The following is a 137,506-nucleotide window of genomic DNA, read 5'->3' on the forward strand; positions in this document are numbered from 1 at the left end:
TGGTTAAAGATACGTCGTGTGGTCACTTCTTGTCTGAAGACTGACTCAGGACAGAGGTGTTGTCATTTCATGGTTAAAGCTACGTCGTGTGGTCACTTGCTGTCTAAAGACTAACTCAGGACAGAGGTGTTATCATTTCATGGTTAAAGCTACATCGTGTGGTCACTTGCTGTCTAAAGACTAACTCACGAAAGAGGTGTTGTCATTTCATGGTTGAAGTTATGTCGTGTGGTCACATCCTATCTAAAGACTGACTCACGATACAAGTGTTGTCATTTCATGATTAAATCTATGTCGTGTGGTCACTTTCTGTCTGAAGACTAACTCACAACAGAGGTGTTGTCATTTCATAGTTAAAGCTGTGTCATATGGTTATCACAAACATTAGATAAATTAAAGTTATGTGCCAAAATAATTTGACAAACATTAGATAAATTAAAAGTAATTACAGTAACAATAACAATGAACGAGATGTAATATGGTTGACTATTACATTATAGTGAATAGTGCATGTGTCATAAAGAATTACAAGTACACCGAACAATAGCGTTGCCTCCTCAATGACGACAATGACGACGCACGCAGTCCCTAGGAGTCTAAGTGTCTAGCGGGTGTGTGGCCCTCATCCCAGTGGCCTGCGTCGGCTCCTGTCTCGTGTCCCCTTAACCGTTGTCATCATCCTCATGCCCTGTGTGACCCCCACCGAACGTGTATCCAGACCCACTAGCTCGGCCCTGCTTGTATCATGATGATGGATCCTCATACGGAAGTGTCGGCGCCCCTAGAACGTGCTTCGATGAAGTTCGATGTCCCGAAGGCTGGGCCTGCTGGTACCACTGTAAACCCCCTGGTGCATCGGGATATTGGGGGTACTGTCCGTTGAGGAGATCGGTGAAGCTTGTGGCCTGCATTGCAGCAGCCCAGTCAAAATCATGTGTACCACTCCAGCTGGGCATATGCTGCGTATAGTCAACGACATCCTCATGATACATCGAGGCTGCAGGCGGAGGTGTCATCATAGTATGATGAGTTTGTGTCCACTGGGGGGCATGTGAACCCAGTGTACACTGCTCGGGCTCAGGCGCCTGTGTGCATTCCTCGACCTTAGCACCGGAACGTGACACATGATGTTCTGAAGCCAAAGGTGCCTCTCGCGACTATGCACGAACGGGTTTTTCACGAGCACTCGACGAGCGCCTGCTGTGGGAGGCATGGGATGGGTCCATAGCTGGTACGTCATACCCCCTCCAATGCGGGTCACAAACACCTAGACCACATATAGCGGACAGGAAGCGGGACCCTCTCATCTGCATGTACTCCCAGAGAGGGTTTCGATCCCTCTGCGTTGATGACCTGCTTGGTTCCCCACAAGCTTGCTCCACCTGCGTATGCATTGTGTACTCCTCTTCGGTCTATATGAGATGGGGGACATATTAGTAATATGGAGGTTTAACCAATTAAAATCGTTATAAGTACCGCATCATCTACCATAATATGAAGAAGGTGGGCACGATTCTCGAGGAACTATCCAGGGCCCACCTCCACAAGTCCACTAAGTAAGGTGGCATGTGTGCGTGGACGGTACCATGAAATGTACTCCCAATAGGTGTCATCGTCGTATTGTCCAACAGGAACAACGACATCCACCATAGCTGACTCCGTCCACCTCTGTATGTGCTTGGCATGCACGTATGCCTAGTCCCGCATGCCTCCAGCCCCCTGTGTGCTGCTCCTGTACGTGACATACACAATTAAAATATATTAATATTGATCACCTTGTGCACTTATGCTACCTACAATAACAAACTTATTCGTGCACCCGATCGACGTCTCATGAGGAAGGTACTGGCACCATCTGTCGGTAACCGAATTATCTCTGTATATGCTCAAAAGAATATACTTCCATGTTGTTTATGTACAACAAGAAGCATCTAGTCATCCATAAGCCTGAGTCACGTCAACAACACGATGCGATGAGCCCGCCAGTCGCAATTTCGGCCACTCGTGCCATACGTCATGAATCTCACTCCACGAGATCTGCGATAAGGACATCGAAATCACTGATCACACGGGAGTAGCTACCATGGTCTTGTTGGTGACTCCATCTCAGCCTAGCATGCATTCACCGATACCCTATCGTAGACCTCATATAATCTGCAATGCCATCAGAGATGGGGACTGAATAATAGCTCTTGAGCACCCAAGGCCAACAAACCGGTAGGTACTCCTATCTTCATAGCTGTAAGAGGTGTAGGCAGCCTGTTATAGATCCTTTCTTCGTTGATCGCTGGGTTGCATCACATAATCCTCTATAGGTGGCAGCCAGCACAGCAGATCCCCAATTGTGAGATGTCAGCTCGTAAGGATGTGAAGCGAGCTGACCCGCTAACCATATAATATGGGAAACGACATAATCGTCTGCCGCGTTGCAGAACGTGATGCCTCCCAGCAGGACGTACAAGTACACCTCGTGTTGTATTATTGTAGCCTCGTTGGCATCTAATGGGTATAGACCGAACTGTGGCAGCCTATGAATCTAGGACATAGAGAGACCAACATCCTTCTTGTCATATAGCACACCAACTACAAGATATAGATGGTCAATGAAGCTTGAATAGCTATACAATATGTGAATTACAGATGTAACCCTTCCATTGTTCCTTCACTTGTCGCAAAACTACTAACTAGAAAACGTCCCTGATTGGCAACCCAGTTAGCATGGCCACATCCCTCAATATTACGGTCATTTCGCCAAAAGTAAAGTGAAGCATGTGCATCTCAGAACACCACCGGTCGACGAGACCTGTGAGCAGTGATTCCTCAATAGGCGGGAGAGGTGCCCTACCACCACCCGCCATGGGAGCTCCGGCCATCATGAGAGCGAACGGTAGTAAGCCTGCCCGTGCGAATGGCTCATGGAATCGAGGGTCCAACTCCTTAATCGTGTGGACACTTCGGGCTCGCAACGGAATCAACTATAAAAGGTATCCAATACATGTACTGCGTTAGTAGCAAATTATGTTAGCAATTAAAAAGCACATATATTCGTGTTACCTGCTGCACTGTTAAAATCATTTGCCCTGTATGGTTCTTGTCGTACCGCTGCTGAAGAAGCTCGGAAAGACCAGCATGAGCCATGACAATGATTTCAAGCTACATGGTTCAATAAGTAGGTGAACAACAATATGAATATGTTATAAGTTTCATGGTTCAATAAATAGGTGAATAACAAAAAAGAATATACTACACAATAAATAGGTGAATAACAAAAAAGAATATACTACAAAATAAATAAGTGAATAACAAATATGAATATGTTACAAGCTCGGGAAGGCCAGCATGAGCCATGACAATGGTTTCAAGCTACATGGTTTAATAAGTAGGTGAATAACAAATTAGAATATGTTATAAGCTTTGTGGTTCAATACATAGGTGAAAAACAAGCTTCATGGTTCAATAAAATGCAACAACTCTAAAACACTACAGTTTGATAATACATGATAGTTTACTGTTGGGTCAGGCATGTCCTCCAGTCATGGCCAGGTTGTTTGCAAAGTTTACACTTGCGTAGGCCGTCAACAGTATCTACTTCATCCAGGTCACCTTGCAGCATCCTTGATCTAGGCCTTCCAAGATTCATGTGTCATGCTCGAGGATAAGGTACCCACATAGGCCTGTTGATCGCTTTATAGCTGCTTCCGATGTTGAAGGACCGCATCTTTGGAAGCCATGTGCTCCTCAATGCATCTATCGTGAAGTACGGTGCTACGTACTGTGATCTGTTATTGCCGCCCATGTCCGTGCAAGTGGCTAAGATATGCGAGCAGGGGATATGGTGCAATTTTGGCTTATTGCATGTGCATTTAGCCTCATGAGGCCCAAATTGACACTGATGCACGATGTCCCCTGTACTATACTCTGAAGCATACCTACAGTGGCACATGACCTCAAAGTCATTGTTCGTTATGTCGTAGATCCTCAGCCGATGAAAGTGTGCCTTGTTCCTCCTTCTGATTAAGGTTGCCTCCACTTTAGGTGCGAACCGCGTGCTGCAATTCATAATAGTATTACCACGGTCTCGAAAGTAGTCTGCCGTTCTATAGAATGTGAGCTCAATGATGGCACACAACGGGAGACCCCTTACTCCCTTTTGGACATTATTGAACGGTCTGCTATGTTTGTTATCATGATGGTGTATCTAACATGGGATACAAAAAATTTAGATGGCATATTTGCATAAGACAAGGTTCAATATGTAATTTAAATTCTAAGTGCTAACCTGGCACCGTGAGTGTTATGGATTAGAGCCCAATGCTCCGCCAACTTCCCCACTATCCACTGGCTAAACGTAGCATGTGCGGCTAACGATAGTTTGTTCCCCAACCATTTATGTTCATAGATGGTCCTTCCGTTCTTGTTGATCTGCTATCATCTTGCGAGTGGTCTCATTTAACTCTCTCCATATCTCGTTGAACTTCATCTGCTGGTTCTGCAGACACAAAACTTTGAATATCTTTACAAGAGACTTGCTGCGGTACCTTGTATACAGGTTCACTCCCAAGTGGCGCATGCACCACTTTCTCTCCACATTAGGCCATACAATGGTGTAGTTTGTGCTATCATGCAGCACATCCAACGCATGCAGAAGGCCCTTATTGCGGTCAGAGATAATGCAAACTCATTCCCTATTGCCCACGACACATGTCCTTAATAAAGTGAGGAACCACAACCATCTATCATTGTTCTCACTCTCAACCATTGCAAAGGTGAGAGAAATGATCTGATTATTTGCATCCGCCACCATCATTATCATAAGGGTACCATGGTACTTGGCGCTCAGAAATATGGCATCCACGTATAGAACCGACATGCAATGTCTGAAAGTTTTGATGCATTGTCCAAATGACCAAAAAACCTAATGAGGTATCGGTCAATGGTGTTGTATGACCCATCCTCTAACTTGATCGGCTCATCCGCCATTGCCCATTGAGTCCTTGGATTCTTCATGGCAATCTTCTGCGGTAGCCTTGGCGCATAGTTGTAAGACTCCTCGAAGCTTCCAAATAGCATCTTCAACGCCTTCTGCTTCGCTCGCCACACGGTGTGGTAATTGATCAGCATACCCGTCTTTGTCTGCACCTCCTCCATAATGGATTTTGGCGACAAACAAATATTCGTGTCAACAAGGGTAATGAGGAGTTAGGCTATGAACCTCGCATCAACGGCGTGGCTCACATTCCTAATAGCATCTTCGTTGCATGTATGTGGGGTATGTCTATTGATCACAAAATAGTTCTCATATTTAGGTTTATGTGCTCCTACGAAGTAAGGACAAGTCGGGTGTTTGAAACACCTGACCTCATACTCCGTAGGGTTCGACCGGGTGTACTTGTAGTCCTTTCTTGTCATTACAGCATAGTTGTTAATAAAGTGGACGACCCCCCCTATTACGAAATTGTTGCCCGACCTGGATGTCTCTATTCTGGTATCCCCAGTTAGATAATGTGTTATACTCAACGACGGTACAATTCAGCAAACCAGCACCACGAAAGTACTGGATCGTCGGCACTGGATCGTCATTGTCAGCATCTTTTTTTATCCCCGCTAACACCAACTTCATCATCCATGCATCCTGCATCTACATCAGAATGGTTCACTCTAGCTCCATCTCTACCGAAACTGCCCTCCCCGACATGCCCTCCATCCTCTTCATGCATCACCTGATGCCCTGATCCTTCCATGGTACTCACTACATCACCATGTAACAGTCGTGGTACTATGTTTACGTACACCCCCATATCAAAGTTCTCCTCCAATGCCTTGCGTGAGTACAAAGCCCATGCGTTGTTTCTTCTCATCTCAGACAACGTATGGACAACGATCGAGCTGTTTAGAATAACCTATGGTCACACACCCTTCAGGACAATAGTATGGGATTGCTGGTTTACACGAAAAAGACTCATAACATGTGATTTCGGGTCATCTAGGTCATTAGGTACTTCAACCAAACTCTCTATGTGCTCATAGTTCTGAATTGTTACGAGCCTTCTATGCAAAACTACAGAATATTCTCCATAATAAATATGAAAAGTCATATTGTCTCTGCTAAACAAAGGTACATCTAATAAAATTACTACTTATATGTTTGCACGATACACATGTTAAATATGTAAGTAATTAACAATACTAATTAAATCATCATTATTACATAAAAATGAAATAATTAATATTCAATATTAAATTAAAATATTATTTAAATTAACATGAAAGTTACATTGAGCAAATATTCAATCTACTTATAAATTGACACTGCACTATTAACCTATTCATAAATTTCTTTGCGATGAGTGAGCTGAGCTGAGGTGCCCTGAGGTTTTTTTTTTTTTTTGACTAATCAATTTTGCGTTACATACTATTATACAATCTACTAACCTAAGCAAATAAATGCTATTACACAACAACACGCTAATTACTATTATACAAATTCACACTAATTACTATTACACTATCTAAGCAAATAATCAGATTCATATAATCAAACTAAGCAAATAATTGAACAAATATAATTACCAGGTTAAACACTCTAATTACTATTATTGCTGCAAGTACTAATTAAAAATATAATTTAAGTACTTATTGTTTCTCACGCTGCTGCTCCTCCTACCTCTTGTTGATTCTCCTATCCACGCGCTGCGCTGCTGCTTCTCCTCTCATCTCCTCCTTTGCTGCTCTGATGCTACTCCTCTCCTCGCTCCTTGCCTCGCACTGATGTTGTTCCTCTCGATTCTAGCCTCGCGCTGCTGCTCTCCGCTCTTTACGTCGTGCTGTTGCTCTCCTCGTTTTATAGCCTGCACGGCCACCATTCGACGCATCGAAAGCTTGAAAAAAGTAGCAGCACGAGCGCGACATAACGTGACGCGACATGACACGGCCAGCTTTCGACAGCGACACGACGATGCGGGCCCATCGACTTTCGGCAGTTGAGGTGCCGAATACGGCACTGTTCGCCGTATTCAGCACCTCAATTGCCGAAATCTTCATGTATTCAGCAACTAAGGTCCCGAATACGGCGAACAGTGTCATATTCGGCACCTCAGTTGCCGAAAAAGGCGGGACCGACATGTTTTCAGTTTTTAAGATTCTGAATTCGGATTTTCGGTACTTAGCTGCCGAATACATGTGCTATATTTGCAAATACGCCGATCTGTTATTTATTTTGGCAAATATGCGGGCATATGTTGACTATTTTTGCATTTTTGCCTGAAACATATTATTGTGTTATGCACTTCAGTTGATTTATCTCCAGTAGTATGAACTGTGGAGTCACATGACAGCAGAATATTAGGAAAGTAGCACTGGCATACGAAAGGATAGTACAAGGAAAGTCCATTTGCTTGGGGAAAGCTGGTTGCCTCCATGATTTTCCAAGATAGAGGACTACAAGTGCATGATGCAGAGTAATAACACAAAATTCAATTGTTGTAAAGCCGATCTACATAGGGTTCGGCTCAAGTCAAGTTTGGTGGACTCATGCCAAAATAGGAAATCAAGAGAAAAGAAACATCTCCTACATCTCTGTCTACTTATGTTTGTATTTACTGTGTTGATCGTGAGAGACAAAAAGATTAAGGTCCTAACCGCTGGTACCGTGGTATCGCAACATCAGCATCCATGACAAGGGAACGACCAGAGTTGGAAGATGGGGCAGTTCAGAGACACCTTGCAAATGTTGACAGCGTAACATGTTGCTCCAAGCCTGGAACTTCCAAACGAAAAAACACAATTTCTTTGTTCCAACTCAATTGTGAATTGTCAATTTATACAATTTACTATACATGTCTGTAATCTGTATTGCGTATACCATATCCGTGTCAACTATACAGCATTTACATGAACATGGGCATCGTGTCAGGCAAGCAACAGGTTAGAGATGCCCAGGAAGGTGGAAGCTGACGTCTTCCTCTTGCGGAATCAATCCTCCTGTTCATCAATTCAAAAATGCAAGAACTCGCCTTGGTTAAGTTCAACAACATATTGCCCATGCATCATGGCAGCCACACCTTGCGAAGCTCTTGGATCTCTATCCGTGAATCACTGTTTGCAACCTCTTCACGGATAGATATAGAACGGGCCATTTGATTTCTCAGCTTTGAACTCCTTGTGTACGTACAAAGCCTTCAGCTCATTGCATATGTACACGCTCAGACGAAATGCTTGTCATAAAGGCAGTAATTTGTCATTAGTGTTAGCTGATAGAGGGGAGAGTAGGTTGATTGAAGCCAAGGCCAGAAACCCCATCCAAGGAACCAGGGGCAACGTGTTTCACTTGCCCATACCGCCTGATATGGCGGTGGAGCCTGGCCAGGAAGGTGCTGTGACAAATGGTAGAGGTATCACAAACCACAGTGACATGCTTGCGTGCCCTTGTGATAGCCACATTGATGCGTCTGCTGTCACCCAAGAACCCCACAGCTCCCAGTGGATTTGAGCGAACCTAGGATTGGATACAAAAATACACATCACTGGAAGTATGTTGCAGTCTCAAGGAGTTCGAAAATGAAGACGAAATAATTGTTATCTGATCGGCATTGCCACTGCGAATCTCATTCATACTTATATGATATAGGGATCAGAAAGAGAGCAGGTGTGCTACTGTGCTTACCATCGATATGACCACTGCATCCACCTCCCTCCCCTGAAAGCTATCTATGGTTGAAACCTCAACAGCAGAAAGCCCTGGATATTCTTCTAGCTTATCTCTTAACAGTTGCACTTGAGCAATGTAGGGAGACTGAACAACTATTGCAGTTGGAGACACTCCTGCAATCATGATTTTGAGGTGCTTGTCAGTTCAAGAATCTGAGCATAAAAGAAATCAGGGACAACTGGACAAGTGATATCAATTAATGAGAAATGCTGACTAGTGACTGATAATCCGGATGTATGTAGAACCAACAGAACTGAAATAAGGATAGAAAGAATATGCAAAGCCGAGAATAAAATTATTGTGTGATATTCATGTAAAGAAGTAAAAGATGCGTACATACCACAATGGACAAGATTAAGAACATGCTGTGTGACTATATCTGCTTCTCCTTCATTATAAAATGAACCTGTGCCAGCAGGGTCTAAATGCTCCTTGCAACCAATGTTTAGGGCTCCATATGGCATCCGAGTATCAAGTAAGAGCAGTGGGCAACGTGTTATCCAAGTAGCCTGAAATCAAAAGCTACAATTCAGATATAATATAATTTATAGGTTTACATTCTGTAATACCCCAAGTATTAAGGAAATAAATCGCGAATATTTTAGAAATAAAGCGTTTGACCGGGAAGAGTACAGAGAGGGCGAAATTTGACTTTTTTATCCATATCCCAGATGGACGATCAGAGAGCGCAGATGAGTAGAACTCATTAAAACGAATCCATTTGAGTATTCAAACACCTCGTTTGGACACCGATTGAATCCGTAGCGAACCCAATAAATTTAGATCCTTGGATTGAAAAGAAAAAAAAAGAACAAACTACTGACCGAGTCGCGGTCGGCTACCGTCGCTTAATTGGGCTTCGAGCCCACAATCGAAACCCGGGCTGCCCTAACCCTAACCACCTATCACAGTCGCTCGAGGTGCCGTCATCGCTGATCGACCACGTCGCTGCTTGGCTGCAACACCGCTTGTTTGCGCGTCCTGCCCGGCCGAGTGCCCTGCTAGCAGCCGCCGTCGCTGGAGTGCGCGTCTTGCCGGCCATCGCCATCTGTGCCTCGTCATCGCCCATCGTCGTCAACATGTGCTGCCGCGGCATTGCCCTGCACCGCCGTGCTGTACTGCATCATAGAGCAGTCGTCGTCATAGCCACGGTGAGCCTCTACTTCTACTTGTTCTGCTGTGAGTTCGCCGAGAGGTGCAAAGTTATCCGAGAGCAGCCCCATGTACAATCATTGTTTTCCCATGAAGAGTAGCCCGTGTACATCTAAGTGAATCTTGCCATCTCTCTCCTAATAGCAACAAAACAGCACACCATTAAGATCACAGATCCTAACACTCACAGATCCTAACACCATTAAGATGTATATTCTGCTAGTAGGATAGGTATGTACATAAATTAAATTGTGCTTCATCTCCTCCAGCTCCTTCTAAATGTTGCAGAGCCAGAGAATATGAAATCATAGAATGCTGTGTACTAACATTCATCAAAAGAAAATTTAAGGGAGCTTGCAGGAATGAACCAGGCCGGCTCCTACTTGATCTGACAAAATACTACGCCCTAGTTAGCACGTGGAGTAACAACCTTGGTCACAGTTCTACCAGTGAAATTTTTAAAGCTGCAGGGACTTGGACAATAGCTCACTTCAGTAACCGCTCGTTGATTTTTATCAAATTTAATGCTAGCTGTGTTGTGGTCAACCCTGTAAGTTTTTGAAATAGGCCTGTCTTTCCTAACCAACCTGCTGAGAATATGGTCTCCCAGTTTCACAGTGACAGTTACATGAAGCATTGCGTTAAGCATCTGGTCACTACACTAGCGTAATCTCAATCACAAACACCTAGATCAAATTAGAGCCTGTACTACTGTCTAGCCAAGCCTGTGACCCAAGCTCTGCTTTATTCTGTTTCTTTTCTTCCTACATGTCTCTACTGTGGATTTGTATAAGAAGCAAAGAGGATAATAGAGAACGAACCTTGAGCATAGTTTTAATCCACAAGTTTGGGGAATCCTGGTATAGAGGGCATGACACCGGTTGCTCGTCATGGTTAAGACAAGTACATGACGAACCTGTTGTTGGGAGCCTTATGGTTTGGCTTTCTACTTATTCCGTTATTAATTCTTTAATATTTTATGCGTTCTTGTGATTTCATAATTTGAGTTTTGAGATGATGTTGTTCACCAACTTGATTCCTATTTCATGTTGATCATTTCATATCGTTCAAGTTCCATGGATTATTTCAATCCATAGATGTTGTTGATTGTGTTCATATCAAGTGACCAAGTTTCAATTATTTCCTTTAAATTCCATTCATGTTTCGAGGAAATCGGATATGCAATTTGGTTCTTATATTCATGTTCCTGTGAGTAAGTGTTGGCCCCACTTGCTCGGCTTTACCGGTAAATGATAAGGATGCATTCAAGATTGTCCGTTTCAGACGAAAACTATTGTTCCATTTATGGTTCTTAATAAATTTAAGATTGTCCGTTTTAAACGGAAATTATTGTTTCATCATTGTTTTCAAGGAAAAGGAAAGCCTCACTATTTCTCGTTCTTCATTGATTTCGATGGGGGTATGCTCTTCTAGGTTCTATACCGTACTTGCTGAGTGTTTTTCTCACTCTTGTGTTTCATTTGGTTTTTAGGTACCCTGTGATCGTGGCATGCATGGAATGGGAGGAGCATCACCTTTGAACCTACACATTTCAATAATTAGTCTTTTCCTTAAAGCATTAGAACAATATTTGCTAGTTGGTCAGTTAAACACATTTGGTTGAGTTGGTCGTTTGTATCGGGTCCTGAGTTTGGGTTGTGATGTTTACTTTCTGCTTATGCTTATGAATACCATGCCTGTGAAAAGGTGTGTATTTGCTTGTGCAGGGAAGCGGCAGCTCAGGGGAAACTCTGCCGAAATTTCTAATAATTTTTGAACTTGTTGGGTTTTTAGTTGAGAGTTGGTGGCATCCTGGTTTGTAGAAATCCGCAGTGTTACACATTCATCCACTTAAGGATTGCTAGCAATAAAAAGTGCATTCATGAAAAAAAAAACTAAACAAGAACGTGTGAATTTCAAATAAAAAGGCACAACAACAAGAAGTAAGGCATATTGGATTTGGTCCCAGATGGAGCTTGGATTCAACTATCTGTTTCATACATAAAACTCCATGAAAACAATTACCTTCGACATCTAGATATGAGATATAACTAAATCTTCTAGTCAATTCAGAACGAAACTGAATCCAAATACATGCCCAAGCCTATCCAAATAATATAATATCCAAGTTGTATAAAACCATCAGGCTGTTTTTTTAGATAAAGGAAACTTTATTCCAATATGAAATAAGGTTCCGGCCTCTACGCTGAACAATATGTTATATCCTGAATATCTTAGTGAGTTATTCTCCATTGGAATTTTCAAACAGTTGCCAAACAGCTTGAACAGAGAAGTAAAATCAACTAAAAAAAATCTACATATGTGAATAGGTATAATCGTCTAAGCACTAAATACAATAGATTTTGGGCAACAACATGAATTCTATCCTAATATATTATAAAACATAGCAAAACTATAATATTATGAAATTTACTTCTCGAGCCTTATCTAATTGTATAATTTTCACATATTTAAACTCAAAACCCAAACATATATTGATGGCCAAAGGTCAAACAGTTTGACTACACAAAACCGAAAAGGACATTTTTTTGGAAGACAGGCTGTAAGTAGCTTAGTTCAAGAAAAGCATGACTGCAAGATACCATCATAGTGTAACATAAAAAAAACTAATAGGAAAGTACGCCATAAATGAAACAAGCACACTGAGGAAGGGCATCAAGAAACTGCTGTGAAACCAATGCGAGATAGTTGTTCAAGGTTGCTCATGCAGTGTTTGTTCAATGTTAAAAAAGGGTGCTTTTAACAGTTCTATTGCTAGAAAACATAGCATATCAATTTAAGAAATCTACTTTCTTAAAGCTCACCAATCCCCTGAATTTAGCCTAAGTGGTCTACAGATACCGTATAGGCAAAAGTTATAGAGAGTCATAGGATGGATGAATTAAGAAAGGTTATTAGAGATCAAATGCCCTAGGCTTAAGATCCGACTGAACAACGGAGTAAATTCAGTGAGGTTAATCTCAACATTCCATTTTCGACCCAGTGCTCAAGGGAGTTGGCAAACTTTTAATAAAAATGCGCCCACAAGGGAGTTTGAAGTGTTATAGGCAAGATCATCCACACTTGGCACCAGAAACTGAAAGCTAAAATGTGTATACCTTGACAACTGGAGAGTCAGCAAGAAGATGTGAAGCGACCGAACGAGAGGATTTAAGCAACCCATGGTACATCTCGTTAGATGCCCACATGGCTATTGAATCATGCATTCTGTACTGGACTGTCAGTCTTGTAGTCAGTAAGTCATCATGCAACGGTGAAGCCCTTTCCAATAAAGATATGCCAAGCCCACCATCCAAGGCCTTCCTCGACAATATAACAGGTGCAAGCTGGCAATGATCACCAGCAAGAATACAGCGTTTTCCCTGTAATATAGGTATCCAGCAGGATGGCTCAATTGCTTGCCCTGCTTCATCTATAATTACCAAGTCAAAGCAACCAGTTCTCCTGATAAGTGGATCAGCTGCCCCTGTGTTAGTGGATAGTACAACCTGTGCATCGGAGAGCACTTCCCTGATTGTTTCCTTTTCTTTCTTTTCCAGATCCCTACCGAGTTGCTTCAGCAATTGGCGAATGCCGGCGGCTAAAGAATCATCCTCTATGCAATGCCTCAGGTCCTTTCTTAAGTCTGTTCTCTTTCTCTCAAGCTCTTTCCTGAATTGTCTAAGCCTGCCATTCACAATTTCCCCCAAGGATTTTGAAGCAACAGAGGGTGATAGCCGAACAGGGTTTCCAACTCGTACAATGTTCAGGCCAGTACTTGACAACCTTTCAACCATGTTATCGACTGCCGCATTGCTTGGAGCTGTCACAAGTACACGCTCACCCTGCTGCACAGCATGTACAATGAGCTCAGTGAGCAAGACTGTCTTGCCCGTGCCAGGAGGCCCTTGGATGATTAGAACGGGCCTCTTTTTGTTCAAGCCTAATTTAAGGGCCCTTAACTGGGAGGCATCATATGCATACCTCTCTGATAGCCTCAGATCAGGTCCACTCGATTCATCCCAGTCAGTCAGGTTATTCCCCGCCATCTTCACAACATCTTTGCTGTCCCCAAACAGTGTTGCTACCACTCCAATGGAAGCATTATCTTTCTGTAAGCCATTCCCATGAAGAAGCATTAACGCTTCAAGATTGCGCTGCCAAATCAAATGATTAGGTAGATAAGATGAACTTCTCAATCATCTAATAACCCAAGAACAACATTGTAATAGAAATACAACAGGCAGCCTTTTTAGAACAAGCACTGCGAAATAATAAGATTTCTTTAATTCATATCTTTTTTTAATGTTGGCATTCCCTAGTTCTGGTTTGCACATTTCTTACCAACCTAATGTCGGGTATGTACCAGAAGTTGAAACAAGTTTTCAGCTCACGAAATAGAAATATGGCTAAATGATTATGTAATACAGATCGACCTGATAAAGTTGCTCATGGCAAAGTTGCAGTGGGTGATATACTACAAACATTTTTCCGCAAGATCATTACCATATCACTTTCAAAAATAGCTAAATACTGAACATGTTGAAATCAGCGTCCATTCAAACATTTCAGTCCTGTGACAAAATTCAGTTTAGTTCATGTGCAGAGTTTTAATACCTCATATGTAAGAGCATCAGCCAATCCCTGAATTCGGTCAATGCGCACGCTTTTCCCGAAAAGCATGGAGAAGGTAGCATCACCATGGCGTGACTCCAGAGCAACGGTAATGCTGCAACCATCTTCCCCAAGATTATAAACAAATCCTTGCTTGCAAGAAGTGGCTCCCTCACCACGGCTATTACAAGTTCTCACACAAACCATGTCCCCAGGAGATAATGTGGTTGGAGGCAGCTTATGACCACCTTCAACTCTGAATAGGACCAAATGTAGGCCTCCTAATCCTGCAAATGACGATTTGCCAATTAGGTACCAACAGCAAGGATTATTTTGTCATTCCATTTTACAGACTGAAGATGGAGTTTGAACATACAAAGAAAGGAAAGTAACCAAGTTTTGCTCTCTCACCAGTTGAGCTGCTGATCACAGTCAAGTTGCAAATGGTGTCGCACTGCTCCTGCTGAGCCTGACCATGGCTAACTAGGTACTCAACCGGCTTGGGCGGCTCAGAATCATCATCAAGCATGGGAGTGGCATTCAGCTCCTCCTGCGTAAACTCCAGCTCCACGTCTCGCTCGATGCGAAGAAGATCCGACATATGCCTAACAAATTCTTCAATTCTGTCCTGCATCAGCTTCACCTTCTTAAGGCTTACACCAATGCTGCTGTGCACGGCTTTGGCTTTAGGCCGTGGTGATGTCCCACGCACGACAGCCCGGTGCTGAGAAGAATTGGCCATTTCCTTCAAAATCCTCCATGACTGCGTTGATCGCCAGTCGAAGATGAGCCCCTGGTTCTGGCAACTGAGCAGAACATCACGGAGCTCGCGCTGGAAATGGTCGAACAGGGTGGGGTGGTGCGTGCAGGCCTTGAGGCAGAGCGCCTCCAGACCCTGCGGCATGGGGATGGCCGAGAGGTACGGCTGCGCCTGGATCACGAACCCGAGCCTGCCCTCCGCCGACCCCCACTCCAGAGCCAATGCCGCCGCGGCGAGGTCGCCCTCCAGCTCGGCTGAGGCGAACTTGGACGCCATGGACCGCATGCCCTGCCGCAGCCACTCCACCACGCACCGCCCGAGCTCCTTCCGCCCCAGAGGGTCGCCATTCTGGTACAGCGTCCCCACGCTTATGGATGCCTCCACCGTCGACGGCACGCACTCGCCGCTGCCTCCTCCTCCTCCTTTCTCTTCCTCCACCTTCCTCCTCCGCCTCCGCCGCTTCGCCGTGCCGCTGCTGCCGCTGACGGCAGGCCGGGACGCCTGTTTGCTGGGAACCGACGGCACGGCTCGCACGCGCCTTCGCCGGAAAGACGAGACTTCATGTGAGCGTGCCGGCGGCGGCGACGGCGAGGCGCCAGCAGCGGCAACAAAAGCAATCCTCTTCTTGCTCGGGGGCTTCGCCGCGGCGCAGTACGAGAACGAGAACCTGCCAGAGAGGAGATCAAGCGACATGCTGCGGCTCCTGCGCGGCGCGCCCAGTTGCCGGCGGACGCACTCGCGCGGGCAGCGCAGGGACTGAAGGCGCGCGCGCGCGCCGGAGTGATGCAGCAGAGAAACCGACTGGTCTACCAGCGGCTCAGCACGGCAGGTGAATGAATCCTGCGTGGCCGGGCTGATATTTTGCGGCGATCGCGTGGCACGCGGGGCGTTCACAGCAAGTGGTGGCGCAGGGCGCGGCAACGTCCCGCTCCATACGCACGCACGGTGAGTGCCTGAGCAAGTAAAGTGCCGTCTCCGGGTTTGGTTGCGCGCGCCGTGCGCCCACGTCGCCCCCGCTCGGTTTCCCTGGTCCCAAAAGCCCCCAAGGATCCGGCGTACTTGCGCTCCAATCGCAGCGCCCGACCGCGCGATTCCGCCTATCCACGCGACGCAGACGCCGGCGCGTCCAGACGATGCGGAGATGCAGATTCACCGGCTCGGTCGGTGGGATTTCGCCCGGGCGCGGCGCGGCGCGGGCATTAGGACGAGCACCTTGCCGGCGTCGTGGTCGGGGTGGGTGGAAACGACATCCGCAACTCGGGTCCCCGCGCAGTCACGAACTCGGGTCAGCGGGTGGGGCTCGGCGCTGGCTACGGTGCCGCCAACTCAAGGCAGTGCAGATGTGTGGCTGCTGCTGTGCCGTGGCACCGTGTGCCTGCGCCGGCGGTGGAGTTTGAGGCACATTCGTCCTTAGTGTCGGGGTACTCTAGATCCAGTCAGAACTGTCGTCGACATTAGTGCTGCTGGCTTGGTAGATTCGGGACCATAAACCCGAGGCACATGTCAGGACCTGCCGGTGCAGAGGTCTGACCGATTTATTTTGGTGGAGCTAAACTACACCGCGAGATCTTCAGATCGATGGAGGACCAGATACAAAGATGAGCAGTAACTAAGACCCCTAGGAATTACTGGAAGCTAGGAATGATTCTCGCCTGCCTTCTCCCTTTCCATTAACCGGTTATATACTCCGGTTAAACATGATTTAGCGCCAAAACACCACTACAGCAGGTTTAGAGTAAATAAACGACAATAAAATCTCAGTAAATAGTATTCCTTCCGGTCATAAATACATATTATTTTTAAAAAAAATCAATTAAATTTTATAAATATTGACTAACAATATATTTTGAATTATTTAATTTGAAAACCTTAAAATTGTATGTACAGATTTATCTTGAAAAATACTTTTACAATATCACAAATAAAATATATTTTATAAATATATTTTAATAAAAATAGTAGTCAAAGCTATGCATTAAAAACCGTGTCTTATTCAAAACGACATATATTTACGACAGGAAGGAGTACTAAGCACGGTGAATCAGTATAGTACCCCTTGACCACAGGATTGAGCGTCAATGATAAAGATTTCTTCTAGTTTCTCTTTTAATGTAGTCGTGTTGTTCTTTATTTCCACCGCATATTTCATTCAGGCACTGCTTTACTACTCTATTCTAAAACTCTGAAGCTTTAGGATCCTCACCACATCATCAATATACAAAATGGATCTATCACTAACATAGCTCCTCATGCCACCACCCACTAGATTTGAACAAAAACAAGCCATCATGTTAGAGATCTTACCGAGTCTACGTTGTCTCGTCGTGTGGAATTCAGATCATCTGACTTCACCGCGCATAGTGCTTTATAAGAGGAGCTGCAATACCGTGCTTTTTGGAGGTTCTCTTTTTTATTTGAACATAATAGTATCACTTTATTACCTGGACGAAGTCAAATCGCTTGCCACTAAAGACCGAACACAATCCGGGATAACTTCAACATAGTTGCATCTGTTTCTACCTTAACATGGCCCATGCCTCTCTCCACAGTGGCACATATCCAAAACATGCATGCAAGAGCTTCTGCATGAAACGAATCATGTATGTGTGGAAGACTGCCGCACCCGTGCTAATCACATCACACATATTGTCCCTAATGACATAGACCCATCCACCAAATTGATCCACCTCCCGGAATGCATCATCTGAGTTGAGTTTTAGAACACCCTCCCTTGGCAACGACCAACTCCTAGGTGATCTTGGTATAGCCACATTAGTTGCATTGTAAACCTTCGCAAATTCCACAGCTTGTCTCTTAATAATATACACTAGCTCATCATCTACTCTTCTTCGCTCACCTTCTCTAACCTTATTCCTCACAATCCACCATATCCACATGCAAAGAATAATAGTTGCTTAGCTTCCTCCAGTCGACCCATAATGTCTTTAAGTACCTCCTGTGCATATTGATACACCTGGAGTTGGCAGCGTATTTCTTCAAGTTGCAAGGCAAACCAAACAGCTTTCACATGTTGCACTTAAAAAACAAACGAGCTCCATCTTCCATACACTGATGACACATAGGGCATGCATTATCAATCTTCATCTTCCTCCTGGTCAACATAGCCCGAAGAGCTAGCGTATTATGAGCCATACGTCAAAGAAAATGCTTTATCTTACTTGGACATTTGACTCCCCATATCTTCCTCCATTGTTCTTCATCTAGAATTAGTCCATTTGTTGTCCAAGCATCACCAACTCGCCTATTTCTTCTTCATTGATCCTATTGTACCTTGTGTGTCGATCTAATTGAGAACAACCCCTCGTATCAAAGTGTCATGCTGGTGTATCTTGCAGTTCATCATGTGTTGGCAGTGTCAGAATCAACTCAACATCTCCAAGCCAGAAAGTCTGTCACACTAGTTGCTCAAGTTCAACAGCCCTTGCGATGAGATTAGCTCCCCTAGGTGCAATCGGCATTCTCGTCCTTGTCCAGTTCCTCAGCAACCACAAATCCTCCCATATATGCACACTTTGCCCATCTCCCACCCTCCATATTATTCTACCATTCAACAATTTAATCCCTTTTTGGATGCTTCTCCATGCATATGACATACCATGCATAGGTTCAGCTTGCAAAGTTTCACCCATGGGATTTAGCTCTCAGAATCTGAGCACATGAAGATTCCAATTCTTGTAAAATTCACTAACCTTGTTTCGTTAACATTGTGATATTGAAAGCATACATATTACGAAAGTTAATCCAACCATTATGTTTAGGTTGAGTAAGCTTCTCTCAACTCACCTAATAAATCTTATTATCCTTATCTTACTGACTCCGTAAATATTTACAGATCATAGAATTTATTTGGTTACAAAGATCTTTAGTGAGATCAAAACACACGATGGTGCATGTAGGAATAGCATGCGCCACTGCTTTAATCAGAATCTCCTTTCCCGCCCATGATAATATTTTTCCCTTGCAGATCAGTGAATCTTTTGCCATATACATCTTTGAGATATAAAATCGTTCTCTTTTACTTTCATTTAGTACATCGATATGGTCTCCAACAAACACGTTTGACTATTACTTTTGATAATTATCTCTTGGTAAAAGTTGATAAAAATTAAATGATGTTAAAATATTTTTCATGATAAATTCACTACTACTATTTTTATGTACTAAATTCTAATAGTTTTGTGAATATTAATGACAATTTTTTTTTAAATTTAACTATACGTATTCTAGAACGACATCTATTTGAGAACGAATATAATAATATGCAGTGCTTGCTTGACACTCACCCTCACTGCTTCCGATGTGTTTGTATTGAAAAGAACCGTTGATTTCTCCTTATTAATAACCTCTCCAGAACACAACTCATCCGTATGTAAAATCCCTTGTAGCTGCTGAGCATCCTCACCGTTTGCACGAATCAAAACTAAAGAATCATCGACAAACAATAAATAAGATAAGCTTGGTGCATTTGGACATATTTTAATGCCCTCTATTCTTCATTCTTCCTCCGCTTTATTAAGCATTGCAGAAAAACTCTCAGCACATAAAAAAAGATAGGAGAAAGAGGATCCCCTGTCAAAGCCCTCACTCCGGTTGAAAATATTCAATCAACTCCCCATTGATCTTTATACGATAAGACACTGTGCTCACACACTTCATGATCAATTGCACCCACCTATCATCAAAGCCAAGCTTGACCATCATATCATGCAAGAAAGACCAGTCCAATCTATCAAAAGCTTTACTCATATCAAGTTTACTGTAGCATATCCTGACGCCTCGATCTTTTATTTCTCAAATAATGAGCCATTTCATAAGAAATAAGAATATTATCCGATATAAGACGGCCATGACAAAAGCACTTTGTGAGATAATCTCTGTGAGGATGAGTTTAAGCCTATTTGTGAGGATCTTTAAGATCAATTTATATATCACATTGCACAAATTTATTGGGAGTGGAAAAGGCAAAAGAAGGTAACTCTTTGTATGTTCACCTTGCCAACTGACCTACTCACGTCACGTCTCCGCCAATCGACCCACGGCCATTTCCTATCCCGTCAACCACATCAGGGCAAGCTGCCAATCAGCACAATCCAGCCAAATCCACGCAACTACCAAATCCCCTCCCGGAACCAACGAGATGCTTTCAACCTCCATTAGAGCAGCTCCGGCCGCACTGTCCCACCGATCGCCGCTCCAAGAACCATGCCCTGCTTGCTGCTTCCAGCTCCACGCCCTTGCTCGTGCTTAATCGCCTCGGTGAGTCGGCCACCACACTGCAAAGATCGGTTCCTGCCGCCCCGGACCGGGAGGCGGCCAAGGTTGCGGCTTGGCGTGCGCATGGCCAAGATGGCCAGGGACGAGAGCGGGGCCTCACCGGAGGTCGGCGTTTCCGGGGAGGTCGACGCGATTCTGGGAGGGGAGGAGTCGCCTGGCGCGAGGCGGGAAGCGTCCCGGTGGGCACCCGTGGAGGCGGCGCTGAATCGGATGGTTAGTGTTTCTTGGCATGGAGCAATGGGCGTTCCTGTTGAAAGATTAGTTTGACTTCATTGGGTATGCTTAGTTGGATTCTGAGATTCTTGCTTTACAGCAGTTCTTTTTACATGAAGATGAGTTTATTTATAGATTTAATAGTTCTAATTGGTTCACTAGTGTTAATGCCATTCAAATGAGCTCTTATACTCTTAAACTTGTAAGCCAAGCTGAAAAAAAGTTGCATTGAACCCAACAGATTATCAAAAGGGATGAAAAGCTCCAGGATATTCTGATTCCCCAATCTACAGGAAGTGTGCATAGCATTACTCTAGTAATATCGTTTTATCATAGTATATGTCTAGTTGTAACTTGCAACATTGCTTTAACATGATCATGGTACAGGTCAAAGTTGCAACTTGTAATACACTCATTTTTGTTGGCTACTAGACTGTTCTAACTTCCTACTGAGTTGTAATATATTTGAAAATTACCTATTCACTAGAACTTTAGCTTAATGTTGCGATATTTACCTGGAATTCTGGAGCTTGTACTGAAATCACTATGCTGTGCGCCAGAGTAAATGGCTGGTGGCTGGTTCTTTTGCTTTTGCAGCCCTTTGGAAGCATGATGCTGAAATTATGTGGGCTTTGATCGGTGCTGTCGTCAACAGTCTGCTTTCACAAATTCTTAAAAAGATGCTCAACCATGAAAGACCTGCATCAGCTTTACGGTCTGATCCTGGGATGCCATCATCCCATGCACAATCCATATTCTATGCTGCCACCATCCTAGTTCTTTCATGTAAGAACTTCAGAAAGACTCCAGTGTTCAAATTTATTTGATCATGATACAGCATGCATGTCAATATACTCTCCTGCCAACACCAAAAAGCATAAAGGCTGGATAGAGCTCCTTAGCTTTTTTTCAGTGTGTTAATAACAGTATTATGTAGAGTAAGCAACCTAAAACTAAACATTTAAACTTAGTGGGAAGTCAGGTTTTTCTTTTATTAAATTTTGTTGTTTTGCTATGTGGGTATTACATGCCGATAAACAAAAATGAGTAAAACTAAACCAGATATAATATGCTTATTCTGTGCTTGAGAATTTTACGACAAAGAAAATTAAGAGAAACTGTTGGAATACCTGTGTATGCCAGCCAACATGGCCGGCCGATCCATGTAGCCGTGCGGCACAGAAGCCTGTTGGCCTGCCTCTCCCTCTCTCTTATCTACAGTTTGTTGTATAGAGATAGAGATAGACTTGACTTAGAGACTAAGCAACCTCTGTACATTGTACTGGCACATAATATGTTTGATGCAGATTGCAGATGACATACCAACAGCAGTTAGCTCTTGCTCTTCCTCAGCCAACAACACAATAGCGACCGGCCACGATGCGGCTACGGTGCCCACGGGCGCTGGTGCGCACGATGGCCCAACAATGTCGATCTATGGCGCAGTGGGCACCGATGGTGCGGACTGCTCCACTGCGGCCAACGGCAGCACAGCCCCAGCTACGTCTCTCCTCTGCGTGTACAGTCGGTGGATGCGCCTAGCTACGGTGGCCACCACGGCCGGTGCGCATGGCGATCATGCGGCATCGTTGGATTTGGGCGGCAACCCCACAACGACTAGTGGTGACGCAGCCTTGTCAACGGATCTAGGCGTCCCCACAATGACCTGGCACAGCCTCCTCTGTGCTGTCACTTCGCGTGTACAACTGAACGCACTCGGCAGCTTAGCGGCGAGCACGTCGGCCATGCGGTGGAGGCCACGGCGGCCGGCGCACACGGTGACTAGGGCGGCCCAACAGTCGTGGCCGACACGCACAGTAACCTAGCAATGGAGGCCACGGTGACTAGGGCGGCCCAACAGTCATGGCCGGCACGCACAGTAACCTAGCGATGGAGGCCACGGTGACCGGTGCGCATTGAGGCATAGGGGTCGCGTTGGGCTCGGGTCTTCCTGGCTAGTGCTCGACTATCCTCCCCATCTGTCACGACTCAGGCCTGTCCTGGCCAACCTGAGCGTTGCCCCAGCCAGCACCCCGGTGGCGTTCGACACCGGCCTGGGCATAGCTGGCTCGACAGCATTCGACGGCACTGCGGCGGGCACATGCGGCCATCCCATGGTCACGCGTGCCACGCCAGCTCTTTGACCTCAACACCATCGTCGTCTCGGTATCTCCCGCCCCGAAGACGTACCGCGGCGCCCTCAAACATCCCAATTGGCGGGACGAGATGATTGACGAGTTTACCACCCTCTCCGCCAACAATACATGGGATCTCATACCTCCTCCGCCGCGCGCTAACATTGTCTCCAGCAAGTGGATCTTCCACCACAAGTACAACTTCGACGGCTCCCTTGCACATTACAAGGCATGTTGGGTTCTACGTTGCTTCTTCCAGTAGCATGGCATCGACTACGACAAGACCTTTAGCTCCGTCGTCAAGCTGACCACCATACATATGGTGCTCTCCTTTGCCGTATGCAGCAACTGGCCCATCCACCAGTAGGCCTAGCAACGTGTCGGGTTGGGTCAGGGTACAACGAGAACACACCCGACCCGAAACCCGAACCAAAAAACCCGACCCGCCCCTGAAATCCTTAACGGGTGAAAACTCACATCCGGCCTCGAACCCGGCGGGGATCCCGTGGGTCGGAGTGGAGGCCTCGAGCTCGGGTGGCGATGTGGGCGACGGCGAGAGCGGCGCGGGCGATGGGTGTGGCGGGACGGCGGTGCGGATGGAGGGTGCGGCGGGCGACAACAGGACTGGACGTGGGATTGGGCCATGGCCCACGGGTGATGAGATTTTTCGGGCGCCCTCGGGCACCTGCGGGTGAATTTTTGCACTCGGCCACGACCCAAGCTCATTTTGGGTCCCCAGCCCGCGACCCCCGCGAGGCAAAAGTTTCCCCACCCCTGCCCCCGCCGGGTCGCTGCCTGCTAGGTCGACCCAGCGAGGACTCGACTCGGCCCGCCCGGTTGCCGGCCTTATCCACTAGCTTGACGTCAAGAATGCCAACGGCAAGCTCGAGGAGACGGTCTTCTGCCAGTAGCCTTCTGGCTTCATCGACGCCGACAAGCCAAATCTCATCTATCGGCTTAATAGATCGCTCTACGGCTGAAGAAAGCTCCTCGCGCTTGGTACAACCACTTCCAGAGCTTTGTCGTCTCCATCGGCTTCCGCGGATGCAAGACGGACTCCTCCATCGTCGTCTTCAACGACAGCACCGACATCGCTTACCTCCTGTTGTACGTCGACGACATCATCCTCACGATGCCCATTACAGCTCTGCTTTAGCAACTCATTGCCGCTCTCCACAACGAGTTCACCATAACGGACTTGGGTGACCTCCACTACTTCCTCGGCATCTCGACGCATTGGCATTCTCATGGTCTTTTTCTCTCCCAAGAGAAATACATAACGGAAATCCTCCAACGGGCCAACATGTCTACATGCAACCCCTGCGCCACGCCGATTGAAGCACTCTGTAAGCTCCCCGTAGAAGCAGGCGCCCTCGTCTCCAACCCGACGCTGTACAAGAGTCTTGCAGGTGCTCTCCAATACCTCAAGTTCACCCGTCTCGACATTACGCGTGTTGTTCAGCAGGTCTACCTCCACATGCACGATCCGCGAGAGCAACACGTCCAATTGATCAAGCGGATTTTGCGGTACGCCAAGGGGACACTAAGCTACAGTCTGCAGCTCCCTCGTAGCTCCTCCCATGACCTCATCGTCTACTCTGATGCGGACTGGGCGGGCTGTCCAAACACCCGCAAGTCTACGTTAGGCTATTGCATCTTCCTCGACGACAACCTTGTCTCCTGGTCCTCCAAGCGCTAGCATATCGTGTCCCTATCCAGTGCTGAAGCTGAGTATCGGGCCATCGCCAACGCTGTCACTGAAGCTTGCTGGTTGTGCCAGTTCCTCGATGAGCTCCGGTGCCCGTTGACCAAGGCCACTGTCGTCTACTGCGACAACATCAGCGCAATCTACCTCTCCACCAACCCGGTTCAGCATCAACGAACCAAATATGTGGAGATCGACCTGCATTTCGTTCGCGAACAAGTGGCACTAGGAGATATTCAGGTTCTCCACGTTCCGACGACACTTCAGTACGCATACATCTTCACCAAGGGTCTGCCGATTGCGGTGTTCCAGGATTTTCGTTCCAGTCTAACATCCGCGAGGTTCTCAGTTGACACTAGGGGAGGGTGTTGGAATACATGAGTATGCCGGCCAGCATGGCCGACCAATCCATGCAGTCGTGCGGCACAGAAGTCTGCCGGCTTGCCTCTCCCTCCCTCTTATCTACAGTTTGTTGTACAGAGATAGAGATAGACTTGACTTAGAGACTAAGCAATCTCTGTACATTGTACTATATATAGCCCCCAGGGCTCCTTGAATAATCAAGCTTGAGATTATTCCCCACTTCCAGTCTTTCAGAAACAAACTTTTCACTCTAATTGAGTGTGTATAACAGTTCCTCCATGGACAAGAGCAATCAAATACCATTTCCTCCAGTGAAACGTAATACATGACTTACCTACATTTTTTTTTGGGCAATGCAGTGTTCTACTGGCTTGGGACAAATTATCTGACTATGATTCTTGGGCCTGCAACTCTGTCAATGGCCACCTATCTAGTAAGAATAATGCCTGACTGACTAAATTTTACCATGTCTTAGTAACTCTGTTGGTCAACTCTTCCTTGGAAGCTCCAACATGTTTAATGATCTCCTAAATGTTACCGTTCTCGTTTCACTAGGTTGTAATTTTAAGTCGTTGACCGCAACCTATTCATGTGCAGTCGTGGTTACGGGTGTCGCAGCGTCTTCATACTCTAAACCAGGTTGTGGTGGGAGCTGCTGTAGGATCTGCCTTGGGTGCTCTATGGCTTCTGCTCTGGCATTCGCTCGTGCAGGAGGCATTTGCTTCTTCACTGTTGGTCAAGATTGCAGTCATCCTGGGGTCAGCAGTATTTTGTGTTGGTTTTGTCATCTACATGATTCGTCACTGGCTCGAGGATGAGTAATGGTACTTCATAGCTGCAATGGGAGATTGATTGATAGGCACTAAACCAATTTGGTTAAAGATGGTTTTCACGTACCTTGGACGATAGCATTGGAAATTATTCTGAAAGGAGCTTCATGAATCTTCAAATCAAAGTGAACAGACAGCAAAATTTAGCATTTTGTTTTTCCAATTTGCCACTGCAGGGTAGTTACAACATGGGTTCGTGTCATAGCAAACATTGATCCTTCGCTTCTTCGGCATTATTCTTTTGCACTGATTTCGGTTAAGACTGAACAGTACCATCTCGTTGCTTCTACGCTGTTCTGAAAGAAAAAATGATCATAAGATTGTGAAAGAAAACTTTCACTGGGTGGTGAGTGCTATCAGACTTGTTTCGCTACTTGATGTGAAGTGTTATACGTGTGAGATCTCTCTTGACACTACGACGTTACAAGATTAAACTATACCGTCAGGTATTTAGGGACTATTTGCGCCCAGCAACCTTTTTCAGACTGAATATCGGCACAATGGCTGCCCTACGCAAGCAGAGAACAACCAAAACTGGATGTGGCATTTGGTTGCCCTTTGTAACTGCAGCAAATAACAACAAAGGTTTCAAATAGTCTTTGGCCTACGGGACCTCATAGGACAAGCAACAAGAATCTATCGATCAAAGACGCGTAGCCACGTGGGATGCAATAACAAGAACAAACAACTGAGACAACTAACCAACAGCAAAACTTCCATGATTCATCTCTAGTCTGAGAACAAGAACAGAGAGCAGAACAAAACTGCGGTCGACAAAATCAACTCCACTTGAGCTGGGCATGGATTACTAACCATATCCACATTCCTCGTATTATTTGCTCAACCAACTATGCAACGAGAGAGATTTGCGGTGAGGGAATGGCGCCAATCCTGAACGGAGATGGGCCCATTCGACAATTTTACAGAGGAAGTAATAAATGAGGATTGTAGTGATCACAGCCGATCACCAAAAGATAAAACTTATACAACCTTTTTTCCCCTCTAGAAGTATAGTTAGAGCTTTGTTAGGCTTCTGAAAGGCGAAGACACGTCTTCATCCTAGCTCTAGTCACCGGTGGCGCTATTTGAGTCTGCACTGGCTTGGGGCTGCGATGAAGGTAGGTACGACCAGGCAATGGCTGTTGCACCAAGGGTGACTGCAAGCCCAACTGAACCCCAGAACCACTTCTGTCTCTTCTTACGGTTGTTCTGTTGTTGCCTTGACATCTCTGCAAACCACAAGAAAAAAGAATTCATGGATCAATCTACTACAATACTAAAAAAATGCAGTACTAAAGATAGGATTAATCTACAGTGCATGCTCATTTGCAATCTGTTTCTGATACAATGCAGTCAACAACAAGATGGTCAAATATCAAGACAACTAAACATATTTGATGTCCGTTTGAAAGATAACATAGCTGATATATCTTCCCCCGCAAAGAAAAAAGGAATATATCTTCTGCACATCTAACATTTGCTTGTAGCTTTTTTCATCCTGTTCCCACAGATATTTATCTCACCTAATTTATCAAACCAGGAAATTCTATGCAATAAGCAGTGTTCGAAAACTGCTAGGAGCTAAGCATGAGGGTAGCACCTAGCACCTAGTTGCCGACTAGGAGGCTAGGACACCACTGTCTCGAAAAGTATTAAGCATGGTCTGTACAAAATTATCACTGAAACAAACATTACTAATTGCAACGACAAAAGTATTTACCGATAGCTTCTTGGTTCCTTTGAGACATCTCCCTGTTTGCAGCTTCATAGTACTGGACCCTATCTGATAGCCTTGCAATCTCAAAGTTTTTTGATGCAATCATGGTTTCCATCTCTGATTCAACTTCAGCACGAGCAAAACCCCGTGCAATAGCAGCAGATACAAGTTGTGAAACAGTTATTTGCTGGCACAACTCAGCTCCAGGATCCATACTTGAATCACCAGTATTCTCAGTTATACATGGAGATGGAAGTGACAAGGCAATGAGTGATAGGTGGTGACTCAGCTTCTTCCATTCCTTTTGCCAGTTCTCAAGTGCTTCTTCAGCTTGTTTCCTCCTCTCAATTTCCATTGACAGACTTAACCTCATTTCACAAAGGTCATCATCCATGCATCGCAAAGATCGAGTTCCACCATCACTGGATATTTCTAAATTAGAGACAAATAAAACTGGACTTAGCACAAAAGCAGCAAAGTGGCCATTAGTTGGTAAATGAAGCAAGAGAGGCATCAATATATTTCCATGGTTAAAATAGGGGAGAGATTTTTTTTTTCATTAGCATAACGAAAAAGATAAGCCGAAACTTATCTCCATGCAACATTAAACATATCCTCAGCATTCCCATCACTCAGGGTAAAATAACTAGATCGTAGTAATTAGTCATTGTAATGCAATAGATGATTGGTTCACATGGTTCAACACAAGATACATTCAGCCAAATAAATGTGACTCCTGAATTGAAACTATGGCTTCTGCTCACAATCAAGCCTTAACAGGAGCAAGAATTAAAGTTCAACAACAGCGGAAGACTACACATATTACGCATAGATAGCCTGAAATTACATCATACCATGGGAAAATTATATGTAAAGTTATGAATAAATTTGCATCTCTCTAACAAAACTAAGTTGTGTGCCTTGTTGTTCCACACCCAAAAATATAGAAAGGGGGAAACCAGTCCATTAAACTGTAGGGCTGGAGAATTTGTCACCGAGTAACAGCTACGATCAAGTCCACTTCAAAATACACTGCCAAATAGATTGGATTTGGACGAGTTGTGACGTCCAACAAAAAAAAAAACCTTGGTTGTGATACCATGTTAAGAATAGCAACTTGTATTCAATATTCAATAGTAGCCCCTAGGGGCAATATATAGAGTACATGAGTACAGGATAAGGACTCTATATTCCTAACAACGACCAAAAGCGGAACATGATTAAATTACATATAGGAAATAAAACCATACATCAGGCTACTCTCCTATGGAATTGCTACTTAATTTGTTTAGCTCCTTTATGCTGTTTTTTTAGAAAGCTATTGCTATAGTCACCCAGAAATAGTGCTAGCTTACAGGATCTGATCGAAGCAGGGAATGAAGCATATTACACTCACAAATTGACTAATCTTCAATACTGTTGTAACAATCTAAAATGATCCAAACAAGGCACCTATGCGATAGAAAAGGGAAATAAATTCAAGTACAATGCAGCATTAGAGCATACTGATTTGACATCTCAATAAAAAAGAAAGAGCTGATTGGTACCTTCAAATGCATCGTAAAATTCTGCACCAGGTGTGCCAACAGAAGTCCCAAGAGGGTTACTGGGCTTCCACCACCGCTCATACACACCAGCATCATCATTCTCGGTGTTACTAGCCACACTCTGTGATTCCTGAAGTTCAAAGAAGGCATCACTCTCACAATTTCTTGGTGTCCCACCATTCAAAGGCCTTCCAACATTGACAGGCCTCACTAGTGCATCAAGACTTCCATGCTGAAACTCAAACTCCAGCTGATCCAGCTCATTTTTGGCTTTCACAGAGCCCTTGCCCTTTTGGAGCAATCCATTCTGCCCGTTCAAAGTCTCCTCAACACTACTGTCACCTTCAGCTTGACCATTGCCTGCTTGCTGAAACACAAACTCAGGCTCCTGCACTTCAATGGGTTCACTCCTTTTTGGCAAAGCAGGCAGTTTCACAGGGAGCTTCGGTTGGCTGCCCTCACTCCCAACATCACCCTGAGAAAGGGTCTTGGCAAGGGAGGCCCCCCGTCGTTTATGATTGATGAGGTAAGGCGACCAGGTTCCCGGAAATGAGGAGGGCGAATCCGGCAAAGGCGTGCTCTCAGGTGTGGCGTAGAGCACCGGTGACGTCTGCGTCCTAACAGGAGCCACCGGCACAGGTATTGGCTTCTCGGAGGCCTTGTCCGGAGGCGCAGACGGCGGCTTGGACACGACCTTCTGGGTTTGCGCAGGCGACCCGGTCTCCAGGAAGGGGTCCAGCACGTAGTGCGTGATGGTCGGCATGGGGATGCACACTGCCAGAAACAGAGGTGAATCACCGACGGCTGCACCTCCCTGGCATCAACGAGGCCCTGAATCACAATCGAAAACAAACAAACGCGGTTAGAATGGATCAAACCCTCTTTTCGTTCTTCTGGAAGAGGAAAAAATATGGCAGGACTGGGAGTTTCGATCCAAAATATTCGGAAACATCTCCAGCGGAACACGTTTGCACCCTATCCTTTGGAAAAGACGCTGGCATGAGATGCCGTTAAGCAGCACAAAGCTTTCACCGAAAAAAAAAGAAAGAGAAACGCTCAATATTCCCCAACCTATGATTACATACGAATACGAAATCGCGCGAACGAACACACGAATCAGATGAGCCCCAAATCCAACAGTTTCATTTCAAAATTTGACCAAAAACAAGACTAATTCCACCACGCGGAAGAGGAACACCCAAATCCACCTCTCCGACGACCCAACACCCCCTCCAGATAAGGCGACACCCCATCCCCTCCCACAAACCCGCCGCGCCACAACCTGGCAGCCGCTCGAACCGAGCCCCCGCCGGCGCGAGATCCCCCGCCTCCCCCACCCAACACAGCCGGCGAAGGATGATAAGATTCGTCGGGAGTAGAAGTACTCACCAGACCGGGTCCGGGGGCGCGGCGGCTCCACCGAGAACCGAGGAAACCCTAGCGAGCCAGCTGAGCCTCCTCCTCTACTCGAGGAAGAGAATACGGCGTTGGCCTTTTCCTTTGTTTCCTTCAACCCACGGCGCCAGCAGCAGCGCCGGTCGCGTTTGGATTCGAATTTATGGGGCCGGGCAAAATAAGCGGCGCGACGCGAGGCGAGTCGAGACTCGAGACCCGCCGAGCAGGCGCAGCCGCGCAAGGCAACAAGAGGGAGGGGAAGGTGCGCGATTTTTGCTCGGGGATTTATCTATTTATTCGGGTTTTGGCGTAGCTTAGTTTTAAAAAATTTAAAGTTAGATATTTTTAGATTTAGAAAACTATAGATATATTGAGAATATTTAGATAAACTATTTTATTTCTATTTTAATTTTAAAATAGAAGCTTAAACTTCTTAACCTTATTTGCACTTTTTTTTTACTGCGTGGAGAGATGGAGGGGAGTGGTGGAAACAGCGAAAGCTGCCGCACCCAATTCCTTGCGTACTTTCCACGGCGCAGTCGCGGGGCCCGCGTGTCAGCGGTGGATGGGGATGGGCGCGCGCGGCAGCTCCCCTCCTCTGTTCTGGGAGGGAAAGAAAGGAAAGGCGGGGAGCCTGGAAGGCCTCAGGTCATGCGTGTGTTGGCTGGATCGGTGGGTGCCCGACGGCTCGTGCGTACGGGCGCGGTGGCGGGTGGGGCCGCGTGGCGGGACACCGGGGAAGAAGCAAGCCGCACGAGGTCTGGCTCTGGGTCTCCGGGGCTCAAGGTTTGTGTTTGGTCCGCGCGGGTGCCGCGGTGGGTTGGGTCCGCTCGGGGTCGCAAACTCGCTCGGAATTGGGTTGGGCTGGCGGCACGCGCAAGGGGGTTGGTTGGCGAGTTTTTTTATTTTTATATTTTTTTATTAAAATTTTAAATAAATAGATTCTTCGTAAAAAAATTATAAAACTAGACGTCTATCGTCCTCTGAGAGGGGACGGTAAGGACATTACCGTCTCCTGAGAGGGCGGTAAAATAATTTTAGAAATTATCACATCACATAAGAAGAATATTAGTGAATTTTACTAGATTTTTAGAAATTTATTTGAGACGCTAACAATTGCTAGAAATTATAAAAATAGCTTTTTTTGAGAATTTTAGTTTAAATTCTACATAGGATTTTTGGATGAATTCAATTAAAATGGGTTGCACATGTATTATGTAACATGTACAAAAAATTTTAGTATTTTTGAAGTAACAAAATATCACTATTTTGAATAGAGAAGATACTAACAAAATTAAACTTTGAAGTACTGTTTATTGAGGTTTACTGTTCATGTATTGTAGCTACCCACCCTCACAGGGCTGTAAGGCTACCCGTCCACTGAAAAAGTGGTAAGAGCTTTTGAGACTGCTTACCACCCTCTCAGGAGCGGTAAGACTTTTACCGTCCCCTCAGATGGCGGTAGGCGTCTTAGTTTTGTAATTTTTTCAAAAAAATCTATTTATTTAAATTTTTAATCGAAAAAATATAAAAATAAAAAAAGCTCGTTGGTTGGCTGTTGTCTTGTTGGGCACCGCACCGCATCGCGTGGGCAGCGCTGGCAAAGGGGCCCATCTCTGCTCGGTTGACCACGTGAGGCGCGCAGAAGGTGGGCACTGGTCAGGGCAGGCGTGCCCCCGCGTGGATGGAGGATGGTTGGGTCGTTTCTCGTGCGAGAGGAATTGTAAGCAAGTCCTGAAAAGCATTCCCATTCTCATTCCGGTTGGTTTGAATGATGATGTAACTGACGACGTAACGGGGTAGCTGTTCGATCTAAGAAAAGGTCATACTGGCACGATTCTGCTTCTTGCGTAATAGGCATCCTAAATGGTTTGGGCATCTCTAATGATTATACAGAGTTATTATCTCTTAGGTAACAGAATATGTTTTTAAAAATTTATACAGGTTTCGCTGTTTATGATTCATCGTATTTCACAGAAAAGAGAGGTGCTGAGATGACTTGTAAATATTAGCTCTCTATCTCTTATCTTAGAGCAACTCCAACGGAGTCGCTATCTGGCTCGGCATCGTCACATTTGGTGAGTTGGCAAAAAAATTCACCTCCAACCGACTCTGCAAACGAGTCTCGCTATTTTGACACTCGCTATCTGGCCCGGTTCACTTGCCACCGTTGGGGAGCCGGGAGAGACTTGCTATCTCCTGAACTGAGCGGATGACCTGTGTACCTGTGTGTACAGTACTCGTCAGCTCTACTATTCCTTCTCATATGCTCTATTCAAAATATTGGACTTCTATTATTTAAAAAATCCATAAAATTTTTATACGTGTTTTATAATCCATGTGCAACTTATTTTAATTGTATTCACCTAAACAGTCTATGTAGAATTTAAATTAAAATTCTTCAAAGAAGGCTACTTTTATAACTTGTAACAATTGTTAGGGTCTCAAATAAATTCTGAAAAATATGGAAAAAAAAATACTAATATTCTTCTTATGTGATGTACTAATTTATAAAATTATTTCTAGCCCTAGGTTATATGGTGAAAAAGTGAGTTCCTTTATAATACTCTATTTATATGTATTTTTATTATTTCATGTGATATTCTTCTTTTAATTCAATTTGAATTCAAACATATACAAAATTTAGCCATTAAAAATATAACCATTGCAAATATTTTTTATTTATAGGACTAATAAAATATAGGTGAGTGAAATTTAGAGAGCGAGATTTATGAAGTTGGTTGGAGCGCGTGGAGAAATAGAGAGAGCATCTTTTGGAAAGGCTCTCTATATAGAGAAATAGGGAGCGGAATTTAGGGAGTCGGTTGGAATTGCTCTTACAGAGCTAATACTTGCTCTCCTCTCTCATCTATGAGGTATGTGAAATCATACAAGTCACAATATTAAAAAAATGTATCATCTCAACTTAAGAGGTAATAGCTATCTTCAACAATTGGAGATACTTAAATAGTTACTGTCTTTTAGTTAAGAGCACACTTCTTAAAATTTATATAGAGGTTCCGTCGTTCATAATTCTCTATACTTCACAGAGAATGAAGATATTAAGGTGACTTATAACTATTAGCTCTTCATCTTTCTTCTTCAAAAAGCTAGTATTTGTTCTTCTCTTTTCTGTGTGAGGTATAGAAAATCGTATTATTCGTAACATTGAAAAGTATGCTCTCTCAATTAAGATATAGCTGCTACCTCTAACCATTTAAAATGCCCTGAGGCTCTCTAGAAGTCCTGACTTTCACCAATAGAGAGGAAAAGGAAGGGATGTGTGGATTAGAGTCTTCTGTTCAACCATTTATGGTTATGGAGTTTTTAGGCACACGTGAATGTTGATCCTCCTTGTCTCTTGATCGCCAAGCAAAATTGTGCCATCTCTTTCTTTTTGAGCGATGACTCACTGAAGTGCTAAATATTTTTTGTTAATTATTTTTAAACCTAAAAAACCAGATATCTTTTTTAGAGTTCTACATGGGTAGAAATATCGCCCTTTGGTTGGTTGGATGGATGTCTTACATTTGCACGCAAACATGAACTTATCACCCTCTTGTTTTGTTTTGTAAAAATGGCCAAATGAAATGAAATGATGATAAGTCGCCGTTGTCATTTCATCTGGTGAAAGAGACTTATCATATGAAAGAGTGATAGAGAACCACTCATGCAAAACTTTCAACCCGACATCAATTTATGTAAATTTAACAAATAAAAAATATATTATATAAAATGATTTCTGGCCTCATCTTCCGTACCATCAGCTGACCAGATCCAGGCCGCCACTTTCGATTCCCTTCCCTTCTATTGGGCCTTGGTCCTTGGATCAATCTCTTGAGCCTGTCACCTTATCTTTGATGCAGCACATTGCGTCACTCTCTCTGCCATTCGCTTGTGATCGTAATTATAACAAAAGCAAGTGATCTTTTTCTAATAAACTTTGAGAAAAAACCAAAGTCACGAGGTAACTCTTTTTCAACTGATCAGAGTACTTCGGTTTTGCAAGAAAAAGATGACGGTGCGTCCAAAATATTAAGGTTGTGTCAAATAAGAAGAAAATTTATTCATGGTTATCAAAGCGTGTGTCCCTATGTAGCGGCTACATATGAATACGGCTTGCTCACAATCCGTGTGTAGCAGGTAATCCCTCACTCTTCCTACCAAAATGGATTTGAGAGAGATTGCAGGATGCTGTTTTTCCAATCGCAACATTCTGTGAAATGGGATGTTCATTTCTGTATTAAAGTTCAATTAGGAAACATGTTTATTCCTGAAATATATCTTCAGAGTACTAGTTCACTGCGCATGGTAGATCGTCTCTACCTAGCAGAGATATCATATGGGAAAGAAATAAGATCCAAGTATACAAAGTACAAAGACACATTCGTGCATGACATGATACTATGATTATATTCTATGCAGTGATGCAAGGTTATGCATACCTTTGCAACTGTATGGTCTTTTAGGTAGTTGTACTTGTCCTTTTAGTTTCTGGAAGCACACTACAGCTAGAGATGTAAGTTTTAAACTTTTTGGATCAGTGGGTTGACCCAAAACTAAAAAAAAATGATGTAATGATTTACTCCCATCTAATTAAGTTAAAAAAAAACTAAGTGATGATTCAAAACTATTCATTGGGTATTCACTTGTATCCCTAACTACAACATAACGTTCACAAATTATGGAAGAATGGAGAAGGCATGACTTGCATTTCCCAGCTTCCTATGGCATGAATAACAGCAAAGATGCCAAGTTCAAAGAGTGAGTTTTTCTTCTTTCTCGTGGCTATTCTTAATGGTAATGATATGATAGCCCTTCACTTTGACCTCTTCTTGGATTGCTCAGGAGAAACTTTTAGGAAATGAACTGTTTTGATATTGACATATTATGTTATTTGTTCATCAATTTTACATATGACAAGCAAAATTTTGCATTAGTGCCTTCACATGCCAATTACATTTTGCTTCTTATTATGATCTTGTATGTGTATACGGTGAGTCTATTCTACACCTAGATACACTATAATTTACCACTACGTATACCCCCAGTTACAACTCAAAAAATTGTCAGCTACAATTCACTAGTAGACTAGTTACAACCGCATGTACAGAAGTACATAATTGTAACACTAGAAGCTAACGAGTTACAATCAATTACAATTAATATATATTAAGGACAAGAGTTACGTTTTAGATTTTACTACGATTACAATCGTATTTTTTAGATTATACATCATTAGATAAGAAATTCATTAAGAGTTGCGTACATCCATAACACAATTACACTTAATTTTTTTATTTACGTCTGATTATAACTCCCCATCTAGTTGAGCCTAGACACATACTGTGTTTTACTCCGGCTGACAAGAGTTAAGTTTTAGATTTTACTACGATTACAATCGTATGGTGGCGGCGACAACGGATCTGGCGATGCCATAGGGTCCCTTGCTACATCTCGCTCGTCCATACTATCTTATTGCCTTCTCGGCTACCTCTCCCTCATCCATACTATCTCCCTCGGTAGCGGATCCGATGACGCCACGGATTCCCCCATCCATATTATCTTCTTGCCTTCTCAGCCACCTCTCCCTTGCCGTTGCCTACCGTGTGCCCTCGACTTCTCTTCCTCGCCCGCGTCGTTCCCGCCTACACCTCCTCCAGCTCTCAGGTACTCACCTCGCTTGCCTCACACCACGCCGCACCATTGATTTCTCCACACACACTTCTCCGTCGAGTGCAGCGTGGGCACCCTATTGCCCCCCTTCGTGTGCTCGCCATTGTCGCCTCCCTCCGCACGCTCGGTGGCTCTAGGTGCTCGCCAAGGTGATGAGCACGCTTCCCTAGAGCGAGGCGGCGAAGACGCGAAAGGGCGTGTGGATCGAGATTGACAACATCAAAGACGATGATGACTAGGGAGAGAGGAGCAGCGTGGTGGCTAGTGAGGGGAGCACCTCATGGCTGCTACGTTCGCGGGCTCCACGGCCACATCGGGAAGATGCCGCCGTCCTCCATGGGCAAGTGGTGGTGGTAGTGGGAAGCTGCCGATGAGGGCGGACGCTATCATGTTATCGTTGTCATGGCCAGAAGCTGTGTCGGCCACGGAGACGGCCATCCGCGTTGTGGTTGGAGACAACTTCAGGACGAGCAAGGCGTTGCGCTGGTGAGCATGAAACTACCCCCAACTCCCATTTGTATCAGTTTTAAAATGCTTGTCTGATTGTTGCACCTGTGTTTCTATGTGCCTCTGTTCATGTGAAATTCACAGGCTGCTGAAGCAGGAGGGCGGCTTGTGGCGTGCAAGCACTGGTGGCCTCATTGATCCATATGTTTACATGGTATGTGAAATTCGTGCAAAACACTTGATTAGGATGGTAGTTAGAATTGGAATTTAAAAATTCAAAATTTGTGATGGGATATTGACTAAAGATTACTCAGTTTAGCTTTAGAAAATTGAGATTCGGTCTGTAATTGTATGGACTTTTGTCACTGTGCAAATTCTGGGTGGAGACAGTGATCATTAGCGATCGCATTTTGAGATACTTTAACTAATCCGACCTAAAGTAGACTAGCATAGGATGAACAATTGACAATTGAAATTAATTACCATACCTAATTTTAGTTTCTAGTAGTTTATACTAATCATTTTGGAAGTTCTATTGATCAAATTATAAGTTCTACAAATGTCAGAGGTATTGTGCTTCATTTGAAAGTTGAAAACCTAAAGATTACTGCTCATTGCACAGTGAGACACTGAAATATCACAATTTGGTGAATTGTGGAGTTTGTAGAAATGCTTGCAGTTGTTAAATAAGGGCTTTAGAAATGTGAGATTCATATGCTGGATCTTTTGGCCCTGTGTCAGTGTACAAATCTTGGATTGAGACAGTTAGGAATTTGCAGTGACCCAGTATGGGATCAACATTATGTGCTCTGCAAATTTTAGAGCGGTTATGATACATTTGAAAGTTGAAAGCATGAAAGCCATAGCAAAGTCAACTACTTCATATCGGTGAATTTTGGAGTTCAAAAAAATGTGGTGGTTATCAATGAGAACAAAGCATGTAGGTATCAAATTAGGATTTAGAAGCTTGTCATAAGTACGAGTAGTTGTTTTGATCAATATCCTGAACTTTTATAACTTTGTAGAATACATTGTATAGTCACTGAATCGCATAATTTTATGTCTGAATTCCAAATTTGCAAGTCATCAAAAAAGTTGCTTACCTCTTGGGTATCAAAAACTTTGTGGTTGAGTGAGAGGATCGATGATGTCCTAAGAGGAGGGGGGATGAATCAGGACACTTAAAACTATTCAGCTCCAAAAAAACTTCACAAGATAAACCTATATCAATTTCTATCTAAATGTGTTTGAGGTTTATCTAATGTGTCTAATCTATCGTTCAAAGGTTTGCAATCTACTATAGGAAGATAAAGTGAAGCATGTAAATGTGGAAACGTAAATAAGATAGAAAGAGCAAACTCGGTATAAGGGATTTTTATCCCATAGTATCTATGGTATGAGTACCACCCCTACTCTTGGAGCTCCACCAAAGTTATGCTCCCGGTCTCCAAGACTAAACCGATCATGGCTCTTAAGCCACCAAGCCACCAAGGCGAGATCTCACCACTATCCTCTCTTCTGGTCACTTATCGTCGTCTTTACTTTGGAGCTTAAGCTATCAAAGAAAGGGTCTCCCGTTTGCGTATAAGCTTCTTGTTGCCACTCAACATCAAATCAAAGGGTCAACAAGCTTGAGCCACCAAAGCCCAAGGTGCCAACGAGTCACCAAGACTCTAAGGTGCTAGCGTACCACTTAGTACAAAGTATGATCACTTATTGATCCACTCTCTAAGCAATAATCACCTAGCAACACTTATCTCTAGGCCTATTAGCACTAATATCTCTCTAATCTTGTGTTTAATTGCCTTGGATGATAACTTTAAATACTTTGGTGTCCTAGATGTCTTCACAAGTGTATGTGTGCTTCTCTAGACTCTAGCATACTGCCACACCTTCAAATGACCTTGATAAGGGTATTTATAGTCTCAACCTTGCAGACTAGCCATTGTCCCAACGGCTTAATTTTTTTTAAACGCCGGATGATCCGGTGTAAATAGATTGTACTCTCATAACCATTCAGTGTGTACATCATCCACAAACTAGTCGTTGAAACCCCATTCAAACCTTCTGTGAATACTGGATGTTTTGGTGTGTTCACCAACTCTATCGTCGGACCATCCGGCGTGTACACTGAGCCGGCTGAGCCACTGAAACCTTCTCTGCAAGAAATGCTCTGGCGCATTGATCTTCAAAGCGTCGAACCTTCCAGTGTGTTGATCTTCATTCTTCAACACATGCAACATTCTTTGCAACAAATACTCTAGCGTATTGATCTTCAGAGTGCCAAACCTTCCGGTCCGTTGCTTCTTCAACTCATTCATCTTGATTGCTTTGGTGTGTACAAACTCCTGAGCGCCGAACCATCTAGCATGTTTTTCAACTTTCTCTTTCTTTGTCAAAAACACTCCGACGTGTACACCTTGCAGATTGCCGGACCATCCAGCGTGTACAACTTTTCTAGGACTTCTCCAATTCAATTAATCTTTGTTCCAGCTTCGATGACTTCTTCATGTATTTTATCCATAAGGCCTACTTGAGTATATACTTAACAAATATGTTAGTCTCATTGACTATATTGTAATTAATCACCAAAATCACATATATACCCTAAGAGAACCATGTTCGCTACATTGAGCATGAAAACACTACGTCTCTTGAGAAAATAAAAAAGCTTCAATGAAATCTGACAATTGGAAACAATGTTTGTGCTCATTTTCCTCGGTAGTTCATCATTTCCTTCGGCATGAATTTTTCGTGACCCTCGGTATGGATACATGTATTCCAGTCTTTAGGTAGATGTTATATTTGACATCTGGTAATATGCGTAAAGGTGAAGCAAAGACATTGTAAAGAATGAAGTAAGATGGACGTTATCAACATCCCCAAATTCTTCTACACTATTTTCCTCACAATACGCATATGATGATTTTGTCCGACAGTAAGTTTTTGGTTCCTTAGCAACAAAGATATTGTCTTTCCTAGACAACAAAACACCTTGTTTTTGTTTCCCCCCTAACTAACATGGTTCTTAATAAAAGCTAGCTTATGACAATATGCATTGCAGCGCATTTTCTCCTATGAATTTAATGGATGACTGTGGCATTATGTTATGAAAACATATTACTTTGTTTGATTTATGATATGTACAAGTTCAGAAAAGTACTTCTTGTGTTTTCTATTCAAGTGATAGAAAAACCAATAATTCACCTTAGTTTCTATTACGTTAGGGATACATTTGTTAATTTGATTACTTAGTTCATGTCCCGTGTGAAATGCAATATTCAAATGTAACATTTAGGAACCGTTGCAACACACGTGCACCTTACGGGTCTTTCTAAAAGCTTTACTACTCTAGACACTTATGTGGTGCCCATTGGTTCCTAAATGTTGAATCTTTTTTAGATCTTGAGTGAAGGCATCATAGGCCAAAATGATTGTTAGGGGAGGCTGTTTTGACGGTTCCCATGGTCCTATTCTCGTGGCAGGATCCATGATTCATGATTCTTCCCAAATTTCCATCTACAATTAATGCAAATGCCGAACAACAGAACTTGTCAGTCACCTCCTATTCCATTGAAGATCTCTCCAATCCAACTAATACATAACTATGGAACAACAGATCATGGACTACAATGCGGTGCCATATCCAAATGGTGCTTACGTAGTTGCACATGATCTCCTAAATGTTTTACAAATCCAAAGGTGCAGTTTTGACTCCTAAATTTGCTTCAACATAACATATCTTTGGTGATCCAACACAGAACACAGCTAATCATTTGGACATGAACAATGACCTTCTAGGAGTAGTGTCGGGGGTTGATTCTTGATAATATATCCAGGGTGTACCGAATGATGGGTGCGTTGATCTATGTTTCTTGTGGATGTGCGTATATGTCAAAGGATCTCAAGAACAAAAGAATTTATTCAGGTTCAGGTCTCCTGTAGGATAATAGTTCTATGCCCTATGTGTTTTCTTATGGAGTGTATGAAATGGTTATAGAGTGTTCTCTCTCTTGCTATCCGAGTCTTCGCCCTTTTACATACCAGGGAAAACAATGTTCATACAACCAGACCGTGCCAAAATAGGCGACAAACCTACACCTAATGAAGCCTAGCTATTCATAGCCCATCATGACGGTGGGTATGCACGTCTACCCTGCTCTGGTCGTCCTGGACATCCTATACCATCACCAAATATCGTCACCTCACCCGTCAGACCATCGTGCAACATGAAATGATACGGGACGGGTCACCACCACACCACGTCGTCCCACGACCATGCTCGCCGAAAGTGAGTGCCTGGGAAGGAAAATACTTGAGTAGGTAGCATTAAATGAGACTTAACTAGTTATGTGAGTACCTGCTCTACGACTAGCGAGGGCTGATCATAGGGTCTCCTACTGCTACGAAGGGCTGGTCGCCTGAGCCCCACCCTGGTCGTGTGGTAAGGCCATGATCTTGAAAATATCTACAACAGCTGACATCAAGCAGTGTGGGGCCCGCCCAGTGGGGCACCCCCTTATCTATAATATCGACAGTAGCCCCCCAAGCTCTATCGTGGATGAGGTGGACTGAGTAATTTGTCGTAGGAGACCGTGTTCGCTGCGTGACGAGAGGTCATGGTTGCCTGGCCATGCCACTTGGGTCCTAGGTGCTTGCCTTGGTGAGTGGTCGTCGACGTCACCCACTTTAGTGGACGATCCAAGGAACTGCATCCCAAGGGGAGATTAAAAGTCTGGAGAGAGAGAGAGAGAGAGAGAGAGAGAACATGGGAGAGAAAACATTAAATGTCACCAAACTCGAGGGAATTTTGGTTCCCCACACGCGATCTTTTGAATTTCGAGTGGAACAGACCCCGCGGCAGCTGTGATACCACGGAGGCCCTTTAAATTGGAGTCTCAGGGTTCCTCATGAATCCTTTCGTGCCTCTCTTAGCCTCCAAGCTTTTTCCGCTTAGAGTTCTTCGTCCCCGTCTCCATTCTTGATCTCACAACAACCTCCATCGTCATCCGATGGCACGTACCAGTAGTGAGCCCACCTTCCCCCGATCCAGTGCGACGCGGCGAGGCTGAAGGCGATGCACAACGCTGGCTTGCTCACTCGCCGTCCTTCCTTGAGGCAGCACATTGCGTCACTCTCATCAGCACTCCGTAAAATCCCTGAATCACTTGCTTTTGTTATAATTACGATCGCAAGCGAATGGCTTTTGTTATAATTACGATCGCAAGCGAATGGCATGTAAGGGAGAGTGACGCAATGTGCTACCTCAAAGTCTGATGAGAGAAGCAAAATTTAATCTATGCAATTTTATTGACTTAGGCATTATCTACAAGCTCAGGGAATGTAATAGTCTAACAGAGTGGCATATGAGTTGGCTAATCATGGTATGCCTTTGCATCGTGGTGCTTTAGGATGTGTTTGGATTAACACTGACGCTCATCTCATTAAAAAATTAACGTTAACCTGGCTTCCTCCGGTAGGTTTGGATGGACGTCAATAGTTAGTTTTTTCTCGTCAACCACAAACAAAACACGAGCACCCTATTGCTACGCCAAACTTTTGACGAGCCAACAGATTAACGGAGTTAGCCGGGGCTCAATCCAAACGAATCCTTAGTGTGTTATGGCTAAAAATGACCCCGTCTATATCGAGCCTCGGTGGCCAGCGATTTCGCTTCAGCCTTGGTCAAAAGAAAGTTATATGTTTTCCTCCATTTTTTCAATAAGTTTACTCTCTTTCACAAGGTAACTCTCTTTCAACCAATCAGGGTACCATGGTTTTGCAGTGAAATATCCAAACGGCAGCACTTCGGCCGTGCATACCTAATGCTATAGTAAAATGATCGTGCACTGAGGTATCATCCTGACCGTCCGTTTCTCATCAGGCCCGGCCCCTAATGCGTTCGTCTCCGCCTCAATAAGCAGCTAACCCTAGCACACTGCCGCACCTGAATGAATCCCACTCACGCACCCATCCATCACACCTGTCCTTCCATCCGCCTCAGCGTCCCAATCGCACGCGCGGCGCGCGCCACCCGCGATGGCAGCGATCTCCGGCAGCCACCTCGTCCTCTCCTCCCCCACCGTATCCCGCCGCCTCCGCCAGCCGCTCCCTCTCCCTGCGCGCACCGCGCGCCCAGTCGCCGCCTCGTCCTCCGTTACCCGACGCGGGGTGGCCGCCGCCGCGGTGTCCAGCCCCGCCGTGGCTGCCTCCGCCGGGAAAGATGGTCAGGGCTTCTAACGCCACGTTGAAGCATTCTTTTTCTCGCTTGGTTTTTGGTTGATTGGTAGTAACTAGGAGGATTGGCGCGCCTAGCGTCCGTTGTTTCACAGAACATGACAAAAGAAGACTAAAAAAATTATGTTCACCGATTTTGGTATCTCAATATTTATTTACGAATTTATTAATATTTAACACATTTATTTAATTATGGGGAAAATAGTATTATTTTTATGCATGCACACATAATTTTAATATATAGAAGACAGTAATACGTATCTAACAAAAATTGTTTCATTTTTTTTTAGTTTTAGATTTTTTTTTTTGCATTTTAGATTATTTCAACCGATTTATCAATATGACTATTATATCTTTCGCTATTTTTCTGGAATTTCCTAAAAAATTATATTATACATGTAAATATACTGATTCGTATATGCATACATACATGTATATGTACACATATACATCCCATTTTGGTTTGGCGAGAGGGGAGGCAGCGAATCACCTGGGCTACGGATTTGTCGATAGGTATATATATGTATCCATATCCATATATAGGTGTATACATACGTAGGACTCACATAAACAGTAGCTACAGTACTTGAACCCCTAGATTCACTCCAATTCTTGGAGCTTTAATATATAGTATTGACTAAGGTTCTGGTGATGGATATGGTATGTTCTTGGTATCGACGAGGGAAGAGTAAGTAGGTTTGGAGCTGCGACAAATTGTGAAGTTTGGGAGATTTGTGATTTGGGACGGTTAAATATGATTATGTGATCAGGTCATTTCTTTTGTGTGCCAATGTTGCTTCCTCATTGGACTAGGTTGCAGGTTGCTGATAGGGCTCAAAAGTCTCCAGTATCCCCCCCCCCCCCCCGAACTAGAAATCTGGAAGGAACGCTGCTGCGAAGTGTGGATGCTGCGGTGATGCACGGTCACCTATGTCAAATTTCAGGCTCGTTTTTTGTTTTGTTGTAGCAATTAGATGGATGAGGAATGATCTATGATATTATGAATCACGAAGCAAGAAGGGGGGCCTGTTTTTTCTTGTGACAGTGTATGCTAAACCTTGCATTTTCCTCGAATTCATCAACGCTGATATTTTGTGCAGTTTGATCTTGCTTCACAATGCCCTTGAACTAACTGCTGTGCTGTAAAAGTTTTAGTTGTGCCATTTGTCGCTTGTGCAGCCAATCTAACTTTGTTTTTTGATCCCCTGATACTAACATATGCGACTAAATGCTTTAGGCATCAACAGAAGTTTTCATTACCGACGATGTAAAATTTGTTGTATATACACTTCCTTTTTTAACTTTAGTAATTGCTTGCAGCCAAACAAGTTCCTAAGGATTTCCTTCATATCAATGATTTTGACAAGGATACAATAGTGAAAATTCTTAATCGGGCGATTGAGGTTAAGGCAATGATTAAGTCTGGAGACAGGAGCTTCCAACCATTCAAAGGAAAGTCAATGGCAATGATTTTCGCCAAGCCATCAATGAGGACCCGCGTTTCATTCGAGACAGGATTCTTCTTACTTGGTGGGCATGCCATTTATTTGGGTCCTGATGATATCCAGATGGGTAAGCGTGAGGAGACTCGTGATGTTGCTCGGGTACTTTCTGGCTATAATGACATCATTATGGCGAGGCTTTTTGCTCACCAGGTATGATCATAAGGTGCATGATTATGATTTCTTTTGAGTGACATGTTTATTAACATAATCTGCAAGCACACATATTCTGGATCAAATTTTTACATATTTGGTCTGTCTGTGCCATGTTACTTGAGCACTAACAGTTAGATATCTACCTCAAAGCCATGAGCTTTAGAGTGGGCAGTTAAAGCAATATTTTCCCAATCTGAAATCGATTAATATGAAATATCAAGGGTGTGTTTGGTTCATGACCCTAAGAAGTCAAGCCAAAATTTGGCCATGCCAAAACAAGGGTCATGCCAAAATCGGGGCAAAAAAGTATTGAGCGGTTTGTGGCCAAGCCAAATTTTGGATGGTCAAAATTGGGGCGGACGTTTTGGCCGCCCAAATCTTGCCTGCGCGGACAAATTTTGGCCTCAAACCAAACGGAGGCCAAATTTTCTGGGCGCAGCCACAATTTGGCTTGGCACATTGGGGTCATAAACCAAATACGCCCCAACTTTGATTTAGTGTAGACTTAACTAAACGATAAGTTTGTTTCATTATAATAATCTAACAGCCTACCTAGAAGCTGTTTGGATCCATGATGTTCATGAACAAATATTATTGTCTTGCCAATTGTCTTCTGTGGCTTCTTGATTTGCTTATGTTCTTTGATATATCAAACATGTTTCCTTTGATGTATGAAACATATAGCTGTTGTTTGGGGTTAGTCAGTTACCCTCAGATCATATTCTTTTGTTGACATGGATATTATTACTGAAATACTTGATCTTCCTAATTTACTGTTTCCACTCTACTTTCAAGCACTGTGTTCTTATGTTGGTTCCTATGTTGTTCCATCTAAGCACTGTATTCCTAACTTCTCATGTGGTTTTGGCAGGATATTCTGGAGCTGGCTAAATATGCATCTGTACCTGTCATAAATGGTCTCACGGACTATAACCATCCATGCCAGATAATGGCTGATGCACTTACTATGATTGAGCACATTGGTCGTATTGAAAACACCAAGGTAGATCATTCTATGCACCATTGAATAACTTATATGCTCTTTTTGTCATGTTAATTGTGACTGGTTCCCTTTTTCGATTGCTATGTAGGTTGTCTATGTTGGCGATGGAAACAATATTGTGCACTCATGGCTTCTATTGGCTGCTGTACTTCCTTTACACTTCGTATGTGCTTGCCCCAAGGGATTTGAGCCAGATGCAAAGACTGTGGAGATTGCCAGGAGTGCTGGAATCAGTAAGATTGAAATAATAAATGATCCCAGGGAAGCAGTTAAGGGAGCAGATGTTGTTTATACAGATGTTTGGGCCAGCATGGGACAAAAGGAAGAAGCTGATTATAGAAAACAAAAGTTCCAAGGATTCATGGTTTGTCTATCTTCTCATTTGCATCTACTTTTGGTCCTTTCTCATGTCGATCAAACTGAATGGGAAATAGGTGCCTACCATAAATCATCCTTGTTTTACTGGATGCCAACTACATACGCTTGTGCTGGTTGATATGTTGATTTAGTAGAAATTGGAGAACTAACTATTTAATGTTATAAAATTTCAATGCTTCAAGAATAATGCTAATCTCGTAAGGGTCATTATGACGCCCTAATGACAGTGATAATTGTACAGGCATGTGAACACTTGCGCAGTATGTGTTGTTTTAGTCTTTCTCAGCAGTGATAGATGTACAGGCATGTGCTTGCTCATATAGTGGCTCTCAGCTAAGTCTTCTGTTATTCTTCGATCTTGCAGGTGCATGAAGCCCTGATGGAGATTGCTGGTTCGAAGGCCTACCTTATGCATTGTTTGCCTGCAGAGAGAGGGGTGGAGGTGACAGACGGTGTCATCGAGGCTCCCAACTCAATCGTGTTCCCTCAGGCTGAGAACAGGATGCACGCGCAGAATGCCATCATGCTTCATATGCTCGGCGCTTAATTCTCCTATTGGGCACCAGTATTACACTTCAATTCTAGGACGTCGCTGAGGGATTGAGGCTGTTTCGGCTTTAGCACTGTAATCCTAGAGTTTCTCTGGAGGCGTGCGGTAGCGGTTTAGGAACATCTCAGTATATGCAGATGATATGGCTTGCCTTAACCTGATATCTGTACTTCCGGGCGGTAGCTTGTACTGTGAAAAGGTTGGTATTCCTGAATAACTACTAATCAAGATAGGCGTTTGTGAGAGATCTGCTTGAAGCCTTGAACATTATCTGAGCTTGCAGAAAAATTCACCACGTGTATGTTCTATACTTACAGGTTATAACCTGTATAGCTTCAGCGCTAGGTATCCAACAACGACTGACAGCCTAGTAGCGTCATTACAGGCTGCTCAGTATAGCAAGCTTCCGGTTACCAACAAGTACAACGCATCTCGCGAACTCAGCAATAGCCAAAAAGATACTAAGCTCACAGTAAAACAGGCTGCATCAGAACACCGTAACGAAGTTCGGGAGGTAAGAATTTATGTAACCGTGATTTTTTATCAGGCAATCGTTCTGTCAAGTGTTGGTTTGATGACAAAGATTTCATAAGGGTCAAGTGCTTGCACTTGACATGGCATATAATGGAAAGAAAAGGCACTTCTGCTTGTCTTAACATGAACAGCAGGTAAAATCCCTTTCATGGCTTAAGTTCGCGCATGTTAATATATGTCGTACTATCAGTAAGCTGTTGAGTTGATCATGTAGCATCTGCAATTGAGCAGCTGGAGATTACTTCCTCAAGCCTTCAATGATATACGAGCCATACAGGTCCCTGTGGTATAACATTTGAAATGGTTAGTATGAATGGATCGATTTCAACAGCAGCACATTATTATAGAGTAGTATCATATTATGCGCGAGTAAAGAAGCAAAACTCACATTGAGTACTTGATTGCTTCGATAGCATCTTTTGCTGGGAGGAACTCATTCACTGCAACCTCTTTGTTTTCATTCTTCTTATCTGTCAACGGAGCAGAAATATAATAATTAGACTAGTTACTGCAGTTGATGATCTGTAAAGTAACAATTGGAATGTGCTACGGATATAGTTTAGGAATATATACAATCTTCAAAGAAGCGACGGATCTCTTGAAGGCGATGCGGGGGAAGCTCCTTGATGTCCGTGTAGTGACGGAATTCAGGGTCATCGGCACAGACTGCTATGATCTTATCATCTTTCTCGCCCTAGTGATGTTGAATGATGATCAAATAAGATGTAAGAACTCAGCCTTGAGATAGAACCAATTTATAAGGAACACTATTATTCTTTCAATTCTTCTGTTGGTTGGTCAAAACTCACACATCAAGTGATCACAAAATTGCATGGACAAATACAAGGCAGTAACCCATAGTCAAAGAGAAGCAGAGCAACTTCTTTGCAATTGAGTGATGGAGAAATTTGACCTGATCAATCATAGGCATGAGCCCAATAGCACGAGCTCGCAGGAAACAGCCAGGGACAACTTGTTCCTGCCAGAGAAAGTGTCAATGTTAGAACAAAACTATAATAGAACAATATCTTATTGTTACATTAGATACCTGCATCAGGACGAGGACGTCCATGGGGTCGCTATCCTCACAGAGTGTGCGTGGAATGAAACCATAGTTGTGTGGGTAAACAACAGAGGAGTAAAGAACACGATCAACCTGAAACAAATAAAATCTTCAATTACCTATAGTCAATGTGAAAAACTAGCTGTTGTAGCATAAAAAGTCTTCCATAATCCTATGTGTTTTTTTAGGGGAAAACAATAAGGGAAGCCCCTACTGTGTAGCATAAAAAGTCTTCCATAATCCTGTGTGTTTTTTAGGGGAAAACAATAAGGGAAGCCCCTACTACGGTAATTATATTAAATAATAAATAAAAGAAGTGCAACTATATGGGGTGAAATCCCCAAAACAAAAAGACAGGGAATTAAACACAAGGTGGAGTAGCTAGAGCAGGCTATGTGCAAGAGGGAGAAGGCTATACAACATCATTGAACCAAGAAGAGACACTGAAACTAAGAGTTGACTCCATTCTGTGCCAGTGAAGATTAACTTTCATCGATGAAGCAAGATTTCCACTGGTGAAAAGTTGGTCTAGTTTGTCTGAAGATATGACCATTTCTTTGTTTCCATATCTCCCAAGCAGCAATCATGAAAACCTCCATGAAAAAGGGATTCTGAAAGTTAGCCTTTGCTTTCTGAACCATGGCAAAGAAGTTGATAGAGTGATCCCAAGTGATTCCAAGACAATTCCAGCATCAATTACTGAAGAGCAGCCAAAAAACAAATGGTATGTGGTTTCTTCAGTGTTGAGATTGCAAAGTTATAGTTGTCTCCCTGTACTTTGTAATTTTTTCTTTTGATGAGATTTCTTGTGTTGAGGTTGTCCATAAATAGAAGCCAAGTGAAAACCTTGAGCTTTTTGCAACATTTAGATTTCCATATCCATGTAAAAGGTGTTGGAGGTGCAATTGACATGAAATGGAGGGCATAAAATTTGCTTGATGAATAAATGTTACTCCCCCGACAATATTGCCAAGTATCTGTTTGCCTATTTTCCTGTTGTACCTCAAGAATCTTCTGCTGTAGAATTTGCAATTCTTCATGAGCTTGAGTTGTAAGTGGAATAGGGAAGTGAATCTGAGGAGAACTATTACTGAGGTATTCTGCCATAGAGACATTCTCATTCTTTGCAAATGTGAAGAGCCTAGGAAGCTGTTCCCTTAGGTAGTTGCCATTCCACACATCATTCCAGAGTAGAATTGTAGTCCCATCTCCAACAATCCCTGAAGCAACTCCTCTGAAGTGATCACAGTACATTATATCCCTCCACCAAAAAGAGCCTTTGTCTGCTGTTGCATGAGGTACTTGTCCATTTGAGTAGTGTGTTCCAACTCAGGTTAACCCAAGGTATGTCCATCTTGTTATAGAATTTGTGCAAGTGTTTATAATCCTATGCGTTACTAATCGATATACTGTTAATGGCACATCCGTAGGACATGTCTTTTTTCAATTCCTATGAAATAAAGTCTAAATTTGTACGGATCAGTTCTAATTGACAGATTGTGCAAACTCTTGGTGTGTTTTAAGCATAAAAGCTAGATTTCAGCGATATTGTTTCCTATCCAACAGGGAGTACAAGGTGCACATAAAGACCAAATGATTCGAAGTTAACAAATGCATTTAAACAATATTAACAAATTCTAACATCAAATAGGACCTCACCTTGATCAGACCAGTTGCCTTGTCCAACTCATACTTAACCTTGCTGCCTCTAGGAATTTCAACCACCTGATATTAAAAAAAAACATGTGCATGTCACTTCACTTTATAGGAGTGTAATGTCAAAATAATTAAAAAAATACAGGTAAAGACAGATTTGAGATATGCTTTATGTCAACGCCTCAGCTAAAGACATGTAAATAAAGGAGTTCAAGCTAGAACAAATACTATCTACTAGTATGTAGTCTTAGCTGGTTTATACAAAACCGTTGTTTGGTGAATATAACTATACCCTAGTAAGACAATTAGAGACATGGTTGAACTGGTACATCGAACATCCATATTACAAGACAATTTGAAACATGTTTGAACTAGTATATCATATATTCATATCATGGCCAAAGCGGTGTAAGATTCGAATATCATGAGTTTTGATTTGGTACAATGCAACTTAAGCTCTATAGCATGTTTCAATAGACCTAATATATGTAGGGAGGTTTTAAATCGAGGAGTCCAAGCCTGCAAACCAGGCCCACGAATTTCAGTCCCTATTCTGTCATTTGACGCTTACTGTAAGTATGAAAAGCTTCAATTTGGTGTCCATCAATATGATCAGATTCAGAGGGCCAACCATATTTGCAAATTTAGTATAGTAAGAGGTGAACTTACGCAGTTGAAAACTTCAGGAGCCCCTGGTCCTGCATTTGAAGGCACATACAATAAGTCAAAGATGAAACAGCAAATTACTTATAGAACAGAACACTTGTGCCTTTTAATATTGTATACACCATAAGCAAATGAAAAGGTGACAATATTGCAGTCTAAAGAAACATAGGGAAATGATAATATCCTTGATAAGAGATTAAGAGCGTTCAGTACCTATCTCCAAATCATGCCATGGGTGAGCAGCAACATGTCTCTGGGACATGGAAGAAAGGATACGCTCATTGAGAACAGCAGGGGGGAATCTTGAGCCTGTTTGGATGTTTCCATCAGCTTCTCCAGCCATGGCTATATGATTTAAAACAATTTCATTAATTTGAAAATTTCTCTAAATCAAGGACCATAAGAAGCAAACATGAAAAGTTTAATAAAGTGAGGTTAATTGTGAGCTCCAACAACTCCAACCATAGGGTAAGCAAAAGAGTACAGGATTTTGGGAAGTTATGCTGCAAATCAAATAAGTGCATAATTACTACGAAAGCTAATGTTGTTGTGCTTTGTATATTTAATCGAAGTACTGTTCTACTATATGCTTGGTGGTCAAATGACTCAAATCACAGGAAAATAAATTTCAGACTGAAGTCATCAAGGGTTATTCTCTATTGCAGCAACTATGCACCAATGATACAAAACATCAGTTGCTGGTGAACCAAATTCAATTTCGTTATATGCTTGCAGCCTTGCACTTCAACTCGTACAACTGAATGCTCAAATAGCTGCCAGATGGTGGATGTATGGCTTTTATATTTTGCTTATTACTGCATGTACAAGGTTTGTTCCTACCAACACTGTTCAACGCATTACACATTTACACTAACATGTACCAACGCATATACTGCAATTGTTAACTACATACATCGTTTCTCAGGCTTCACACAAATATAAAAAACGGAAAACCTGCCCATGTATTCACATGTTTGTGCATGAGATGCCTGATCCTCATCATTATATTTTTCCATAATGACAATATCAACATCGGCACCTACACAAAAGTTGAAATTATCAACTAAGGACACAACATTATATGCAACTTTGCCCATCTCAAGAATCCGGTTTAGGCAACTGTCCCTGATCTCAGTGTAATAGTATCCAAGATGACGTAATTTTGTAGTTTCCTGAACCAGGATCGCTTCAATCTCTATTGCCTAAAGACCAACACGATGCCTAGTGATCTATCAGCAGACTTTAGCAAACAGCATATGCAATTTTCCACTAAAAATTACTATCACAGTATCCATGACCTTACCAAGTGACTAACTGAACATAGACATTCTTGCTCTGTTGTCAGCAAAAATAATTTACAAACACGTTGAAAACGGTCTGAAAAATGGGAGGAAAACAAAATCAGAAGTCTAAACAGCAACCAAATAACTTTTAGCGCCATAGACAGTCAACAAACTGGAAACGCAGAAAAGTTCTTTCTCCTGAGTAACTTCAAAGACATACAGAAAAAGGAAAAGGAAAGTGCCCTTCTAAGTAACTTCAAAACAGCACAAAGAAAGAGACCAATAAACAATGCCAGGTGAACTTAATTTAAGCGATTACCAAGGGATGCGTTCGATTAGTACTACTAATCAACGCAACTTACGAGCAGCATCCAGAAGGATTGCGATAAATTAATTGAAACTAGCATGATCTTAGTCAAAAGTTAAGACAAAATATGAGAATATGACATCAGCGTCCTAAATAACTCCGCATCAGACAACATGAAGAACCTGGTCCTGAACAACTGCAGCGCCACATTTTGCAAATAAAGGAATCATCCACAAGTGTAGTTGGTACAAAGAAACACATGGTCACAGCTAGAACAGTATCTCATATAGGAAACAATCCTCAGAAAGAACAGGCGGGGAAAAGCCAACGAGGTTGTAGTGCTGCACTGCTGCTACATGTTTATAGCAAACTCAACAAAACAATAAAGGAACGGTCGAAAAAGAAAGAAAAGGAACACCACACAAAGAGGAACTGATCCAATCCAAAACAAATGGATGTAGATCTAAAATAAATAACTCGCCAAAAGTTCTCATATAATAGGGTGATACTGATAAGAAAATGTTTGCCCCAGTAACAGTAGAAAAGTGCATCCAACAGCACCGAAATGTACAAAAAAGAAAGGGAAAAAATGCAGAAAAAGTAAGACAAGCCCGCACGTACGAATCCTGTGTTCCTGTGTAACAAAAGAAAGACGAAGGACAAAACCAGCAGCATCTGATCACAAAATACACCAGATGAAGCGGAGTAAAGGAACATCAAAGAAGCACCAAAGCGAAACGACCCCAACGGGCGCATCGGAAGTCAAGAAAAAGCAGCCGTCGAGCAAGAAACAGCACAAGGGCACGCACGGGCAAGCAAGAACCAAGATATGCGCTCGCACGGCCCCACGTCCCAACTCCGAAGAAACCAAGGCCATCAAGCCCGCGATCGACAACCGATCTATCCAGCCGGAACGAGGGAAAGAGGTGGGAGGAGGAGGAACCCCACGCCACTCACCGGAGCCGATCGGAAGGTCCCTCCCTCCCTCGGTGGCGAAAGCGAGGAGAGGCGAGTGCGAGTGCGAGGTGGCGGAGTGGTCTCGTATCCGCTGCCGCCGCTGCTGCTCGATGTGATTTGTAGTATTTCAGTTCAGCCCCAGCCTCGCTTTTCGGCTACGCAAGGAGGACAGGTGGGCCCGGGCGCCCCGCACCGGGTTGACGCCCGTCCGATGGGAGCATGGGGCCCACTTGGACGGTGCGGATCACGCCACGCGAGGGATAACGCTTTAGTGGAAGCAGCGTAAGGCGGAAGCTGGGGTGGGAAGAGAAGCATATTCGGAAGATTCTATCTATATATTTATCTTATTTATTAGATAAATTAAAAAGAAAAAAAGAAAATAAATACGTATTATTAAGGAAAAAAGTATTTTACAGATATGATCTTGTAGAATTTGCTTCCTATCTTTTCTATAAAAAATAATGTTAATGATTCACGATTGATCTAATTTATAATATGATATATAGTAATAATTATTATAAAATTTATAATGAAATTAGAGGAAATCGTGTGTAAAGAAATAAGAAAGTAACTAAATTTGCATATATAACAATATGAATTGAGTCCAAATTGAGTCGGAAGCCCGGCGTGGGTAGACCTCGTCTGCTGTGGATCAACACGGAGTGGACGTCCGTACTGCCGAGGATTCCATTCCGGAGCAGCTTCCACAATTCATGCTTAGGAGCCATTTGGTAGAGCTTTGATTCTGTGGTGAGAGTGATTCTGTGGTGGAAGTAGGGTGAAAGTGATTCTGTGGTAGAAGTGATTTTATTTGTAAAATTGTTTGGTATACTAGTGATGAAAGTGATTCCTGAGAGAATATTATGTTGAAATTGAGGAGAATCAGTCGGGAATCAGGTGGAAACTAGTTTTTTCAGCTTCCACCTCGCTATACAAAACGGGAAGTGATTCCTGCGCGAAATCACTCCCCGACCAACCCGTTTGGCAGTGCTGGTAGCGATTTCAGCACGGAATCAGCTCCCAGAGCTCTACCAAACGTGGCCTTAACGTTCGTTTAAGACTTGTATCTCGTGCTAAATTGCAAGTATTGTAATGACGATGAACTGGCATGGGACGGGTATATAGGTCCTCTATTAATGGAGAAGATGCAAGACAATTTTGGATATTTTCGTACCCTAAAACCCTAAATAGTATATTTATGGTATCTTAGGTTAGCTAGTGTTCTTTCCCAAATTCCCAGCACAAATTTGATTTCGTTATCGCGATTCTGATCACATATGCGTCTCAGACAGATTTTGAAGTATCGGGATCTGACAACAGTAGGCGGTGGCGAGAGTTCACGAGTTACAGTGCGAATTCTATCGATTTCAGAGACTCGTTGGCAGAATAGGGGAGGAGGTGTTTTAGACATGTTTATTTTAGTTGGAGATTTTAAAATATAGTTTGTAAATTTTGAATTGTAAGAAGTTGAATCGTATAATTTGTAGAAACTGGTGAAACTCATGTAAATTTTGAATTGTAAGAAGTTAAATTGTATAATTTGTAGAAACTGGTGAAACTCATATTGCTAGATTGTGATCTGAAGTGTTTTTTTAACTTGTAGATTGTGTATTATAATCTAGTGATTTCAACTGAAACAAATAGAATCTTAGTTGTCCTTGGATTTTACGGAATTGGTAGGTAAATTCAATTCCACATCTTATAAGCAACCAAACATCCAAATTGAAACCAGACTAATTCCAATCCCATAATTCAGACTCCAATTCTGGGATCAAAACAGGGTAAGAATTCATTCTCACTCAGTCAGACCCAAAGTTCTTCTTCTTCGCCGCCAACCATCTTGACCAGTCGGTAGCTTCTATACCCCTCCGCGCTCGACCAAGTTAGCAAGGTCTCCACTCGAGAAGCAAATTTTATAGAATCTTGTCTAGAAAGATTTTCGTGAAATCTCATCCATACTATCAATCTTGTGATCTAATAGCTAGGTTGAAAAGGAAAAAAAAGATTAACATATATCATAAAACAAATTTTTTATAGAACCAGATACTATAAAATTTATTTCACTCCAGAGGGTTTCAGTTGTGCATTGCACGAGTACCAGAGGGTTTCATCTATTTCTCTTCTTGGAATCCGGACCATAAAAGAATAATTTTTTATATAACACAAAGCTCTTCACTCACACACAGTTGCCGTAGCGTATATTACTAGTTTGCATCGATAATTCACATGACACAAAATTACACGCTTGTTTTCATATGTATGAAACAAAACACCTTGCCACGTGCCCACGTAACGTGTAGGCACTTATTCCCTGGACTTTTTTTACATATCCAAGCTAGCTGCGAGTGCATAGACTGCGTGGGCACCAACAAAAAGGAGGCACCGTAGACTAATTGCACAACACAGACAGGAAGGACCATTGGACCAGAAAAAAAGACATACCATGATTGATAGCACACAGCGAAACAATCACCAGACAGGATTTCTATCACAACTGAACCACATGCAGATTCACGCTTCGGTTGTTCTGTCGATCTTCACCACGCCATCTCAGGGAGCTAACTGGCAAGCTCTTGCGGTGGATACTCATGAACTTGGCAACGAATTATATAGTAACAAGATTTATGATTAAAGGAGTTAAATAGATGTCTTAATAAATTTTTGATAAAATTAATGACCTTCTATATGGATCATCTAATACACTTAAAATTCAAACGAAATCAAAAATAGATAAAAGTTTTAGTAAAAGAAAATCGATACAACATGACTTCACGTATGATACATGAACCATATGTTTTATTCAAGATCAATTCATATGTATTATCACTTAAAAGATCACAACTAGCAAATAAACAAGAAAAAATGAATACCGTTGATTATCTAGAGACAAGAGAATTCAATACATCATCATATAAGTATGTGTATGCAAATTTTATATCTCTAGTAACAAGAAGAATGACCTCACAAGATACTGACATTTCAGAAAAAATCAAAATGAAAATCAAATACGGAAACCGAAAAACTTACAAACTTACAATGAAACTAATAGATGAAAACTAGAAGAAGGTGAGCACAATAATATAAAGAAAAATAAACTTCATTGCAGTAGAGGTCAACCTTATTTTAGTCAGATTAAAAATATTTTTCCTTACAAAGCTCTCACCTAATACATAGACTAAGCATTTCTCTTTCTCTCATCTAAAAATTATCACTCAGCTCTCTCAAATGGTTGGTTCCTCCTCTCCCGTAGCCATACCCCTCTATTTATAGGCCTAGAAAACTTGACCCCTAAATTTTCTTATTTTTTCTCAAAATACCACTCTCTTATATTACACTTCTACCTACCACCGATGATATTTTAGTCTATTTTCTTCTTCATTTATCAGACGGCCACGACACCTTTATGACTTAGCTTCGCCTCGACGCAAACTTCGTAATTGTGCCATATACTCCTCCAATCCTCCCACGATTTTGAAACCAAACTGCGAAACCCTAGCACGCTTCTCAAAGCGTGACTCACTGCCTTTTATACACCTTAAGCAAGTGCTCCGATATTGATGTGTGTACTCCGTCTTGCGATCCTGCAAGTGCTCCGATATTGATGCGTGTACTCCGTCTTGTGATCCTGACCACCGGCAAGTATCTTCCGTTTCTAATCCCTCGGGCCGCCTTGTCACTTCCACCGGCATCCTCTTCGCTTGACTTTATCAACACGCAATCTTCATCCATCTTTCATGCTTTGCTTGACCTCCACATGTACCGATAGAATCACCCTTAATTCCGCTTGGTCTACTTGATCGTCTCGCACTAAGCACCTCGATTGCCCTGATCACCCGCAGTCGAACACCAAGTTGCAACTGTCACCTGCACACTATGAGACAAGTAAACATGTTTCTTCAAACCATCTCCAAATCATCTTAGGTTAGCTCAATATCAAAATCTTCAATTGAAATCTAATTCAATTCCGAGCACATCACAGTAGTTTTCTGAACATCGGATGTTCTGATCTGAACATCGGAACATCCGGTGTGTGCACTGTTCTCAACCCGAAGCACCACCCACCGGAACATCCGGTCCGGTTCACAGACATTACATCAGAAATTCGTCAATTCTAAACACAACAACTCGAGTTAGTCATGAACAAGAACAAATATCCACAAACACATACTAACCAATTTCAACATAAATCAACTATTGTCAATGCCTCATCACATGCAAATCAAGACACTTCTCCACTTGGTTTCTCAATCTCCTCCTTGATGAGTGCATTGACAACTCTCAAAACACAAAGATTTAGAATAGAAAAGGTGAAGCACATCCAAGTGACCAAAACTAAGAAAGAGTTAACACAAATCACTTGGCATAAGATAGATTGCAAAAGGCCAAAAATAGGCAAAAACAAGCTAAAACCTCAAAGGAGCAAGAAACGCTCAAAAATTCAAAAACAAATATCCCACTTGATGAATACACTTTTTTTTATTTGAGATGTGTTACAATTTTTCTCATTTCTCTTCTTTAGAGCATATTCTCTTCTTTGTACATATACTCTCCTCCTTTGGTAATGCAAACACTCAAAGATAAAACATTATGTAATGCATGAACATGTAATCCTAGTGAGTTTTTACAAGTATACCACAAAGTATTTGCAAGTACTAGAAATATCAAAAAGGACTTCGAAAAGAAGATGATGGAGCTCACAATTGCACAAAGGCTCAAAAAGAGAGTAACACAAGAACATGAAGCTTGACAAGTTAAATCCGAAGAGTTGGTTGACGCATTTAATTTCACATAGCCGAATCATGTATAAGGTGACCATCACATAAGCATCCACTCATATCGAGAAAATACCAGCATTAAGAACTAGCTATTTTAATCCCACACTAAGCAAACAAGCATTCATAATAGTACGCTTTACAAACGCTCACATATGAAACTAAGACTTAGTTAGATTAAATGATTAAAATAAAATGATCATTTATGCACATTTCTTTTATTTTTATCCTCAAGTTGACTCTTATCAAAGCAAAATGTCACGCAATTGAGTACAGCAAACACCTTGATGCTTCAAAACAACCGTATTGGATCATATTTTAGCACAAGATATTTGAATTCACCAGATTATTCATATTTTCACAACGAAATAAGTGTTCACTTGATTAAGTCAAGTAATGTCTTTACGACATAAGGGACATATGTTCCTCCAAGGTTCTATCATGAGCTAAACATTTGACAAAGATGGAAAATATAGTGCAATATTTTCCAATTCAGAATCTTGAATCAAGAAGGCTAAAGCAAAATATCCAACAAAATAGCCTTAACACAAGTATTAACTAAGACAAAGCAATTACGAACATGGTGATCAACAATGTAGCATTTCATAGTCTACATGATTCATAAAATTACCAAATTTCATCTTAAGAAAAACTAACTTGCTTGAAATGTATCATATCAAAGCATCAAGAAGAGTCTAAGATTAAAAGTTTGCTCCACACAACTACTCAACTTAATCCAAATTCAAATCTAGCAACCGAAAATACTAAAGACATACAAATCAAAGCTCAACTACCATGATTATCTTACATAATGAGATGCAATACAAATACAACAAAAGTAAGATAGATCATGTACAAAAGAAACTCCCTCACACATAATGCTATAGAGATAGCACGCCCCAAGCTCTCCCTTCAAATAGGCAAATCTGGTAGTATTTAGAGGCTTGGTGAAAATATCGGCTAACTGGTGTTACGTATCAATAGGTTTGTTTAGCATGAAAATATATAACTCGACATTGATGCAAATATGTACAGGTGCTGCATAAAAATATATACATTATCAGACAAAATCATATACAGACTCTAAGCTGCTTGTTTTTCGAGATCAGAGTATTTTCTTTTTTATGTTGTTAGAGTATTTGTTGTTTGTAACACGATCCATTAACAAAGGAGGAATTAAGCTAGCAGCAAATTCTTTTTTTTGCAAAGGAACTATACAGTTGTATTCTTTTCCTTCCAGTATTTGATTCTAGTGTAGATAGTTGATAAACAGTTTCATGAATTTGTTTATATTGTGATCATTGATAGTAATGTTTAGATATACACCCTAAATTTTGTTTTATAGAATAAAATAATTGTTGGTTTCCTGATAGTTTACTCTGTGATCTGTTAACTGTCGTAGCTTACTCTGTGATCTGTTAACTGTCGTAGCTAACACATGCGAAGATTTTGGAGCAACTCTTGTTGGCCTTTGCCTGGGGCATCACCAGAGGATAGGGCCTTTGAAGCATGATCTACACTCAACTAAAAAATTGTCTATTGTGAACTTGAGCAAATTTATGATACTTTTCCATCTTCTATGATTATTTAACTTGTTCAAGCGAAAGTGCAAATGCATGTTTGTGCATAGGCGTAAAACAAAGGGACTGGTCTATTTCTAAATTTCCTGGTACAAACGGGCATTGCAACCATATCTGATACTCCTGGTATGAAAAAACATTTCTGCAATAACTGAAGTCGCTAGTATGTTATGCAGATTGCACCACTTCATTTCAATAACAGAGAGGAGAGACAAATCTAATGGTTGTCTTATTTTCTTCGTAGTACATGTTCTTATTTACACTATCTCAGATTTTCATGAAATTTTGGAACATCGTTGGTCTATGTTGCAGTGGCTTAATCTATTTCTGCATATTCTTGTAGTAATTGTGTTTTCCAGATGTGTTATTTTGCAGGTCCAAAAAAAAAAATCGATGAAACGACAGAAGTTAAACTATCACACGGAGTAAATTGGGTAGCTGACAATAAACGTGAGTAAGAATATCAATGAAACGACAGAAGTTAAACTATTTACTAAGCGTAAAAAGACAAGCAGGCTATACGCAATTTGAAAGCTGTGGTGTGAGATATTGCACTGACATCAGTTACATAATTGGCAGCGTTAAACTCTATTTGCATCATAAAGCGAAGTGCAAATAACAATACTCCTAAACTATTAAAATGAAAACCTTTTTGTAGTACCCTAAATGATATCACAGCAAGCTATAATAAACAAGGTTTCTCCTTTAACCGGTAAATACACTTTGACCACATTTTTGTTCTGCTTCAATGTTCTTGGTAGTTTTGATTAAAACTACTAATGCGAAATTTAGAGTTTCCCTTCAAATGAGCATTATTCCGTCTAATAGCTCTTTCTGTCATGACTAATTTGACTTTTGTTCTCATATTTTTTACTCCTTTCCACTAAACTGCTACAATAATCAAAACCTGCAGAGCCACGAACATGTGGAAAGATCAACAGCCTAAGTCTCATTTTAGGAGAAAATTCTTTAGCCTCCATCAATGTACATTGCAGATAATTGTGAGACAAAATGTACATGAATTCCTAATAGTAAGTACATATTCAAAGAGATTATACCTCCCAAAATTAAATAAATTATAATGGGGCAGCTAACATGGTAAGAATAATCGATTAGCTAAGCATTTTCTGAGGTAGTTAGCTGTTGAAATCAGGATTCGAGCAGAGGACGGGTATTTGAACAAGTCGATTCTGAAACCTGCAAAATTACAACCATAACTGTAGGAAAAAGATTCAGAGGTGAAATCGGATACCTGTTTCTCTTGCAATCTGTCTTGACCTCCACCCCAGCCTACAAGATGTTCTCCTCAGCTATGCGACATACATCCCGTTGCGTGGTCCGGACGCGCAGAGCGGAGGCGCCAGTGGAGGCGAGGTGGCGGTGCCGAAGGTGGTGGTGGCGGTGAGGGCATGTGGAGCGGAGCCTGCAGTGGCGGCAGTGGCCGGAGTCGCGCGGAAGCTTGAGAGAAATCCCAAACTCTCAGGAAGCCAGGAATCGTGGGGCTTGATGATCGAATGGTCCTAACCTCCCTGTGAACAGATCGAACGGTGGCCAACCAAAGGGCGACGTGGACCATCCCAGAGCAAGGAACGCGACCGCGTTTAGATGGTAAAGAAAGATATGATCAGCAGCTTCTCTTCCTGCCTGTGCTGAAACAGGATTATTGCCAGGGACTGCAGGAGCTCCAGCAGGATATTCCTTCCCTTGTGACCGTAGTTTCGGTGTAGAAATTTGACCGGCTACGGGAAAATCTCTCCTTGACTGACGATCTACTAAAGCTTTCCATCGAAGAACGAAATCTGGGAGGAGTCCGGTTGCTTTTATTGCGTGATTCATTCTTTCCACCTGGGAGGAACGAAATATGGACAAGGTTGGCGCCTTGTTTCTGTGACCCTGGGAGGAGTACGACTGTTTCTCAAGTTTGAAGTTCTCTCATCATGATATTCTCCTGTACGGTTAGGTGATGTGTTTTGCCTTCTAGCACCAACTTGCGCATTCCTACCAGGATCTTTCGGCAGGCGAGTCCTCTCTGATGTCAATACTGCATCATTCCAAGGGCTTTCGTGCCACTCAGTTTCTGTGTCTGAAGGTTCATAGCCACTTCTATGCCTTATGGAAGAATCATTGCGAGAATGCCTATTGCGCCCTGAGTTGCTCTCTGGCATACTGGATCACTCGAATTTCGAAGTTTCTGTGGTTCAGAAAATTTTCAATCTTGTAATATCAAAATAATGAAATAAAAAGGTATAAACGAAGTTCAAATTCAAAATACCAACATTAGTTAAATTACCGAAGTACACAAACAAGATCCATGATGGGCTAGACTGCCCTTTTGGCTCATCTTCAACTGGTGATGATATCATAATAGTAATATAGCACTCGATGCAACGATGCAACTAAAACAATGTTTAAGTCGCTCTTTATGCTACATAATTTGAGCAGACAGATCGTACCGTAAACAAATTGATAAAAAAAAATTACTGTTATGTAAAACAAAATTTACAAATAAAATGAGCTAACAAGAAACGAGCTCATTTTATTCAGACTCCACAGACCATAGCCAATTTAATAATGTAGTGTTGCAAAGGTTGCACTCTTCCCTTGCTTCTCCATGGCAATACAGTACTAAATTGCAACAGACGACTTTGTTTATATGATCAATCAAACAAATTAGATGTTCTGGAAAAAATTTGGATGGGAACACAAAATAATAAAAACGACCAAATCATCAAGGCTTTTATATGAACTAGGAAATTGGTGTCCAGAAGATGCATGCCCAAACAAACAATTCATAAAAATGCAGATGATGGGATTTGAACCATGGTATTCACTATGTGAGTCTCTTACTAATTGGAGTACGAAGGTTGACATAGGCTAAAAGCAAGGATATGCTTTTCTGTCTGGATTTGAAGTAAATGACCCACCACTTTCTAAGTTTGTTCTGCGACTCTATCATCAGCACAAAATAACTAGGGAAATACATATCAAATTATACGCGTATGGTAGGATTATTGATGGATGATGGATTAGCACGTATCTTAGTTATTGAGACTAAATTGCAAGGAACATAAAGGATCTAGAATCAACTATCTGACGGTTACTGTTCACTGACCTCACTCATTCTTAAGATGTTGCTCTTCAAAGACCAAGGAAACGTGTAATTCAAATCATCAATCAAATAAGTAAATGGATCAAAGATGGATGAGGATGTTGTTACCTCAAGGATCAAGAGCAGTATGGCATTCTTCAACCATCCACAGTTGGAGGGCCAAACGAAGGATAAAAGCAAGAGTTATAAGGAGACAAATAAGCGGAGAAAGACAAGAAACACAGATTTCCTTTTTTGTTTTGTTGTGTTGGCATTCCTGTCCTCTTCTTTCACTCCATCAAGTATAGAAGAAACCAAAGCAGAAGAGAGGAAGTAGCCATTCTTCTCCATTACCTATGCTGCTTATTCTAAAAATCATCATCTTTTCCTAGGAACACAAAACATATTTTTAAAAGGAGCCAGCTTATGTAGGACCCAGCAGGTGTAGCATCTTGTGTTACAACTTCTGTAACATAGGCATCGATCCTTTCTCAACATTTTCTCATTCACCTTACTGACCTTGATAGGCAGAGTTTGAGATGTCTGCTAAATCATCACAAAATCTCTTTGTCTTTTCTTTTATGTAATTTGTCTGTCGCGTGGAGTATGGGTCTCTTGTTGATTTACACATGGCCAAATATCACGGCACATATGCTGATATGCAGGATAAAATTTTGTCAGATCATCAGCACATTCTGGAGTAGATCTGGTTCCAAGATTGCTACATTTCCTGGGTAGTATCTTCACCATATCCATTAGTTGCCTACTTGGATTGGCAACAGACTGAGGTGATGGTAAAAATAGACAAACAATGACACTTTGAAACATGTTCTAGAATTCTCATTAACCTCCAATAATTAGTCAATCGTTGATTAAAAATCAGCCCAACTGATAATTGTGATGTTGAATTACTTATTAGTTACTGTCTTATTGATTATTAAAGCAATATAGAAAGAAGAATATAGGAATACCATATTCGGAACATACAAAACTGGATACATATTCATGAGTCACCACTCTCCACTTCTTTCAAAATTCTATTTGGAACAAAAGGGCATTGTTTACAACTTACAAGTAGAGATATACAACAACAACAACAAGAAGTTGAGTTCTACGCTAGTGTATCTAAGTACTCATTCACTGTGGTATAATTTACATGTGGATACAGTTGAGTTCCTTCAACCGTCGAGTCAATTTCAAAGTATGTGTGGTCACCCTTGACAAATGTTGAATATATAAAAATTAAATCCATCTTCAAGGGAAATGGTGCATCTGCAATAAAAAAGAAAAGAATGAGATTACATGGCAAATACATAAAACAAATGTCTTTCATGAGATGATCAGCGATTAGAAATAGAAAGGCTTCACGGCAAACTTCTACGTACCATGGATTTCTTTAAGGAGTTGTTCTTCTGTTATATATATCCTTTTCAGGCATTTATTGATTTTTGCCTCCCAGAGGTCAACCAATTCATTCATTGAGCAGACGTTTCCTGGAGGTCTCAGATACAATGTCTTGTTTAATGTCCTGGGGTCCTCTATGGTACATAATGTAAATTTGGCTACATCACTCTCTTTAACAAAAACACCTGCAAAGAAAAGTTCTTCCTTGAGGCAACAAAATATAAATGTGGAAGACACCTTTTACTTTCCACCAATTCAGACAGCAGACTGGAAAGAAGAAAAGTAATATTATCAGACGGACCTTTAGTGTTTCCTTCACCAAATATCCTAATTTCATCTCTAGGAGGAGCATCTAGGCCTGGTTGCACCAGTGAAGGAAGCAAATATCGCATGAAGAAATTGCAGCAGATGTAGGTGTGAGGAATGCCTTCGCACTCTATTGAACGGCGGATTTCAATTTTCTTCTCATAGAAGCCATAATCTATGTCAGAAATTTGAACCTTTGTTGGATCGAGACCAAATTCTGCTGGAATAAATCTCTGCAAGAACTCACTGCAAAGTCAGAAGCAACGCTTCATTTTTCCTAATGCGATGGTCACCATAAATGTTCTGGAACACAAAGTCAGAAAAGGAAAGGAATTGAGCCTAGCACAGTTGGTCGGAGATGTGGGTGTACACCCCCACCACCAAGGTTCGAGTCCTCTTCGACTCGAATTTATGTGTCTATTTCTTCTTATATGTCACCTAGTTCCTCCTAGGTTGGTCGAGTTTTAATTCATCAAAAAAAATCAGAAAAGGAAATAAAATCCAGAATGACCCTCCTAAAAAATGTTATGAAAAACTAACACCTAACCAGTGATATCACCACAGATGGACCTCATATAAAATAACACCACTTAGGCAGTGCAGATTTTGCAGGTAACATGACTAGAGCTAGGTAAGGATAAGGTCGAACTGGTAAGGCAAACAAATGAGGAGCATTTTCTCAATATACATTTTTTTGTTATTTTTGTTCCTCTGTCTATTTCATTAGTGCCACATATGCTCTGGATTATTTTTTCCCTTTCCAATTTCTCTACATGATTAATCGGACCACCACAGTGCCAAATTCGATTTCTTCCCTACAGTTAACACTTGTGCGGTTCTGCCATCTATTTCACTGCATGTACCCATTTTCAAATCATTTGCATTCGAGGATAAACCCTTTGATATGACATAATTACCAGACTCGTGGAGAAAATGTAGCAAATTAAGCCAATTAAGTGGAAATGCATTGTGGCTTGCGAGCTCACCTTCACGCATCCTGCTTCCTTTATAGCACGAATCAGAGGCTTCTGCTCGAGCGCCTGCTTCGTGGGCACCGCGCATATCACAACATCCACCCGCCGCACCGCCGCGAGCAAGCTCGGGTAATCCTCCAGCGACCCCTGAACCACAGTGAAGCCTTAAAGCTTTTAACAGTTAACGAACTGAACGTGGAGAAACGCGTCTCTGGTGGCTCGGGAGCGGAGACTACGGGAAGGGCAAGGGGTGGCGCCCACTCACCTCGAGCAGCGTGGCGCCGGCGGCGACGAGCGGCGTGAGGAGGGGGGAGTCGGGGCGGGCGAAGTGGTGGGGACGGACGAGCGCGAAGGTGGGGTGGTCGGCGGCCAGGCTGGCGCGTGCGAGCCTGCCGCCGAGACGGCCGGTGGCGCCCACCACCAGGACCCTGCTCCTCGCCCTCACCGCCTCGTCGGACATCTCCGCCGCTCGGCTCGACGGATCTACGAATGGTGCGGGCGTTTGACGATGTGATATTTCAAGATCAGATCGAAAAATCGAAACAGAAACCGCTAATGTAAGACTGCATATTCGGTTTTTTTTTTTTAAAGGCAATTTGTCTACACCACACTAATAAAATGGTGCACTGTTTTTTAATAAAAATTTCTTATCTACAGGACACTATATACAGAAAAAAAAATGACCTATAGAGAAGAAAAAAATTATCCGTATCAAAAAATATAGTGTCCTCTAGACCATCTTTTCTTAGAAAATAGTTTAAAAGAAAACACCACATATTAATTGGACGGTTCGGAGCGAAGTTTAGAAGCAACTATCAAGGATGATGACTTCAAAGTTTGGACTGCTTATAGTAGGTAGAAAAATGACCGGATAATGACTAATCTTGATGGTGGTTTGGATGGTTTGGAAGGTTTGGAGCCTAAGATTCTATCAACGGATAAATATTTAGAAAATGATGAAGAAGTTGAGTATGGTAAAGGTAAGGGTGATCTATCTCTATTGTGAAGAAATCTAGGAAAATAGCTAAACAAAACTTAATAGCTACTAGATCCAATACAAGAGTTCCTACGGATAGTGTGCCAATTTAAGAGAATATCATGGTTAGAATGAAAAGCCAAAACCCTGAAGGACCAATGTAGTAATTCTTCTACTAACTCTTTTACTATTCTTAATAATACTTCCAATAATCATATTAGATAGATTATTGATCAATTAGATATATGAGTAGAGAATGTTGAAGTACTATTTCGGCTTTTAAAGCTGATGAATGTGCTTAAGCTGTCATTGCTGAAACTAACTACAAAACCTATTTACAATCTCTAGCTGACAGGGATGTTAGGGATAATGAAGAGTATTTGTCGGATATGACCATATAGGTCATTAGTAATAGTAAAAGGGATGTTATAAAAAGCAACTAGATTGATAACGCAAGGTTTGTTCTAGATAGAGCTAAGAATAAGGGGTCAAGTAGTAAAAAGATATTAAAATAAGATTTCTTTTCTGAAATGTTAGGGGGTAGCTAAAAAGGTCAGAAGAGGTCAAGTGAAAGAGATTATTAAGCAAGAGAGATTAGATGGAATTGTGCTGCAAGAGACATTGAAGGCCAAATTTGATAACAAGGAGTTATCTCAGTTGGTTGATAATCTAGAGTTTTTTTGGTTTTGCTTACTTTCTAGGGTCTCTCTAGGGTATTCTGGTGAGCATCAAAGAAGATGCTCTTGAAGTGGAGGACCATTGGGTGGGGTGTTTTGTATCAATGTGACCTTGAGAGATAGAAGGTTAAATTTTAGATGAGGTATGGTTACAATATATGAGCTTGCCAATCTTGATTTATGAAATGATTTTATCAAGGAGTTGCAAGGGATTTGTGATAAAGAGTCACTTCCTCTTATTTTTTTAGTGATTTTAACCTGGTTAGATCCAAGTAGGATATTAATACAGGTAATATCAACCCAATACTAGTTGATTTGCTTAATGGTTTCATTGATCTTATCATCTTATTGAGCTAAGAAAGAAATGGGGGAGGTTCACTTGGACTAATAAGCAGAAAAACCTGATAATGGGGAACTTGGATAGAGTGCTGGTATCTTATGATTGGAAAACCAAATACCCTCTTAGTATTGTAACTAATCTGATCAGAGTTGGTTCAGATCATACTCTCATTATGTTGGACTTAGGAGAAAAGCATATGTCTAGGCAAAAGTATTTATTTTTTAAGAAATTGTGGCTACTGGGATGAGTTTAAAAGATACATTACTTCAAAACTGGGATGAGTGGAAGAAAAGAATACCATATCATATTTACTCCTTGGATAAATGGCATGGTGTCTGTCTAAAGTTAGGCAATTTCTCAAAGGGTGGAAGTTAGCGTAGATTGGTGTCTAAGCAGTTGATTGATCTTGATCAAAGAGTGGAACAAGGTGGTCTTATGGTTGATGATTGGGGTCTTAGATATAAATTAGAAGAAGAAATTGATCATTTATATCTCATGGATGAAATATACTGGTAGCAGAGAGGTGGTCAAGATTGGATCTTACAGGGAGATAATAATACTGGGTTTTTTCATCGATATGCTAATGGTAGAAGAAGGAAGTATTCCATTTTCACTTTGAAAACTGAGAATGGGATGATTTCACAGCATGGTGATTTGGAAAAATTTATTGTGGATTTCTATAAAAATCTATTTGGTTCCAATGATAAGGCAAACATATGTCCTCTGGTGTAAAATTAATCACGACATACTCTTGTTTGAGTAGTCTATCTATTTATACTATGGGTTTCTATCTTTGCCAGCAGAGGTGCATGGCAAGATGGATTCTATCAAGGCTAACTTCTTTTGGCAAAGTGTTGAAGATAAGTTCAAATACCATATGGTTAAATGTGAGGCAGTGTGCAAACCTAAAGAGTTTGGTGGCCTAGGTATTGCTAATACTCATGTTTTGAATAAGTGTTTATTGATGAAGTGGATTTGGAACATCATTAGGAATAATGAGGAAACTTGGTTTAGAACTCTTAGAGCCAAATATATGTATGATGGTCTGTTTTTCAATTCCAAGAAGAGAGGTTCTTCTTAATTCTTGCAATGTTTGCATAAAGTTAAACTTTTGTTTAAATGGAGGGCTTATTACAAAGTCAATAAGGGAGACAAGGTTGTCTTCTGGAAAGATACTTGGCTTGTTGATGCTCCTATTCATATTCAGTATTCTAAGCTGTTTAAACTCAGTGGAGACCCAAATATCCTTGTGGAGGATTGTGTCATGGATAATAATTGGAATATTGAGTTTAGAAGAAGAAAGCTACACCCGAGTTATATGGAAAGCTTCAAGGAGTGACCTTGAATAACAATGAGGATGAGGTGTTCAGAGCTTTGGATAGATCTAGAAAGTTTTCAACTAGATCTCTTTATAGATTCATCACTTTTAGGAGTATTATTAGCAAGGGTGCTGGTAAGATTTGGAAGAGCAAGTTGCCTTTGAAGATTAAGATTTTTCTTTGGCAGGCTACACATGATAGATTGCAATCTGCTGCTTCTCTGAAAAAAAGGGTTAGAGAGGAAGTGAGCATTGTTACTTGTGTGGGCATGTTGAAACAATTGACCATATTTTGTTTAAGTATCCTTTAGCCTGTTTTGCTTAGTGCTTTCTCATGGAGTGTTGATTGGTCGACCTAACCCAAGTCCATTGAGGACCTTTTGTCTAATTCGCTTAGTTTGAATTTTTAAAGGCTTAAAAAATCTGGGTGTCTTTCTTTTTATAGGTTTAGTATGGGTAGTTTGGCAAGCTCGTAATAAGATGGCAATAGAAAGGAAATTTCACGTGCTTCCCATTGATGTGTATTTTCTGGGATTTTATATTTGCATAAATGAAAGATATTGCTTAAATTGGAAGACGGGATGGTTCTGGAGGCAACTTTGTCTAATATTCTTTAGTGGATCTCAACCTTTAATATGAACCATAAGCTAGTGTATGATGTGGTGGAACTTTAGAATTTTTGCTTGTGATCGACTAGTTGGGTGTGTTTGGTGTAGTTTCGGTTTCCTTTTGTTGCTTCTGCTCATGGGTGAGCTGTTGGCCTGTTTGTTCTTTATTCTGGACTGATAACTTATTTGCTGGTTTCCCCAGCTTGTTTTACTTTTCTTTTGTAGTTGGTCGGCTGCTGTATTACTCCATATTGGCTTTCAATAAAAAGCCGAGTAAATCTCATTTCTAAAAAAAGCGACGTAACAATAAGGATGTGTTTAGTTGGTTGAACAAAGTTGAATGAGATGAGATTGTTTTGGATGGGATGAGATTGAACGAGATGATACTAGATGAGATGGTATAAGTAGGTTATTTGGTTAGATATATGGAATGGTACGAGAATATGTTTGATTGGTTATATGAAATAGAACGACTTGGTACAAGATTCTATTTAGTTGGTTGAATGGGTTGATTTTGGATGGGCTGTAAAGGATGATAAAAATACATATAAATAGAGCATTACAAAGGAATTCACTTTTTCACCATATAATTTAAGACTAGAAATAATTTTAGAAATTAGTCCATCACATAAGAAGATTATTAGAGAACTTTTGTAGATTTTTGAGAATTTATTTGAGACCGTAACAATTGTTAGAAGTTATAAAAGTAACTTGTTTTTGGAGAATTTTGGTTTCAATTATACATAGACTTTTTTTGTGTGAATCCAATTAAAATATGTTGCACATAGATTATGGAACACACACAAAATTCTATGATTTTTTAGAAACAGAAAAATACTGTTGTGAACAGAGGTAAATGAGTCATACACCGTTATTGTTTACATCGGGACGATCGGTCCTGTACAACGTCGTTCCACCAAATTTGCCAAACGAATCGGCACATCTCATAGGAATATTCCAGTATATGTATCGGTTCATCCAAAATGAAATAGTGTGATTCTCTATTTCGCTGAACCAAACATGAGGACCGGCTAATATCCGGATGAGGCCGTCCAGGCATCCAAACACACGCTAAAGCACTAAAGCAGGTACAATGGTTCATATCAGCCATCTTACAAGTTATCTCATGTATTCCTATCTAAGAATTTATATGACGTGAAGAGAAAAGAGATGAGAGAAAAATGTTGTTATCTTGAGAACTACTATATCATAAGCTAAAATTTTATATACGAGATGATTGGCATATTATTATACAGTATGTCATAAGATTGATGTGCTATCTTTCCTTCCATCAAACCACAAATTAAGGGATGCGGAGTTACTACGAGACAATAAAAAATAACTAATTGCAAGACATGTTTATTAAATGGTCTTAAAATTATGTAAAGGCTACTAGGCGGTATTATCCTTGCCCTAAGACCGTTTTGACACGCGGGAATTTTCTCATATTTCTTTGACAATTACACTATTTTCATGTGAAATATGAACGTGCACTCAAGAACCCGACTCTTCGATGCAAAACAACACATTTGGGTACAAATTTGGCTCTTGGTATTAACATAACTGCGTTTATTTCCCAGAGAAGAGAAAGTGACCGGAAGCTCGAAAAATTGCTACATGGGGATCACAATAAGAATTCCTTTTGCTACAAAATACTACAAATGAAATGCTACGCACCGTTGCGTTCTTGATTCTTTTACGTAACTACTGTGTGCTAAGCCTCAAATGGATCAGACGGCCTGGAGGCTGGGCTCGGCCGGCTTGGCGCGGGCGTCCAGGGCGGCGAGCCACTCGAGCAGCGCCTTGTAGGCCTGCTCCGGCGCCTCGTCGTGCGGGCAGTGCCCGGCCTGCAGGTGCACGACGGTGGTGTCGGCGTAGAACTCCTCGATCCGCGCGGCCTTGGCCGGGCCGACCCACGGGTCCAAGTCCCCCCACAGCAGCAGCAGCGGGCACGACAGCTTCCCCAGCAGCCGGTCCAGCGTGTACCGGCTCTGATTCGACATGAACCGCGACATTAGCCTACAGCGCAGCCAAGGATCATCACACATCTCAACAAAACCACTTGAAGAATCACGTCCGGATTGTCGGTCCCGTGGTTAGTTGGCACCTGTAGTAGACCTCGCCGGCGTTGGGGTCGGCCGTCGGCGCCGTGATCGACCCGACGAGGTAGTCGTCGACGTTGCTAGAATCTATGTACACCTGCAAAGTTTGCATCAAGAAACAGACGTCGATGTCACACAACCGCGAGTAATTAACATGGCGCGAGGCACTGGCCACTGGCAGTGGCAGCAGCCCATGATCAATCAGATCAGTTCTGGTTCTAGTTACGTTACGCTTTTCAAGACTTTCTCGACCCTGGCCGGCTGCTTGGACTGCCAGAAGAGGAACCCCAGCACAACCCGCTGGAAGGCTTCCTTGAGCGGCCTCACGATGAACCTGGCCACGGGGTTGCTCTCCTCCTCCTCGGCCGGCGCAGCGGCCGGCTTGTTTGGATCGGCGAACTGGCCGGCGGAGTTGAGCAGGACGACGCCCCGGACCAGCTCCGGCACCTCGGTCGCCGCGAACAGCGTGGTGAATCCCCCTAAGCTGATCGCACATTGATCGATGTGTTACAGACGTGAGAACAGTGTTACAGCTGAAACATGCTCCCGTCGGACATGTCGTTGTTAGAAGTATGGCAACAGACCTGAACGTGTTGGACGCGGTCACAGCGTTGGAACGGCACAGCGCGCCGCGCACACGGTCAACTAGATGTTAGGCAGTTAGCGTTCATGTAGGCTTGATCCTGCTGAATCGGATCACGACTGATCCCACGATGTATTCTGTTGTAATCACGAACGTGTAAATGCCTGAATGTAAATACAGAACGATCTCCTGAGAGATCAGTGTGCTTGGCAATATCTCTCTCTCGCAAACTCTTTCATGGTCATCAGAGCCACGATCTAGCTTCCGCCATGTCTGAGAGTCCAAGCTCCGCTTTCTCCAATTCATCCAACTCCTCTCAATCCGGCCTACTGCCAACACCAGCGTTTAGCCAACTAGTCAGCATCAAACTCACGCAGGACAATTACCTGCTGTGGACTGCTCAGGTCGTCCCCTATCTCAAGAGCCAAGGGCTCATAGGGTACGTTGATGGCTCGATCTCATCTCCGAGCCAAACAGTCGTCGTTCCGCCCAGCGAGGCGAGCGGCGGCCGTCGGATCACCGTCAATCCGGAGTACACTCTCTGGTACCACCAGGACCAGCTCGTCCTGAGCGCACTCCTCTCCTCACTGACGGAGGAATCACTCGCACATGTTGTGGGTGCAACAACGGCGCGCGACGTCTGGCGCACCCTCGAAAACAACTTCGCCTCGACCTCGCGCGCGCGGATCATGCAGATTCGGATGCAGCTCGCCACCATGCAGAAGAAAGATCTCAGCGTCACCGACTACTTCCGCAAGATGAAGCGGCTCTCCGACACGCTCACCGCCATCGGCAAGCCCCTGCAAGATGAGGAGTTCATCTCCTATCTGATGCGCGGACTTGGAGAAGAATACGATCCGCTGGTGACGAGCATCACCACGCAGATCACACCGTACTCAGTCAGCGACGTCTACTCCCACATGCTGAGCTACGAGATGCATCGAGAACAGAATAACACCACTGTTCAGGTATCAGTTAATAGTGCAGGAAGAAATGCAGGCCGTGGAAACGGCAATGGAGGTCGCGGTGGCCGTGGACGCAGCGGCGCTGGCCGTGGCGGCGCTGGCCGCGGTGGAGGTGTCGGCCGTGGCAATCAAGCTCAAGGTGCCCAGTCCGGTTCTGGCGGACGCAGCACACGTTGTCAGGTCTGTGACAAGCCTGGCCACGATGCACTGCGATGCTGGTACCGGTTTGATCACTCCTATCAAGCCGACGACAACAACAAGGTCGCTGCTGCCGTCTCCAACGCCAACTACTCCGTCGATCCGAACTGGTACGTCGACACAGGCGCCACGGACCACGTCACGCATGAACTCGATCATCTCACCGTCAAGGAAAGATACACAGGAGGCGATCAGGTCCAAGTAGCAAATGGAGCAGGTTTGTCTGTCACTCATGTTGGGCATTCTTCGATTGCTGGTTTAACTAGGCCTTTACATCTTAGACATATTCTACATGCTCCTAGAATCAATAAACACTTGATCTCTGTTCGAAAACTAGCCCATGACAATGATGCTTTTGTTGAATTTCATCCCAACTCTTTCTTTGTCAAGGACCGAGCAACGAGGACAGTCCTTCTCGCCGGCAGATGTAGAAATGGCCTCTACATTCTGCCAATAAATCAACCCAGTCAAGTCTTACTGATGGCCAAAATCTCTCAAGAGCAATGGCACAGAAGACTCGGACATCCAGCTTCCCCAATTACTCTTCGGATTTTGCAGAAAAATAATATTGCTGTAGACACAAATATTTCTTGTCCTAGAATTTGTGATGCCTGCCAACAAGGAAAGTCTCATCAACTTCCTTTCGGCTCTTCCTCGCATGTATCTACAGCTCCTTTGCAAATTGTTCATACTGATGTTTGGGGGCCTGCCCTAGCATCAGTAAATAATTCCAAATATTATGTCTCCTTTGTTGATGATTTTACCAAGTATGTTTGGATTTATTTCTTGAAATGCAAGTCTGATGTTGAAGCTGTATTCATTCAGTTCCAAAAACATGTTGAGCATCTTCTAAACACCAAAATTTGCTCGGTTCAATCAGATTGGGGGGGAGAGTACCAACGTTTGCATAATTATTTCAAACAATCTGGCATTGATCATCGCGTTTCTTGCCCTCACACTCATCAACAGAACGGGGTTGTTGAGAGAAAACACCGTCACATCGTTGACACTGGTCTTGCTCTTCTAGCTCAATCAAATATGCCATTGCGCTTTTGGGATGAAGCTTTTAACACTGCTTGTTATCTCATCAATAGGATGCCTAGCCGAACCATTGATCATGACACACCTCTGCACAAACTTCTTGGCACTACACCTGATTATTCTTTCCTACGTGTTTTTGGGTGCGCATGCTGGCCAAACCTGCGAGCATACAACTCTAACAAGCTGAATTTCAGAACTAGACAGTGTGTGTTTTTGGGTTATAGTTCTTCTCATAAAGGTTATAAGTGCTTTGATCGTACTACAGGACGTGTTTTCATATCACGCGATGTAGTATTTGATGAGACACTTTTTCCCTTTGTCATTCAACCTTCAGTGACTGAAACACCAAAATCCACACACCATCCTACACTTCTGCCGATGCTAGCCAAATCCTACACCTACACTGAAAACTCTCTCATCCGTTCTGACAACACCATTGTAGTTGAACCAGCAGTAGAGGAAACTCACACAAGTGATAGTGAACCTAATCTTGATGCTAATCCTGATCTCTCTAGTGGCAGCATTTCTCATGCAGATGAGCAGACTGCAGATCATGACAGGGAAAGTTCAGAAAGTCCCTCAACTGACAGCCAACCTGACAATGATGATGCAGCTCAAGATCATGTTCAAATCGAGACCAACAAGTACTCAATGAGGACAAGACTTCGTGACAATATTGTCCAACCCAAAGAATTCAAAGATGGTACAGTCAGGTATTCAGAAAAGGGAAGAGGCTTCACTGGTTCTTCAGCTATCAGAATTCCAACAAAAGATAGAGTGTCAACAATGGCACTGTCTGCAGTTTCAGGTTCAGCAGTTTCAGAACCATCCAGTTTGCAAGAAGCTCTAGAGAGTGCAGAATGGAAAAATGCTATGGGCATTGAGTTCTCAGCTCTACAGAAGAATGAAACCTGGGTTTTAGTGCCACCAAGAAAAGGAATCAATCTCATAGACAGCAGATGGGTTTATAAAGTAAAAAGGAAAGCAGATGGTTCAGTGGAGAGATACAAAGCAAGACTGGTGGCTAAGGGATTCAAACAGAGATATGGTGTTGATTATCTAGACACTTATTGCCCTGTGGTTAAGCCATCAACGATCAGAATAATCCTCTCTCTTGCAGTGTCACAAGGATGGAACATGAGGCAGATAGATATTCATAATGCTTTTTTGCATGGAGTTCTTCAAGAGGAAGTCTACATGAGACAACCTCCAGGCTATGAAGACACAAGCAAGCCATCAGATTATATTTGTCGTCTGAAGAAAGCACTGTATGGGCTTAAACAAGCTCCACGTGCCTGGCATTCTAGACTCACTAGAAAGTTGCAAGATCTGGGGTTCAGTTCATCAAAAGCTGATGCATCCTTGTTTATATTCAGAGAGAAGGGCACAACCATCTACATGCTAATATATGTTGATGACATAATTATTGTCAGCTCATCATCTGCTGCTACCAAAACGTTGATTCAACAGCTTATGTTGGATTTTGCAGTAAAAGATTTGGGTCCATTGGAATACTTCTTGGGTATTGAAGTAAAACAAGAAACCGATGGAATTCTGTTATCTCAGAAAAGGTATGCTCTTGATCTGTTAAAAAGAGCAAACATGGAGCACTGTAAGGCAATCTCTACTCCCATGTCAGCATCTAAACAATTATTCAGAGATCAAGGTTCAGTCTTGTCAGACAAAGAGCAGTACAAATACAGAAGTTTAGTAGGTGGATTACAGTACCTAACCATGACAAGACCAGACTTGGCATTTGCAGTAAATCGAGTGTGTCAGTTTGTTCAATCACCTACTGATGTTCATTTCTCAGCAGTGAAGAGGATACTAAGATTTATCAAGGGTACAGCTGACCAAGGACTGAAGATTCAGAAATCTACTACAACAACACTCAGTGCCTTTTCCGATGCCGATTGGGCTGGGTGTCCCAATGATCGAAGATCAACTAGTGGTCATGCCGTCTTTCTTGGATCAAATCTTGTATCTTGGAGCTCTCGTAAACAAGCGACAGTCTCAAGATCCAGTACAGAAGCTGAATACAAGGCAATTGCCAATGTCACAGCTGAATTGATGTGGGTGCAGTCATTGCTAAGAGAACTTGGTGTGTTTCAGTCCCGAGCACCTTTGCTTTGGTGTGATAATCTTGGAGCAACCTACTTAACAGCTAATCCAATGTTCCATGCAAGAATGAAGCACGTCGAAGTTGATTTTCACTTTGTCCGTGAGCAAGTGGCACGCAAGGCGATGGAGGTTCGATTCATCTCAACGAAAGATCAACTTGCAGACATATTCACGAAGCCACTGTCAAGAACTCCATTTGTTGCCAACAGTCACAATCTCAACCTGAGAAGACCATGTTGTGATTGAGGGGGGCTGTTAGAAGTATGGCAACAGACCTGAACGTGTTGGACGCGGTCACAGCGTTGGAACGGCACAGCGCGCCGCGCACACGGTCAACTAGATGTTAGGCAGTTAGCGTTCATGTAGGCTTGATCCTGCTGAATCGGATCACGACTGATCCCACGATGTATTCTGTTGTAATCACGAACGTGTAAATGCCTGAATGTAAATACAGAACGATCTCCTGAGAGATCAGTGTGCTTGGCAATATCTCTCTCTCGCAAACTCTTTCAGTCGTGCCGTCTGAAATTGAAGTTGAAATGTCGTCAGTTATTTGCGTAGTACCTGTTGCCAACAAGGACGGCTGGCTCCTTGACGACCTCCCTGAGGAAGTCGGAGACCTGCTCCATCCAAATGGTGGCCTCGTAATCCACTAATGCCTTCTCGCTCCAGCCGAAGCCCAGCAGGTCTATGGCGTACACCTTGTGCTTCTTCGCCAGCTCCGGGATATTGTACCTGCAGACAAAATCACAGCAGATCAGCGTGTGTCTCGCAGTGTGAATGCAGAGGTAGCTCAAATGCTTCACGCATAGGACATTGGTATCTCTGAACTTGAATAGACTGAACTTCCAACAACCACGCATTGGGTTTTCTCTCCGTGCAAGGCGTGTTCCGAGATATTGGTATAAAACACTAGTTGGATTCCGTATTATCTCTTCTCATAGTATCCTCTCGTCTAATAAAAAAATTTAAATTTTGAATAATTTACTTATTTTTTTAACTCACTCTCGTCCTCCAAACTCCCCACCTAGGCTGCGGATATATAATCTATTTTACTAATAAAAAAAATCAAAACGAAAATTAGTGGATAATCTTTTACTCTTTTTTCAGATCTTATATGAAATCAAACTACGGTATTGTTTCCGATATATTCATTTAGCGATGGTTACATAGCATATCTATATCTCTATATTTTAAGTTTGTGATTGATATTTTTAATATTTATATTTTTATTGTAACGTACGAGTAATTAGATAGTTAATTAAGCTGTCGAATAGGTCATAGATACCCAACCTCCAATGGAAGGCGGAAGCGCCGAACCCGTGGATGAGCACGATGGGCTGCCCAGCGCCTTGTTCGACGTAGTGTATCCGGCGTCCCCTCCACGTCCAGAAGCTGTACCCGTCCGCCTTGAACGGCAACATCTCCAGCCCTGCATGCACAATAGTCGAAACCGAGCCTCTGACGATGCTGATATGCGGCAGAATTTGAGAGTTGCAGCGTTCAGACTTGAGAGTGTCTAGTAGGTTGAGACATGATTAAATACCTCGAGCAGAGCCGTTGCCCGAGGCGGAGGAGGTTGGCATCGAGCAGCAGACGGAGAGCGCGATCCCGGCCTTGGTCACGAGCTCCCTCCTCTGCATCATCAAGAACCTGCCCCCTGCCGATGTCTCCAAGGATCAGTCTAGCTTGCCCAAGCATGCCCAAGAGCTGAGCTTGGTAGAGACGAGAACACCCACCGTTGAGGCCGATCCGGGGGGAACGCGCGCCGCAGCGGCGGCCAGAGGCAGTCCGGAGGGCTGCCAGGGACGCGACCGACATTGGCGGATGAACAGAACGGTAGGCAAGGCTTCCGGGGAGGGAGGGAGGGAGCGACTGCGAGTTCGGGGGCTTCGTTGGTTTTTGTACGTTTGCGCTTGGGATCGTGTGGACGTGTGGTGTGGTGTGGCGTGGCGTGGCGTGGCGCGCAATCCGGTAGCCGTGGCCGCGGCTGCGGCCGGGCCAAAAGAGTTTGCGAGGGAGGCAGCTCGCCAACGACAGGTTCGCTCAGGCAGCTTGGCCTGGCCCGTGAACGCGCGCTGCGGAAATATCTGTCTGCCGCCTCGTGGCTGGCGTGTGAGAACGGAACCTGGGCGGCTGGGCCATGCAATGCATGGCTTGAGCCCCGCAGACTGCACGCATCACATTTCACATGCGCCGTACCACAGATGTCGAACAAAATACAGAGGTGTGGGGAACCAAGCCTAGGTCTCACCAGGTTTTTTTTTTTGACTCTTCACCACTGAATACAGCTGTAGTATCTGAACATGAGCGCGCGTACTCACCCCACACACACGAACCCACTCCACACACACCTAACGCACGCACATGCTAGCCCTACAACTACACGCAGCTTGAAGAAAGCGTCCATCCGAAGATCACCAGGACCCATCGAGAATCCCGTAGACGACGAGCACGTCGTAATCCTCTCTGTAGCGTCACGCTGGAGAAGCTGGGAAAACCGAAATAAATCGGAACCCCGTGCGTCACCCAGGCTTGATCTTGTGTATCTCAGTGAGGCAGTTTTTTTTTTTCAATAGTAAGCTATGTTACTCTCCATAACAAGATGATTGGCATCATTTTTTTTTCTGTATCTCTAGTTTTCAGTATTTGTTGTGTGAGTATATACGTATATCTGTAAGACATATGGCTAGTTCTAAAAAATTTTTGAGAGGTGAAAAACAAGACACAGGTCAGAATAGCCTATCCGTGGGTTTTGAAATGGGATTGGAGATTTCAATCCAATCCATTATTTGTCATTCAATGAGTTTGGGTTTAGGATATATACAATTAAATGATAAGGATATCCCTACGAAAATTAAGTTATGGAATGATCATATGGATAAATAGAGACAGTTTTGTGATTTCACCATCTTTTTCTACCTTTCCTGACCATGACTCACCTCCTGTTTGGGTTTGAAACGGTGGGAAATAGGCTGCCCAAAATTCATTCCCGAACCAAGCTCATTTCCCCATCCACAAAATCAAACATTGGATTATATCTGCCCACTCATTTCCCATTCCCAACCTCAACATCCTGATATCCCCATACCAAACGCCACCGAATAGGCAAGACGAAAAAGGAAACAAAAAGATGAGGTAAGAACTTTCAGACAGGTTCATGTTACGATCCAATGATGCCCTCTCTGAACACCTTCATGAGAATTCTTGTTGCGAAATGCCAGTGCTTCGAGACCTCTACATTTTGTACACAATAAAAAAGAGCCTTGAATCTTCAAACGATCGGGGAGTATATTCGGTAGTACACATGTGAGCGTGCTGCGAACACATGATTCAGCTCTGAAGAACAGCGCCGCTGCTACTTGCTACTGCTCCTCCTCCTGCCAATTCAGAATCTCTAGACGCCGAGCTCGTGATGATAGCAGCCGGGGCCTCGCCTCGCTTGAAAAAGAGGGAACCGAGCGCGAACTGCGAAGCGTTAGTTTATGCATCGGCAGAGCATGGACCACGGAGCGCACGTCGATGAGCTTGAGTTCCAACTTGGAAAAATTCTCAACCTTTGCAGCTGCGCTGACCAGCCCAGGCACTGGCAAATGGCTCCAACTAGAACTGGGCCACTTGCCAGACTCAGCAAGCGAAATAGCATACGGATTTTGAATAGATTATCGAAAATGGATGGAGCATAAACTATTTCCAGCCTCTGAGACTCGGAGACCACTTGTGACAGAGAACCCCATCGCATGCTACCCTTTTGGAAATAAACAAAAGAAAAGCATCGATCAAAGGGTGGGATTAAAGTATGGCCTACTTGGCTGTCAGCGTCGGCCTGAAGAGAACTAAAAAATTCTCAAATGAAACGCCAGGGACCAACGGTCCTCACTTCGATTAGGTCCTGCTAAATAAGATTAGCTCACGATGGTCGTCACTAAATTAGGTGACCCATCCCATCTGCTGATTGGGCCACCACCTCATGACTCGAATGAGGTGGCATGTCCAGTCAGCAGTGCATGCTTTCATGGCGCACACGGGCTTACGGGGAGACGAGGCACTTGAAGCTGAAATGTAGGACCTTCCTACAAGTGTAATGGTGGAATTGGTGAATACAGAGGTTTGTGATTCGGTGTGTAATTTTACATGCAAATGTTTAAAGGTGTTGCCTCTTCGACATTTTTGGCAACATATGTATAGTTTTGGGGAATTCACTTTACACTATAACACTGATCCGACGTTGCGTTAAGGACCGATTGTGAGGACTGTGCGCTGATAGTATACTTCCCAATCCCAAGACAATCACTGTACAAAATTTCTAGGTGAAAAGGAAAAAAAAATGCTTGAACGGTGCCAAGTGCCACTGCCAACACCTCTCCTAGTTGCTCGGTCAAAAGGGCAAGAAGATAAGAAGATCTCATTGCGCAGGCCATTATTGGGAGTCTCATGACGTACAAACTCCAAGATATTTTCAGATCATGGACCATCATGTGCTTCTTGTAAAAAATTGATCATAATAACCAACTTTCTCGTTCATACTGCCATTGTACTCCAACTAGATCTTTCCTAAAGACGATGCCTGTGGAGTAGTGGCCCAGCTGATTAACGCCAACACCATATATACCCTTGCCTATAATTGTTTTAGCAAAACCTTCCTAAAGACGATGCCTGTGCCTGAACATGGCGAGTTATTGGCAGCTGGGTGCTGGCATTCAGATGGGGTCATGCAGGAAGATGGCCTAGGCGTGGTCTCCATGCCCATACGAAAGGAATGGAATGAAATGAATGTGCTCTCCTCTCTCCCTTGTGAGCCCATGTCGATGCCTTGGATGCAGAGCAAGCCGACGATGCAATGATGCCAATGGCAACGCAACGGCAACGAGCTGTCGTCCTCATGAAGGGTGCAAGTATATCTCATATCTGCTATCATGTGTAGGATCAGTAGTGCTGTTGTCCCCTTGATTTTGATGTCGTGTAGAAGAAAGTTCCTTTCCTCCTTTTTATAATTCTCGAGTGACCAATTTACATTGTTAAATTGCCATAAATCTGAGGTAGTTTGATCACATGGGTGTGCACCTTGCTCAATCTATGATGTGAGTTCCACAAAAAGAAAATATGTGATGCGATGGCTGGTGCTAGAGTAAAGCAATGGATAAATAATTCGCTGAAAGAATGTATTAAGATTTTAAAGGAATTTTTGTAGGAGAAAAAATATTTTATCAATAGGATAACCTCGCTGAGCTTTTTCCCAGTAAATATAAATGAGTAAATTTTGTAAAACTACAGATACATTGATAAAATTATTATAAAACTATAAATTTAGTATCAATTTTATCATAAAACTATATATACTTTGATAAAAATATCGTAAAATTACAGATTTAACGTTGATTTTATCGTAAAACTATAGATTCTAAAAGAGCTGTTACCAGTCCCATTATTATGACGATTGGGCTCTGCTTGTAGTCTCACAACAGCTGACAATTCATGAAACAGATCATCCATGAATTCATGTGTCTGCAAGCGGGGCTTATTCGTTAGGTTAACATGTCTGCAATCTCTATAATTTTACGATAAAATTGGCGCTAAATTTGTAGTTTTGTGAAATCATTGCTTAAATATATAATTTTGCTAAAGTATTTATAGTTTCATGTGCTCCCGGACGGTCCGTTTCATGAGCTGTCAACTGCTGTGGGACTATAAGTATGGCTTGATCGTCATGGTAACGGGGCTGGGAATATCTTCTCTAGAATTTGTAGTTTTGCGATAAAATCGGCTGTAAATATATAGTTTTATAAAATTATTTCTTAAATATGTAGTTTTGCGATAATTTTGTCGAAGATCTATAATTTTGCGATAAAATTTACACTAAATCTGTAGTTTTACGATAATTTTATTAAAATATATACAATTTTGCGAAATTTACTCATTATAAATGATCTGAACTCTTAAAGTTTCAGTGAGCCACCAAGTGTGCAATCATGGGCCTCATGTAGTGAAACTGCCAAGAAATTTCTTTGTCTAAGATGAGGATGCAATTTACTAGAGCACCATGAGTGAAAATGCACTTCAGGACCACGTGTGCCTTTTCCTACCCAGAAGTTCATGCATGTCTCTTGTTCTCAAACTTACACACATAAACTTCGACCTGTACACTTCTCAAGGAAGACATATGCTTAGTACATGTGGTTACCATGCAAACTTAGTTATTTTTTTCATTAATTTGGAAGATATACAACTTAGTTTCTTGCTTATGGACATCAAAGTGTTTTCCATGAGATGAATTTGGCTAGGTCAAGTTTCCTCCATTCCATGATGCCTTTCTCATTTTGACAATCCACGATTCCATTCCCGCAAAGAAGCCTTTCTAAATAAAGTATCTTTACTATGGAGTAATTTGCCCAGCTACCTCATCAGTGCAGTTCAACTACAAAACCAGAACAGACGCCGGTAGAGTGCTAGTTGTTCACACAGTGTACTCATGTTACAATGTTGCATAGGATTCTTGTTGGGCAGTTGTGAGTTTTGGGAGTTGATGGGTTGCAAGTAACACACTGGAAAGATAAACACCTTGAAAAGTGAAAAGTCAGGGAAAGAAAAAAAAAAGCTGCCCCACCGTGCTTTAAAAAATCGCCACACCTTTTTCCGAACCTTGTATCCTCAGCCTAACACAAAACCACAAACAGCGCATAAAATTCACAGGAGCTGCAGTGGGTTGAGATTGAGACTTGAGAGAGCCTGTGTGTGTGTGTGAGAGAGAGAGAGAGGGAGGAGGGCGGCACTGGAAAGGGATAGAACCTGGAAGGCAAATCCATAGCTTAGAGGGAGGCAAGGAGGTGGGTGATTATCTGATCTGGAGCTCTTGGGGCGAAGGAGCTGGGAAAATACCATGGAAACGGGTATCAGATGCGCAAGAGAGGCTATCCGTTCTTGGCGGAGGGATTTGGTCTTTTGAGCTGCGGCGCTGGAGAAATTAGATCCTGGGGCCATCCAAGTGAAAGAAAGACTCAATTTTTCCGATGCCCTGTTGCTGCATTGCTGGCTCCCTCCAGATCCGAGCTGTTGCACGAAGGAAGGTGGGATCTTTGCTAGCCAGCTCTTCAAATCCGCCCAAAATTTGGGTTTCTTAACTCTTGAGCTGTTCTTGGGACCTCCGTGCTTGAAATCTTTTGAAATGGTCGATTTTTTTTAGTTGGAGTAGATGTGGGAGTGATGTCGACTACTTTATGAGCTGTCGTGCTATTTTTTGGGGTTAGATTCGCTAATAATGGCGGATCTTGCCATGGAGGAGTAGGGGTTTCTTTCGGCGAAGGCGAAAGAAACTTACCATAATCTGCAATGTCTCTGAAGAGCATTGTGCGGGAGCTGAAGGAGATGAGGGATGGCATCGGGAGCATGTCGAGGCGCGCCGGCCACGGCCGCGCGGGGTCACGGCATTCTTGGCCTGGCCTGTGGGCCGAGCAGCAGCAGCCGCAGCGGCAGGGCCAGGGTCAGGAGGGGCCGCAGCAGCAGCAGGGGCGGTGGGCGAACCTGCCGCCGGAGCTGCTGCTCGACGTGATACAGAGGGTGGAGGACAGCGAGGCGACGTGGCCGGCGCGGCGCCAGGTCGTGGCATGCGCCGCTGTCTGCCGGTCGTGGCGCGAGGTCACCAAGGAGGTGGTGAAGACGCTCCAGGAGTGCGGCAGGATCACCTTCCCCATCTCCCTCAAGCAGGTATCTACCTCCTACATCATTGTCTCCTGCTATCTTGAGTTCATGACTGGTTTGCTAATTAAGATGTAAGAATTTGGATGTCTGGATGCTCAACTTGGTGGTTTCACGCAGCCGGGCCCTCGGGAGCATCCGGTGCAGTGCTTTGTGAGGAGGGACAGGGCGTCATCCACCTATCTCCTCTACCTAGGGCTCAGCCCATGTAAGTTATCATGTTTGGCTGTTGAAAGATATAGTTTAGCATTCTTGTTCTTATACTCCCATTTATAGTCATTTATCTGCATCAAGATGAATTGTTTTCGTAATGGCTATCTTGTTCTAGTGCCATTTGCATGGACAAAATCTCAGAAGTGGCCTTACAACTTCAAATCTAATCATCTAGTTAATTCTATGGTTAATTCATTTAGTTTAGTGTGTGTCAAATCGGATTGCATCGAAGATGCCTGGTTTAGGTTCAAACACAATCTGGTTCTGTTCTCTTGTACATATCACAAATTTTCCTACTAAATGCAAGAGCATTGGATCCATAGTCTAATGCACGCCTGGACGTTTTGTTTACCCTGCCTGTCTTTGTAGCTGTATTCCATGCAAAGTTCAGCTTAGAAGTATGCAAACCAGAACAATCGAATAAAGGGAACATTTTTTCCTGCAAGAGCTGAATCGGCTGCTAGTCTAGATTGAGAAAGAAGCCAACTGTAACTAGTGAATTGCGACCATCTTCTATAGACTGTGAACATACCTGCCTCACCACATTGAAGTTACTTTCCTTGCATCCATAGCAAACATAGCAGGGCCCAAAGACTGAGCCCAATTGTTAGAATGGTGGTGAATTATCTTTTACTAGAATAGGCAACAAGGCATTATTGTGGACTACCTACGGTATGCATGCTTTTCTGCACATTCCTATTTGTGCCAGATTGTCATACCTGGTTTCAAAAGAACAAATCAGATGCATTCCACATATATGACAAGATCAAATTTCATACATACAGTGACTTCATAAGTGATAACATAACAATGTCATTACATAACGATAAGATTCATTACAAAAGGACCTGTAGGTCTTAAAGAAAACACTAAGATAACTTCCAGTGGTAGCGGGTTTTTGATCCATCCACAGATGTTGTCCGAGAGAGCACCAGTCTAGAAAATGGTCTTCAGGTCAAAAACTTCCTTCGCCTAGAACTCAGCATCCATTATCCGGGACGTCCTCAAAGTCTTCACCTTCTGAGCAGTATCAAGAGGTTGGGAGAAGGCAAGCGTGAGTACATAGAGTACTCACCAAGTGTGGGAAAATATGATATGAATGCTTAAGGCAAGAAAGACTCGACTCAGGTTGACTGTATCTATGCCATCGAAATCTATGACTCAAAAAGGACTTAACAATTCTATTTATTATGTGTGATAACACTAACATTGAAGGAATAGCTTATCGGATTCCATTCGACTACTAAACTCACCAGATATCCCATATTCGGCTACTAACTCACCGGGGTACCACCACCCGACTACCCAAAACCAATCATCCAAGATCGCCACTAATCATGAAGAAGTTCAAGCCCGCTCTTGTCCGTGAGCATGGCTGATCGATCAATTTTCTACTCTGCAGAGTCTGCAAACTTTACCCATGAGTCGTGATCAACTCTTTTGTTGGTACACGTCGGTACCTTACACACTTCCGAGGTGTGCACCGAAAGATCACTACAAGGCCTTTACAAGGTGTCTCCAAATCCGTAAACATCTACTAAGGTTTCACTGCTAACAGGGATTTTTTTTTGTCTACGCTATTTTTTTGCCCCCCTCGAGTCCAATCTCGGGATGGCGCTATGGCAAGGTCCCTAATCCCTAAGGATCCACTGCAGAGGCCCTCTCTTGTGCCACTCAACCGTCTACTGGTGCGTACAGAATAATGACGACATCCAATTAATTGGCTAGGCCGTACCATATAAGCCTCGTGGTTACGCTGTTATGTCGGGTTACATGTCTATGAACCGATTCTTAGGATCTCAAGCAGGTACTCGTACATCACCTAATGCGCACACACCAGCCATACCAACCAAACCGACCTGTTTATATCTCTATGTTTCATGTTGCTACAAAAGATTATCCAAATCGGTTCATGTTGCAGAGACCATTAGTCAGATTAACATTTAAACCACTTGACTTGACAGTATGACTAAGCATTTCTACCCGACACTTAAATTACAAAACAAGCGATAAGGATAATTATGGAAAATACTATTAAACCCTAAATATGAGATTCATATTGACAAACATGCATTTAGAAAGTAAAAGACACACTTTCCTATAATAGGATCAATGTGATCAAGGACACTTGCCTTCAGCAGCGGACTGCTCAAACTCTTCGAAAGTCCGGTCCTACAGATTCACGAACTGCTCGTCCCCTAATGCAATCACGCACGCCGGAAACAAATAAGTACAAACATAGAAGAACAGTACACTAAACAAAAGCAAAACGCTATGAAAAGCCTACTAACGGATAGTATTCGCTGCTACGATCGTGTGAGCACAAGAATCGCCTAAAACGGAGCTCGTATGAAAAAGTTATGAGGGTTTTAAGCTATAGGAGCTTTTCTGAAAAAGAAAAGAGCTACTTTGTAAAAATAGAAAGTTCTAGGGCTTATTTGTAAAATTTAGGGATCTATTTGTAAATAAGTAAAAGTTCAGAGGGCTAAAAGTAAAATAACGGTACTGATAGGGATATAATTGTGAAAACAGTAAAGTCTAAGGGCCTAAATGCGTCATAGGCTGATTGGGCTTGGGTGAGTGATGTGGGCGACACGTGGCGCTGACGTGGATCACATAATCCGACTGGGATTATGTGCCACATGTCAAAATCTTATTGGCTCCCGAAGGGGTATTCAGGCTTCTAATCGCGGATGTCCATCTACAATCGCTCGGTCGAGAGCGGTTTGGTGGGTGGGGGGGGGGGGAGACGGGTGGGAAATGGCGACGTCGCCTCGGACATGGTTGGAACATCGCCGACGACGCTCGATAAGGAGCTACGGTCTACCAAACGCGACGGGAAGTGATGCAAAACAAAGACGGGGTGATGAGGAGTCTCACCAAGGCTTCATGACGGTCGAAGATGGCTTGGAGATGGTTGGCGACGGTGAGATGGCGGCGGCGATGATCGGCGCTTGATGGGAAAGTGGGTACGACGACGAGGATGTGAAACCGAGGATCGGTGAGGCTTCCTGGGGATCATGCAGTGCCGAAGGGCGGGTTAGTGGGCGTCGGGACGCTACAGGGCAATCTAGCAACGCAGAGGAGCGGCGGCGCTTACCGGAGCTCGACGGAGATGGCCGTGTAGTGGAGGAACAGCATCGAGGAGCGGCGGAGAAGACTTCCCGTGCTCCTACGGTGCCAGCGACGTCCTCAGGCGCTACAGGGAGGGCTCGGGCACGGCGGTCAGCGACGACAGGGCTCTGAGCGGCAACAAGGGCGGCTCTGTGCGACGGGGTTGAGAGGGAATGGGGGAACCAGGAGCACGACGAGGTTGGGTGGCATTTATAGGCGCGAGGGAGTGCGTGCTGTTGCGGAGATGTGGGGCGCGGTGGTGGGGCGTGTGCTGGTGGTTTCGGTGGGCGGCGGTTGCGAGCACAGCGCACGGGAGCGGGCGCGGCTGGAGCGGAAGAGGGAGATGACAGGTGGGCTCGGGCTGTCGGTGAGAGAGAGCTGGAGTGGGCTGGGCTTTGGCTGGGCCTCGAGAGCGGGAGATGGGTCGGACCGTAGCAAAAGAACGGGCGTCACACAGATGCACAGATATCTACTCCCTTGGTCCCTTATTAATGTGGATGTGGTCCTGCCCACAACAAACTCGGCATGCCGTTGAGTAGAGTGTATTCAGAATGGTTAAACACCCCCACCTCCTGTTTAGGATATAAGTTTTGATACAATTACTATAATTTTGACTGATCTCTTATACGGAAACTTATATGTGCTCAATTAATGTTGACTGCATCACTAACTGGTGACTGTTTGTATATAATACAGCGCTGCATGGGGAAAACGACAAGCTTTTGCTTGCAGCTCGCAAGGTCAGGCGTGCCGCTAGGACTTCTTTTGTGATCTCGCTGGTGCCTGACGATTTCTCTCATTCTAGTAGTACCTACGTGGGCAAACTGAAGTAAGCTTCTTATTATATTAACTCTTGTGGCATGGTTGATCTACTTTGCTTAGTAACCTTCTAACCTCACCATTGTTTCGCATGATTCAGGCCAAACTTCCTTGGCACAAAGTTCACAATCTTTGACAGCCAGCCTCCTCCGGAAACTGTGGTGCTGCCCAACAATAGACCAAGAAAAAGACAATCCAAACAAGTATCACCAAGACTGCCTCTGGGCAATTACAATGTTGCTACTGTCACATATGAGCTCACCGTACTACGCAATCGAGGACCCAGGAGAATGCAATGCACCATGCACTCGATACCAGCTTTGTGCATCCAGGAAGGTGGGAAGGCTCCAACTCCCACCGGCACCATCCACTCGCTTGATGAACAAGTGTTCACCTTACCAACTAACAAAGGGAATGAACCAGCCACGGAATTTTCGTCGACAAGCCTCAGTGCTGATTTGTCAGGACTGGCCTGTACAAACGAAGCGCCTCTAATTTTGAAGAACAAAGCCCCTCGATGGCATGAGCAGCTGCAGTGCTGGTGCCTCAACTTCCGAGGGCGTGTCACCGTAGCATCAGTCAAGAACTTCCAGCTTGTCGCCTCCGTCGATCCTTCCCTTAACATTCCCGCAGCAGAGCAGGAGAAAGTGATCCTCCAGTTCGGGAAAATCGGGAAGGATATATTCACAATGGATTACCGGTACCCGCTCTCGGCGTTCCAGGCCTTTGCGATCTGCCTGACTAGCTTCGACACCAAGCCAGCGTGCGAATAACCGACGAATAAGGTATAAGTTGGGTGTGAGTCTTGTTTATTCTCAGACAGAATCTGCTTCCTGGGCGATGTAAATCCTGGATCGTGCTATGCCGGGTTGCTGCCTGGACGAAATGGTAGCTTGTCAGGCATAGATGAGCAATGGCATCTGTACCATAGGAAGGTTCGAGTGACCTGTTGTAACCAACTGTTATGTATTATTGTCGGAATGTTTGGCTGTGAAATACCACAGCCTTATGGTTAATGGACGTACGTACGTTGTGATCATCTCGCCTGCTCTCTTTTGAACAGTGCTTCTATCCAAGGTTGGCAGGATCATCGTTCCTGTTTCCTGCTCCGCTGGACTCCCATTTCACGTTCAGATGCGAGACGGGAACGTTTTTCAGGGACTGAATGCTGCATCTGTGTCAAAGAAAAGAAGTGAATGCTGTTGGTTGCAGATCATGTGGCGGGCATCTCTGCATCATGTCTTCCGTACCCTCGTGATCTTTCTCACTGGACCCCTTGTCCGCACGATCTCTTTCGCATCAGCCTCAGAGAAGCCGTGTTCGCTTGGCGCGTTTTGCTTCACCAGGGGAGACGTGCGGTGAGCCGGTGACCTGCGGCTGCACCAACCCAACCGGAGACCATAAAGCTCACGAGGGCCAGCCGTAGGCGTCGTGGCGGCTACCGCCCGCTTCGTCCCGTGTGTTTTCCTCGCGCGGTGACGTGAACCACCCCCTTCTTTTTGACCGTATCCGCGATCCGCCACACACTGGCCGGCTAGCGACGCGTCGGAGACTCGTGTACAGCAAATCCATGCCGTCACAGGGTAACAGGAGGCCCTCTGCACTCGTGCATTGTGCACCAACCCAATCTCCCATAAGGAGCACGTACCTGATATCGACACGTACGTCAGAATCTAACTTTGAATTTATATCCGATTCGGCGGAGAAAATCTGAACGTGTGAAATACGATCTTGAATCGAGGTATGTGAGGAAAAAAAAAAGGATACATGTGTACAAGCACCAAGCATAATTTTACCGTATCCGAGTGCTAGCTCAGTTGATACGGACGCAACGTGGTTTCCGAGCCAGCTTATGTTCGAGCATATATGCTCGCACGGGTATACGCCAGCTTAGAATTTTCTCGGTTTCCTCGCGGACACGCACGGCATGTGGGGGCTCGATTTCACGATGGAGTTGAGCCTCGACGGGATTCTACCTCAAGTCTTTAATAAAGATAGTACACATAGATCACACAGGTTAAAAAACATAACTTTACCACTCCGACTGGTAGAAAAAACGGAGAAACCTGCGGGGCGCAAGAGAAAACAGAATCAATTGCCTTTCTTCCTTCCTTGAGCTGCTGAGCACAAGCTTCTTTGACTATTCAGACGACGAAGACGATCAGTCTACGACTCACTCTCGCACCGGCACGGCACCTAACAGGAGTTAATGCGGCCACCCATGCGACACCATCGCAACTCCCATACCGCATCCGGGAACGGGAAACCGTGCGGTTGCCGTTGATACCAGTCAGGAGGAGGAGGGGGGCGGTGGTGCCGGTAGAGAAGTGTCGAGGCGAGAGCGAGGGGGCGATGGAGACGGTGGAGGAGGACGTGGAGGAGTACAGTTGGCGGGAGGTGGTGCTGCCGCGCCTTGTCCCCGTGGTCCCCGACGCGGCGCCGGAGCTCGAGCGCGAGACGGGGGAGCGCCGCCGCGGCAGGGACATCCTCGTCGCCGTCGACTTCGGGCCCAACTCCAAGCACGCCTTCGACTGGGCCCTCGCCCACATCGCGCGCATCGCCGACACGGTCCACCTCGTCCACGCCGTCTCCGGTTGAGCCCTTCCCGCCGCCCATCGATCGCCTTCGAAACCCTACCTACCTGCCTACTCCATCTAATCTAGCTTTTCCAAATTCTTAAACCTTAACCAACTTCATCAGGGGGGTTTGAATTTTGCCTTAGGTTGGTGAACTAAATGGTTAATTAACATCTCGAATTGTTTCCTGCAAACGGGTTGCCGTATGTGGATCAGTTTAGATAACAGACTCCAATTTGGCGGTTTCTTCCTGTATCCAGTGTGCTGGCTTCAACGAATTACGTCTCGTTATGCATGTTGAGTGAACCAATCATACAGTGGCAGAACTAGGATTTTTGTGTTGGGTAGGCATTCCAACTTTTCATAAGACCGTGAAATCAATATATAAGTAAAAAGTTCCTAAAAAACACAATACAAATGTATTAAAAAATATATTGTAATATTGTAAATTCAACAAGTAAGTTCAAATTTTGCAAAAAATACAATATAAATTGTTCAAATATGAAGTAAGGTCTTACATAAATAGGAGATTACAATACTACTCTACATTATCTACTTTGCGCTTTCTCATGGCCATGAAAGTCTCAATTATGTCACCCTCGTTTACTTTGGAGAAAATATCCAACTCAATAAATGTGATTAAGTCATATAATGGTTCAAAGTTTGTTACAAACAACACAATCTAATTTCTAAAATTCTGCTAATTAAGTATCATGTGAGTAATATGAATAATAAAGAAAAACAATAACATCGATATCTGTCAAACAAATATTGAAACAACTAACAAGATCGATCAATCCCAACAACAACAACTAGTGCTCTATCGTGCAATACATCTGCTTCAGCTGCTAGCTAGTGCTGTAGCCACTTCGCTTCCCTCTCTCTCTTTTCCCTTTTTCTAGACTAGGATCAAAGCTAGTACTTGATTTTCTAGACAAGGATAAAGCAATTAGTAACTTGTTGTTAAGCTCTTGCTGAATTTTATCAATGACACCAATATACATTCTCTTCTATAATGATCATCGACTGTTTACACCGGATAAACTGAAGCTCACGGCATTGCAACATTGAATCTCAAACATCTGTGCTAGCTTAGTGGTTGTGCTTTGTGCTCATGGACCCACGCTCCCTGACCCTTACACATACTTCCATAAAAATAGGCTGGATCCCTAGGTAGTCCCAGGCCCACCTGGACTACCCACGGGATCCGCCTATGCAATCATATATGTCTTGTTATGCATGTTAAGTGTGATTGGTGTTGCTACAGATTGATGAACGGAAAGGACAGGATAGTATAACGGAGTCAGTTCAAGTCTTACAGGCTAGGGGCATTTGCTCAATTTTTTACTTTTTTAAAGATCAGTCAAGCATCTGAACCGCATTAAGAATAGCAGGCAGAAGAGTGATTTCAATTTTTTTGGTCAGCTGAAACTGTGGCTGAATGTAAACTTTGATCTGTGTAGGTGTGCATAATGAGTTGGTGTATGAGAAAAGTCAGGAGCTGATGGAAGATTTAGCCATCGAGGCATTCAAGACATTACTGGTATGCTCTCTTTCTCCAATACATATCTGTGTCTACTGTTAGCTATGTTTAGGATGTGAAGGGTTCATGTGCATACCTCAGTTACAGCCTTATAAGCTAGAAAAACAGTGCTACGGTGTGCCTGTAAATGCCTTCTGACGAAAATTATATAGTTGATGTGAAGTGTGTACATTGTGAGTTCCTTTTTTTTTTTTTTGCTTCTTTTCCGTATTTTTCTCAAGGGATTGATACATTTGCCTTTAATTGGGAATTTGTAAGGTCCGTACCAAGGCACGGATTGTTGAAGGAGATGCTGGAAAGGTTATCTGCCGAGAAGCAGATCGACTTAAGCCAGCAGCTGTCATTCTTGGTACACGTGGTAGAGGCCTTATTCAAAGGTATCCGACTCTTTAACCGCATCTCAGTTATATCTGTGGCACATTTAGTTACCCAGGCCTTCTGAATTAGCTTTGTAGCTTATGGTCTTGGGCCTCTTGGCCAACCTTGCAAGTATCAATTTTTCTGGTCCCGAAGTCATAATTCTGCTTTTATCCCACCAAAATGAGATTTTGCATACTGCGCGTGGTCCATAAAAGTTGTCATGCAGACGCCTTTTATCCAATCGACATCTCTTGTTTGGAATACTGTCATGATCACATTCCTATAATACAGGTCATACACCTGTCTTGTTACTTTTAAGTTCTGAACAGTGTTTAAAAAGCAGAGCTAGGCGGAGCAGCACCGCTTTGCCTAGCACTTAGGCGATTTTCCTATTTCTCTATTTTATGCGTTAATATATCATTTTTTCTCTATTTTCTGTGTTAATATGCCAAAAGTATAACCGCCTAGGCAGCGCCTAGACACGCCTAGGCGCTAGGCGGAGCACGACCACCCACCTAGCCCCTAGCGCCTTTTGAAACATTGGTTCTGAATACAAAATTTGCCCACCAACTGACCATCTAAACCATCCCCAATCATATTCCCTTCATTTCGTTTCCTTCCTGATTCCTCTTCCCGTTCTCGTTCCTTTTATTTTATCTCATCTTCAACAACTTTCCTTCGAAAGGATTCGTGAAGGGAAATGAGAGAGAATCCCGTCCTGGAGAGAATAGCCTTGAGAATCCCTTTGTGACAGGAACCGTGAAGGGAAACCGTTGAAGCGCTGAAGGGAACAAAAATCCCGTCCGCGAAGGGACTCCCTTAGGGATGGTCTAAAAGAATTACTCCAAAAGAAATTTCCGAGTACTAAAACCATATGCTTTCAATTCTGATATGATGTCATTTTTAGAATCTCCGCTCAGCAGTGGAAGAAATATCTTGGTGCTAAGGAATTGTTTACTGGCCTTACTCGGAACGATCTAACAAGTATTTATCTAATTAACATCACTATTGGTAATGTGGAGCTGAAATTAGGGCACATATGGTTGTCTTGTATGAAAAAGCAAAGATCACCATTTGAAGAAAAAGATCTTGCTATGAAATATGCAGCATTTTCTGATTTCCCCTTTTTGATGTAAAAAACTCGTTAAATGCTCATAATGCTGTGCCTGGATCTCCTATTTCGCAAGTTTGCTGAGTAATACCGAGTGCTAAGCCTATTATCTAATTCAATGATTCAAGAAGGTAGGTCTGATTGACCAGTATAAAAAACGACATATTGCCTGAGCTATGGTGAGGCGCTTGTACAAATGCATGTAAAGAACAATGACTAGAATGCCCTTTAAGAGAAAACATGGTAATTTTTTTACAGAAAAGGGATCGTTTTATTGATACCCCGGCTTGTAAAGAAGCCAGACCGAAAACGTAATTACACAGACACTACCAGAAAAGGAAAAGGAACGGAAAAACAAACATCCAGCTCCGAACCCAACACAGAAACAGAAAACATGGTAAAAATCGATCCGAAATTACAAGAAACATTTGGCATTAAAGCAAATGAATGCAATTAAATGTTCTCTATTTGTTTGTTCTTTCTACCTTTTGGTGCCTAGTTCATATTTTATTGCTGAACATGAGCTGAAGATTGCATTTCTAAGTTTATCTCTAACTTTGCCTTTGTACTGTAGTGTGTTGCAGGGAAGTGTCAGTGAGTATTGCTTCCACAACTGTAAAGCAGCACCGATTATAATTGTGCCAGGCAAAGGTTAGTTCAAGTTCTTTTACTCTTATCGCAAGCATTTCACAAAAATAAGGACTGGGTACCAGATAGAGGTCACTGCAACGGTGCTACCAAGCTTAGCATGCACAGGGTATGGCTGTGGATAAGTGCAAGCATCTAGTTGTGTTCAACCACAAGAAAATAGTTTTTCTAGTTATGTTTAACCACAAGAAAATAGTTTTTTGTCTTACGTCTTTGAATCTGTCATCTATCAAATAATAGCAAGCCATTTCTGATCTTTCTGACAGCCAACCACGTGAATGATAAATAACAGTTTGTTTACTCTGGACACCAAAGTCTTGTTTAAGAAATCAGCATCAGAGAGGGAGGGGATTTCAATCTGCGGATTAATACTATGTTATGTTATGAACAAAACATGTTCTGCGATTCATCAGAAATTAACAGTACTCGTGAAAATTGAAATAAGATTCAGCTGGTATCTCAATGCACTCAAATCTTGTGCGGTGGTTATTGTTTATGTATACTGTGCAACATTATCCTTTACTTTCATTACAAGTAAGGTTAACTATGTCTTTGCAGAATCTGGCGAACAGTCTGTGCTTTAAAGGAAGATAAGTGGTGCATCTGTATGCTGTGTACTTTCAGTTTAGGTGGTAGAGTGTTATATATTGTTGTTGGTTTGTTGTGAGAAAATGTATTAAGTGCTTTGTTTGCAATCTGAAGTTCTGAACCCTTGTTATAGCTTGGCTGCGAAGGAATATTTAGAAATTGGTAGACGAGCAGACAAACATAGAACACAGGAAATGTACTTGTATTGCCTTTGCCGACAAAATACTTCATTAGTACAGTTCCTATGAATAAAGAATCTTCAGCCACAAACGTTGCCGTGGTTAAAACTCCAGGAATGAGGATTAATTCTTCTTACATTTCCATTTTGAGGTTGTCTAGCAAACAATCACCTGCAGGGAAAGTAACAGCTGGATTCAGTCACTTATTCTGAAGTTAATGTATGACGGGCTATTAAAACTGCATCGCAGGAACAGAGGCACAGTTCATTCAAGTCTGAACTTGTTTTCCCAAATTTGCACGAATTGAGGAGGTTCTCATTTTTTGTAGAGTTCTTTAATATGCTGCCAGTATAACAATTCTGTGATGTCAAGTACTATTACCCTGAATTCTGAACTGTAAGCTTGTTCAGGGAGTGTTTTTATTTTACCCTGATCTAATCACTACCGTGTTCTTTCATTTCACATGAGGCAGAGTAACTGCAGGCTTGGCCTTTCAATAAGCAGTTACTCACTTTCTACTGACTGAAATTGTGCATCAAATCCACGGAACAAATTCTGGGAGCCAATGTCCCAGGCAGCAGCTCCATTCACCTGCAGAACACACAAAGCACTCAAGTTCAGACTTCAGAACGGCAGTTGCTATAGTCAAGGACGACCGATCTCCAGCCACTTACGTTGAGGCAAGATTCAATCGACACGCCGGGCGCCGCCAACGCCGGCCCGCCCGTTGCCGGCGGGTATGGGCTGTTGACGACCATCTCCAACCCAAAGCCCGGGGAGCTTGCAGACGGGTGCACCTGCTGCATGGGGCTCATCTGATGGCAGGACGGCTCCAGCTGCCCAGCCGGCAGAGCCATCGCAGGCAGAGCTGCAGTGTTGCACGCCTGCTTCAGCTGCCTGCCGAAGAGGTCCTCAACGATGTCGAAGCTCACCACCGGGTTGGATGCGGCGATCTTCATGGACAGGAACTGCACGAACAGCGGCAAGAATTCTCCATTGAACACTGAACAGTAGCTGGAAGAAGCAGAGAAGACGAACCAGGCAGGGTGCTACCTCGACTTGCTTCTGCAGGGACTGGACATAGTTGATTATCTCGTCGAGCATGCCGGCCTTGCCGGTGACCTTGCTGCACCCGGGCACCAGCTCCTGCAGGTACCTCATCCTCTCGCTGATCCTCTCCCTCCTCACCTGCACATTCATTCGGCCATGAATTCTGACAGCAGCAGGATGCACAAGTGCTGGCTTGCAGCATCGAGCATGCAAATGTTCAGTAATTGTGCTGTTCGTACCCGCTCGGCGAGGCTGTGGCTATCCGTGGCCTGGCCGCGGCGCGCCCTGACGTGGATGTAGTCGGTCTTCTGATCGCCAGCCGCCGCTGTCGACGACGCCACCTCTGCCTTCTTCTTCGTGCCTGCCTTTGGCCTCTCCTGCTTCCCTTTCCCTGGCGCTGCGATCTCACCAAGATCACCCAGCTGCTGCTTCCCTCTCGGTCTCTTGCACATGTCGTTGCCATCACCCTGCCAAGGTCAAATTTTTGCCGCACTTGTCAGCCAAAGACTCAACTGAATCTACTTGGTTAAAAAAAAAGACTCGACTGAATTTGCACAGCAGTTCACATCTAGTAGAAAGGCTTGCGCTAGCACCGTACATGCATAAATCTCTCACCTTTGCATCGAGGTAAGCTTCCAGTCTCCTCTTCCTGAAGCCGCCGGCGCCGCCGCCGCCGCTGCCGCTGCCGCTGCAAGAGGTGGAGTCGTTTCCGTTGCAGGTCTCCTGTGCCGCCGCGCTGGGCGCCCCAAGATTCGTGCCGCACACACCGCTCAGGTCCGGCCACTCCTGGAGGTAGCCAAACGCGCTGCACATTGCGCCGAACTTGTCGTCGTCGAGGCCGAGCAGCCCCTGGCAGAGGCTCTCCACGGTCTCCTGGTGCACCCTCCGCGACAACGAGTCGCCACCGCCGCATCGCGCCATCGATATCGCTCCAGGTACCGACGCTAAGGCCTGAGGAAAAACCGAGGATCCGGGACAAGGTTTTGGTTCTTCTTGGCGCTGGTGCGTGAGCCTCCCAAGAGAAGCAGCGCTGCAATTATGTAGTGCAGTGTAGGTCCTTGTGCGTGAAGTTTGCGCGTCCCTTTCGCTCCCTCATCTCTCTGTGCCTCCTGGAATTGATTTCCTAAGCCATATATATAGAGAGAACGACGGGTGGATAGATAGGGGAGCCCTTTGGGCAATCGTACTTTTGCCATGAGATTGGATTCGGTCCACCCTTTTAGGTGTGATCATGTGAGGTAGGGCTGGATAAAGAGTGGTGGGACATTGTGTCTCAGCTGCCATATGCATTGCTTAAATAGGTCTCGGTTAGCCCCTCCAGTCATTTACAAATTTTGGATTGCTCCTTTCCTTGCTACTCCTCCCTGCAATTTGGAGTACTGTTTTTTTCCGGGGGAAAGAAGGCATAATGCGCCGTCGATCGCTACCAAACTATATAAGTTTATAATATGAAACTTGCAGGAACTTTTTAAGGGGCAGGATATCGCAAATCAACACTCATGATCGATTCGCACGAAAAAACTTCGGTATTTAGCCCATGCATATATAAGTTTTGCGATATTCATGCGTTCCGAGCAAATCATTTCATCTGGAGGTACATCATACAGCTGCTCCCAGGTATGGAAAGGTGCAAACTGCAAACCCTTCTCTTTGCCAAGAATTAGAACATCAGGCTATATCCAACAGCTTTTCTTCGTGAACGAGATTCCCGTCATGAAAGGATTCTCATTCACTTCAGTGCTCCAACGGTTTTTCTTCACGGTTTCTTTCACAATGGGTTTCTTAGGTTCATTCATTTCAGGACGAGATTCTCTCTTCTTTCTCTTCGGGATTCCTCTCGAAGTGAAGTTGTTGGAGATGAAAAAAATAAAAGGAATAAGAACGAGAAAGAGAATTAGGAAGGAAACGAAATGGAGAAAATATGGTAGAGATGATCTTATACTGTAATTGAACAAGGCTCTAGTTGTGCAGCTGCCGAAAATGAGATGCGCCTTCTGAATTTTCTCTGAGGCTACAAAAGGACGATTGGGGAGGTGACAGCTGCTCCAATAAACAGCATGGACAGCTCTATCTTCCCTGTCCTGGCCGGGGCCCAATGCCCCACAACACGATACCTGCCACGCGTACTCCCCACGTCAATCACCAAATTAATGGTCGGTTTGTTTTAGTTTCATATTAAAACTCTTTTCTATTATATTGTGAATTAAAAAATTTTGTAGTATAATTTGATACGTGGAATGTAAAAATCAATTTTTATATTATGATTATTTATTTTTTTACTTTTAAAGTTAAATCCGTAATCAGAATAAAAAATAAACACGTCTAATAATAGTAGACCTTTGGCAATTACTGTTGGAGTTAACTGTTAATTTTGAATGCTGTTTTACTCATCCGTTTTTAATGGGCTCTACGTTTGAAGTTCTCCCATTTAAAAAAATAATCTATATATCATCAGTTTTTCTTATGCTTCCGTCCTCCGCTCACGCATATATATATATATATATATATATATATGTATATATATATATATATATGTATGTATGTATGTAAAAGAAAAGCACATAAAATGACTAGATTTTCTGACCAATGATCAAGGATATACCACATCTTGAAAGATTATACTGCGCTCATGGATACATAGGTATGTATCTCATCGAAACGCGACACCATCAAACAGAAATTCATTTTCCCATGCTAAAAACTGAAATAAAGGGAATCTTTCCTAGAAAAATGAAAAGCAATCAAGGGAGTACAACAACCAGCACAGTACACGTGCACATCGGCCTGGTCGGTAATGATCAGTCCTGACACGAATCTGGAAGCATATTGCATTCATCTCTATCCTGTGTCGCCAGTGTAGGGAAGCTGAAAATCATGAAAGACCATTATTTAGCTCTGTATATGTGCACAGGGGAGAATTGAGGCAAAAATTTAAAAATAAACAACAAACACTATCATATTTATTAAAATAGATAATATATCAGTGTATTTACAAATCTAGCACCTGTATTCGGTAATTTAAATACTGAAAAATCGATTCCAGTACTTGAGGCACTGAAAGCTTATGTAGGTGCCGAATACGACACAGTGCCATATTCGGACAGGCCAACCCTGCTTCGTCCCGCACATCGCGTTTTGTCGTGTGTCATTTTAGGTTCAATAGAATACAATATCACAATTTTATTTCATTATGACACAAGCGAATAAGTAAAGAAATGAGCTTGATTAGTGAATGTGTGTCATTTCATACCATCTTTCTGTATAGAGTGCAATATCTATTGGTGATAGTAGGACTGAATAGAGTGCAGTAGCACAATTTAGTTTTATCAAGGCACGAGCAAATAAATAAAGAAAAAAACTGGATGGGTGAGTGTATGTAAATTTGTTTCAACATAATTTTATCGATATTTTATTATTTATTTAATGTATTTGTGTAGGTAACTTTTTAGGGTAACGTCGAGAGGATATAAAATTTAATTTGTCGAACAATAATAGTTGTGAAGTACGATTATCATATAACCCGATATAGACATTATATATGATAATAAACATTACATACGATATGGGGTTTTTCGTTGTTGCGCGAATAGACCATAAACATAAAGAGATGACGACAACAAATGTTGGTATGTACAGTACGACTGAAGACTAACTTAATAGCATGTCATTGCAAAACCAAACATGTCTTAGGGAATAAAAATAGACCGAGTTACAATAGATACTCTCTATTAAGTGCACATAAGATATTTACTCTTTCGTAGGGCATCGGGGCCCTCCGCTTTAGCGCGACGGGTCCTATCCTGCTTCCTTTCCCTCTCTGCTTCGCGTGCCTCAGCTACGGCCCGCTTCTTGGCTGCCTTCCTCATATGCTCCTTCTCCTGATGCTTGAGCCATAGTTCCTCCTGTTGTTGCTCGTACTCCCGGCTTCGTACGCTTCCCTCCTCCATCGCATGCTCATATCGACCCAACGCTTCTTGTGCGTATTTTGCTCCATGTCCAACCATTTCATGAAGTCGTAGATAGGTGGAGCAGACTGGACAAATGAAACAAGAGGGTAGATTAGTAAGACAGTGCATAAAATCGTACAGAAAGTTCCACATTATTGATACACATCGCTATACCGGTAGGTACTCGTACGGTCTATATCGAGGCTTATTGTACTTGTCGGAGGATGAACTCCTGTCGCAGGGATCCCGAGAGACCCCTTTTTAAAGATTCGGCCGGGGGGATGATCCTGAACGAGCTCGTCGGGGAAATAAAATGGAAACGGAAAGAAATGCAACAGCCGGTGGTGAGGGATGATCGTCCTAGTGCAAAAAAGAGATAAATGCACCGGGGTTTAGACAGGTTCGGGCCGCACGGGGGCGTAATACCCTACTTCTGTGTGAGTGCAATATCTTTCCTTGAAGGGAATTCTTCAAGGATGTGTCTGGTTACAAGGGTGTATTGTCTACAGAGAGCTTGAGGCTCCCGTGCTCTAGCTCTGCTCGAGCTTGCTTGTGATGTTCTTCGTCTCTTGTGGTCTCTTCTCTTGATCTCGTCTTGTCTAGCTTAGTTGTTTCTCGGCTTAGCCGCCTTCATGTGTTCTCCATCCTTTCCTTTTATACACACGCCGACCTCGGCTTACCCCAAATGGGAAAGAGGGGGCGCGAGTGCCAAGGCGCCACGGAGAAAGGCGTCATCATTCCGTCTGGGCGAAGTGACAGGGGCGGTGGAAAAATGCGGCGCGCATCCGACCACCCGCCACTGTGGACGTCCTCCGGCGCCGTTGAGAGGGCCCACCGGGCGGCCACAGAGGCGCCCGATGTGCCCACCCTGTCTTGTTCTTCTGTCAGGGTAGGGTGGCTAGCGGAACGCTTTGATCCTGGCAACGTTATCCCGAGGTACCCCGGATGATACGGGACGGGACCCGTGCAATTAATGGACCCACACCCTCCTGCCAAAGCATGGCAGGGACTGACACCATGGCATGGGCAGCTGAGAATGTCAGGATGTCAGGATGTCAGGCCGCGCGTGCCCATTAAATGCGGTATTGGACCTTTGACTGGCTGACACCCCGCCGACGGGTTCCTTCGGGTCGTCGGGGCGTCGGGCGATCTTGCGCGAACCTTCGGGGAACCGAGTGCTCGGGGACTGCCACGTGCAGCCCCGAGCACTCTCTCCCGAGCACTCCTGTAGGACCCTTCGGGGAACCGAGTCCTCGGGGGCTGCCACGTGTAGCCCCGAGCACTCTCTCCTGAGCACTTCTGTAGGACCTTTCGGGGAACCGAGTCCTCGGGGGCTGCCATGTGCAGCCCCGAGCACTCTCTCCCGAGCACTCCTTTAGACCCTTCGGGGAACCGAGTCCTCGGGGACTGCCACGTGCAGCCTCGAGCACTCTCTCCCGAGCACTTGGTTGTTCGGCCCATCGGGGGACTATGGTACTTGGGGACGAGGGGGAACCCTTTTGAGCACTTTCTTTCCGGTACTTGGACTCTGTGGGTCATCGGGGAACTGGGGTACTCGGGAACCAGAGGCTGTGGCCCCGAGCACCTTCTCCCGGAACTTAGATTTTCCTCATCCTGCAGGGGGGGGGGACCTCGCGGGATGGTGACACGTGGCAGACGGCCGGCCTGGTCTCGGGACTCAGGGACCCCTGGTTCCCGATACACCGACAGTACTGGTAGTTAGCACACATGAAGAAGCGTAGGTCATAGGTGTAGGAGATGACTTGGGACTTGCGAAGCCTATAAGGGTCACCACAGAAGCACATCAACGGTTTGACCTCCTGATGGATGAAAATCCACTAATGTTTCTTGGGTGGGCTTGGTGTAGCTGAGTAAGACATTACAATTGAGAGAGCTGAGAAAGGAGTGATCTATCCATAGATGAGGGTGCAATTATTTATGGTGGATGGAGGCTGGTGCATGGACTAAGTGTATGGACTTGGCTAGGGGCTGAAGCATAGGATTCCCTGTGAAAGCTGAAAAAATATAACATTGATGCTTGACAGAGATTCTCTATGGAAGTTGTTGCTTGGTATGATCATTTTGTTCTGCAAAAGTTCAGCAATGAGTTATTGTTGACTCTCCATGGAGGTATAGAATCCTAGGAAAATATTCCCTACGAGAGCTGTTGATTTTTAGTGGGTGTAGAAGTAATATCTATCCCTTTGATCTTAATTCAAAGTCGAAGCCTGTTTTAATCATTCGTCATAAAGCTAGAACAACCCGAGGTTGAACGGTTCATACAATCACATTGTTGATTTTAGAGTTGCAATTAATGTTAGTCTCCGAGGTGTTGGTGATACATTGGTGTGTCTAAAGCCTGAGTTCACAAATACCTTTCATACGTTGAAAAGAATTATGCTTGGATAGTACGTTAATATAATAAACTTACCATCACATTGATTAGACAAATAATTAACAAATAGTTCATAAACAAAATAAATAGTCTTGTCTTCCATTTGCATAGCCCATAGTGCATAGATGTTGAATACCTAGATCATCTCAAGATGGCGAAGGAAAGTGGCGATGCAAATTAGCAGAAGAATACCGACTGTGTCAGTTAATGCTATGTAGTGAATAATACATAATAGGAATGACTACGATAATAAAGTCAATAATACATATGTCATTAACAAGTACAAGTGCACCGAACAGTTGCACTAGCGACTCAATAACAACGACGCTGCACGCAATCCCTATGAGTGTACGCATCTGGTGGATGTGTGGCCCTCATCCCAGCGGCCTGCGTTGGCCTCTGCCTCATGTTCCATTGCTCATCATCATCATCATCCTGCCCCGTGGGACCCCCACAAAATGTGTATCCTATCTCGCTAACTTTGTCCTGCATGTACCATGAAGAAGGATCCTCATCCGGCAGTGTGGATGCCCCTAGAACGTGCTCTGACATATTCTGGTGTGTCGAAGGCTCGTCTTGCTGGTATCACTGTAAACCCCCAGATGCATCAGGTATTGGAGGTACTGTGCGCTGAGGAGCTCGGTGAAGCTGATGGCCTGCATTGTAGCAACCCAGTCAAAATCATGTGTGCCGCTCCAATAGACATCTGTTGCGTGCAATCAACGACGTCCTCGTGACGAGTCGGTGCTGTAGGTGGAGGTATCAGTGTAGCTTGAGGAGGTTGTGTCCACTGCGGGGCCTGTGAACCCAATGTACATTACTCGGGCGCAGGAGCCTGCGTGCACTCCTCGCGATGCTTCGAAGCAGAATGTGCCTCTCGCGACTGTGCCCAAACGGGTTCATCACGGGCACTAGATGAGTGCCTGTTGTGGGATGCATGGGATGGATCCATTGCCAATAGGTCATACCCCCTCCAACGCGGGGCACAACCAACTAGACCACGTATAGCGAACAGGAAGCGGGACCCTCTCGTCCTCATGTAGTCCCAGAGAGGTTTCCGATCCCTCTGTGTTGATGACCTGCTTTCTTCCCCGCAAGCTTGCTCCGCCTACGTATGCATCTTATACGTCTATTCGGTATGTATAAGATGAGGTCCATCTCAATAATACAGAGATTTAACCAATAAAAAATGTTATAAGTATCTCAACAATTACCATAATATGAAGAAGGCGGGCACAATCCTCGGGGAAGGGTTTGGGGCTCGGCTCTTCAAGTCTGCTGAATAAGGTGGCACGCGTGCGTAGACGGTACCATGAAAGGTACTCCTAGTACGTGACGCCATAGTATTGTCTAGTAGGAATGACGACATCCACCACGGCTGACTCAGTCTACCTCTGTAGGTGCTCGACATTCACGGATGACTAGTCCCGCATGCCTTTGCCCCCCCGTGTGCTCCTCCCGTACGCGACAAAAACAATTATAATTTATTAACATGGATCAGAAAAGGTACTAATGCTACCTACATTAACATACTTACTCGTACGCCCGACTGGCATCTCGTGGGGTAGGTACTGGCACCACCTGGCGGTACCTGAACTGTCTCTGTACACACTCAGGAGAATATGCTTCCACGTTATTCATATATAACAAGAAGCATTTGGTCATCCATAAGTCTGAGTCACGCCAACAATATGATGCGATGAACCCTCCAGTCGCAATTTTGACCACTCGTGCAATACGCCATGGATCTCACTCCATGAGATCGGTGCTAAGGACGTCCAAATCACTAATCACCCGGGAGTAGCTACCACGGTCTTACTGCTGACTCCATCTCAGCTTGGCATGCATCCACTGATACCCCATCATAGGCCTCATGCCATCTGCAATGCTATCGGAGATGTGGACTAGATAGTAGCTCTTGAGCACCTAAGGCCGACAAACCGGGAGGTACTCATAGCTCCATAGTTATAAGAGGTGTAGGAAGCATGTATCTGATCCACTCTTATTTGATCACTGGGTTGCATCACATAATCCTCTGTATGTAGCAGCCAGTTTATCATATCCCCAGCTGCAAGATGTCGACTCATAAGGATGTGACGCGAGCTGACTCGCTAACCATATAATATGGGGGACGACATAATCGTCTATCTTGTTGCAGAACATGATGCCTCCTAGCAATACGTATAAGTACACCTCATAGTGCTGTAAAACTGTAGCCTCATCCGCTTCGGTGGGAATGGACTGAACTATGACAGCCTATTAATCTAGGATATAGAGAGGCTAACATTCTTCTTGTCATATTGCACACCAAATCTACAAGATGCATATGCTCAATGAAGCTTAAATAGCACTATAATATTTGAAGTGCATTACATAACAAATAATTACCTGCCTTTAATGTAACCCTTCCACTGCTCCTTTGTTGATCGCGAAACTATTAATAGTGTGCCCCTGATTGGCAGCCCGATCAGCATGGCCACGTCCCTCAATGTTACGGTCATCTCGCCAAAAGAAAAGTGAAACGTGTGCGTCTCAGGATACCACCGGTCAACGAGATCTATGAGCAGTGGCTCCTCAATTGGCAGGAGAGATGTCCTGCCACCACCCGCCATGGGAGCTCCGGCCATCATGAAAGCGAAAGATAGTAGTCCTGCTCATGCTAGTGGCTTGCGGAATCAAGGATCCAACACTCTGGGCTCACAACAGAAGCAACTGCAAATGGTATCCAACACATGTACTGAGTTAGTAGCAAATTATCGTGGCAATTAAAAATCAAATATAATTGTGATATCTGCTGCCTTGTGAAAATCATCCGTCCCCTATGGTTCTCGTCGTACCGCTGCTAAAGAAGCTCGGGAAGACCGCCATAATCCATAGCAATGATTTCAAGCTATATGGTTTAATAAGTAGGTGAATAAAAAATTAGAATATAATACAAGATTCATGGTTCAGTAAGTATGTGAATAACAAATTATAATATACTCAAGCTTCATGGTTTAATAAATAGGTAAAAAACAAGTTTCATGGTTCAATAAAAAAAATCATATGTGATCCCAGTACCAAACGGTATGTTACAAAATAAGTAGTACAACTAATACGTGAATAACAATTTAGAATACAAACCATGACTACGAATAACTTCAAACAACAACCTAAAATACAAAAACTCTAATACACTATAGTTTGATAGTTTACTGTCGGGTCGGGCATGTCCTCCTATCATGGCCAGGTTGTTTGCAAAGTTTGCACTTGCGTAGGCCGTCAATAGCATCTGCTTCATCCATATCACCTTGCAGCCTCGTGGCTCTAGACCTTCCAAGATCCGAGCATCATGCTCGGAGATAAGGTACCCATTTAGGTGTCTCTATCGCTTTGTAGCTGCTTCCGATGTTGAAGGATCGAATCTTTAGAAGTTATGTGCTCCTCAATGTATCGATCATGCAGTACGGTGCTATGTAGTGTGATATGTCATTGCCACCCATGTCCTTGCACGCATCCAAGACATGCGAGCACGGGATATGATGTAGTTTTGGCTTATTGCATGAGTGAAAGTTCATATAGGTCCCCTATGTGGGTTTTGGCTAATTGATGATAAACGATTAAGGGACTAATGGGTTCGCTAAAGTTATGAACAGGTTTTAAGTCCCACTGGATAAGTTAAGAGATGTTGGTATCCCTCAAAAAGAAAAGATAAGTGGCGTGTAGTTACTCTATAGGCTTTAATTCATTTTATTTTGAATTTGAGTTAAGGATAGCTGTACTATCAAGAGGGATGCATGTTGATAGTCTTGAAGTTGTCTCAGTGCTCAATCCTTTTAGAACCAAAAGTTGAGAGACACAATCATCCATGGACGCCGGGAAAAAAAGTTTTAGTTGTCTGAGCCAAAGGTCTTCGGGTTAGCCCGTATACTCCGAACTCTGATCAGTTGGTTGGAGTCTCCAGGTGAGACTCCGGCAGAGAGTCTCGGTTTGAGTTTGAGTGCTCAACCCGGAGTCTTCGGGTTAGCCCGGATACTCCGGTGTCTGGTACGTGGTCGGAGTTTCCGAGTGAGACTCCAACAGAGAGTATCGGTTTGAGTTTGAGTGCTCAACCCAGAGTCTCCGGGTTAGCCCGAATACTCCAGTATCTAGTATGTGGTTGTAGCCTCCGAGTGAGACTTTGGTAGAGAGTCTTGATTTGAGCGTGAGAGCTCAACTCGGAGTCTCCGAGTTAGCCGGATACTCCGGAGTCCGGTTTGTGGCTGGAGTCTTCGAGTGAGACTCCACGAGAAAGTCTCGGGTAGGCCTTAAGTGCTTAACCCGGAGTCTCCGAGTTGGCCTAGATACTCTGGGTTCTGGTGTCCCCGGACCCTCCAGAGAGGCTCCAGACAGTGTTTTTGCCTGTGTTCCCATGTGTTACCCGGAGTCTCCGGGTGAACCTGGATACTTCGGGTCTGTAAAAAATACACTATAACAGCTAGTTTTTTTGAAGTGCGCTATAAATACCTTACACCCCCTTTTTGAATAGCTGCTGAACCAACTCGTGGACAAACTCATTCAAAGCCATTAAATAGCCCTCCTAACTCCTCTAGAGCTTTAATTATTGTAAGATTTGGAGATTAGGGTTTGGGAAGTGAGATTGAGTGCTAGAAAGCAAAAATCCATTCTTGAGCACTTGAGGTCATCGCCAAGCTTTCAATTCGTGTTCTTTACTCTTGGAGATTTGAGCTCCTAGACGGCAAGGCATCACCCAGAGAGCACACAAGCTTATGAAGTGCCCCGGGAAGTTTGTATTACCCTCTTGATTTGAGTAGGAACCCTAACTTGATCTTTGTGGTCGCTTTAGTGAGGAAAGGGTTGAAAAAGACTCGGCTCTTTGTGAGCTCCTCAATGGAGACATAGGCACCTCTTTGTGAGTTGGCTGAACTTCGGGAATAAATTCTTGTCTCCTTTACTTTGTTACACATTTACTTGTTCTTGTTGATCTTTGGGGATTTTCCCGATCTACTTGTTTGTGTGTGTCTGTCTGCAGGTTATTGGTGATAAGGTATTTATCATCCTTTAGAACCTGTGGTAACTTATAGACTCATTTAGATTTTCTCGAAAGTTCATAAGTTTCAATTTCTTATATAATCCGGATTACCTAGATAAGTCCGGAGTATCCGGGTTCTGTATAACCCGGAGTCTCCGGATTGACCCGGAGTATCCGGATTCAGTAATCCGCTGCAAAGTTTTAAATTTTAGGAAACACCTATTCACCCCCCTAGGTGACATCTCGTACATTTCAATGTGCAGTTCACCTCGTGAGACACAAGTTGACATTGTTGCATGGTGTCCCCTGCGCTATACCCTGAAGCATACCTATGGTGACACATGACCTCGAATTCATTATTGGCCAGGTCATAGATCATCGTCTGATGAAAATGTGCCTTGTTCCTCCTTCTGGATATAATTTCCTTCACCTTAGGTGCGAACCGCGTGCTGCAATTCATAGCAGAATTACTACGGTCTCGAAAGTAGTCCGCCATTCTATAGAATGTGAGCTCAATGATGGCACACAAAGAGAGGCCCCGTACTCTCTTTAAGACATTGTGGAACATCTCCACTATATTTGTTGTCATGATGGTGTACTTAACATGAGACACAATAAGTTTTGAAGGCCTATTTGCATAATAAAGGGTACAATATGATCATTTAAATTCTATGTGCTAACCTGGCACTGTGAGTGTCATGTATTAGGGTCCAACGTTCCGCTAGCTTTCCAGCTATCCACTGGCTAAACATAGCACATGAACGGCTATCGATAGTTTGTTCCCCAACCATTTGCGTTCGCAAATGATCCTCCTGTGCCTGTTGATGTGCCATCATCTTACGAGTGGTCTCATTTAACTCTTTTCATATCTCATTAAACTTCGTCTGGTGCTTTTGCAGACACAACCCTTTGAAACTCTTTACAAGAGACTTGTTGCGGTACCTTGTGTACAGGTTCACTCCCAAGTGTCACATACACCATCTTCTCTCCACATCAGGCCATGCAATGAAGTTGTTTGTGCTATCATGCAATACATCCAATGCATGCAGAAAGCCCTTGTTGCGGTCCGAGATGATGCGAACTCGTTCCCTGTTTTCCACGACACGTGTCCTCACCAAAGTGAGGAACCACAGCCAGCTATCATTGTTCTCATTCTCAACCATTGCAAAGGCAAGAGGAATGATTTGATTATTTGCATCCACTGCTATCGTTGTCATAAGGCTATCATGGTACTTGCCGCTCAAAAATGTGGCATCCACACATACAACTGGTATGCAATGTCTGAAAGTTTTGATGTATTATTTAAAGGATCAGAATAACCTGATGAGGTATCGGTCAGTGGTGCTGTATTACCCATCCTCTAGCTTGATCGGCTCATCCGTCATGGCCCACTGAGTCCCTAGATTCTTTATGGCAATCTTTTGCAGTAGCCTCAGAACATAGTTATAAGATTCCTCAAAGCTTCCAAACAACATCATCAATGTCTCCTGCTTCGCTCCCCACGCGGTGTGGTAATTAATCAGCATACTTGTCTTAATCTGCACCTCCTCCATAATGGATTTTGGCGATAAACAAATGTTCGTGCCAACAAGAGTGATGAGGAGTTAGGCTATGAACCTCGCATCAACGGCGTGGCTCACATTCATAATAGTCTCTTCATTGTATGTATGTGGGGTGTATCTACTGATCACAAAATAGTTCTCATATTTCGGCATATGTGCTCATATGAAGTAAGAACAATCTAGGTGCTTGATATATCTGATCTTATACTCCGTAGGGTTAGATCGAGCGCACTTATGGTCCCTTCTTGTCATTACAGTATAGTTGCTAATAAAGTGTATGATCTCCCCCTGTTACAAAAATGTTGCTCAACCTGGATATCGCTATTCTGGTATCACCAGTTAGATAAGGTGTTATACTTAACAACGGCACAATCCAGCAACCTAGCACCATAAAAGTACTGGATCGCAAGCACAGGGTCATTGTTGTCAACAACTTCTTCATCCACACTACTACCGACTTCATCATCCAAAAATCTTGAATCTACCTCAATAGAGTCCACTCTATCTCCTTCTCTACCGAAACTACCGTCCCCGACTTGCCCTTCATCCTTTTCATGCATCACTTGCTATCTTGATCCTTCCACAGTAATCACTACATCACCTTACACCAGTCGTGACACTATGTTTACGCACACCCCTATATCAAAGTTCTCCTCCAATACCTTGCATGAGTAGGAAGCTCATGCGTTGTTTCTTCTCATCTCGAACAACATATGAACAACTACCGAGCTATTTGGAATAAGCCGTGGCCGCACACCTTTCAGGACAACAATATAGGATTGCTGGTTCACACGCAAAAGGCTCATAACATTTGATTTCAGGCCATCCAGGTCATTAGGTAACTCAACCGAACTCTCTATGTGCTGGCAGTTCTGAATTGTTATGAGCCTTCCGTGCAAAATTGTGGGACATTCTTTGTAATAAATTTGGAAATTCATATTGTATCTACTTAATAAAGATATATGTAATAAAATAGCTACTTAGATGTATATACGATACACAACTAATTACGCCCTCGATAGATAATAAATAAATTAATAATGCAAATTAAATAATACAATACTTAACAATACTAAATATTTAAGTAAGTAGCAATGCTAATTAAATCATCAATATTGAATTCAAATAAAATAATTAATATTAAATTAAAATATTAATTAAACTAACATGAAAGTTATATTAACCAAATATTCAATCACATTATAAATTAACTTAAAAACTATTTTAGAAGCTAGTTTTGCTAGGTTTTTTTACACCATATGTACTCTTCCAGAAGTCAGAAGTATCAACATGCCGCTCTCAACCTGGGTGATTATCTCCTTTTCACGGTGAATACTACTATGCCTATAGTTCCTAGCAAAATTTTAGTACTTACATTTGATAATGCACTATTAACATATTCATAGATTTCTTTATACTGAGTGAGCTAGAGAGAGAAAAAGACTAATCTACGGTGAGTAGAAAATACCGAAAACATTACTCTATTTGACTTCATATATAGCTGCTTTCTTTCTTTAACTAAGTGCAGGAGTTCTTGTGCGCACCACTATTTTAATAGATTATATTAAAATACTAATTAAATATACGCACATCACTATTAATTAAAAATTGAATTTGATATTTTTTATTGTGATTTTTATCAAATCTTTCTGTCCAACCCAAGTTTTTTGAATCTTTTTGAATTTATTTTTTATCCTTCACCCTTCATTTTTCCTTTATTTTTCTCTCTTTCCTCTCACTACACCGATACCCTACTTACATCTATGGAGAGTATGCCTGCACTAGGCCACCACTAATACAAAGTGCCACAACTAGACCATCATCTAATTACACTAACTATTCAACTTCACACTAATTACTACTATACATTCTACTTACTCTAACTAAGCAAATAATTACTATTATACAAATTCACGCTACTTTCTATTACACTGACTAAGCAAATAATCAAATTCAAATAATCAAACTAAGAAAATAATTATACAAATATAATTGAACGGATTAAACATTCTACTTACTCTAATTACAATTATTGCTGCAAGCATTAATTAAATACATTATTTAAGTACTTATTGTAACTCCCGCTACTGCTCCTCCTCATCTCAAGCTGATTCTCCTCTCCTCGCGCTGCTGCTACTCCTCACCTTGCGATGCTTCTCCTCTCCACACGTTACACTGTTGTTTCTCCTCTCCTCTCCTCCCTTGCTCATGCTGCTCGTCTGCTCTCTGGTCGTGTTGCAGCTCATTACTAGCCCGCTCGTATGTTATAGCTAAACACGACAGCGTGTGAGTTCAAAAAAGTGACAAAAGCGAAACGACGTGACACGACATGATCGGGCGCACCAACCTGACTCGACGTGAGTAGGGTCGACCTGTATTCGGCACATGAGGTGCCGAATACAGGGAGTTTTCAGCATCTGAGGTGCCGAATATAGTGAACAATATCATATTCGGCACCTTTCAGTACTGAAATCAAATTTTTGGTGTTTGAGGTGCCGAATACAGGTGCTAGGTTTGTAAATACGCTAATATGTTATCTATTTTAGCAAATACGGTGACGTCTGTTAGCTAATTTTGGATTTTTTTTTCCGACTAATTGATGGTGATGCACGTATGTATAATTTTAAAACAATATTATTGTCAATTTTAATTGTTTTAGATAGTGAAAATAAACTACTTAATGTTAAAAAAAAATTAGCATGTTATTTGTCAGTACAAAAAAAGGTCAACAGTGCCGGTTGAAAATCGCTATCAATGCTGGTTTTGCAATCGGCACTGTATAGTCACACTGATAGTCGAGAGCTATCAGTGCTGGCTAAACAACCGACACTGTTGAGGTTTTCAAGGAAAAAAAAAGAAAAAGGGTCAGCAAACGAGCCATCTCGATGCATTGAGCCGGATCCCGTCGTTGCCCCGCATCGGAGCCCACCGGCATCATGGATGATGGCATCATCTCAACAACAGACAATACACATACGACCAATCGTAGCACATGGACGACGACATCAACTGGGAGCCAAATCACCAGCGAGCAAACACCTCGCTCGTTTACAGAACAACAACATCGCACACAGAACAGCAATGGCACCACCACACTAGCCATCCAGACACACCGGCCAACTATCAGAACAATGGCGGCCTGCCAGTCGAGCATGCACACCAGCGCAACAGCAGCCCAACATTAGCAAGCACAGCGAAAAGCATCACGCCGACACATAACACACGCGCACACTGGAGCATACTTAGCATCATGCATGTGCCGGAGCCTCGAATCACTTCAACGGCGGTGCATAACAAACGCACACGCCGGAGCATACCTGGCATCGCTTCAATGACGATGGATACCCACCGCAAGCGTGGATCTCCGACCCTAGCGAGATCCATGGCCGGATCCGCCGGATCTCGCAAGGGGCAGAGTTGCTGGTGGGGAGGGTGGGAGGAGGCCAGTGAGGGGGGAGAGAGAGAGGGAAACTGGTGAAGAGATAGGGGAGAGAGAAAGAACAAGATCGAGGTGGAGGAGATGGGGAGGGCGGAGGAGGCTAGGATGGGGAGGAGGGCAAGGACGGTGAGGCCAGCGAGGAGGGCGAGGGTGGTGAGGACGGAGGAGGCTAGGATGGGGAGGAGGGCAAGGACGGTGAGGCCAGCGAGGAGGGCGAGGGTGGTGAGGACGGAGGAGGCAAGGAGGCTGTGATGCACAGGGAGAGAGACCAAGAGATAAGTGTGTGAGAGAGAGCTTCGTGAGTGTGTGTGAGAGAGCCATGAAAGCAGATGCGAGACATGAAGTATTAAATGAATATAATAAAAATTTTGGGTCTGACTTTCGCTTCCAATGCCGATTCATAAAAGAAGTCCGGCATTGATATTATCAGTGTTAATTTTTACTTGAATGGATGAGTTTTTACCTGATTGTGTTATGAATCCACATTAATACACTATCCATGTCAGTTTTGAACTAATCGGCACTGTTGAGCCGTGACGGGTGACTACCCCTTCTATAGTAGTGTGTGCACTACCTTACAGTATGGCTTGGCCGCTGTATGTGCGTATTCAGCTCTATCACTATTTGCACATCATGAAATAAAGCTGAAAATCGAGGGAAGGCGAGGGCGTCGTCTCAGAAAATGGAACCGGATGTCAAAGACCAAAACGGGTGGCTTTCACCTGCAGTGTATTCACGCTCTGCAGCTCGAACTAAACGACGTCCCCTTGCCAATAGTCTTGTGCTTGTTCTAGGACACAGTAGCAATACATTGCATGCATGCACTAGGCGTCTGTTGCTTTTGCTGCTATGCATGTTATTTCATATCTGATGAATTCTTATCTAACGAATAGTGTGAATTTGTCTAGTGACCGAATTTAGTTCAGATTAGTTTTTGGGATAAAAAGGTTCAAACGTCTGATGTATATTGCGACTGAAAAAGTCCATTTTACTCCATGAATTATATTGTTGGTCTGGATAATCCTTGAACTTTCAAACTGTCTATTTAACCTGCCGAAGTTTCAATACCAGATCACTTAACCCCATAAGCTGGTTCCAATAGCGGTTTTAGTGACGTGGAAACGGTTTTTGATGACGTGGATACCACATCACCGGTTTTTGCCACGTGGCTACCACGCCATCTCTCTCTCTTGAGTCACCATTCCGCACCCAATCTCCACTACTGCTGCTGTGAATCCACCGTGACCGAGCCCTCTCCGCCCTAGCCGAGCCTAGGGAAGCTCGGAGGAGATTTTCCTCCACCGCCTCCCTCGATTCCCCGGTTGAGCCCATCGCTCACCTGTCGTCTTCCCTACCTCCGACTGCCTCCTTCCTGCCTCACCGACACCACGCCACGCTACCGCCCCTCTAAGCTGACGAGCACCACGATGAGCTTCCCCTTCACCTGTAGATCCTTGCGCGTGCCCTCATTTGGCCTCGGCCCGCGCTGGCGTGCTGTTCGTTGTGCTCCAATCGAGCCCGTCGGTCAAGGGCGCCCTGGCCGAGTTCGTCTCATTGAGCTGGAGCTTTTGGCGCAGTCGGCTGGCCGAGCCGTCGTTGGCGAGGTCGGGCCGCTGTGTACCTGCTTGTGAGTGGCCTGGCATAGAGAGCTAAGACGGCACGCATGTGAGTGGTCTGCGCTACTCCACCGGCGCTACCTCCTTCTACGCCGCTAATGTCGCCACTACTCGGTCCGCGCAGCGATTGTCCCAGCTCTGGTCCACACGTGATGTGGTCAGCCACCCAGGTCCTGCTCCTGTCGTTGGCAAGCTCGGCCCATCCCCCTCTGACGCTATCTTTGTCCCCTCTCCGCTGATTCCCTCCCTTCCCCCTCACCGACACCATCCTCTCACTCTCTTTGTCCTCTCTCTCGTGTGCGTGCGAGGAGGCCTTGCCAGACCTGGCCAGAGTCCTCCCCACCCTGGCTCCTCCTCCTCGACCAACGTCGATCCCTCCAGCCTCCTTCTCATTTCCGTGGCGCCCTCCACTCAAACTCTGGACATCTCTTCCTCCACTCCCTCTCTCTGTTCCCTCTCTCTGAGCCTCACGCACATGTGAAAGAGAGAGTTGACGTGATAGGCACGTGGCAAAAATCGGGTGGTGTGGCATCCACGTCATCAAAAACCATTTCCATATCACTAAAACCGCTATTGTAACCACCTCAGGGGGTCAAGTGATCCGATATTGAAACTTTAGAGGATTAAATGTACGGTTTGAAAGTTCATGAGGTTATCAGGACCAACGGCATAATTCGGAAGAGTAAAATGGACTTTTTCCTATTACGACCAGTGACTGTTTAAACATTCTGTTGATATCCGATATTTCTTGAGAGTTGCATTTTTTTTTTTTGAAAGCAGGTCGATTGATATCCTCTTACACGATCTATGCAATATTTTCTTGTATTCCGAAGGAAGAATTGTGATCTAAAACAGTAACCTGTGTGGATGTGTTATGTATGAAACTAACGTGCACCTAGATACTCCGTTAGAATAACTTATTAGTAACGGGTGATAATCCTCATTAGTAACAGATAAAATCTCTATCACTCTGAACACATCACTAATGTGTTTTAGTGATAGGTCTAGATCTAGACTATCACTAATGTCTATACATCAGTGATGGGTCTGAATTCAGACCTGTCACTACTTACTATATGTCAGTGACGGGTCGGATCTAGATCTGTTAATTATGTGTGCTTTAAAAAACAAAAAAGAGAAATGTTTTTTGGCCTGAATTTTTTTTTGACACCCAATCAGTCACAAGCTAGTCACCTGACCACACACCCGACCAGTCATAAGTCACACGAAATACGTACATGCGTGTGCAGTTCATAGCACTCGAATTCAGGATCTCTCAGCTTATCTAATTTGTCCTTACCATCACACCACGGAGATACTAGTGATGATAATATAATATGCTTTTTTTAATATTATTTTTTAAAAAAAATTGTTATAATTATTTGAGTATTTAAATGATCTTAAATAAAAAGTTATCAACTACAAAGTTGTAGATATCGTTGAGTTCTACTATGTTCATATAAAGTTTGTCTTCATTCAACTCTATAGGAAAAAGTTTATGTCTAATTTACGTAGTGTTCAGTAAAACAACCATAACTTTTATATACGAAGTCTGATTTTGATGTTCGACCTCCACTTTAGAAACTAACGAGAAGTCACATCCAAAAAATACATGTCTTGTACCTTTCTTGACCCCTTAAAAAGGATTGGAAGACCATTGATATGACCTAAAGTTTTTTGTCGAAAATTTACCTTCTCCAATTTGCATGAAATTTTTTAGAGACATAGATCCTGTTTCGCACAGCTTATTATTGGTTTTTGCTTCTCAGAAGCTATAAGCTGAAATAAATAGGCTGGCTTATTGCTATCTTTTGATGAAATGAACTAAAAGCTGATAAGCTGGTTGAGAGTGACTTTTTTGAAAAGCTGATGTGCTGAGAACTTGAAAGTTTCTCATAAAAACTAATAACTTTTGGCATAAGCCATAAGCAACTTTCAGCAAAAGCCGTTTTTCAGTAAAAGCTCATAAGTTTCAACTGTGTCAAACATGCCTATAGTGCTACATCTGAACGTCAGTGATGCACAGACGTTTCATCAATCTGAGTTACTAAACTCAATATAATTTTTTTGAATTTAAGGTTTTCAACTTTGTGACCCTTTGTGTGGTTTTGCCAAGCATTCCTACTAGTTTTACACTAGATCCAATAATTTAGTTTGTGATCAAGTGTATGCTTTTCTTCGATAGTTTTTAGATGTTTATTTGTGCATCTATATCGTTTCAAATAAAAAAGTGATCAACTACAAAGTTGTAGATCTTGTCGAGAGGTATAATTTTCATATAAAAAAGTGATTAACTATTGTCGAGAGTTAATCCCTAATAATGATTTTAGGGTATATGGACAGCGCGTGTGTGAACGACATTTTAGGAATTGATGTGTGCGCGTACGATGGACTCAGGGACACATGGAGTTATATAGTTTCAGGCGTCCTGGAGGATAAAAGCCCTACATCCTATGTGTTGTGTTATAGAGGATCTCAATTGGTTACAGAGGTAATTCTAGCTGGTTGCCAAACTTGATCTTCTTTCCCTATAAATAGGGTTCTCATCCCTTTATATTGTATGAAGGAGGAGAACTTACATGTGGGTTCAAATAGAAGACCTTGCTCATCCTAATATCTAACCCAAGTCATCATTACGGAGGACCAGACGTGTCTACTTGCTCAGAGGGCTCAATATATCCCATCGCCGTGTGCCGTTGTGCTGGTCTGTAAAGTCCCGCTCTGCAGCATTTAATGCTACAGTATGGGGCAATGCCCCTCTGTGTCGTTCCCGACCACTTGCTTGATTAGTCTGCTGACAACGTCCCATCTATCGTGCGGCACCACATCGACCTGCAAAAGTGAAACTTTGTATCATTTAATGCTACGAGACGGAACAATATCTCTTTGCGCCGTCCATGATTTCATCCACTAGAGTTGGCACTTGAGGAAGAAAAACACTTGAGTGGATATCAATAAATGTGATTGGACAAATTGTGTCAAATCTGGCCCTACGACCAGTGAGGTTGGTCGCGGGTTTATGCGATGGCGCAGGGAGACTGATCACGTATGCCTTGTACTGGTCGCGGGAACCATACTCTGGTCACGCGACCGATCTGTTTTAGGAAATATACGCATCTGGCCGTTATATCCCTCGCAGGGCCCATTTGCCAGGATACCCTTTTACTTAATACACCGACAACTACAAAGTTGTATTCATCCGACCTCGCATGAAAATGTTATAAATTTTGAAATGAGTTGCATTTAATCATTAGTGACGAGTTATAGCTATCACACATCACTAATGACTCAATCTCGAGCACTTCTATGAGCACCCAGTCATTAGTGACGGTTGAAAACTATACCCGTCACTGATGACTTTCACATTAGTGACAGTAGTGACGGGCATAGTTTTCAACCGTCATTAATGACTGGTCAAAATCTCCTAAAGTGATTGAGATTGTGATAAGTTATTAGTGACTGGTTATAGTTATCACACATCATTAATGATTGGCTCCGGCACTATATAACACATAGGCTATCTTTTGTGATCTATGTCGTCTCTAACTATCACTAATGACTATATCATTAATGATAGGCTTTCATACGTACTATCATTGCGACTTTTAGTAATAGGTGATTTTCTCTTTCATTTGTGACGAACCTTGATGGGATCTAGATCCTAGCCTAGAGTCATTGTTTCTAATATGGTGTTTTCTATATTGGTTTCTTATTTAGGCCATCTCCAGCAGCTATCTTAAATTTTCATCCTCAAAAATACTATTAGAGCATCCTTTAACAGTATTACAATATCCCCTATATTTTTTTTATCTCTAGCAGTTACTCTATTTTCTATCCTCTATTACTCTCCTCATTTCCTCAGATCTACACTCATACACTGTGAACAGTGATAGGAGGTGCTGCATCCGTCCGCAACTTTCCGATCGTTTCCTCTATCTGTATCACTGTGCCGCTAGAAACGGTCTCTGCTGGAGAGCTTTCCAAAGTGTTTGGTTCGGTAAAAGTATAAGCAGCAGCGGTACAGTAATTTATGGAAGCGGATATCGCTTCGGCTGGGGATGGCCTTAGTGATACTTTCACTAGGCACCGCCATGCATCACCGAGTGACCTGTACGCTTTCTTGGCGCCCATGCATGCACCCCAGCATCTTCGAATCTCTGAGTCACCATTATATTCATGCAATCATGCTTCATGCATGCATGGATCGGAGTTCCAGAAAGAGCAAGCCTTGTGTTCTTGTTGGCATCTTCTCAAGTCAAGCGAAAAAAGGCAAGGGAACCATCTCCTGCTTGGTGGTGATTGGCGAAGCTACAGGATCACGAGTCCACGTACCAGAGTTTATTGATAATGTTAGTGCTTGTTCCCGGCCGTGGAGTCTGCGTATATGTATTAACACGCGTCAAATTTCTCTTTTTTTTCAGGGGAATAGTGTTTTAACTTTCTCTTAACTGAATATATGGCCTAATCTAAAGCCTAACTAAAAGTTGTTATTTCTTTTTTTTTTTCGCCGTCCACGTCTTTTAGAACTAAATTCGGTTTTATTTGTGGCATTTTTCCCCCCTTAGTTGACACCGCAGGGAACAAACCCTTCATCTTTCTGCAAGCCCTGAAAATGTACATCTTGTAATTGAAGTAGAAGGCAAGAGATGTATCTGAGCCCCACGCATGCAAATGGCTTCAGCCTGCGACTCTACGATCGGGATCCTCTGGCACTGTAGAGAGCTACAGTGGAGTATATTGGATTGAATTAACTGTTACAGTATTGCTACAGCACAAAATCCATACTACAGTACAATCAAACACTATTACTACAGTATCCACAGTAACAGTGATTAACTTAATGCCGAAAACTATAGCAAAAGACTCATACCTCTGCGATTAATGTAGAGGATCCGTGTCCGCGTCTCTGCATGCGTACCGTTTGGGAGCCACTACTGCATCCGGTGTGTGGGGCGCTGTGGGTTGTCTTCTATTTGTCGCTGCCGGCGGTAGGCGGGGCAGAGGGGATCTCCGCCGGTGCAGCCAACAGGGCCCCTGAAAACCACCCCTGAGCCGAGCGGACACACCACATGCGCCGTGCATGCCGCTGCCGCCGCCGCCGGGTGATCCGTCGGCCTGCCAGCTAACCAAAACCATCCATGCATCATGCACGCCTCTGGCTGGTCCACCCGTCTATGTGGCGTTCTCTCCCCGTGGACAGATAGTAGGATGGCACCAGTAGTCAAGAAATTTTATTGATTTTTATAACCAACAGGTAAAATTCTATGTTAGTAGTCGTCAAAAGTTCTGATAAAAAATATAATAGTGTAGAGCATGCTATATGATTTTATAAGCTCAAATTTTATGAAAAACATGATATGTTAGGTTGCTGAGCTCAAATTTTATGATCTAACAGATCTTAATTAGAATTTTTTACAACTCTTAACATATGGTTTGGTTTGTTGGTTGCACAAATCAATTTATATAACCGTACATAATAAAATCTCTCCTTGTAGGGAGAGGACAGCGTGCTAATTAGCCTACAAAGCTGAATGCACTAACAAGTAACAAGTGGAAGAAGCTACTTGAAACACATGGGTTTCAGTGTAAACACTGCGATTTTAATGCGAATTCAAGAAAATTCTATCGTACCAAACGGAGGGTAGACTCACGGTTCTCATTAGCGAATGTTGCTTAGATTTGGCACTCTGTTATCGTAAATAGTGACGGCGGCATAGAAAAATATGTATGACTGCAACGATATGAGTTTGTACAAGATAAGTCTTATTGTGCACTGCCACATGCGAGGTATATATAGGATTCGGTCTATGCACCTTAACAAATGAGTAGATGGTCATAGACAAATAATAATAATTCGGCAGATGAAACAATGAATTGGGTATTGAGATGGCTTCACCACCCTAAGCTTGCTGCATCTCTGTCACTAAGGGTGTGTTTGGTTACCTGAACATTCTCAGCCTGACTTGTATGGCTCATGTAGGCTGAGTTGAGACATGTTAGGGAGATGTAGTAGGATCTATTTAGTTGGCTGTATGTGTTCATCATGACTGAGAACAGATTATGTTTAGTTGTCCGTATGAGTATATATTGCATAAGATTGAAATAAAAAAACAAGTATTAACATGATATTTATTTTACATAAATACACTTATAATACTTAATTTATTATATTAAATCTTAATCTAATTTAAAATATACTAATATAAGCTAATATTTACTAATTATTCGTCATTAGCGTTAATTCACTGCATCCCGTCGGCCAGGTCTGGGAGAAACGGCCGAATCTGGCGTTTCCCGCCGGCCTGGCTGGGCGGATGCATTTGCACCGGCGGGTGCAGCGTTTCCCACCAGTACAAGCATCCAAATAGCGGGGCGGAGCAGACGACTGTATCCGTTGGTGCATACACAAGCGGAGCAGGAAATCCAAACACGCCCTAACTCTTCTTAGGCTGTCGCACAAAAGCGACCAAAGATGTGGAACTCCCGTCATAGATCCAGCAGTATCCTTTCCCAGGACTTCGATTGAAATTGACTGGATCACTGCTGCACACAGGTTGTTAGTACTAATCAGATTCTTATCACCCCCTGTTTAACGATGCACCTCATCTTGCTTCATTATCATGGGCACTCGAATTTTTGTTTTCAAGCAGTGTCGACTTGGCAGCAAATCAACCTCATCTTTAATCTTTTTCTTTTCATCTGACTTGGGTGAATCTGAGTGGCCATGATTTGAAGACAAGCATTATGCTGATTATTGGAGTTTCCACTCGCAAACAAATCTCCATACACTAGATTCAGTGTCTATGAGCCCAGAAAGAAACAATAAACCTGATGCGATGTGTTATCTTAACATATCATTATCGGTTTAAAATGTGAACCGACAATAATAATCAATTATCATTTTTGGTTTTTGTTACAAACCCATATTGATTAGTTGGTACTATATCATTGAGCCTCCGATTTCCTTGCCCAAGCCCGAGTTGAGCATTCCTTTCACTGTGCTTCAGACGATTTTTGCCGGTGGCAGCCATTAAAGGCGATTTGGTCCTCATTGGCTTTAAAATTAGGAGAAATTCACATACCCTAAGTGCTTCAATGTTAAAAACTTGTTCTATCTTTAATTCATAGTTAGCTTTACCTTCTATTTCTCTAGGTTTTGAAAGTAGATGATTGTGATGCATATTTACGAAGCTAGAGCTCCAATTGATCCCATATGAATATTGCTGAGATCAAATCTAGCTCCAATTTAAGGTTCAGTTCTAGTTCAATTGTAGTTTATGGGGAAGTTTTTTAGATTGTTCATATGGATAATATAGCTAGCTAGCTTAATAGATAGCTAGATAGATGAGTCACCTAGATCGTTTATATAAATTTACATTAAAAATTGTAATGAACATATTTATTTAATTAATTAACATAGCATTGTTAATTATGATTAGTAAAAGTAGATTTTTAATTGAGATTTTAATTGATGTTTATTAATTTTATGGATTTTAAATAATGAATAAAACATTAATTGAGATTTGTAACATTTATTAATTGTCATTGATTAGTTAGCATTTTCTTAATTGATGTGATTCAATGGATTTTAAATAATGAATAAACCTTGAGTGACCATTTCTTAATTGTAGATAGACCAAATATGGTTGTATGATGTACACCATCGTAGACTAAAGTACATTAACGGTGTGTTTGCTTTCCTGAGCGGTCGTGGAGTACATGTCAAATAAGAAAAGCGGAATATATATGTTTTTCTACCACACAATAGATCCATTCAACCTGATTCGAAGGAGATTTGAACTTTACCATATTTGTTGGATAGAGCATGGTGAAGAGTAGACTGTACAGGATGGTCGTAATATTGTCGACATATCGACGTTATATATGGTTCCGATATACCGAACACTCCTTTATTGTTGGCACGTGACTTAGATGGTACCTCTCCTTCTAGTAGAAAGACGAATAGTATATGAATAATGTTTCATGGTTTTGTAGTTCTTTATTATGAACTTATGCAAAATTGTGGTGTATGTGAATGATGAACTTGTTGCAAAGATTTATAAATTATGTATATGAACGATGAACTGTATGTGAACGGTAAATGATGAACGATGAATTGTATGTGTGATCTGTGTTTCTAAATTGCTGAGATTGTCATATTTATGAATTGATGTGATATGTTGTGTAGTAGTGTACCAGGTAATGCAGGTTCTGAATAGGAAGCGCCCACATATCTTTGTCAGTTCCTAGAAAAAAAAGAACAATGATAATAAGAACATCACTGTCAGTTGTTGTATCAACCGACAATAATATTACTGATATCACTATTGGCTCATGTTATAAACCAACAATGATAATAATATGAATTGATAGTGATAATATTTTCTATAGTAGTGTATGTTGCTACAATTGGACGGATCCACATGAACTATTTGAACTCAAATGCTAATTTGAATATTTTATAGATGTTGTTTGGATCAGGGCTCAACTTACCGTTCGCCGGTCGGTTACCGAGGTCGAGCGGTAATCGAAAATTCACGATAACCGCTTGAAATTTGAATAAAGTTTGGACAAAATTCGTTTGATAAAATTTAAAATTTGGGGAAAATTTCGTGAAATTGACCTCTCGGGGTCGAATTGGACTGGTTACCGAGCGATTTTCTCAATTTATTGAGTGGTTTTTTTGAATTTTCTGTATTATCGGTAACCGCTCGGTTTTCTCGATTTATCGAGCAATTTTCTCGATTTTAAGTGAAGTTCAACAAAAAAACCCAAAAATTATCTCAATTTTTTAAAATCAATAACTAATTCATCTGAACTTCAAATCAAGTGAAACAAATTTTGTTGATTCCTTGTAACATGATCTACATGATAAAAGTATTTATACTCATAAAAAAGTTCAAAATTTTCTATGAGAAAATGTATTTGTTAAACCAATTTATGCATAGTTTACTCTTTGCTAATCCAAAAATCATGAAACTAATTTTTTTAGTCTTCTTACATGATCCTATGTCTTTTAAAAACACATAAACTCATGAATTAGTTTTTGTAACATACATGATTGTGTAAATGTGCTGCGACTAGATTAATTCATAACTGATCCATCATACCTCAAAAATTAGTGAAACCACTTTTATTAGTTTATTTATACTATGATTTAAGTAGGAAAAATAATATTAGACATTAAAAAGTTAATTAAAGTGCTGTTTCTTAACATATTCACTTTATGCTTGTGAACTTTGTAAAAATCATAGAGAAATTAACAAAACTCTAAATAAAGTGAAATCAATTTTAAAGATACTCTTAAGATACGTTCTACACAAGAAAAATATGTGTTTGCATGTTAAGCTTTTCCTTAACATGAGTTAATAATTGAGCCACACGCTCCAATATTTTTCATTTTTTTCAAATTTCCTCCCTATAGAATATGATGCAAACGACATTATTTTTGAATTTTTTTTACAAAAGGCCTTAGAATTGTGTCTAGTTTTTTTAGGATTTGTTTGATTTTTTTTTATTTTTTTATTTTTTTGAATTCAAATTCGGTTACCGTTCGATTTCTTAAACTGAGCCGTACCGAGATGCCCGGCTATCACGTATTTTGTTCGGTTATCGACGAATTTTTGAACGCTGGTTTGGATAGTTGAAACTTGGAGTGTGTTTTCCATTCCAGCAGCTGGAATTCCTGTTTCCTTGGTTGTGACATTGTACCTTGCCCTTATCTTCACAGCTGTGGAGAGGCTAAAAGATGCATCGGACAGAAGAGAACCACCAGAAAATGATAGCAGATAGATGCCCTTCTCAGGGACCCTAATTTTGAGGCCAACAAACTTGATGGAAGACCAGATGCTGCTGCACCCTATGATTGCCTATTGTAGCTTTCTCACGCTTCATTGGAACCCTTCTTGTGCAAATTATCAAAAAAAATGTTGGTTAATATTGGGATCAATATCAAATGCAGGAGCAGAGACTCGCACATAGTGTTCTGTTGCCGGACATGGTTTTATTTCCCTTTAAGGGCATGTGGCCCGAATCCCTATATAGTAGAATATGACAGTACTTTTGTGCCGTACGAATCTCAATGTGTAGCAACAATGTGGAGTATATAAAAGCACACGCCTTTAACTTCAGATTTTACTTTGCGTTCCATCGCCCTGTATCGTATCAGGCGTAAGTTCAACATTATTATCATAATCAGCGATCTTATAAACCAACAGTGATAAGATGTTATTATCGTTTTTTACTAATAATATATCTAAGTTGTCTATAGAACTACAACCTCCTCTCAGGGGCTTCTCTCATTGTCTGATGCTCGCCAACCCTCTGAATTCTAAGAACTTATTTGATTCATGTCTAATATTGCAATAACTAATCTTAGGCATGTGTGGCATGCCACACCTTTTGTGGCAACAAAAAATGCCACCACACTTATAGAAAAGTTAGGTAGAATAAATCTATGACATGCAGGCCACAAAAACAAAAAAGTTTGACAAGAGCCACAACTGCAGTGAGCCAAACGCTTGCAAAAAAAAAAGTGTGACAGACCTAAAGTTAGACGTGACAATGTTATACATAAACCAAACATACCCTTATTATGTGTTAGTAAAAGTGAACGGAATAAGACAATTTTCTCATTTGAGCTTTAAAAGAAGTATCTGAAGTCGAAAAAAAAAACAGCCTTCCTCCGAAGGAGATTTCTGCAGCAAGTGCCCATTAATGAACATTAATTAATGAATGGCATCACTAGATCACTAGTCATTTTCAATGGCACATATCCCTGCTAGCTGCTATTGATGCACGCCAGCATTTCCACCTAACATTTCTGTAAAACACTGGACTCTGATTCCCAGGATTTGTTCATTCACGGTGTCGGCAAAACTATTGGCTGCACACATCAACCTCAGTCGAGTGTTGATGTGTTGTGGCCACTAAATATCCTATCCTGCGCCTGCACCACGGCATCACCAATTCACCACGCATCTGATTACGATACCTGAACCTGGTTAACCAAAGTCACCGTCATCAAGAAAATGCATGTCGCCACTCTCTTAAGCTAACGACCTCCTTCCCGATCAGCAGGGGCCGTCACGTCATCTTTCTCCAGCAGCTGCGGCTGCCCCGCACCATCGCCCGCTCGCCCCTCGCCATTCGCAGCCTCGGAGGGGCAGGCACGCGTGGTCGCCGCGCACTCAGCAGGGAAAGGGACGCTCGGTGCACCGAACCTGGGCGGGCGGGCCGGGGAGGAAAGAGGCTATAGAAAGGAAGCGAGGCTCTTCATCCACTTGACCCACTAGGGAAGGGAGCAGCCTAGGCTACAATGGCCGTCGCTGATGGAGAGAGGCCGACGGCTTCCTGCGTGCGCTCCAGCTGCCATGCGATGCGAGCAACACAACCTGATCAGCAGGAATCATTGCAGGATCTTGACGCGTAGACTGGTGGTAGTCTGGAGGTCGGTACCAGAAAATAATCTGAAATACGTTTTATATGTAATGACTGGTGGTAGTCTGGAGGTCGGTACCAGAAAATAATCTGAAATACGTTTTATATGTAACGATTGATCGATAAGTTTGTCAATTTGGTTTATTGAGTTTTAGATTGTTTGAGTTTGGTTTAGGTATTTTGATTATGGATTAACTGGAGTTGGAATTGGAAAAATAAATTTGTTTGTCTTATGATGTGCAGATGACGGGTGCAACTTGACAATCGATAGCGGGTGATCGAGGCTAATAGGGTGTTTGATGCCGGACGATTAAGAAGGTCAGATAGAGTCAAGGGTGATTCTAGCTGTATATGTGGAGGTCAAGCAAAACATGAAACGAATGATGAAAATGACGTGTTGACAAAGTCAACAAAAGGGATGCTGGTGCAAATGACAAGGCGGTCCGAGGGATCAGGAGTGGGAGAGACTTGATGGCAGTCAGGATCGTAAGACAAAGTACATGTGTCGATATCAGAGCATTTGCTTAAAGTGTAAGCAAATGAGGAGTCACGTTTTGAGAAACGTATAGATAGTTTTACGGTTGGGTCTCAAAACCGTGGAAGAATTAGAGTAGTATGTGGCACCATCACGAAGCTTGTATTGAGGCAAAACTAAGTCATAAAGGTGTCGTGGCCATTCAATGGACAGAGTAAGAAATAGACCAAAATATCCTCAGCGGTAGGTAGGAGCATACTACGAAAGATGAGTATTCTAGTAACAAGGTAGGAAACTTAGGGATCAAGTTTTCTAAACCTATAAATAGAGGGGTACAGCTATGAAAGAGTTTGAACTAGCCACTTGAGCTCTTTGTACTACCTATTTGAGAGTCTAGTGAGAGTTTTAGAGGATAGAAAGATGAGTGTTTAGATTATGTAATAGGTGAGAGTTTTTTTAGAGAAAAATTATTGTAATACGTCTAAAATATGACTGACCTTTTTGAGTAATAAATTTATGTTTTTGCATATATTTGAATTCCCCTCCTTCTAGTCTCTCTCTATTGGTTCTCTTGCAAGTTTTTCTTTTACGGTTGTGAATTTCTTCTTCTTTTTGAGCTGTAGTTTTTTCACCTTTATGAAGTAATTCTTCTTGTTGCTAGAGGTATAAACGTTCATATACCCATGTATTTGATAGGGTCTTAAATCTCATTGCCTCTAGACCATCAATTTGGAGAGTTGCTTCTTTTGGTGAGTGTCTTTTGCTTTGTTATTCATTCAAGTTTCAATTTTTTGTGCACAAAGACATATAAAATGGTCTAGAATAGAGTTTATGGTTCATATTCTATCCGTGGAGTCATGTTGACTTGGAAATTTTTTTTCTCGTTTTGTCTCTCTAAAGTTTATACTTTCGTTTATGTATTTTTAAAGAGCGTTAGGTGAACAAGGAATATACCATCTATTTCTTAAGAAATTTGTAAGGTGCCTATTCACCCCTCTTTAGTTGTCTATCTTGGCCTTACAATTGGTATCAGAGCTGGTTTGATCAATTGTCAACCTTAACCGGCTTTGTGATCCTTAGACGACAATAGAGAAAAGTGGGAAAATTTCGTTCTTCGATGGTCGAGCTTTTTCGTACTGAAAGGTGTGAATGGAGGCTTATCTCTTAAGCTAAGAAAGTACAATATGAGAGATTATGGACTCCAACTATGTGATTCATGTTGCTCGTTCTTCTCCGACCCAGATTGAACAATATGAGGCCAATAACAAGGCTCGCAATATATTGCTCACTAGCCTGAGTTGTAATGAGTTTGATAAAGTTCAGCACCTTTGTACTACTCGTGAGATCTGGTCCACTCTTAGTGTCTTTCGTGAGGTTACTAACTAGACCAAGGCCAGGCGTCAGAGCACGTACAACCAAGAATATCAAATGTTCATACAGAACCTTAGAGAATCTTTGGATGTTATGTTTGTTCATTTTGATGGAATCATTAGCAACCTTAGATCCACTGGTGTTTTACCCTATTCTAACCACGAAAGAGCGATCAAACTTCTCTATAATCTTGACCATATTATATAAGAAGTTAAGATCTCGAGCATTGAAGAGTCACCAACTTATGACATGTTAACTTGTGATGAACTCTTTAGTAAGCTCAAGGCCATCGAGATAGCTAAGGCAGCTCGAATTGGTCTCGAAAACCCCCTGTCTCAAAGCATGGTGTTTGTTTCTGGACCTAGTGGTGGCAATCAGGTTGAATCTAGTTTTTCTTGTGGTAACACTTCACAGAGTGGATTTGCTTTATCTTCTTTAGTTTCTATCGCAGAGGAGCAGGTGGACGCACCGAATGATGAGAACCATGCACTCATTATAAAGAAATTCACTCACTTCCACAACAACAGAAGAGTCCGGAGGAGTGAGGGTTCCCACGCTTGTTTTGAGTGTGGTGAAATCACTCACTTTAAGGCAGAGTGCCCCAATCTTAAGAAGAAAGAGGACAATGATCACGACTACAACAAGTATATGAAGAAGAACAAGAAGCCATTTTTCAAGAAGAATCATGACAAGATGGCCAAGAAGGTGGCCAAGGCGACTTTTAGGGCGTTCGTGGTGACACTTAGTGACATCAACATCTTTGCAAATGAGGACGAGAGATCGGAGGAGGAACCATAAGTGAAGAGCAAGAAGAAGGCCAAGGACTTTACCGGCCTCTGCTTCATGGTGGATGACAACGACAATGACAGCAACCCTGAGCTTTATCCTTCCAAGGTATTGCCTTCCTATGATCAACTTTCCATCCAAGTCGATACCTTAAATGATACTCTTATTAGCCATGAAAGATTACTTAAGAAAGCTATACGTGAGTTGAAGGATCTTAGATTTAAGTCTGAGTATGTGTCTACTGAAATTTCATTGCTTAGGTCTAGACCTGATGTTTAAGAGTGTGAGAGTTGTTTGATTGTCATGACTGAACTTGTCGAGCTTTGAAATGTGTATGCTCAAGTCTCTAGTCGGCTTGAGAGTGTCGAGAAGAAGCTCCTTGAGTAGGAGTCTAGGTCTACTCTCTTAGGTGTTTGTAAAAATTACCCTTTGCTTACAAAGAATGTTGAACTCAAAGACAAGCGCGTTAAGGAGCTAGAATCTAGGTTAGAGAGTGTTGGGTGTTCGAAAGATGTGCAGTCGAACTGTTCCACCTACATAATCTTTTAGGACAAGCTCAGTTGGTTTAGTTCAAAAGTTTTTGACTGAAAATGAGTATCTCCTTTCTCTTGTTGAGAAGTGATCAGAAGGCAAGGGAAAAATAGATTTGATCTTAGCTAAGACCAAGCTGTGTGTCGATAAGGCTAGGTTAGCTTTGGGTTTGAGCTTTGAAAGAGTTGCTTACATCAGTCCTGGTAAGACTATTTTCACTGCACCTACTACCCTAGAGTCTGAGAAAGCCAAGATCAATGCTGCACAGCCTATGGTAGAAAAGAAGAAGCTCATACCATAAATCAAGAAGAGAGAGAGAGAGCGAGCTTCCAAAGACATAGCCAAGAAAACTCCTCAGCCTAAGAAGAAAGCCCCCATGGCAGAACCTAGAGTGATCCCTGAGAGACGATATGTGTGTACTTACTGTCAGAGAGATGGCCATCTAGTTGGATTTTGCTTTCACTTTAGGAGAGATGAGCGGCATGAGTGGAAGTGGAGTACCCAGGACATGTATTGTCCCTTTGTTGGTGTAACATCCCAGTTTTTCGGCCAAAAATTTGAATTCAAAATTATTTCAAAATCAGTTCAAATCATTTTCAATCAAACCCAAATAAATTACAAAACCTTTCCCTCCCTTCACTTTGGGCTCAATCTTCCTTGGCCCAACTTCTTCTCCTCCCGGCCCTCTCTCTTTTTCCTTCACCTCTCCCACGTGTCGGCCCAACCCGGCCGCTTTCTCCTTCTTCTTCCTCACGCGCTGTGCTGCGCCAGCCACTCTAGCCGAGCTGCCAGCCACCGCAACCACAGTCAGCCAACCACCATCCGCCAGCATTTAACACCACCGCCCCGTACCCTCGCCGGATTCGCCGTTTCACACATCGGCTTCACCTCTCCCCTCTCACTACTGCCGCACTCGACAACCGTGCCCGAGCACTCGCGCGAAGAAAATCGCTGCCCGCCTCGACTGCCGTGCTTGACCTCTGCACACCGCGCGAAGTCCACACCTCTACACCGCCGTTGTGTTGTCTTTGACAAACACGCCCGCCGAACCGCACGCACTCGCCGCCGTGGACCCCCACTGTCGGCCACTGTCGTTCCTCCGTCCCTCTATAAAATTCGACTGCCCGCTCGCTCTGCTCCCCATCGCTGCACATCGAGCCAACCGAGGCAAGCGCTGCTTCCCTTCGTCTCTCTCCCACTCTCTCTACTCTCTCTCTTCCACAACCGAGCACCAAGCCCCCTCCCTCAATCTCCTCCACCGAGCCAAATTTCCCATCAACAAGCTACTCCAGAGCACCACCTCGACCTCCTCCGTCATCCCATGCACACATCTCTCTCTCCCACACCCTCTACCGAGCCCTCCACGAGCTCAACATCCCGCTCCAATGGTGGCACGCCGCCAGCCATCACCACCGCATCACCTGACCGAACTCCACCCAAAAGCGATTCCCCGTGTCTCCCTCTCTCTCCCAGTGCGCTCACCGATGAGAATGGTGGTTGTGAGACCCATTTCGGCGAGTGTCCGGTGAGCCGCCGCCACAGGCCAGCAACCGAGCCGCAGTACCGCTCGACACCCGTCCTGTCGGGTTGTTGTTTCCCCCTCGGGCCAGCACTGAGCCACCATAGTCCAGTGGTCTACAAGGCCCAGCCAAACATCAGCCGACCCAGTGGCTAATGAAGCCCAGCCCATGTAGCCAACAGCCCAAATGCTGAAGCCCATATGAACAGTAGCTCTTCCTATTTTTCCCCAAAAACTGATTTTTCATTTGAGGAATATTCTGGGGAATATTCCCCTTCTTTTTCCTTTTTTGAATTAAATTCCTGACAAAACTTCCGAAGACCGTTTCTCCTCCGTTTCAACTCCGATTTTGACTATTCTTCCGCCGATATTCATCTAAATTCAAGCTCCATCTATTAATACCAATTTCATTTTTATATAAAATTTATTTGTATTTAATTGTGTGCTGGTATTGTGTTTGCGTGTCGCGTTTTAGAAATCGGAGAATTCGAGGAGGAGGAGGAGCCGGGAACGCAAGGCTTCGAGCAGGACCACCTCGAGGACTTCATCGAAGGCAAGTCTCAATCTATTTTGCCTTTGATCATACTGAACCCAGTTTTACCACCACAACCCGTAGTAGCCGTTTTCCACAAATTGATTGCATGAAGTATTACTTAAAGGCATAATTTAAACTATTGACCTAGTTATGACCTACTATAGATTAGCCAGTCTATTTGTTACCATCTTGAATACCATCTTGATAAACTTAGGATATTCATCTCGGCTACTTAATTACTCTAAGACGATCACCTTGATACAAGTATGCTTAGGATTGTATACTGTGCTGATTTTTTTTTTCATGTGTAATCACTGTTAGTTTTGTGAAATAATGAAACTTGGTGTTTTGGTGTTGTGTGAGTTGTGGGATGGGATAACTGGTTGGATAAGGTTAACAAATGAGAACCGGTTAGAGCTGGGGTAAATCAGGGTTCCGTTGGGGACGCCTTGGGAGTCGAAGTGCTGCCTGTGTGGCAGGCTTCGTGAGGAGTGCTGCCTATGTGGTAGGCTCCATGAGGAGATGTTGCCCTGGTTCGCATAAGGATCGAGTTGATGTGACATCCTACCTAGTCTTCACAGTACAACCACATGATCCTGTATGGGCAGGACTTAGCCTAAACCCCGCCAGCTAGTTTACTGTCGTCCGGAGGCAGGTGTGCAATGGGAAACCACGGAGCAGGTGCAAGCGGTGCAGGCTTGGTGACCCGGTTGGAGGCCTAGTTAAAGGTCAGGAACCCCTGGTCAGCTCCCGTAGGTAGCTAGTGAGATGATGTTGTGGTGGGTAATGGCTTTGTTGAGTCGCACTGCCACAACGGTGGTATGATGTCAAACTCAGCTTGTGGGTAAAGTGTACCACTCTGTAGAGTTTAAACTATTCGAATAGCCGTGTCCATGGTCATGGACGAGCTACGGTTCAGTCACAGCAACTAGCTTGGGTTGTGTGTGTTTCATTGGTGAGTGTGTGGGCAAGGTGTGCTCGTTTTCGAAAAATAGGTCCAGCAGTATACCGTGGGTTGCCGTAGAAGGGATGCGTGGCAACACTAAAACTTGGGTCCTGGTGACTTTCCACCACGGCCGGAACTCCCTTCAATTAAGATTATTGATATGACGCTTCCATAATATCGCTTATTGGAAAATACACCTTTACATCCGTAAACTTGGCTTTTCCGCAAAATTTAACCTTACAACTTAATCCTTGACGATATTATATGCATGTATTTATACCCTGCCGTAGGGCAAGGGTTGAGACGTGTTGAGTACGTTTGTACTCACTCTTGCTTGTGTTTTCAGAGGTCGATCCGGATTTCACCGAGGCGAATGATGAGGCTGACAGGTAGGTCTCGGTCGCATTTGCACCTGAGTGGCCTGCAGGGTAGTGTGTCCCCATGCTGTTCCTATTGTGCTCTCTGATTACGTGGATTCTGTTGATCGTTGGAATCCTTTATATATTTCTGGGATGGTGGCTCTTCATCACCACTCCCCGCGTGTATGATTGAGATATCATCTGTGTAAGACTCTTATTACCAGCGACTGATCCAGGGACTGGTATAATAAAGGTTTTAAGCAGCGGGGATAAACCGGGGCGCTTCAGTTGGTGTACATGAGCCTTTTCCCTGCTCCTACCCACGAGTCTCTAGCGCTTTTTAGTCTATTCCTAGAGGCATTGTCCGAAGTGGATTTTACCATGACTCATATGGTTTTGGTCCACGTGTAAGACGTTTTGAGTCCCAGCGCTTTGGCGGACCATGTTTTCCTCATTGTGGTACTCGCCCCTAGCGTGTTGGTGTCGAGTTGCATGCACATACTGTTTCTGCTTCAGGACGGATGACCCAATACTGGATTTCCAAGAGGTTTTTGATTAATCCCAGTACTGAGCCGTCCACCTTCTATTTTTCTTATATGTAGGTGCCAGGCGGAGTCCTAGAGAACAAGTGGCTCATCGACTTTGGTTGTTCGCGTCACATGACTAGAGATTCATCATATTTCTCCAGCCTCACCATAACGAAGCATCATGAGTACATCACATTAGAGGATGATCGGAAAGGTAGAGTGAAGGCCAAAGGGACTGTAAAGGTAAATGAGAGTTTCACTCTCAAAGATATATGACTTTGGTTGAGCATCTAGGATAAAACCTGCTTTCTGTATCTCAGTTCCTAGATGAGGACTTGGAAGTGCACTTCAAACATAATACTTCTCGGGTTCTTGATTCTTCTTACGCTTTGATTTGCAAGATTTCTCGAGTTGGGAGAGGTTTTGGAGCCGATTTTTCTGAGTTTTCTGGTTCTTCTTGGTGTTTACTTGCTCAACCATCTTCTGAGCTTTAGATATATCATAGGAGACTAGGGCACATTTACTTACTTGTTTGAGTGCCCTAGGCTTGATCTGAGAATTGCCCAAGCTCAAATTTGAGGAGAACCTTGTGTGTGCTCCTTATTGGCATGGCAAGATGGTTGTCGCTCCTCACCCACTAGTCAATCTACTGATGACTAAATGACTGAGAGAATTTCTCCATATGGACATTTTTGGTGCTTCTCGGGTTCGTTCGGCGGGTGAGAAGTGGTATGTACTTGTTATTGTTGATGATTACTCTCGCTACTCTTGATTCTTATTTCTTATAAGCAAGGATTAAATGTTTTTACACTTTCGGAGTTTAGCTTTGAGATTGTTTAAAGAACTCCTAGATGCATTGAAAGCAATTTATAGTGATAATGAAGGGGAGGTTCTCTCATGGCATGAGGCCCCTCAACACATTCAGTGACGACATCCCCCCACATGATGATCGAAGATCTCGATGAGAGGGTAACTAGGTCCAAGTCTACTTCTTATGCCCATTTTACTGATTCTGCATTCGTTGCTTCTTTTGAAACCCTATGATGTTGGGCATGCTTTATTTGATTCAAATTGGGTCAATACCATGCATGAAGAGTTTGAAAACTTTAAGAGAAACCAAGTTTGAGTCATTGTAGAGCCACCTCCCAATGTTTGCTACCTTGAGGGACTTTTGTGTGATAACATTAGTGTCATAAGCTTAGCTAATAATCTAGTCCAACACTCCATAACCAACCACATAGATGTGAGATTCTACTTTCTGAGAGACCACAATGAGAAGGGGATATAGACTTGAAATACATTGATACCTAACACTAGCTAACCGATATTTTCACCAAACCTCTAGATGCTACAAGATTTACCTATTTAAGGGAAGGCTTGGCATGTGACATCCCTATGGTATTATATGAGTGAGAGTTGCCTTTGTATATATTCTATCATACTTCAGTTGTATTTGCATCGCATCGCATCATGTAAGATAATCATAGTAGTTGAGCTTTGACTTGTATATCTTTAGCATTTCCGATTGCTAGAGTTGAATTTGGACTAAGTTGAGTAGTTGTGCGGAGCAAGCTTTTAATCTTAGGCTCCTATTGATGCTTTGACATTAAACATTTCAAGCAAACTAGCTTTCTTTAAGATGAAATTTGGTAATTTTATGAATCATGTAGACTATAAAATTATACATTCTTGATCACCGTGTTCGTAATTACTTTGACTTAGTCAATGCTTGTGTTAAGGCTAGTTTGATGAATATCTTGCTCTAGGCTTTTTGGTTTAAGTCAGTGGATTATAGAACATTGCACTATACTTTCTATCTTTGTCAAATGTTTAGCTCATGATAGGACCTTGGGGGAATATTTGTTCCTTGTGTTGCAAATACACTACTTGACTTGATCATGCGAAAACTTGATACTTTGAGAAAATGTGAATAATCTTGTGAAATCAAGTATCTTGTGCTTAAATGTGATCCAATACAGTTGTCTTGAAGCCTCAAGGTATTTGTCGTACCCAGTCGGGTAACACTTTACTTGGATAAGAGACAACTTGAGGATAAAAATGAAATAAATGTGACTAATTGCTCAATTTTGTTTTAAATCATTTGATCTAACTAAGTCTTTGTTTCATATGTGAGAATTTGCAAAGCCTATTATCATGAATGCTGGTTTGCCTAGTTTGAGATTGAAGTTGGCTAATTCTTAATGCTTGTATTGCCTCGACACGAGTAGATACTTATGTGGTGATCATTTTTGAACATGGTTGGCTATGTGAAACTAAATGTGTCAACTAATTCTTCGGGTTTAGCTTATACACCTTCATGTTCTTGTGTCACTATTTTTTTTAGCCTTTGTGTATTTGTGAGATCCATCTTTCACTTTTTATAGCCCTTTGACGCTTCTAGCTTTTGCAATTGCTTTGTGGTATACTTGTGAAAACTCATCAGGATTGCATATTCATGCGTTGCATAATATTTTATCCTTGATGTTTGCATTGCCAAAGTGAGAGAAATGAGTGAAAATGGGAAAAATGAAAAAATTGTACCAAATCAAAGAAAAATCTTGCATAAATGAAAATTATGTATTCATCAAGTAGGAGCATTTGATTTTGTATTTTTGACTTGTTATTGCTCTTTTGAGGTTGTTTGATTGTCTTTGCCTCTTTTAGGCCTTATGCAACTTTTCTTATACCAAGTGACATGTTTTTGCTCTTTTTTGAGTTTTTGTCGCTTGAATGAGCCTATCTTATTCAAACTGAAATATTTGTGATTGAGGTGTTGTCAATGCACTCATCAAGGGAAGATTGGGAAACCAAGTTGAAATGTACTTTGATTTATATGTGATGAGTGATTGACAAGGTTGTCGATTTGGTTTGTCAAGTTTTGGATTGTTTGAGCTTGGTTTGAGCATTTTGATTGTGGACTAACTTTAGTTTGAGTTGGAGAAATGTGTTTGCTTATCTCATGGTGTGCAGGTGATGGCTGCAACTTGGCAGTCGAAGGCGGGTGATCGAGACTAAGAAGATGCTTGGTGCCGGATGATCAAGGAGACCGAGGAAGTCAAGGGTGATACTAGTTATACACGTGGAGGTCAAACAAAGTATGAAACAGAGGATAAAGATGGTGTGTTGACAAAGTCAAACGAAAGGGATGTCGGTTCAAGTGACAAGATGGCCCGAAGGATCAGGAGCGGGAGAGACTTGTCGATGGTCAGGATCGCAAGACAGAGCACACGTGTCAGTATCAGAGCGCTTGCTTAAGGTGTAAACGAGTGGTGAGTCACGCTTTGAGAAGCGTGCAGAGGGTTTCACGGCTGGGTCACAAAATCGTGAGAGGATTGGAGGAGTATGTGGCACTATCACAAAGCGTGCGTCGAGGCGAAGCTAAATCGTGAAGGTGCCGCAACCGTTCAATGTACGGAGCAAGAAATAGACCAAAATACTCTCAATGGTAGGTAGGAGTGTACTACAAGAGAGTTGTATTTTGGTGATAAACTAGAAACTTATGGGTCAAATTTTCTAGACCTATAAATAAAGAAATATGGCTATGAGAGAGTTTAAAATAGCCACTTAAACCTCTTGTGTTACCCATTTGAGAGTTTAATGCTAGAATTTTAGAGAAGAGTAAGATATGTGCTTAGTCTATATAATATGTGAGAGTTTTTTTAAGAAGAATTATTATAATCCATTTAAAATAGGACTGTTCTCTTTGAGTAATAAAATTTATATTTTTGCATATGCTTGAATTCCTCTCCTTCTAGTCTATCTCTATTGGTTCACTTGCAAGTTTATAAGTTTTTCTTTTTCAGTTGTGATTTTTCTCTTCTTTTTGAGCTACAATTTTTTCATCTTTGTGAAGTATTTCTTCTTGTTACTAGAGTCATAAATATTCATATACTCATGTATTTGAGAGGGTCTTGAATCCCCTTATCTTTAGACTCTCAATTTGGAGAGTTGCTTTTTTCGGTGCATGTCTTTTTACTTTGTTATTTATTCAAGTTTTAAAATTTTATGCACAAAGATATATGGAATAGTCTTGAATAGAATATATGATTTATATTCCATCCATAGAGTCATGTTTGCTTAAAATTTTCTTTCTCATTTTATCTCTCTAAAATTTATACATTCGTTCTTATATTTTTAAATACGTTAGATAAAAAAAAAATAGACCTATTCACCTTTCTCTAATAGCCTATCCCGATCTACACAGCCATGTCAGGCAAAGGCAAATCAATGAAGCTTCAGACTGAAAGCTTAGCTGAGTTAGCAGTGGTTGCACTGGAGTGATCGAAGTGAACATTGATGAACTGAAACCGGCACTGTCTGTGTACTATACTTCTGTGCAGTTACAACTGGTCTGTGTACTATACTGATGAACTGAAACCGGCACCGGCAGTTAGATCTGTGCTGCTTGGCAAGGAAGAAATGTTCAGCTGAGGCTGATCAAACTAGCCAGACCCCAGCAGCAGTGGAGGCTTAGCATTTTAATAATGGATATATATAGCTAGCTAAAAAAATATTCGATAATCACGAATAAAAGATAAAGACCTAGAAGACTAAAGAAAATATAATATATATTTATTTTTTTAAAAAAATTTGAATGTACATATATGTACTTGCCCTTACTTAGGCCCGCCCATGCCCAGCAGTAGTCGATCAGCATAGGCGAGTGACGCGAGGTCGGCAGACGGCGAAAAGGCGGTGTTTCGGAACATGTATGGAGCATGGATATCTACTGCTTGGAACTTCTTCGCCTGGAGCGAAATTGAAGGTCGTCAGATGATCATGAACTCATGATGGTGCCTTGGCACTGAAGAAACAAGTGGCCGAACTCCGTACGCTGCACCTGGGCGAAGGGAGGAGGCATCATCAGCTGGGGAAGGGCAGTGGTCTGGTCTGACTGAGGTCCTGTTTATTTGTATCTGGATTATAGATTCTGAATTATGGATTATAGATTATGTAAATAAACAGTTAGATTTTAAAAGTAGATTCTGCAAATATATGTCTGTATTATGACATAATACATATTACACTCAAAATGAGCTTCTACAATCTACAATTCTAAGGAAACAAATAGGGCCTGAGAGTTGCCGGTTTGGACGAGATGTAGCCCCCATGTGACCATAACTGAGAATGGGGGTCAATGGGAGGTCTGTTCCCCCTTTGTCCGGAAGACATGAGGTGAAAATGTCTAATCAAATTCAGAACTCCCGCAGTACGCATACATACGTGCACGTACCAGGTTCGGAATGCGAGTGCG

At 43.0% G+C, this 137,506-nt stretch overlaps 10 protein-coding genes and 1 pseudogene across 15 annotated transcripts; 5 read left to right on the plus strand and 6 right to left on the minus strand.

The window, feature by feature from the left end:
- Positions 1 to 7,763: 7,763 nt before the first annotated feature.
- On the minus strand, positions 7,764 to 16,499 carry LOC133919615 (uncharacterized). Of its 2 annotated transcripts, XM_062364056.1 has the most exons (6): positions 14,885 to 16,260; positions 14,477 to 14,760; positions 12,979 to 14,016; positions 9,048 to 9,216; positions 8,663 to 8,820; positions 7,764 to 8,494 (listed from the first exon to the last, which is right to left on the minus strand). In XM_062364056.1, the coding sequence occupies exons 1-6, from the start codon at positions 15,924 to 15,926 to the stop codon at positions 8,246 to 8,248; spliced, it is 2,940 nt and encodes a 979-aa protein (XP_062220040.1). In that variant the 5' UTR covers positions 15,927 to 16,260; the 3' UTR covers positions 7,764 to 8,245. The 2 variants fall into 2 exon arrangements, 1 of the variants encoding a protein (XP_062220040.1); XR_009909940.1 differs by lacking the exons at positions 7,764 to 8,494; positions 8,663 to 8,820 and adding an exon at positions 9,532 to 9,996 and having other exon boundaries at positions 9,075 to 9,216; positions 14,885 to 16,499.
- Positions 16,500 to 20,279: 3,780 nt separating this feature from the next.
- LOC133919617 (lipid phosphate phosphatase epsilon 2, chloroplastic-like) lies at positions 20,280 to 26,130 on the plus strand. The gene is made up of 4 exons (XM_062364058.1): positions 20,280 to 20,741; positions 21,302 to 21,527; positions 25,304 to 25,377; positions 25,542 to 26,130. Exons 1-4 carry the CDS (start codon positions 20,457 to 20,459, stop codon positions 25,764 to 25,766), a joined length of 810 nt encoding a protein of 269 aa, XP_062220042.1. The 5' UTR covers positions 20,280 to 20,456; the 3' UTR covers positions 25,767 to 26,130.
- Positions 26,131 to 26,463: 333 nt separating this feature from the next.
- Positions 26,464 to 30,627, minus strand: LOC133919616 (uncharacterized). The gene is made up of 4 exons (XM_062364057.1): positions 30,428 to 30,627; positions 29,039 to 29,869; positions 27,495 to 27,923; positions 26,464 to 27,003 (listed from the first exon to the last, which is right to left on the minus strand). Exons 2-4 carry the CDS (start codon positions 29,799 to 29,801, stop codon positions 26,840 to 26,842), a joined length of 1,356 nt encoding a protein of 451 aa, XP_062220041.1. The 5' UTR covers positions 29,802 to 29,869; positions 30,428 to 30,627; the 3' UTR covers positions 26,464 to 26,839.
- A 277-nt stretch (positions 30,628 to 30,904) lies between these two features.
- Positions 30,905 to 37,378, plus strand: LOC133918053 (uncharacterized; annotated as a pseudogene).
- Positions 37,379 to 42,461: 5,083 nt separating this feature from the next.
- Positions 42,462 to 46,627, plus strand: LOC133919618 (ornithine carbamoyltransferase, chloroplastic-like). The gene is made up of 5 exons (XM_062364059.1): positions 42,462 to 42,782; positions 44,114 to 44,448; positions 45,323 to 45,454; positions 45,543 to 45,818; positions 46,197 to 46,627. The coding sequence occupies exons 1-5, from the start codon at positions 42,596 to 42,598 to the stop codon at positions 46,377 to 46,379; spliced, it is 1,113 nt and encodes a 370-aa protein (XP_062220043.1). The 5' UTR covers positions 42,462 to 42,595; the 3' UTR covers positions 46,380 to 46,627.
- Positions 46,628 to 46,897: 270 nt separating this feature from the next.
- LOC133919619 (soluble inorganic pyrophosphatase) lies at positions 46,898 to 52,998 on the minus strand. 3 transcript variants are annotated; one of them, XM_062364062.1, is made up of 10 exons: positions 52,849 to 52,968; positions 51,605 to 51,678; positions 50,515 to 50,646; positions 50,305 to 50,333; positions 49,639 to 49,704; positions 47,965 to 48,072; positions 47,830 to 47,895; positions 47,490 to 47,610; positions 47,305 to 47,386; positions 46,898 to 47,197 (listed from the first exon to the last, which is right to left on the minus strand). In XM_062364062.1, the coding sequence occupies exons 3-10, from the start codon at positions 50,642 to 50,644 to the stop codon at positions 47,155 to 47,157; spliced, it is 645 nt and encodes a 214-aa protein (XP_062220046.1). In that variant the 5' UTR covers positions 50,645 to 50,646; positions 51,605 to 51,678; positions 52,849 to 52,968; the 3' UTR covers positions 46,898 to 47,154. The 3 variants fall into 3 exon arrangements, with proteins under 3 accessions (XP_062220046.1, XP_062220045.1, XP_062220044.1); XM_062364061.1 differs by lacking the exon at positions 51,605 to 51,678 and having other exon boundaries at positions 52,849 to 52,998; XM_062364060.1 differs by lacking the exons at positions 51,605 to 51,678; positions 52,849 to 52,968 and adding an exon at positions 52,074 to 52,771.
- A 7,130-nt stretch (positions 52,999 to 60,128) lies between these two features.
- On the minus strand, positions 60,129 to 65,506 carry LOC133919621 (probable pinoresinol-lariciresinol reductase 3). Its single transcript, XM_062364064.1, has 6 exons — positions 65,238 to 65,506; positions 64,985 to 65,119; positions 63,994 to 64,231; positions 63,674 to 63,877; positions 63,343 to 63,560; positions 60,129 to 60,191 (listed from the first exon to the last, which is right to left on the minus strand). The coding sequence occupies exons 1-5, from the start codon at positions 65,430 to 65,432 to the stop codon at positions 63,400 to 63,402; spliced, it is 933 nt and encodes a 310-aa protein (XP_062220048.1). The 5' UTR covers positions 65,433 to 65,506; the 3' UTR covers positions 60,129 to 60,191; positions 63,343 to 63,399.
- A 4,939-nt stretch (positions 65,507 to 70,445) lies between these two features.
- LOC133919622 (pheophytinase, chloroplastic-like) lies at positions 70,446 to 77,798 on the minus strand. The gene is made up of 7 exons (XM_062364065.1): positions 77,641 to 77,798; positions 77,448 to 77,561; positions 77,195 to 77,333; positions 76,466 to 76,636; positions 71,225 to 71,477; positions 70,999 to 71,090; positions 70,446 to 70,910 (listed from the first exon to the last, which is right to left on the minus strand). Exons 1-7 carry the CDS (start codon positions 77,720 to 77,722, stop codon positions 70,622 to 70,624), a joined length of 1,140 nt encoding a protein of 379 aa, XP_062220049.1. The 5' UTR covers positions 77,723 to 77,798; the 3' UTR covers positions 70,446 to 70,621.
- A 4,621-nt stretch (positions 77,799 to 82,419) lies between these two features.
- LOC133919623 (tubby-like F-box protein 5) lies at positions 82,420 to 88,778 on the plus strand. The gene is made up of 5 exons (XM_062364066.1): positions 82,420 to 82,965; positions 83,082 to 83,602; positions 83,714 to 83,801; positions 87,617 to 87,749; positions 87,840 to 88,778. The coding sequence occupies exons 2-5, from the start codon at positions 83,228 to 83,230 to the stop codon at positions 88,510 to 88,512; spliced, it is 1,269 nt and encodes a 422-aa protein (XP_062220050.1). The 5' UTR covers positions 82,420 to 82,965; positions 83,082 to 83,227; the 3' UTR covers positions 88,513 to 88,778.
- A 1,092-nt stretch (positions 88,779 to 89,870) lies between these two features.
- On the plus strand, positions 89,871 to 95,236 carry LOC133919625 (uncharacterized). Of its 2 annotated transcripts, none has more exons than XM_062364070.1 (5): positions 89,871 to 90,332; positions 91,779 to 91,858; positions 92,117 to 92,235; positions 93,904 to 93,980; positions 95,217 to 95,236. In XM_062364070.1, exons 1-5 carry the CDS (start codon positions 90,092 to 90,094, stop codon positions 95,219 to 95,221), a joined length of 522 nt encoding a protein of 173 aa, XP_062220054.1. In that variant the 5' UTR covers positions 89,871 to 90,091; the 3' UTR covers positions 95,222 to 95,236. The 2 variants fall into 2 exon arrangements, with proteins under 2 accessions (XP_062220054.1, XP_062220053.1); XM_062364069.1 differs by lacking the exon at positions 95,217 to 95,236 and adding an exon at positions 94,536 to 94,857 and having other exon boundaries at positions 89,873 to 90,332.
- On the minus strand, positions 94,747 to 96,924 carry LOC133919624 (basic helix-loop-helix protein 79-like). 2 transcript variants are annotated; one of them, XR_009909941.1, is made up of 6 exons: positions 96,410 to 96,922; positions 96,034 to 96,261; positions 95,798 to 95,932; positions 95,419 to 95,712; positions 95,126 to 95,335; positions 94,747 to 94,915 (listed from the first exon to the last, which is right to left on the minus strand). XR_009909941.1 is itself a non-coding variant. In XM_062364068.1 (6 exons), the coding sequence occupies exons 1-6, from the start codon at positions 96,713 to 96,715 to the stop codon at positions 94,878 to 94,880; spliced, it is 1,080 nt and encodes a 359-aa protein (XP_062220052.1). In that variant the 5' UTR covers positions 96,716 to 96,924; the 3' UTR covers positions 94,747 to 94,877. The 2 variants fall into 2 exon arrangements, 1 of the variants encoding a protein (XP_062220052.1); XM_062364068.1 differs by having other exon boundaries at positions 95,257 to 95,335; positions 96,410 to 96,924.
- Positions 96,925 to 137,506: the final 40,582 nt, after the last annotated feature.

This window comes from Phragmites australis, chromosome 5, assembly GCF_958298935.1.
Source record: "Phragmites australis chromosome 5, lpPhrAust1.1, whole genome shotgun sequence".
Lineage (NCBI taxonomy): Eukaryota > Viridiplantae > Streptophyta > Magnoliopsida > Poales > Poaceae > Phragmites > Phragmites australis.

Bases quoted from the DNA above. Each gene is read 5' to 3' on its own strand.
- LOC133919621 (XM_062364064.1), bottom strand. From the start codon at position 65,432: ATGTCCGACGAGGCGGTGAGGGCGAGGAGCAGGGTCCTGGTGGTGGGC. The intron at 64,232-64,984 runs GTGAGCTCGCAA...GAGTTCTTGCAG, and splicing joins AGGAAGCAGGATGCGTGAAG to AGATTTATTCCAGCAGAATT. The intron at 63,878-63,993 runs GTCCGTCTGATA...TTTTCTTTGCAG, and splicing joins TGGTGAAGGAAACACTAAAG to GTGTTTTTGTTAAAGAGAGT.
- LOC133919616 (XM_062364057.1), bottom strand. From the start codon at position 29,801: ATGCCGACCATCACGCACTACGTGCTGGACCCCTTCCTGGAGACCGGG. The intron at 27,924-29,038 runs GTACCAATCAGC...TCTCTAATTTAG, and splicing joins ATTTTACGATGCATTTGAAG to AAATATCCAGTGATGGTGGA. The intron at 27,004-27,494 runs GTAAATACTTTT...TGTGGTTTGCAG, and splicing joins AAGGAACCAAGAAGCTATCG to AGATGTCAAGGCAACAACAG.
- LOC133919617 (XM_062364058.1), top strand. From the start codon at position 20,457: ATGCCCTGCTTGCTGCTTCCAGCTCCACGCCCTTGCTCGTGCTTAATC. The intron at 20,742-21,301 runs GTTAGTGTTTCT...GCTGTGCGCCAG, and splicing joins AGGCGGCGCTGAATCGGATG to AGTAAATGGCTGGTGGCTGG. The intron at 25,378-25,541 runs GTAAGAATAATG...ATTCATGTGCAG, and splicing joins TGTCAATGGCCACCTATCTA to TCGTGGTTACGGGTGTCGCA.
- LOC133919618 (XM_062364059.1), top strand. From the start codon at position 42,596: ATGGCAGCGATCTCCGGCAGCCACCTCGTCCTCTCCTCCCCCACCGTA. The intron at 45,455-45,542 runs GTAGATCATTCT...ATTGCTATGTAG, and splicing joins GTCGTATTGAAAACACCAAG to GTTGTCTATGTTGGCGATGG. The intron at 45,819-46,196 runs GTTTGTCTATCT...TCGATCTTGCAG, and splicing joins AAAAGTTCCAAGGATTCATG to GTGCATGAAGCCCTGATGGA.
- LOC133919619 (XM_062364060.1), bottom strand. From the start codon at position 52,152: ATGTGTTTCTTTGTACCAACTACACTTGTGGATGATTCCTTTATTTGC. The intron at 47,611-47,829 runs GTCAAATTTCTC...CAACATCACTAG, and splicing joins TCATGCCTATGATTGATCAG to GGCGAGAAAGATGATAAGAT. The intron at 47,387-47,489 runs GTATATATTCCT...CTCCGTTGACAG, and splicing joins CCGTCGCTTCTTTGAAGATT to ATAAGAAGAATGAAAACAAA.
- LOC133919622 (XM_062364065.1), bottom strand. From the start codon at position 77,722: ATGTCGGTCGCGTCCCTGGCAGCCCTCCGGACTGCCTCTGGCCGCCGC. The intron at 77,562-77,640 runs GTGGGTGTTCTC...AGACATCGGCAG, and splicing joins CCCCCGGATCGGCCTCAACG to GGGGCAGGTTCTTGATGATG. The intron at 71,478-76,465 runs GTACTACGCAAA...ATGTGCGATCAG, and splicing joins GCCGTCCTTGTTGGCAACAG to CTTAGGGGGATTCACCACGC.
- LOC133919615 (XM_062364056.1), bottom strand. From the start codon at position 15,926: ATGTCGCTTGATCTCCTCTCTGGCAGGTTCTCGTTCTCGTACTGCGCC. The intron at 14,017-14,476 runs GTATTAAAACTC...TTGATTTGGCAG, and splicing joins CTGATGCTCTTACATATGAG to CGCAATCTTGAAGCGTTAAT. The intron at 9,217-12,978 runs GTATACACATTT...TTTTGATTTCAG, and splicing joins CTGACTCTCCAGTTGTCAAG to GCTACTTGGATAACACGTTG.
- LOC133919625 (XM_062364069.1), top strand. From the start codon at position 90,092: ATGGAGACGGTGGAGGAGGACGTGGAGGAGTACAGTTGGCGGGAGGTG. The intron at 91,859-92,116 runs GTATGCTCTCTT...GGAATTTGTAAG, and splicing joins AGGCATTCAAGACATTACTG to GTCCGTACCAAGGCACGGAT. The intron at 92,236-93,903 runs GTATCCGACTCT...TTTGTACTGTAG, and splicing joins GGTAGAGGCCTTATTCAAAG to TGTGTTGCAGGGAAGTGTCA.
- LOC133919624 (XM_062364068.1), bottom strand. From the start codon at position 96,715: ATGGCGCGATGCGGCGGTGGCGACTCGTTGTCGCGGAGGGTGCACCAG. The intron at 95,336-95,418 runs GTAAGTGGCTGG...TGTGTTCTGCAG, and splicing joins CGATTGAATCTTGCCTCAAC to GTGAATGGAGCTGCTGCCTG. The intron at 94,916-95,256 runs GTGAGTAACTGC...CTTTCCCTGCAG, and splicing joins ACAATTTCAGTCAGTAGAAA to GTGATTGTTTGCTAGACAAC.
- LOC133919623 (XM_062364066.1), top strand. From the start codon at position 83,228: ATGTCTCTGAAGAGCATTGTGCGGGAGCTGAAGGAGATGAGGGATGGC. The intron at 83,603-83,713 runs GTATCTACCTCC...GGTTTCACGCAG, and splicing joins TCCCCATCTCCCTCAAGCAG to CCGGGCCCTCGGGAGCATCC. The intron at 87,750-87,839 runs GTAAGCTTCTTA...CGCATGATTCAG, and splicing joins ACCTACGTGGGCAAACTGAA to GCCAAACTTCCTTGGCACAA.